At 47.3% G+C, this 144,179-nt stretch overlaps 1 protein-coding gene across 1 annotated transcript; it reads right to left on the bottom strand.

The window, feature by feature from the left end:
• Positions 1-24,818: 24,818 nt before the first annotated feature.
• LOC144802926 (uncharacterized) lies at positions 24,819-135,552 on the bottom strand. Its single transcript, XM_078671835.1, has 2 exons — positions 135,447-135,552; positions 24,819-27,341 (listed from the first exon to the last, which is right to left on the bottom strand). Exon 2 carries the CDS (start codon positions 26,637-26,639, stop codon positions 24,948-24,950), a length of 1,692 nt encoding a protein of 563 aa, XP_078527961.1. The 5' UTR covers positions 26,640-27,341; positions 135,447-135,552; the 3' UTR covers positions 24,819-24,947.
• Between the last annotated feature and the right edge of the window lie 8,627 nt (positions 135,553-144,179).

Below are 144,179 nucleotides of genomic sequence, written 5' to 3'. Positions count from 1 at the left end.
TCCCTTAGAGTCGGAACAATATCTTCAGAGTCGTGGAAACAATAGATAACTGTTTCACCAAGTCAATCGTGCAACAGAGTTTGCATAGCAATAGATAGACGGGCATTTCAATAAAAAGGGATTTATGGAACAGTCTTATTACTCATGCAAGAGATAGGAACTGCTACAATCGTAAGACAGAATGCGAAGTATAACGCGTACAGCGTAAACAGTAATATAAAATAATACTGTAATAGCATGGTCTGTAGCTATGACATATATAAAGATAGATACATAAATAGCACAGGCTAAAATACTCAACTGGTGCTTCTAAAATAATCCTACCCCAGTGTACCTAACCTAAGTCTAGTACGAGGGAAAAGTAGGTGCTGTTTTAGCTATAGTTTAGTTGTGCCAAGAATTTCCAAAGGTTTCTCTAGGTACTAATCAGCTCCATACCTTAGAATTGAGAGAGGTTGGGATTTCTTTCCCGGGACTCGATCTCTAACACCCCGCAAAGTGAATCAGAAACACTGGAGCAAGATTCTCGGCAAGGAGGATGGCAGCGTCTGGTCAGTGCGGCAGTTGGGGACTTGACTTCCTTCTGGACTTGCTGTGGCGAGCCGCGTCTGGCAAGTAGGTAGTCGAACCGCACATAGATGTTCATGCATAATAAATGAGTTTTTGGAAAAATCAATATCCAAGCAAGGGGAAGTCCTAAAGGCTTAAGAGTCTGGTTTTCCAAGAACTTGTAATGACGTAGATGAACGGATGTAAGTAGCCATGCCTGTATTTGGGCAGCGCAGTCTATGCCTAAATAAGGACTGGATTTCTATGCCTCTATAAGGGCAATGTGAACTGTACCTATATAAGGGCATCAATCGGGAAATTCATACAGAATCTAAATCGATACACAACAGTGGAATCTGTGGTGGTTGTGTGTTCCAGTAAGTAAGCTTGTAGGGGTGCCCATATGTCCCGTGGTTGGGAGGAGGGTGGTAGGAGCTCCGCATAAGTGTGCAATTGTTCTTGGCAATAGACAAGGTCCTGAAGCCAATCCTTAAATGTTGGCGCCCTCCCTCTCCCCCCATCTACAAGCGACTCTTCTTTTGGCAAGGAGGAGTGCAAGGGATGTGTTTGTGTGGATTTTGGCAGCCAGAGGCTCAGTGTATCCTATGAGTGCGGTCGGGGGGTCGTCAGGAACATGCAGTCCTGTCATCTGGTCCAATGCTGCAAGGACCTCCGTCCAGAAGCAGCGAATGGGTGGACAATTCCAGGCTATGTGTTGAAAGTCAGCGCCCCCACTACTGCAGTGGTCAAATCGGTCCTATCGCGAAGTCGCAGGCGATTTAGTCACGCCAGTGTCTAGTAGAGGTGGTGAATATAAACATAATGAATGATTCGAAATTTGCTGTTAGCGGAGATATCTCCCGTTTGTCTACAACAAAAGGACCATTGTTCGTCAGTTAAAGGGTATCCCAGTTCTTCCCATCCGCTCTTGGCTAGGGGGGTGCATACTCTGTCTTTTTGTACTGTGCGATATATTACTGATATCACGTGGGAGGGGGCGGCTTGTTGCAGAAGGGCGTGTAGGGTGACATGATGGGGGTTCCTGCGGGAAGCAGGGGGTAAGGGCTTTCACTTCTTGACGCAGCCTGACGTATTAGAAGTGCTCCAGGGGGGAGGGGATGGTGGAGCCAAAGAATTCTTCGCTCATGCAGAATTTGCCCCAAGTGTACAGTTGTCCCTATGTTTGTATGGATAGCTTTCGGAGGAGTTTGCGACATCCACCTTCATGTGTAACTGGGATGTCCTGTCTGCTGGATAGGGACAGAAGTGGGGAATATAGTAGAGTGCATTGTGTGACTTTTGCGAGGTCTTGCCATGCGCTGGTGGTGCATTGTACAGTTGTGGTGGCAAGGCGCCTTGGGACTGCGGGGGTGCTCAGATAGGCAGTCCATGGAGTTGGGGTCATTTATCCATCTTCAATTGCAAGGTGTGGCATGTGGGGGGGTTCATCCAATATGAGGCAAAGTGGGCTTGGGCGCAGCTAAAGTATAGCTCTAGGTCCGGTATTTCGAATCCCCCATGGTGGAAGGGCCGTGTGAGAATATCCCAACATAGCCTGGCTTGTCCCCTCCTCCCACCCCAAGTGAGTCTAATAAGTTGACTTTTGATGGCTGAGAAAAAGTGTTGGCTAGGCGCGTAGGGGATATTAACAAATAAATATAATAGTTTGGGCATTATTACCATTTTTATAAGAGCGGCTCTGCCGACCATAGAAATGGGCAGCGCAATCCACCGCGTGATTTTTTCAGTTATTTAAGCTAGTGTGCGCCCATAGTTGGCTCTCATTAATTCCTCGTGGTTGCGGGAGATGACTATACCGAGGTAGGTGAGTGTATCATCGCACCATTTTAGGGGATATTCTTAGTTGAACTTGGGGTGGAGTCAGTGAGGTGATAGATTTGGGTTTTGCCCAAATTAATATTGACCCCAAAGAACTGCCCGAAGAGGATAAACAGTCTGAGCATGGGGTTCAGGCTTTCAGCAGGATCTCGTAAATAGAGGGTGAGGTCATCCCAATATAAAGAAATTAGTATTTGTCATTCTGGCTATATAACGGCGTGATTGCGAAAGTGTGGCGGACTTTGGCAGCAAGGGGTACGATGGCCAGGGCAAATAAAAGGGGATATATGGGGCATCCCTGTCTGGTGCCTTGTGCTATTGTAAAGGTGGATGATCGCTTGCTATTGACCAATACGCCAGTGTACAGTAGATTTATCCAGGCTAGGAATGGGTGGGGAATCCCATACGATGTAATACAAAGGCTAAATAGTCCCACTCCAGGGAGTCAAATGCCTTAGTGGCGTCTAAAAAAATAGCAGCAGCGTTCATGTCGGGGTTGATGTCATGGAGGAGCGCGAAGAGGGTACGCAAGTTATGGGAAGTGCCCCTGGACGGCACGAAGCCCGATTGGTCGGAGAGGACCAACACAGGCAGAAGAGGACTGATGCGATTTGCGATTAATTTAGCTAGAATATTGGCATCAATGTTAATAAGAGATAGGGGCTTGTATGAATCAACTTGTGTAGTCGGCTTCCCTGGTTCTGGTAGGGAGATAATTAGTGCTTCGCGCATTGATTTAGGCAAAATGCCCGTCTCTCGAGCATCCTCAAATACATGGTGCAGCACCAGAACGAGCAAATGACAGAATGTTTTGTAAAATTCAGCCGGGAGGCCATCCAGCCCCGGGCTTTAACAGATTGTAGTTGCATTTTAGCAGAGATGATCTCGTCTTCGTGATGTGCAAGGAGGAACTCTCTCTGCCCGTCACCCAGCCAGGCGATAGCAGTGTCTTCGAAGAATGGGGTAAAATCTACTGATTGTTTTCTGTGCGTTTTGTATAGTTGTTTGTAGAATCTTTTGAAGATATCGACTATATTGGAGGAGTTTCTATGTATCTGACCATCTTCGTCCTCTGTCTCCAGTACAGTATTGGCAACTCGGGGGAAGGGGGGTGGCGAATCGTAGATGCCAATGCTCTGTCTGGCCTTTTTCCCTCTCCATAACAGCGTGCTTGATGGTATTTTCCTCTAAATTTACACTCTCTTTCAGCTGTAGCTTGGTACTCAGTGAGGAGGTAGCGTAGGTGCACTTTCGATTCAGGGGTGGAGGAAGTTTGAATAGAGAGTTCCGTTTGTTTGATATCTAGTTCTAACTTCGGTAGCGTGGTGCAGATTTCTTTTAAGACCCCCTCCCGCCTACTTTTAGCTATGCAGATGCCACGCATGGTGACCTTAAAGGCCACCGATATTGTTGAATAGTGCAGGGCAGAGTTATCGTTTCGGGGGAAGAAGTCTGATATTTCTTGTTCAAGTTCTTCTTTGAAAACTGAATCTAATAATGTTGGAGGATTGAGATGCCAGGAGATGTAGGGTGGGTCTTCATGAGGTGGTTCGAGAATAAGGAGTACGGAAGAATGGTCTGAATATGTGTGGGTGAGGTGAGACGCGCATGACAAGCAGGTGGCTACACCCCTGTCCACCAACCAAGTGTCTATGCGAGACCAGGATAAGTGAGCAATGGAGTAGCATGTACCTTCACGGGTTTGTGGGCGGAGGGTTCTCCAAGCGTCTATGAGGTCATGTCCATCTACAATGTTTTTGAGGGCATTCTGTGTGTTAGAGTAGTGGTGAGTCTGTGGGAGTGACCTGTCTAGAGTCGGTTTTAAAGTAACATTGAAGTCTCCTCCCCATACCAGATGCATTGAACCTATGTCGCTTATTTTGCCCCATAGGATCCAGAAGAATTCTGGGTCGTCAGTGTTGGGTCCATAGCAGGAGACAAGGGTAATGGATTGTGCGGATAACTTACCCCAAAGGATCCTGTATCGGCCCTGTGGGTCTCCTTAAGATCCAATGGGGGTGTAGGGGAGTGTGCGTTTAACCAAAAGGAGGGTTCCCAAGCATATGTAGAATAGGATGAGAAACATCTGTTCGCCCGGCGGGCTGCGAAAGTCAGGGATGAGGTGGGAGCAAGATGTGTTTCCTGAAGCATGGCACAGTGAATGTTACGACGGTCCAAATAGGAAAGGATGTGGCACCGTTTATGAGGATCCCCCAATCCTCGTACGTTCCATGTCAAAAAATGATATTGAAGGGGGCTGGGTTGTGATTATATTGCGTGGGTATAGAATAGTGTGGATGCGGAGTGTTTAGTGTGTACTTCGGATTCTCAGCATCAATATGCATGTGCAAAGTAGAACGATAAAAAGAGGCATGAAAACAATCCCCAAGTCCTCCTCCCTCCGACAACAGCAACCAATCTCGCTGTGGCCTATACCACCCCCCCCCCCCCACTGCATCCCCATCTCCATTGTCTCATCTGGGGACAGTGGGTTCAACATTTTAATCATGTATGGCGGTAAAAAGCAGTCAGTGGCAGTGTCTGCTAGGACCCGCTTTAGCGCTATTTAAGCTACTGGGAACCTGAATTTTGCCTCATGTAATTATAGAAACGGTTTTTAATTTTTTAAAATCGTGTTGTGCACTCTTATTTGGTTCACTCACTGCTGGTTCCTTCCGCCCCGATCCGTCACGGCTTCTTGTGCCGATTGTACGAAGGGCAGAGAAGGCAGGAGGAGTGTTTCCGGCCTCCACGCCCTGGACCTATCAGCTGGCTAGTTGGAGGTGGGAGGGGACTTTAAAAGAACTCACCTTGCTCAGCGCGTTGCGGTAAAAAGCAGTCAGTGGCAGTGTCTGCTAGGACCCGCTTTAGCGCTATTTAAGCTACTGGGAGCCTGAATTTTGCCTTATGTAATTTTAGAAACGGTTTTACATTTTTTTAAATCGTGTTGTGCACTCTTATTTGGTTCACTCACTGCTGGTTCCTTCCGCCCCGGTCCGTCACGGCTTCTTGTGCCGATTGTACGGAGGGCAGAGAAGGCAGGAGGAGTGTTTCCGGCCTCCACGCCCTGGACCTATCAGCTGGCTAGTTGGAGGTGGGAGGGGACTTTAAATGTGCATGAGGAAGGAAGCGCAGCGGACGCCCAGCGGGCGCGCCTAAGGCAAGCCCGTCTGCGCCCGTCCGCGCCTGGACGATGCCAGATGCCGGATGTTCTGATGGCCCGGTAAGCAAACTGCTGACTTATTCCAGGGAGTGTCTGCTGTCCCTCTGTATTCCTTCTAATCCTTGTTGCCCCCGTTTGGGTGAATGTATGGAGGGACCGTTTTGTTGCCGCAAATGTGACTTTGACACTTCCCCGTCCCCGCCAGCCCTAGTAAAGCCCTCCCTTAAACTCCTCCTTCTCAATGCCCGCTCTATGGTAAAGCACTACATGGATATTTACGATCTCATTGTAGATGAGGCTCCTGACATCCTTTTTATAACAGAGTCTTGGCTAACTGAGGACAGCGTGGCGGAGCCGTGGTCAGAGAGCCTATAGCGGGGTGTGAATGCGCTAGATTTGTTCTTCCTCTTACGGCACACTTCTCCCTTACGGGCCTCCTAGTATATCGCCCCCCGGGCCCTGCGGCAGAATTTAGCTCGGCGATTGTCGAGGCAGCAAGTGCTTTGGCTCTGACCTCTGCTAACTTCATTCTCCTGGGAGACCTTAATCTTCATTTCGATCTCCTCGCGGATGGGGAAATTGGGAGGCTTCTTGCTGACTTTGCCGCTTGCCAGCTAAGACAATTGGTGGTGGGTGCTACACACTCTGCCGGCCACTTGTTGGATACGGTCTTTTCCAACATCGTGGGGATCACAGCTGGGGTTCCTAGATCAGTGTGTTGGTCAGACCATTGTTTAGTACCCCTCTCCCTTTTGCTTCCCACTCCGCTTCCCAGAGTTAATCTTAAATCTACGTTTAGACGCTGTTGGCATAAACTTAAGTTGGAGGAGCTTCTCGCCGCCTTAAAGGCTTGCCCTCCAACTTTAAGCGCGGATCCCGATCTGGCTTATAAAATATTTTGTGACTGGCTTACTGGTGCCCTGGATTCTCTCATCCCGGTGTAGTGGTCTGTTGGTCGTTGTTCTAGATCCAACCTATGGTATAGTGACTCCTTGGCTGCCATGCGCAGTGCCTGTAAAAAGCTTGAACGGGCGTGGAGAAAGAACTACGACCTAGAGGCTAAAAGGCAGTACTAGGATGGGATTAAGGCCTATCATAAAGCAATTCATTCTGCTCGGGCTGTCTATCTTACCGATGAAATCAAGGCCAGTAATAACCCTATTAAATGTGTTTTTAAAATTTTGAATGATTTTAAAAATAGGAAAAATCCCCCCGCCCACGCGCTCACCTCTGGCGAGCAATGTGAAGCTCTGGCTGAATATTTTGTGCGGAAAGTGGAAAACATCTACAAAACGTTCCCTGGCTGTTCTGTTGAGCAATTTGATATCCCCGATTTCCGGCCTACTAACACACTATCGGATATTCCTACTATCACCCAGGAGGAGATGCTTTCTCTAAGTAGTAGGGTCAAGTCTGGCTCCCCTTTGGATCCAATGCGGCCGGATCTTGTCAGGGACTGCCTTCCGGTTGTTCTTACTCCCCTTTATCAAATGATCAACTCCTCTTTTTCTTCGGCGGTTGTTCCACTTGCTTGGAAATCAGCTAGGGTGGTCCCCCTGTTGAAAAAACCTTCTCTTGACCCCACTAACCCGGCTAATTTTAGACCGATATCTCTCCTTCCTTGGGCCGCCAAAGTAGCGGTGGCTCACGTTAATAACACTCTTGCGTGCCTCCTGGAAAGTAATAGCACCTTGGACCCCTCTCAGACGAGCTTTCGCCCGGGCCATAGTACCGAGACCGCGCTTTTGGCAGTTTGTGAACATCTGCGGTCGATTCTGGACAAGGGTCAAACAGCGGCGCTGATTTTGCTTGATCTCAGCGCCGCATTTGATACTGTCTCTCATCAGATCTTACTACGCAGGCTGGAGGAGGCGGGGGTAGTGGGCCTTGCTTTGGATTGGTTTCGCTCCTTTCTTGCTGACAGGACGTTCCAGGTTACTTTGCCCCCTTTTCTTTCGCGTGTCCATTTTAGCAAGCAGGGGGTCCCTCAGGGCTCTGCATTGAGCCCCTGCTTGTTTAACATCTATGTCCAGCCTCTGGCAAGAGTGGCGCGTGAAGCCGGCTTGACCTTAGTGTCATATGCCGACGACACGCAATTGGTGGTTGCCCTCTCGGATGGCGGAGTCTGTGGTCCGGTGCAGTTTCGTACTGGACTCGAGGCAATTTCGGAGTGGATGACCTCGAATTGTCTTCAATTAAATGCTAGCAAATCGGAAGTATTGCTGGTTGGCAAAAACAAGGACCTTTGGAGCTCACAGTGGTGGCCTATTTCCATGGGCAACGTGCCAACCCCCAAGCCAGTTGTAAAGAACCTGGGGATCTGGCCTGACTCTACTCTGGGGTTTCAGGATCACACTAAAAAGGTGGCTGGCATTTGTTTTGGTCTCCTACGTGGCCTTAGGCCCATTTTGGGATTCTTTGACTCTGCCACTCGCCAACTGATAGTTCAGGCTACCATTCTCTCACGCATAGATTATGCTAATTCTCTCTTGTTAGGGGCTAACAAGGCGGACGTTCTCCGCCTGCAGAGATTTCAAAACGCAGCTGCACGGGTCCTGCTCAGGCTCCCTAGATTCTGTTCTGTGTCAGGTGCCATCAGGCAACTTCATTGGTTGCCTGTTCAAAAAAGGATTGAATTTAAAGCACTCTGTCTCACTTTTAAGATTTTAAAATTTTCTTCTCCTGAGATTATATCCAATTTAATGACTCCTTATGTTCCCAACCGCCAACTTCGCTCCTCGGAGCAGTTGTTGGCTGTGGTTCCCCGTGTGAAGCTGGCCAGAGCCGGGGGGAAGTCTTTCTGCCTTTTGGCGGCTAGGCTGTGGAATTCCCTCCCTGCCGATGTCCGCCATTTGGATGGTCTGTTCCCCTTCCGTAAGGCCATCAAAACCCTCTTGTTTCCTGCCTAGACTGTGCCGCTGCCTTTGTTCTGCTTTTTTTGCCTCCAGCGCCGGGACGCCCCTTTGCTGGGGCAGCCGCGCGCTTTATAAAATTACGTTATTATTATTACGTTATATTATTAGTATGTTTTACAATCCTTAGGGTTCACCTGTTAGGTGGAATCTAGAGGGCGGCCAGTCTCTCCTCGTCTGGGCGAGGGCATTTGGGTGGTATTGTATAGATTCATCTCGTTACTGTGTCACAATACTTTATTTGTAAGATTCAGGTCATGAAGATGTTGTGGAGCTTGCACGACATTTACGGCGGCAGGTTCGACTTCAGGACAGCCAACCATTACAGAGGTCAGGTTTCGATTGTCTATTAATATCGGGCACCTCATGAGAGGGGCATAGGAGTATTGTAGGATGACAGTTGAATGACTGGTGAGTGTGTGTGGTCTGCCTCATTCCAGTATACACGTTGTTCGTGATCACTCAGGCTTCTGTGCGAAGTGTATGTCCCGGGCACCGCTTGCTGTCCAGCCTGTATAGTATGTGGGCATGTTCGATGTCTGCCGCGTTCCTAGGCGAATGAGCGTGTTTGCAGGGGTTCAGTGCATATCCCTGCAATGTCGGGGTTAGTCCTCCCATTGTTTACTCGACATCGGATGTGTCGCCATGTCCTTCAGGGTGATGTGTAGGGGGTGCCTGGCTGGCAGATGTTTTGGACAGTTTTGAGGAAGTCTTGAGCATGTTGTGGATTTGTAAAGAAATGTTGTTTTCCTTGGTGCGTTACCTTGAGGCGGGCAGGGAACAGCATAGCGTATGGCATGTTTAGTTGTAATTTTTGCTTTACTTGGAGCATGGGTACTCACAAACTTTCTCTCTGGGGCCAAATTTACAGTCTGGTTTGTGTCCAAGGACGGCACCGGTGGGGGCGGGGTCAGTGGGGGAGAGGGCGAGGCTAGAGCAACAAAAAAACTGTGACCATGAGGTTGAACACAGGTCCCTGCAGCGGACGCCTTCGTCCACTGAGCCACCAGACCCGGCATACACACATCTCTCTCTCTCCCTCTCTCAACCTCTCTCTCCCTCCATCTCTCCCTATTTTCCCTCTGTCTCACTCAGACTGTCTCATTCCCTCTCACTCCCTCTCTCTGTCTCCCTCCTCACTCTGTCGCCCTCCTCCCTCTGTCACCCTCCTCCCTCCCTCTGTCTGTCACCCTCCTCACTACCTCTGTCTGTCTGTCACCCTCCTCCCTCCCTCTGTCTCCCTCCCTCTCCCTTTCTCTGTCTCCCTCCCTCTCCCTTTCTCTGTCTCCTTCCCTCTCCCTCTCTCTGTCTCCGTCTGTCTGTCTCCCTCTCCCTCTCTTTGTCTCCCTTCCTCTGTCTCCCTCCTCCCTCTGCCTCCCTCCTCCCTCTGTCTGTCGCCCTCTCTCTGTCTCCATCTGTCTGTCTCCCTCCCTCCGTCTGTCTCCATCTGTCTCCCTACCTCTCCATTTCTCTGTCTCTCTCTCTCTGTCTCCCTCTCTCTGTCTCCCTTTCCCTCCCTCCCTCTCCCTCTGTCTGCCTCCCTTTCCCTCCCTCCCTTGCTCTCCCTCTGCCTCCCTTTCCCTCCCTTTCCCTCCCTCCTTCCCCTCCCTCTCCCTTTCCCTCCCTGTCTCCCTCCCTCCACCTCCCTCCCCCGCTCTCCCTCTGTCTGCCTCCCTTTCCCTCCCTCCCCTCCCTCCCTCTCCCTCTGTCTGCCTCCCATTCCCTCCCTCCTTTCCCTCCCTCCCCCTGTCTGCCTCCCTTTCCCTCCCTCCCTCGCTCTACCTCTGTCTGCCTCCCTTTCCCTCCCTCCCTCGCTCTCCCTCTCTCTTCCTCCCTTTCCCTCCCTCCTTCGCTCTCCTTCTGTCTGCCTCCCTTTCCCTCCCTCCCTCGCTCTCCCTCTGTCTATGTCTGTCTCCCTTTCCCTTCCTCCCTCGCTCTCCCTCTGTCTGCCTCCCTTTCCCTCCCTCCCCTCTCTCTGCTTCCCTTTCCCTCCCTCCCTCGCTCTCCCTGTGTCTCCCTTTCCCTCCCTCCCTCGCTCTCCCTCTCTCTGCCTCCCTCTCCCTCTCTCTGCCTCCCTTTCCCTCCCTCCCTCGCTCTCCCTCTGTTTGCCTCCCTTTCCCTCCCTCCCTCGCTCTCTCTCCCTTTCCCTCCCTCCCTCCCTCGCACTCCCTCCCTCCCTCTCCTTATCCCTCCCTCGCTCTCTCAGCCTGCCTCCCTTTCCCTCCCTCCCTCGCTCTCCCTGCTTCCCTTTCCCTCCCTCCCTCGCTCTCCCTCTGTCTGTCTCCCTTTCCCTCCCTCCCTCGCTTTCCCTCCCTCGCTCTCCCTCCGTTGCTCTCCCTCTGTGTCCCAACCTTTCTCTCACTCCCTCGGTCTTCCTCCCTCTACCTCTCTCTGTCACCCTATATCTCTCCCTGCCTGTCTGTGCCCGGGCTGAGACAGCTTCAGGGCACACACACAGCCGCACCGAGCACTTCACAGGTCTTTAAAAGACCATTTATATGTTATTGAGGCTTTTGTCTTTCACCTCCCAGCCCCTGCAGCTCCACTCTAACTATCACTGGAATGCCCGGGCCCCCCCAGTGTTTGCAGACACACTGTAATTATTATTATTTTTTTTACTCACAGGTAAAATGTCTCCAAGGTCTGCGGGCCGCCAGGGAAGGCTTGCCGGGCCGCTGACGGCCCGCGGGCCGTACTATGAGTACCCGTGACCAGGAGGAACTTTTGTCTTTGGTCTTGGATGGCCATGGTTAAGTCGGGGTACAGTGATATCTCCGTTCCCTCATGCTTAAGGGGTCCTTTTTCTCTCGAGAGACGGAGGGCAGTGTCCCTGTCCCGATAATTAAGTAACTTGGCTATTATCAGCCGGGGAGGGGTTCCGGGTGCAGGCCGGTTTGCCAGTGAACGATGTGCTCACTCGACAACGAAGACCGGCAAGAAAGCCTCTCTGCCGAATAGTGTTATGAGGAGACATTCAACGTAGTCTTCCATCTTGCCGGTGGCTGTCATTTCAATATAGTCTTCCATCTTGCCGTTGGATGTCGATTCCGGCACCCCAAGAATTTGCAGATGTTTTCTCCGAGAGCGGGATTCTAAATCTTCGTTTTTGGCAGCTATCACCTTCAGAACCCTCTCCAGCTCAAGTTTTCGGCTCGTGGTGGCGCTGAACGTGCCTTCCAGATCCGGAATTTGTCGCTCTGCCTCAGTCAGGCGATTATCATGCTTCTCCACCCTGTGCGTAAGGCCATCCAACCTTGCGTTCATGGAGTTCATTTTCGTTTCAATGGTTTTCAGGCACGACTGCATCACTAACAGTAATTCCTTTAGATCTGCGGTAGAGGTGGTTGGCGCGTCAGGCTTGTCCTCCTCCAGCTCTGTTTAAGATCAGGCTGTCTTGCGTGTATAGAAATTCAGTTTTGGTTGTCGCCCGTCTGGCTTCCCCATGGTCACGGAGCGGGGGGCGCAGCTGCAGTCGAGGAAGTTCTGTTGTGTGTCCTTATGTTTTGCGGCCCGTATCCCAGGCTTGGCGCGGGGTGATCTGGTAGACAAGAGGGTAGGCGCTATTCTGTAGATATTCCTGTTAGTTGGTGCCAATGGTTATGGTTTGTAGGAGTGGCAGCAGTGACCTCCCGCGATTCACATAGGTTTTAGCTCTAGTTCTGTCCTCCCTAGCTGCGGGGTTACCAAGGTGGGGTAAGTATTGTGGGAATGAGGCAATAGACTCAGGGTCAGAGCAGATCGCAGCCTCCAGCAAAAGAACTCAGTTGTATGCCAGGTTGGAGATCAAAAAGGGCAGCGCTATTATGTTCCCTTTTTGATGTATGGCCGGTATGCAGAGCTTTAGGCTGCCGGGCGTGGTGGGTGCCAGGCGTTACTATATCATGCGCGACAATGGACGCCGAACGGGGAGGCTCTCAAAGGATTCCAGCAGATGCGGTATGGCCCAGGAATGTTTTTCCACACTTCCCCTTGATCTCCAGTGTCCAGAGGGGAGGTCAAGCGCATACAGAGGATCAATTAGGACTACTCCCATTGTGTTATGCACTATTGTGCTGCAGTGTAGAATTTGAAGTGGGGAGATCATCTTTGCCTCACTCTGTAATTGCCGATTGCTCCATTTCCAGCAAGGCTCAGTAGGGAAGGAAAACCGCAGAGGTCGGGCGAGTCCGATACGCGGTGGTGTAGGGGCGCCTAGTAGCAGCCAAACTTTATGACAATCATCCCCCTCTCCTCACCTCAAACCGGACTTCGAGGCCGCAGCGGGCGATGCACTCAGCCACACAGGCCACCCGCGCGGCCCACGAGGTCGTGGGTATGCGTTCTTGGGAAGAGGGTGCGGCAGCAACCCCGTAAGGCCAGAGCAAGCAATCTAGGCCGTGCGGTGGTGAGGGCCTCTTGGTGGCAGCCGGGGTATCGTCAGGCAGCGCAGTTCACTCACAGCCCGTACTTGGTCCTGTCTCCTCCAGCTGCCTCAGCGTTTCGCAGTTTCCACAGGCTCCGCTGCCCCAGTCAGGTGCGGGAAGCCATGCCGTCTAGCCGCATGGTATCAGGACCAGCAGGACTATGGGGGGGGCGGGGGGGGGGATCTTCCCGTTGGAGGCGGCACAATCCCAGCAGGGGTCCAGCGGCGCAGGATCGGCAACGCGGCCCACAGTCCCTGTAGCTTTGAGAGCGGTGATTCAGCTCTGAATGGCTCAGGGGCAGCTCGGCTCGATCATCAGGAACTCGCAGCCGCCATATTGTCAGCTCCGCCAGGTGGAAGAGAAGTTCACTTATCTCCGGTTCTAGGCAAAAGTGCGAGCGGCAAAGCGGCGTATCGGGTGCTCCGAGGAGGTAGCTGTTATATGGAAGCATTTATCCATTCGTTATTCAGAAGATGAAGAGGATATTCAGTGGATGGGCTCCCGAGCAGCAAGAGCGTCACGTAAGTGTGGCCATCTCGCTTGGCGCCCTCTAGCGCCCCCCAGAGAATGATTAGTATTGAGTATTATTTGCCCGAGCAATGTTTGGTCATTTCTAGCTTCTTTCAGATGTAAAAGCTAAGCTGTCAGTATCCTATGAAATATGCTGCTTGGATGCCATGCTCTGAAGCCAGGTTTAATTATCTGCTGAAATGTGATACTGAAAAGGGGATAATGCATAATGGGTCCGTCCTCTGACTGCTCTACCAACAATGTGGTCTAGAGCTCACAGCAAAACAGAATCTGGGGAAAAATATTCTTTAACTGTTTTGTTCATATTTTATTTTAGGTACCTACATCCACAGTAACCACACATCTAAATGAAGGATGATCAGCCGTACAAGTTACAGAAATTGTTGAGAAATGCATTCCTTAAATTAACATTATGAAACCCCAATTGGTTAATGCAATCACTGAAGATGTTTTGCGTGTACCCAGAGAAAAACCTATATTTTCCATGTTGGCACAATGAGGGATAGTGACTTCTACATCATAGTGCTACAAGGTACACTGTTTTAAAATTGTATTGCATACACTAAGAGACAGGCTGCCACAAAATATGCAGAGATTTAGTGTCAATTATAAAGCAAGTGTTAAACCTTCCATTTCAGGGGTTTTGCAGCAGTTTTAAGATATTTTTAAAGCTCATTTCTCAACTTGCCACTCTTGAAATTATCATAACTGAGCACATGGTAGGACCCGTACAAGTTGGCCGGCGCAGAACGCAGCTCCTGAGCCCCGGTCTTCTTTTTGTTTCTCCTACCAGAGTTGCTGTCAGTCTCATGCTATTAAGCCATGGTATTAATAATGATGAGAGGGCTCGGATGGTGAGCGACATTTAATGAAATGAACGCCCTTTCAACCATCAATTACATTCTACAGTTTTCTGTTGGCTCAGGATATCTCGGCTTTACCGCCAAACTCGCGCTGACTGGAAGCGTTTCATTTCCTCATCATTTATATAGCAGCATCAGCTGTTTTGGGCCTTTCTTTTAATGTTTTTTTCTTTCTCTGCTTGGCATTTGTGGAGAATTTTTTTTTTTTTTTTTTTTTTTACTCAGAGCCATTTCAATTTGTTAATATAGGATTCTGACTGGTATTTTCTTTCCTTAATTTATGCCTCACGAATTTTACCTCAGGAGCACTCGTTCTCTCAGATTTATTGCTTTTTCTATGTTGTCCCTTGCCAATTATCACCTTATTACCATAACTGAGGGTGGCACTTCACCTAAGAATGGTTCTCACCACAATGCCTCGTCAGTCACTCGTAAGGAAACCATGGAGAGTGAAGTAAGAGACTTAAGAAGGACGCTGCTTCTCTCAGGAAATCACCCCTTCCCATTTCAATAGAAGACTTAATGGATGAACTCAAAATGTTAAAACCATTCATTTTGGAAACCACCACTACTCTTCAACACCTTGAAGATAAGTGGTCATCTCTTGAAGCTAGAGTTTCTGATCTTGGGCACACTTCTATTGAATTCTGAGATACTTCTGTCAAAGGGAACATTATGGCTCTTAAAAGACAAACAGAAGATTTAGAAAATCCTAATCAGCAAAATAATCTTGTTTACGGAATTCCGGAGGGGGGTGCGGGTGGTGACCTGATCACCTTTTCTTCAGATAAACTTACCTAAGATAGTGGGTATTATGAGCAGCTCTCACCTTAACATCCGAAGAGCTCTCTGCCTTGGTTCAAAACTCTCTAGTGCCAGCTCTGCTTCCAAACCTAGAGGAATTATCATCCTACTTTCTACAATACAGTGACCTTATGCAAGTTCTTCTGCTTGTAAACAGCGCAAACAGATAATTTGGTCAGGTCACAGGATGTTTCTTTCTCAGGACGTATTATCGGTCACTGCAGCCCGCCTCAAAGAATTCCTGACTCTACATCCATCCTTACGAGAAATGGGTGCCAGATATGGGTTTCTACACCCCTGTACATTCAAGGTCATTTATAAAGAAAGAACCGCCTCTTTCCACTCTCCAGCACTACTTAAGTGGCTTCATTCATAAAAAAAGAGGCCACAGACAATATTCGAAGATGAAGTTATTATTGTTTATTAGTCAATTAAAACCATAAACATGAGACAATACCAAACAATAAAAGAAAGATATACAAAAGCATAATTGGGCTACTCAAACCATAAAACCTCATGTGGATGGGCCTTTACCTTTTTCTTCAGTCCTTCTTTTCAATTGTTATAAAAGTGTCCAATACAAAAACAAAAAGTCCCGCAATGACTTAGTTGGGGGCTGGCATTCCCGGTGGGCTCACAAATTGCGAGAGGCTCATTAATATTAATGAGCCTCACAATTTGCAGCCCCATTGGTAATCGCAAACAGTGTTAAACACACTGTTGTACATTTCATTTAGCGCCTCGCAATTTGCGACTAGCAATGTGTCGCAAATTACGAGGCGCTAAATAAAATGGTTGTATATCTGGCCCTTGGTATCTTTCATTAAGAAGTACCATTGATGTTTCTTTAATGACTTAGGCACTTTTTCAATGAACAGTGCCTTGTTTTGTCTATAATGTGTTGGGTACATAGTAGAATTCAATAAAGAGTATCATCCAGTCTTTAATGAGTTGGTGTTGTAGGGTCTTCCAACTAACTGTACAGTTGAGGTGTCTATAATGTGTTTGGCTAAAGAACCTTTAGACCAAATACTTACTTAAGTACTATTTTAAATAACCTGTACCGTTGTTGTGTATTTAGTGAGTTTGATACTAAATCAGTACCGATGGACCTTTAATGTATTGGGTATGTAAGGTCTTCTAAATAACTGTACAGTTAAGGGGTCTATAATGTATTGGGCATAAAGATATTCTTATACCTAATATTATTGCAATGGTGTTAATGGGTTGGGCATATAGGTTATTCCAGTAGCTTTAACTATTGTGTCATTAACGCTTTAAATCTTTCTGTAGACAATACCACTGTGGTGCCTTTTATGAGTTCTACAGATAAGATCCTCCAGAACCGTTCACCATCGTAGTGTCTTTAACAGAGCACATAGGATTTTCCAATAACCCATACTGTTGTGGTGCATTTAGTGAGGTCTGCACATGAGCTCCTCAAATAACCTAGACCGTAGTTGTGTTTTTAATGATTTGGGCATAAACACATAAATAAAAGGCATTGGCATTTAGAAGGCCAAGAGCTCAAACTCTCGCAAATGCAAGACCTATTGCATTACATATGGTTGTTGTCTCTTACGGCACTGCGCTGCCGTCTGGCTTTCAGAGGTCCATGGCCTGCCGATGCCACAGTCAAGGCCGGGCCCCACACTGGAATACAGAATAGAGCTGTTGAACTCCTCACTCCCCAGCAGTAACGGTTTGCAGGTTTGGCTCACTGCCGGCACTTCCAGGTCTCGGCCCCTACTCTTCGCTCCGGCGTTCACTCCTCACTGGCGCTCCGCCCTCTAGCACAATGATGCAGAGGGATGGTCTGAGTGAGCAACCTGGGTGGATGATAAGGTATTAGTTTATACTGATAATCTATATAAATATTTGAGTAACCCGGAAATTTGAGGAACACAAATACTTCAGACTGTGATGATTTAGCAAATTCCATGGCCGCAGACTGACCTCGATAAGTTCTGTGATTACTTTGAGGCAGGAACCTGAGCAGTAGGGAACAGGCCCTTGCGGACATCTATTGCAAAAAGAATATCTGGTCTCAAAATCTTAACCTGGGCAGGTTTATTTCTGAAATTAGATACTCATTATTGAGGGAGAATCCAACACCATGGAGTGAAAAACTTAAGTTGTGTCACGCGATATAGTCTTTGGGACCCAGCGGGGAGTCATTGGCACATTGATCCTTAATCTTGGGGGTACATCCTACATATAGTTGAACCAAACACAGCGTTTCACAACTCCCTATAAAGTAAGTAATCTCCTTTCAGTCAGAAAGTCCGGGCGGGAAGTCTGGGTTTCCTAGAACAGGGGGAGTAGTAGGTCGTAATATCCTTTGTCTGGACTGCTTTATGCCAGTCCTGTTGCTGTGAGTCGATGAGGTCCATGGGTAAATCCGATAGGCCTGGATAACTCTACGTAGTTGCTAAACTAAAAGATTTCAAACAAGGCAAGTGGACTTGCCAAGTGCGTTGGCCAGGTACGACCAGTCCATGCGATCAAAAGCCTTCTCTCCATCAATAGAAAGAAGGAGTGTCAGTAAAGGTGGCTTTGTCAACCACATTAAGGGCCACTTACCCATATGCCTATTCTTAACCAAGCTAGATTCGTAGGGAGAAACCAACCGAGGTCAGACACCTCTCAGCCGAAAAGCCAGTACTTCAGAGAAAATCTTCACTTCCCCTATTGAGGAGTGCAATCAGGCGATTCCATCATCGTCTGAGTAACCTCCAGAGAGTCCAAGAGTGAGGTGTACTCTTTTGTCAGGTAGGGGTATATGTACTGAAACTGACACCAATGCATGGTCTGACCAAACGTGAGTGGCGATTGCCCGAAGAGCCAACCCAGCGGTAGACAGTCATAGTTTTTTTTTTTTTTTAAATAACATTTTATTGAAATTAACAAAAACAGTAAAACAAAAAACACAAGGCAAAAAATACAGTGATGGTAATCTTGAGTCCAAGTGGGAGCAGCTTCGAACAGTTCAAAACATACACTATAGCTGTAAGCAATAGCGGAGGAGGGGGGGGGGCAGCGAGGAAACAATGCATATATACTGTCAATACAAAACATTGGGAATGTCAGTTAGGGGGACAAGGAGACATCGGGGGTAAAGTCATGTGGGGGAGTACATATATTTCCACGATAAGCATTCCACTGTGACCAAATTCTGTTCCAATTTCTGGGCCTGCCCCGGGACAAGTATATCGTCTTTTCCCGGAACATGCACCAGTCCATGTTCTCCTTCCACGCCAGTATGGTGGGCGGTCTATGAGAGCCCCATAGCTGTGCAATATCCCTTTTAGCAATGATGTTGCCGAGGGTCGCCCAGCAGATCTGAGAAGCTGTATAATCGTTAGGTTCCCATACATTCAAGAGGCAGCGTCGGGCCTCAGGCAGGAGCGGAACCCCCGTGACATTCTCCATAATCGCATGCACTCGAGACCAAAAACCAGCCACTTCGGGACATTCCCACAAAATGTGAAGGAAGGTGCCAATCACGCCACAGCCACGCTTGCACAACCCATCAAACGAATAACCCATGCGAACCAGACTCAGACCAGTGACATACACACAGTGTAGGATCTTAAGTTGGACAAAACGAAGGCGGGCGGATATGGCGACCTCTTTAGGCGAGGACAAAGCAGACTGCCAGTCTTCGTCGTTCAGTTCCAGCCCGTCGGCAATCCATAAAGCCCTGAGGTGCGAGAGCAAGTCAATTCTAGTGTTGATCAGTTTTTTATAAATCAGTGAAATTGTACTATCAGGGACATGGCCGTCCAGGATATGGTCCTCGAGAGGCGAGGATTCGGGAATAGCAGTTCCCACAGCAAAGACTGACAGTAGAGCATGACGTACCTGAGCATATCTAAAATATTCCCTCTCTCCAAGCTCATATTCCGTCTTGAGCACCTCAAAGGTCATCACATTTCCTTTAGTCCAAAGGTCACCCACCTTACTTAGACCAATCATGTCCCATTTATCAAACCCTTTCGTCCGCCATAGATTGCCCAAACCTTCGGAAGCATACAAGGGAGTCGCACGCGTCAACTTATCACACCATCCCAAAGCCGCATTTGCATCGTGCCACACTCTGACGGCGATTTTCGAGGGCCCGGTCAACGTCCTATGAGGCCCCTTGGAATATAGCACTCTATTAAAATTCCCACCGGGCAAGAGGTGCTTGTCCATGGCAAAGGCCGGGGTAGGACCGGGAGCGTAAGTTGCGTGGTTAATAGCACTCAATTGAGATGCCCAATAGTAACGCTTGATGTCTGGGAGGGCAATACCTCCATCGTACCATGGAAGCGTGAGCTTAGACAGAGCAATGCGCGCACGCCCGTCCCAGACAAGCTGCCTCTGCAGGTGTTCCACTTCGCGAAAATATACGCATGGAATGGGGTCGAAAAAGTTTTGGAGTGCATACAAGAATCTGGGCAGCGAAATCATTTTGAAAAGAGCAGCGTGACCCAGTGGCGACAAAGGCAACTGCCGCCACCGTGCAGCGTCAAGTTTAAGCCGGTGAAGAGGGGGTAGCTGATTGCGTTCATAGCGAACGGCGGAATCCAAAGAAACATAAATCCCCAAGTATTTAAAGCCAGTGTCAGCAATTTGAATCGGGAATCTGCGAGGCAGTGGGGGAAGCTCACCGGACAGAACATAGACGCATGATTTGGTCCAATTGATAATGAGACCCGAGTTCTTCCCGAAGGAGGTCAGAACATCAAAAAGCACATTGAGGGATTTCTGGGGGGACGTAAGATATAAAAGGATGTCATCCGCATATAGCGAGATTCGGTCCTCAAAGTCGGGAGTCCACCTGATGCCTTTCATGGAGGGCTCCCAACGGAGTCACTGCGCCAGCGGTTCCAGAGCAAGGGCAAAAAGCAACGGAGACAGCGGGCAACCCTGCTGGGTGCCGCGCCCAAGGGCAAAGACGCCGGAGACCTTACCGTTGACAACCACCTGGGCGAGGGGTTTCTCATAAAGGAGCCTCACCCAGGCGATGAATGTCGGACCGAACCCAAATTTGGAGAGGGCTGCCCAAAGATAAGGCCATTCTATAGTATCAAAAGCCATAGTGGCGTCCAAGGAGGCCAAAATGGCCGGCTCACTTAGAGTCTCAGCTCTCGCAAGAACTCCGTGAAGTCTGCGAAGATTAAGGGCGGTATTCCGGTGTGGAATGAAGCCGGATTGATCCTTATGGATCAAGTCGCTGATCACCGTAATCAAGTAGACAGTCATAGTTGATCCTGGAATGCAACCAGTGAATGTTAGAATAAAAAGTAGAATCCTTTCCCGTGCATGTTGAGCATGCAAGACGTCTATGGATTTCAAATCATCTAGGCCCAGAGACAGGGAAGTTGGGGGATTTATAGTTTGCCAATTGGGGTGTAATCTATCAATACTGGGCTTGAGGCCACCCTTAAATCTCCCCAAACACGAGCTTGACAGTGTTGTGTCATGTACAAAAACAACCCACTTATTAGCTTGGGTACAGGAGATGGCAACTCCACCCGGTGTTACACAGCCATAGGCCCATGAGGAAGGGAACTGCAAAGACCGCTAGCAGCAAACATGGTACCTTGCCATCCTCTGAGATTTCGCTCTACCAGCTCCGGGAACCTACATGGGCAAAGGTGCCCCATCAGCCCTCTCCACGGGCCACAGAACTACTGGAGCTATGGTGACAGCAGCCATGTTGTTTTGATCAACCTTTGGCCGGAAGGAGATTCATCTTCAGGAGTCTTGTAGCAGAATTAGGGGGTGTCCGGGCCCATGACAATTGCACCTTCAAGTGCAGGAACATCTCCTGTGTGCAGACTGTTGGTCTTAGAGGCTCACGTTTGAACCTGACTGAGCAACAGTGTTACAAAAGGCTATTCATACCGAAGAAGAAGACCCTAGACATGCATTTCAAGTATTCTCCATTCACAAATAAGAAAAGCACAGAACAGTTGACAGAAATTGAGTTAATGAATCAAGATTTGAGAATTTATTGTACATTAATGCAGATTTCATGAAAGTGTTACATAAATAGTACAGATAAATACATGAATGACAAAAATGCAAATTAACATTAGTTAATCAATTCATAATTCATTTATAGTAGTAGGGAAACAAGGAACTGCTGCACCAAAAGTATAACTTACATCTAATGTCTAAAAACTAACTTAAAGGATCCATAGCTTAAAAAACCAATGGTTAAATTAAAGTTGCAGAAAAATATACCAGCAGCTTCCCCCAACCTATGGATGACATGATTTTTTAGGATAATGACGTCAATTTATAACTTAAAATTCACATACTTAAACAATTCCTCTCTAGTTTAACTATGTTTCATAATTTTGGCCAATTATTACAGAACACACAGGTCACGTGATATTAGGAGGAGGTAATTACATATTTACAGCTTCTCACATTAGCCTTTTAAAAATTATTATTTTCACTTTAAGGGCAAAAATACACTGATAAAAGCAGCTTGGTTAATTGAAATTCTGTTTTCCTTTTTTTGTTTCCTTGAAGTCACACAACTATGTGCACCTCCTTAGTCTGCACGTCCACACTGAAAGCTAGGGACAGATTTCTGATCAATCAACTAACCAAGACAATTCTCAGTGAACCCAGCCATGTCACACAGACAAGTAGCCATGTGAGTAGGAAGAAAAAAGCTAATTACCCATGGTAACGATCTTTCTGGTGGATACTCTCATCTGCCTGCAGATTCCTCACCAGTAGAATAATCTCAGGTGCCAATCTGGATCCAAAACTTCAAGGCTCTCACATAGTCGGTAGGAGGTACTGGTTCGCATCAGCACTGGAAGTGGCATCCAATGACGTCACTAAAGCCATAAGACGCACATCCCAGCACAAGGACTTTAGGCTTCACCCATTTTTTCCCAGCCTTCAAGACCAGCTACTGATTGACATTGATAGAGTGGTGAAGTACCAAAATGAATTTGCGATCTTAATAACTCTCCCTATAACACATCCATCAAAGAAGGAGGAGGGCGGTCAATGAGGAATCTACAGGTAGATAGAGTGTACACAGAAATTATGTTACTGCAGGTAAGTAACTTTTTCTTTTGACAGACTTTGTGGAGGGTCAGGATGATGTCTACCACCTCCAGTGGTAAGAAAAATGCGTAGTGTAGTTGAAAATTCCACCTCAAATATTTCCCTTTGGCTCCAATCAACAGATACTGGAGGGCACAGAACTGCTGATGTGTATTTTTGAAGAGGCAAAAAAGTCCACCTGAGGAGTATCCCACTGGTGAAGATGTCCTGGATTACCTTCAGCGGAATAGGCCACGCATGATTGGCAGGATAAAGTTGCCTGATGCTGTTGGCATTTAGAGACCCCGCTACATGGCTGGTGGTGAGCCAAATCCCTTGGCAGTGTGTCCATGATCAGTCTCAATGCTTGCAGGCAAAAGAGATGAGACCCTACTCTACTTTTCCTATTAACATACCACATCGCTGTTGAGTTGACCATCAAGATCTGGATTGACCAACCTTGGATGGAGGGAAGGAAGGCATTGAGCACCAGCCAAAGTGCCTACCGTTCCAACAAGTTGATTTGTGGAACCTGATTTGTGGAACCTGTTCTTCCACAGACCAGAGGCCTCTGATCCCCAGTTCTTCTTGGGGAGCTCCCCACCCTGAATTAGAAGCATCTATTACTACCATAGCTACAGCTCAACAGGGAGCAAAAGCCATCCTGCAACTCAGGTTCATCTTGTTTCCCCACCAAACCATTTCTGCTGCAGAGCTGGGAGAGATTATGATGGGGAGTGACAGGTTTTCCACATCCTATAGCCAATGCCTGCAGAGGAACCACTGCAGGGCCCTCATGTGCCAAAGTGCACGTGGGACTAGGAGAAAGCAGAAACCCAACAGACCAGGATTCATAGGCCCTTCGGAACTGGGACTCAAGATCAGAATGTGGACGTGGGCATCATGCAGTCATATGACACCATTCAATCTCAATTTTCCAACACCAGTAACACTTCAGCTATTGTCTGTCTATTGAACTTTTTTGCTTTTGAGGCAGGAGTTCACATCTCTGAGGTCCAGGATCAGATGCAGAAAGCCATCAATCCATCCCTGACACTTGCACCACAGCTCCTTCCTGTAGGAGTACTGCCTCCTCTTGCTGAGAATGGAAAGATACATCCAGATGGAGTGGGGGGGGGCAGACAGGTGACTAGGGGGTGTAGCCTGGAGGAATGGAAGGGCATTGCCTTGCTGTAGGAGTTGGAGGACTTACTAATCCAAAGTAACAGTTTTCTGGGCCAGGAGAAAGGAGGACACCCCCATTCCCTCAAGCTGTGAGTGTGTTAGGATAAGTAAAGTAGATCTGCTATCCTGCTGGTATAGGGAGGACTCTGACTCTGCCCCTATGCTGTCTGACCAGAGGATTACGCTGCTGCTGGAATTGGAGCTGGTTAGGGTTGACATGGAGAAAAGAGAAATTCGCTCAACAAGCCATGAAAATGCTGAAATTAGTAATCTCTTGTAGGAGGTGGCAGTTGAAGTTGAAGCTGTAGCTTTGCTGGCTTTGAACATCTCTAATGTCAAATCCAAACAGGCATACCCTGTCAAACGGGAGCTCCATGAGCTTGTCATGGACATAGGATTCCAGCAACAGACGTCATCTTAAGATGCCTCAGAATGCTGCATCAGTGGCATCTGTGGTCTGAGGAAGTCTCATATTCATCACAGAATTTCACTCTTTGCTCACGAGACAGCACATACTTTATAAATCCATTATTTCACCAGAAGCGTTTATATAAAAGAGGGTTCCTTTCTGCTCGGAAACACCAGCCTGGAATCATTCATGTTCCTTTTGTTATGTATCAAGATTTCTTTTCCATAACCAAGGTTCCAGAAATGTGAAGCTGTGAGTCGATGAGTCTTAATTCTAGCTCCTAACAGCAGCAATTCTTAACTGCTCAAGATTCAATCTTTACTTAACTGTCAAGGCTTCAGAAACCTATTAAGAGCTAAACTTTTCAACATCTCTTTCTCGTAGCAAGAATTTTGCCATCATGCACTAATTCTGTCCTTTCAACAGTTATGATTTGATTGAATTATGTTCTGCAAATATGAAACTCACAAAATATATTTACATATAATTAATCTAACTGTGACTCATACATAGTTAGTGATGAGCTAGCAAATCTCCCAAGGATCCAGCTCGATGTCGGACATGCAGAGAAGTGCCACTATAGTGGCTTCATTTACAGAAAGATGCGACGATGGAAAAGAGTATCAATTCTTCTGCATCAGGGCTTGTGGGGAAGGGGAGCAGGTGCCATGCACTGCAAACATTAACTCAGAGAGTGACAGCTCACCTTTTCTTACTTTCAATTCTACTTTTGGATACCGTTCTCTGGCCGTTGTCACTGAACCAGCAATGTTGCAGAAAATGACCAAACACCACAGTCAGCTGTGACTATTCACCAGTGGGAGATTGTTTAACTGTCTGGAGTGCGTAGGGATTATAGGTTTTATCACTAATCCCTAAAGTTAGTTGAAAACTCCTTAATGGTTCAGGCATTGTTCGTAGAGTTGCTTTTACAGGTAGCATAGTCAGATGTGCTTGGGTGTCTTTCTTTAGAAGTCTACTTCAGCAAATAAAAACCAACACTGTGTCTATTATTTCAGTCCACACTGTCCTAAAACGAAATGAGCAATCGCTAAGAACAATCACTTTTAGAATTCAAGAAATATTTTTTTCTTCTTTTTTTGGAAGTTGGGTCTTAGATAATCAACTTTTCATCCACTGGCATGAGGAAGTCCCACATAATTGTAATTTTATCATCTTCTGTAATTCGCTGATGGCTTTGTAGGCATGATAATTGACTACAGCTCTTCACATATTCACTGCTCCTGAATTGCATTTCTCTATGTGTGTTTGCTTATGTATTTGGAGATCTGATAACTGACAAAAGCTTTTCACACATTCATTGCAATGGTATGGATTTTCCCCTGTATGTATTTGCTGATGTCTTTTGAGATGTGATAACCTACTAAAGCTCTTACCACAGTCATTGCAATGGTATGGTTTTTCCCCCGTGTGTGTTCGCTGATGTACTTGGAGGTGAGATAACTGACTAAAGCTCTTCACACATTCATTGCAATGGTATGGTTTTTCCCGTGTGTGTGTTCGCTGATGTACTTGAAGGTGGGATAACCTACTAAATCTCTTCACACATTCATTGCAATGGTATGGCTTTTCTCCTGTGTGTGCTCGCTGATGTACTTGGAGGTGTGATAACCTACTAAAGTTCTTCCCACATTCATTGCAATGGTATGGCTTTTCCCCTGAGTGTGCTCGCTGATGTCTTTGGAGGTGTGAGAATCGGCTAAATTGCTTTGAACATTCACTACAATTATATGGTTTTTCCCCTGTGTGTGTTTGATAATGTCTTTCAAGGTATGTTAACCGAGTAAAGCTCTTCCCACATTCACTACAATTATATGGTTTTTCCCCTGTGTGTAATCGCTGATGACATTCTAGGTTTGATAACTGGCTAAAGCTCCTCATACATTCACTGCACTTAAATGGTTTTTCCCCTGTGTGTGTTAGCTGATGTACTTGGAGGTGGGATAACCTACCAAAGCTCTTCACACAATCATTGCAATGGTATGGCTTTTCCCCTGTGTGTGCTCGCTGATGTACTTGGAGGTGTGAGAATCGACTAAATTGCTTTGAGCATTCACTACAATTGTATGGTTTTTCCCCTGTGTGTGTTTGATAATGTCTTTCAAGGTTTGTTAACCGAGTAAAGCTCTTCCCACATTCACTACAATTATATGGTTTTTCCCCTGTGTGTGTTCGCTGATGACACTCTAAGGTTGATAACTGGCTAAAGCTCTTCATACACTCACTGCACTTAAACGGTTTTTCTCCTGTGTGTGTTAGCTGATGTCTTTGTAGGATAAATAACTGACAAAAACTCTTCACACATTCATTGCACTTGAATGGTTTTTCCCCTGTGTGAGTTCGCTGATGTCTTTGGAGGTGTGATAAACAGCTAAAGCTCTTCACACATTCAGTGCAATGGTATGGTTTTTCCCCAGTGTGTGTTTGCTGATGTCTTCGGAGGTGTGATAAAGAATTAAAGTTCTTCCTACATTCAGTGCAATGGTATGGTTTTTTGCCGGTGTGTGTGTGCTGATGTCTTTGGAGGTGTGATAACAGACTAAAACTCTGTACACATTGTCTGCATCTAAATGGCTTTTCCCCAGTGTGTATTTGCTGATGTCTTTGGAGGTGTGATAACAGACTAAAACTCTGTACACATTCGCTGCATCTGAATGGCTTTTCCACTGTGTGTGTTTGCTGATGCTCTTTTAGGAGTGCTAAATGACTAAAACTTTGCACACATTCAGTGCAATAAAAAAATTCTTCTCTTCTATGAGTTGGCTGATGGTGCTTTAATACTGATGACAAACTAAAGATCTCACTGCATGTGTATGATTCTTCTTTCTTGGTTAGTACCTCTGGATTGGGGATATATGTATCCACTTCCCATGAATGTGCTTCCTGAAGAGCCAACATGGTTGATAAAGCACGTGTGTGTTGGTATTTTGGACACTTGATTTCCAATTTAAAAGTAAAGTGCTTACTGGTAAGTAAAGTGGTTACTAAATATTTGCCACATCATAAAAAGTGTCAGTCTTCTTCGCAAGGGATTGTGTCTTTAGATTAGATAAAAGATTTTTTAATGCTTAAAAGTAAATATTGATCTTCCTTCTGGTTGTTACAAATTAAGAATGCACTATATATTTTAGCTAGCCGAAATTTGCTTTCCTTTACCCTTCAGTTGGTTGTCTCCACTCCGTTGTGCTTTTCTCTGGTTGCTGTGGTATAGCCAGGAAGAATATACAAAACACTATTGATGGTCTGTTACTATTTAGGTATCAGAGCACTGCGGTAACGACATCATACCAATTCCATGATCAAAGCTGGTGTTTGATACTGGTTTATTCACGAGGTGGTCGGTCAGTGTTGTTGCCTTAATATCCTACAGGTCGATTCTTAGTCTTGTTGTGTGGAGGTGCACAGCTCAGATTCTCATACTCATTGAATTGCTCTTGACTGCTTCTTCCAGATCGGTCAGCTCATGTTCAAATTCGTCGGTCGGTGACTGTACTTATGTTTTCCTGAATACTGGTGGTTGTTATTTTTGACAGTTGTTTTGCAGAGTTAAAGTATTATCTTCATTATTGATAATCTTTGCGTGCATTCAAGTCTTTTTTCCTGTTGAATGTAAAGAGATTTCAAATTACTAAATACAATTGTAATGGAATATGAATATGAATATTTATCTGGTTGTAAAATACATCTCTTCTTTATCATCTTTGAAACTTAGCAAGGTATATTTCACCATACAAAAATATTTAACTAAGAGTTATGTTAAACAGATCACATCTTACTTCAGAAAAGGAGAGGATTTACCAGTGTTCACAGAGTAACTTAGTAAAGAAAGGACGACCACAGAGCACCCAGGTGCTATCGTTACAGCTTTAGGAAAATGCAAATGATCAAGATTTCGTTACAGACCTGATTGTTGAAAAAGAGGGATCAGGATGTACTGCTGATTCTTCAGTTTCAAGAAGTATATAACAATGGTAACTCTTCAGGAAGAATATAACAAACGAAAATACATTCACATACTCAGGTCTTTACCTTGCTGTTTGTTAAGTAATCTTTGCCACTTTCTCAGCCCCACTGGGGCTGGGTCCAAGCATTTCTGGTTCTTTCTAACCTGAAAGATAGCAGCATTATTGTGCGTTGAGGTAGATTTTTATTGTCAGGAATTCTGTCCATCTCCCTAAATCTTTTGCAACTTTTTAGGGCCTGGTTCTGGTAAGCACACATTATGCAGTAAAGAGTTTCTTTAAACTCTCCCTTAGGATAATAAAGTTCAACCTTGTTGCATTTCAAGATGCAGCTCTTTCCAGTGCAGGGGTTCTTTGAAAAACAGAGTGAGAGGTTTATGGTAATGTCCAGCTTTAACATTATGCGCAGAGCTAGGGCAAACAAGCTTTGACTTATAAAATAATATTCAACTATATCAGTAATTTAGTCCTTATTTTAGAGAATTTATGAAAACCAAGAATTTACTTAACAAATACCCACAGCCAACAGATGTTTTCATATTAATCATTTGTTTTCCTTTTTGTAACTTTCCAGGGTATCTTACTTAATGTTGTTCATTTGGTGCCCAAGAAGCTGCTTTGTGACTGGCTGGGGCTTTGCCAGAGTGGGAGGAGATGAACAGGTATGTACTTGTGAGGCACAAAGAGAGGAGGAGCACAAGCAGGTGCTTATGAGGTATAAACAAAGGCAGTACATATGTAGCTGCTTATGAGTTATAAACAGAGGAGATGCACAGGTACGTGCTTATGTGGTATAAACAAAGAAGGAGCACAGGTAGGTGCTTGTGAGGTATAAACAGAGAAGGGGCACATGTAGGTGCTGATAAGATATAGAAAGAGGAGTTTAGCAGGTAGGTATGTGCTTATGAAGTACAGAGGAGTGCACAGGAAGATGCTTGTGAGGTATAAACAGAGGAGATGGACATGTAAGTGTGTATGACTTACTAACAGAGGAGGTGCACTTGTAGGTACAAACTGAGGAAATGCACAGGTAGGTGCTTATGGGGTACAAACAGAGGAGGTGCACAGGTGGGTGCATATGGGGTACAGACACAGGAGGTGCACAGGTAGGTGCTTATGAGGTACACACTGAAGAGGTGCAGAGGTGGGTGCATAGGAGGTATAAACAGAGGAGGTGCACATGTGGGTGGCTGTGAGGCACTAAGAGAGGAGGAACACCAGTAGGTGCTTGTGAGGCATAAATAGTGGGTGTGCACAGGTAGATATGTATGAGGTACCAACAGAGGAGGTGCACAGGTAGGTACAAACTGAGGAGGTCCACAGGTAGGTGCTTATGAGGTACAAACAGAGGAGGTGGAAAGGTAGATGCTTATGAGGTATAAACAGAAGAAGTGCACAGGTAGGTGCTTATACGATATAAACAGAGGAGTTTAACAGGTAGGTGCTTATGAGGTACAGAGGAGTCTACAAGAAGGTGCTTGTGAGGTACAAATAGAGGAGGTGCAAAAGTAGGTGCCTATGAGGTACAAACAGAAGAGGTGCATAGGTAGGTGCTTATGAGGTATAAACAGAGGAGCTGCACATCTAGGTGAATATGAGTTATCAACAAAGGAGGTGCACTGGTAGGTACAAACTGAAGACATGCACAGGTAGGTGCATATGGGGTACAGACACAGGAAATGCGCAGGTAGGTGCTTGTGCGGTACAAATAGAGGAAATGCACAAGTAGGTGCTTATGAGGTACAAACTGAAGAGGTGTATAGGGGGTATAAAAAGAGGAGGTGTACAGGTAGGTGCTTGTGAGGCACTAAGAGAGAAGGAGCACAAGTAGGTGCTTGTGAGGCACAAACAGTGGGGCTGCGCAGGTAGGTGTGTATGAGGTACCAACAAAGGGGTTGCACAGGTAGGTACAAACGGAGGAGGTGCATAGGTAGGTGCTCATGAGGTGCAAACAGAGAAGGTACACAGGAAGATGCTTGTGAGGCCCAAAGAGATGAGGGATCAGACGCTCCCTGAACCTGCACGCCTTCAGGAAGGACCGCAAGACCTTGTTCTTCGTCTGAGAAGTAGCTGCCCCCGCGCCTTGAGACCCTCACAGGTGAGTAGCACGCTCTATAAACCCTCTGATTGATTGATTGTGTGGCACAAACAGTGGAGGTGCACATGCAGGTGCTTATGAGGTATAAACAGAGATGGTGCCCATGTAGATGTTTATGAGGTGTAATAGAGGAGGCCTATAGGTAGGCACTTGTGAGTTATGAACAGATAAGTTGTACAGGTAGGTGTGTGTGCCTCTTTTGGTCTCCTTCCGTCTGTACATGGTGCATCCTGTTCCTATAGCCTCACCTGGGCATTTGTTGCATGGGTGTAACCACTTTGACCCTTTACTTAAGGGGAGCAGAGCTTCAGAAAGCACAAGACATGGAGGATACCTGCCTGCATGGGAGGATCCAGGTGAGTGTTCCGGTGCCAAACAATATGAGCCTGGGAGACAAAAGGATCTTGGAAACACACTTGGGGGATGCCTACAATTGATCTAGGGGTTCATTTGCTATCAGTCCACTCTCTCAAACTAAGTTCACGTTTCCAGAGCGGCTGGGACTACACCTGCCTCTCCACCCCCACCCTTCCCCTCCTTTAATGCTGGTTCTCTCTCCTACTACAATACTTAGGGGCAGATGTATCAACCGTTTTGCGACTCGCAAAATGGTCATTTTGCATTATTTTGAATGTATCAAAAATTCGCAATTATAGAAATCGCAAAGATTTGCGATTACTTAATTTGCCATAGCATTTAAGGAATCGCAAATTTTGCGATTCCTTAAATGCTATGTATGAAGCATTTTTCCTTAGCGAATTTTGGTTAAGGAATCGCAAATTACCACCAACTTGTAGTTGATGGTAATTTGCGAAGTCCTCAACAAATGCACAATTTTGCATTTTTTAAGGTGGCATGTGACGCACACACATGCCCATGGGACATGTATGTGCGCCATATGCACACATATGTACATTTCAGGGGTGCAGCAGGGTGTCTTTAAGACACCCCTGCACCCTTGAAATAATTCTCAAATTGCGATTAGCAAATTTGAGAATTAGTTCAAAATCATTCCTATGGGCCTCCTGGCCCATAGGAATGCATGGGAAATTATTCCTTATTTGCGAATTCGCAAAATGCGAATTCGCAAATAAGGAAGTGTAAGGAATCGAATAAAAAATTGCGATTTTATTCATACATTCCATTTAGCGATTTCTAAATAGCGATTCCTTAAAAATCGCTATTTAGGAATCGCAAAATTGAATCTTGATACATCTGCCCCTTATTGTATACTTTGGTCCAGCAGACATGTTGTTGCATCACAACTGTGGCAGATACCCTGCCCGCTTTAATACAATTACCACAAAATATAAGGCACTTTTAATAATATGGACAGGATAACTATCAGGTTTGTGATGGAGTAAACCGCCGACTGAAATCCAAATCAGGCCCTTGGTGTACATTATAACCAGTGTCTTTTCTGTGTCAGAAAGTCTCAGTTTTATTAATGGCACAGTTCTATCCTGCCACTGATGTGACTTGGAATCATATTGCAACCCTCGCTGTTTTTTTTCCCTCCAGAATCTGTCACTGATGGCCATGAATTGACCCAAGTCGATTTTCTTATTGATTCTGGTGATTTCAGTGACCAGTTCTCTTTACTGATTTTTCTCTATTTTCTTTTTACAATGTGCATCATCAGAGAAGAGGTCTGGCTGCATAAATGGGAGGCTTAACTGAGATCTAAACAACCACGATTGTATACCGAGGTCACCCATTCCAATGGGTTTGTAAGACTTCCTCCCCCCTACCTGTCCTTCAGTCAGCAGTCTAAACGGAGTGCTCCGTGGAGGAAACGCGAGTGCAGCCGTTACCGGACTACGAATCCCAGCGGCACTAGCGCGGAGCATGCGCAGGCCACCGATGTGTCTGAACTCCCCCTTCCGGTGGGCCTTGCGCTGAGCATACGCAGCCGCCGCAACATCAGGACTCCCATTCCCGGCGGGCATTGCGCGGAGCATGCGTAAGCCGCCTCCACCATAAATGGCGACCGCGGCAATGGAATGGTGTCGGATACTGACGCCGGATGCCGACAAACCCTGCTCCTAGGAGAGGCGCACTGCTTGGCGTCTGTCTCCTATTCCCCTGGTACCATTGGAATTGGGCTGCGAGGACGAGTGGCAGCTTCCTCGTGGTCTCTTTCACTGGCGAATTACTCTCGAGTGCTGGGACTGGCATTCAGTGATAGAAATCCCGAGGGTTTTTTTCATCATCCACTCTGAATATCTACTGGCTCCTAATTCAGGTGAAGAGGTTGTGAGGGCCATTTCCGTTTTGTCTCTTTCACCTCATAGTGGGCTTTGCCACCTGGCGGTGAGTTAACCGTTGGTGAGCATAGCCTTTGCCAAGCATGGCCACACCTTTCCTAACGGGCGGAACTCGAGCGGCATTGCCGGGCACTACTTAGCAAAGTGTCCTCAGTTGGAGAGCTGTCAGGACCGGCGCTCATGCGGAAGACGGTTGGTCCCTGGTAATCGCTCGGCTTTGTCGGCCGAGGGGGTTCCACTAGGATTTGCTGTCTTGTTACTGGTATCGTTATTCTTTTCCTTATTACATTGGTTCTTTGGGTGAAGTTAACCCGTTCTCTGTGAATGCAATAGACTGCCTAATTGCATAACTATGTCTCTTGTTTGGACTAGCTAACAATCCCTTCTCTTATCACGTTGGATGTCTAGTGATTACCAGGCGTTCCTCGAACTTCATGACAAGGAACAATGACATAGCTTGTTATCTTTTGTTGCAGGTACAATGTGCAGTCAATAGTATTATAGAGGTTAAGAAGACTTAGAAACGTGAAGGTATTAACCTGTGTTCGTCTCATTACAGGTCTCCCTCCCTGCTGTTCCCTTCCTTTCCTTCCCTCATTTGACCCTTCCAATGACCTGTGCCATTACGGCTCGTTAAGGCTTGGTTACGTCAAGAGGTGGAACCCTATTGTCGTCAAACCGATCCTGAGGACCGAAGAGGATTACAGGGTTCTAGGAATTTCAGTCTTTTTGTTACTGCATTTTCATCGCTTCTGTATAGACAAAGCAAGCCAAGTAATGCATACTGCGTGCCTCTGTGTTTTAATTCAAATGAGGTTTTACAACAGTGAACACTTGAGAAAATCTAAATTCTGAGTATTAATGCAAAATGTGCATGCTGGGACACGAATATAATCAGATGGCAGAAAAGAAAGGAGGTGGAGAAGATAAAAGACGGGATTAAAAGCGGGAAACCCCCTGCATCTCCAAGGGGTCAGCCTTAAAAAAACAGATGAAATTTAGAACTTAGCTTAGAGACACTTTTTGGGATTCATGGAGGGAGTGAAACTAATATGAACTGATAGGGGTCACAAATCCTCCAGGCTTTGGCAGTGGAGGACTTTTTGAGGGTGGACATCTTCGTCAAACAAGTTGACTTGAGGGAGTGATTCCCTTCCTAGAGTTTTGTTCTTGCTTGATAGCTCAAGCGTTCATGATGGTCAGATAAATTTAGATAGTCAGTTGAGGAAGCAATGTGCTGACTGCTCACTTTGAACAAGGCAACTATGTGTGACCTGTGCAAGGATCTTGGTTGGAGGAGGTTACCTGTGAGAGTCCAAGAAAGAAACCTGCAGTGAGTAGACAAATGCTAAACATTCTAACCTGGAAAGCATGTTACAGGATGTATGTCATGTGCTTTATGTTTTTCAATTTTTGTGGTCTGTATTTAATTTATTTATACATGCATTCATAGATTCGTTTTTTTATGAAGACATTTTTGTTTTTCATTCACAAGTATATTATCCTGACCTGACCTGCCCCTGTGACGCTCGTGCTCCCGAGCGCCCTGCGCTGATCCTGGCCCCCATTATTTTTAGCCACCCCTGCTGCTCGCCGCCTCCTCTGGACCCCGCCCCTTCCCCCTCCCCGCACCGCTGTAAGTTTTTTCCCGCCGCTGCCTCCCCTGCGGCCCCGCCCCCCTGCTGTTGATTCGTCGCCCCTCCTGCCCCTCCCTCCTCCCAGCTGAGCCGCCCTCCCTCTCCTCCTCTTAAGCGGCCGCTGCACAGCGAGGAGAGCGACCCTTGACCTCTGGTAGGTCGCTCCCGTCTCGCCGCACCTCGGCGTTGCCGCCTCCTGACCTGACCTGTGCTGCTCCTGTGACGCTCGTGCTCCCGAGGGCTCTGCGCTGACCCTGGTTCCTGGCCCCCGGTATTTTTAGCCGCCCCTGCTGCTCGCCGCCTCCTCTGGACCCCGCCCCTCCCCCTCTCCCCGCTGTAAGTTTTTTCCAGCCACTGCCTCCCCTGCGGCCCCGGTCCCGCCCCCCTGCTGTTGATTCGCTCGTCCCTCCTGCCCCTACCTCGTCCCAGCTGAGCTGCCCTCCCTCTCCTCCTCTTATGGCGGCCGCTGCGAGGCTGCGCAGCGGACGCACGCAGGGGGCGCGCCAAAGGCACGCCTAAGGCAAGCCCGTCTGCGCCCGTCCGCGCCTGGACCGCGTCCAGCGCCACGACCCCTGGACCCCGCACCTTCCACGAAGCCCGCATCCGGTACGATGCCAACAACCTCCTCGCACTCAACCTCGGGCGACCATCCAGATGCCACAGGGCTGCCCCCAAGCGCACCCATAGCTCCTTCACCTGCAGGAACTGCGGCTTCTCCTGCACCAACGACGCCGAGTCACCGTCCACGACGGAACCCAACCAGCTCCCCTGCATCCTGCTCAACACTCGCTCCGCACGCAAACTCGCCGTCGAGCTCTGGGACCTGCACGACTCCACATCACCTAACATCGCCTTCCTGACCGAGACCTGGTTGAACAAAGCCTCCGCCCCAGACATCGCAGTGGCCATCCCCGACGGATACAAGATCACCCGCAGAGACCGCCCCAACGGAGTCGGCGGAGGTATCGCCATCATCCACAAGAGCACCATCAGGGTCTCCACAAGCACCGCCGACACCCTCAACATCGCCGAACACATGCACTTCCAGATCCACACGGACCCCATGACCACCTTAAGAGGCACCCTCGTCTACAGACCACCCGGACCCCGTCCCCAATTCTGCAACTCCATTGCCGACTTCATCAGCACGCACGCACTGACCTCCACCAACTACATCCTCCTTGGCGACCTAAACTACCACCTGGAAAACAACAATGACAGGAACTCATCCACCCTGATCGACAATCTCACCACCCTCGGGCTAACACAGATCGTCACGACACCCACCCTGATCGCCGGCCGCACGCTCGATGCCATCTTCACCTCCAGCCCCCACGTTGCCTTCAGCCACGCCTCCGAACTCACCTGGACGATCACCACTGCGTCCACTTCAGCTTCCAGAAACCCGTCTCACATCGTCGCGCCCCACAGATCCCTAGACGCCGCTGGGGCAAAGTCACCAAGGATCTACTACAAGCTCACCTCGCACTCAACCCCCCGACCAACCCCACCGACCCGGAGGAGGGGGCCCACGCCCTTAGACACTGGATGGAAGACTGCGCCCACACCTTAGCCCTATTGAGACAACACAACAACAGAGACACCAGTCAGCGGACCAGCTGGTTGACCCCGGAACTCCTTGCCTCCAAGCGCGCCTGTCGGAGACTGGAGAACACCTGGCACAACGAGAAAACGCCCGATAGCCACCCAGCCCTCAAGGACGCCATTTGCAACCACCACCACCTCATCAGGACCACCAAGTAGGCCTCCTTCAAGGACCGTTTCGACAACAACACACACAACAGCAAGAAGCTCTTCGACATTGTGAAGGAACTCTCAAACCCTGGCTCCTGCACCAACGACATCCCAAGCCCTCTGCGACGCCCTCGCGGCCTTCTTCCACCGCAAGATCACCGACATCCACGACAGCCTCAATCCCCGAACTCGACCCAACAACCCCACAGCACCACTACCACCAACCGACCAGGACCACCTCACCGCATGGACCAGCGTGACCACCGAAGACACCGTAACAACCATGAGCACCATCCACTCCGGCGCCCCATCCGACCCTCTTCCCCACCACATCATCAAAAAGGCCGACAGCTCCATCGCACCCCACCTGCGCAACATCATCAACCTCTCATTCGAAACCGCAACCTTCCCTGCGTGCTGGAAGCACGCCGAAATCAACGCCCTACTCAAGAAACCCATGGCGGACCTGAGCGACCTCAAAAACTTCCGGGCCATCTCCCTGCTCCCTTTCCCGGCGAAGGTCATCGAAAGGATCGTTAACACCCAGCTCACCCGCTACTTGGAAGAGAACAAGACCCTCGACCCCTCCCAGTCAGGTTTCCGCAAGAACCACAGCACCGAGACCGCTCTCATCGCCGCCACAGACGACATCAGAATCCTACTCGACAGCGGCGAGACAGCAGCCCTCATCCTCCTGGACCTCTCCGCCGCCTTCGACACCGTCTGCCATCACACGCTACGCACACGCCTCTACGACGCAGGGATCCGTGACAAGGCCCTGGATTGGATCACCTCCTTCCTCTCCGACAGAACCCAAAGAGTCCGCCCCCCCGGGAACAACTCAGGAGTCACCAAGACTATCTGCGGCGTACCGCAAGGATCATCACTCAGCCCGACGCTCTTCAACATCTACATGGCTCCACTCGCACGCATCGCCAGACTCCACGGCCTCAATATAATCTCGTATGCCGACGACACACAGCTGATCCTCTCCCTCACCAAGGTACCCCCTCACCGCCAAAGCCAACCTCCACCGTGGCATGAAGGCTGTCGCCAACTGGATGGAAGACAGCCGACTCAAACTGAATACGGACAAGACAGAAGTCCTCCTCTTCGGACCCAACCCCTCCGCCTGGGACGTCTCCTGGTGGCCCTCCGCGCTGGACACCGCCCCGACGCCAACCAACCATGCACGCAACCTGGGAGTCATCCTGGACTCGAAACTCACCATGTCCAACCAAATCAACGCAGTCTCCTCAACCTGCTTCTACACTTTCCGCATGCTTCGCAAGATCTACAGATGGATCCCTACAGACACACGGAAAACCGTCACCCACGCCCTCATCAGCAGCAAACTCGACTACGGAAACGCCCTCTACACCGGAGCCTCGTCCAAGCTCATCAGCAGACTTCAAAGAATCCAGAACGCCTCGGCACGCCTGGTCCTCGACGTTCCCCGCCGAGACCACATAACCCCCCACCTGAGAGACCTGCACTGGCTCCCCGTCGACAAAAGAATCACCTACAAACTCCTGACCCACGCACACACAGCACTCCACAACACCGGCCCAGAATACCTTAACAGCTGACTGTCATTCTACGCACCCAACAGAGAACTCCGCTCCGGCGACCTCTCACTGGCCACAGTCTCACGCATCCACAGAACCACCGCCGGGGGAAGATCCTTCTCCCACCTAGCCGCCAAGACATGGAACGCCCTCCCTCTCCACCTACGACGAACAGAAGACCCACAGACCTTCAGAAGTCTACTCAAGACCTGGCTCTTCGACCGCTAGCTGCGGCCACCCTCCCCCAGCGCCTCGAGACCCTCGCGGGTGTGTAGTGTGCTCTAGAAATCTCCTGCTTGATTGATTGATGTATTATTGTGATACTACAACGAATAGTTCTTATAATATATAAAAGTGGTTTGATTTATTTTAAGTTTAAGTAGGAATGCAACATAATTCATATGCTTATTTTTGTATTTTACTTGACAAATCACAATGTCTGCCTCCAACCTACATAATGACAAAAAGTGTATTTAACCTCAAAGTACAGGCATTTCACCAAAGAGGCCTGTTGCAAAGTCATCCTGTGACCTTGGCACCCCCATTTATTTTTTGATGACCTGTACAGGTGGTAACTGACTGCCTAACCAGACCCAGGGCCGGTGCTATGCTGAAGACACTCTTCGAATACAGTGAAAGCAGCTACATACACTAGGGTACACTGTGGGATAGGGTACCCATGATTGGCATGACCTCCCCTATAAGGCCCTAGTACATATTAGGGCAGGGGAGAAAAACTACCTTTACGTCCGTAGTATAGAATAGGGCATGGCAGTTTAGAGGCCAGCAGCCATTTCTACACTTGCCTGTGTGCACTGCTGATGGTCCAGGACTACTTTTAAAATGTACATTGTGCCCAAACTTGACTTTGGTGTTTGGGGAACTTGAACATTCTTTAACTACAATATTGTGGCATATTACATAAAGGCAGGGTATCCCCTAGGTTTCCCTGGGGTGGGGGTTCTGGTACTATTTAGTAGGAGGACCCTTATAAAAGAGGTTTTATATGCCTTGGTGATAGTGAGATTGCCAATTTCACTTCCCACATTGTAGTGCTTCCCAAAATCGACTTGTGCGAAGAGCTCTGTGGAGTGAGACTCTGCATTATATTTGTATATTCAGAACCCCTAAAGTCTCCCCTAGGTGTTTCAGGGATGGGGAGGGTCCTGTAGATATAAACAGGGCCCTTATAGAAGATGTTTTATAAGCCCCATTCATTTCCCCCTTTCCAGATCCCCAGCTACATAGGTTAACATGGGAGTCAGTTATTATTTAATAGCTAACGCCAGGCTTTACAGAAAACATCATTCAAGGACTTAAGAGAACGGTACTGATAAATTCAACAATCAGCTTTTGTTGAATTTATCATGAAATATACAGAAAAAAAGGTAAGACTTTCTTGTCTCCAAGTCAAAATTCAGCCTTTGTGTGATCTATTCTGATTGGTCAGAGTTAAGCTGATTAGCCAAGCTGCTGTTATAAAGTGATAAGTGGCACCTGGGGTGAAAAGGCATTCTGCGAGGAGAGAGTTCTGCTGCAAAGGAATGCCAGAGCAAAGTGGAGGGGATGTAAACCATGAGCTTCAAAGGCCCGGGGGACAGGGAGAGAAAGCCAGGTCCATCGATGCCCACTTCCTCTAAACCTAGCCAGATGGAAGGTTTACGGATGGAATGCACGGATGCCAGGGCGAGGGAAACTATGGAGATGAGCCATCCTAGAGGTTGGTTTAGCCAGCTCTTTTTCTCTGCTGAGACTTCTGCCATATTGAATTTTGGAGAAATAATGCTTTCTGGGAGACCATGGTGTCATACTTTTGGAGAAAATGGTCATACTTTGGGGTGTTGCCCTGCACCTCATTGGACAGGGGTGCCCTTCTGTTTCACCTCAGAGAACACTGAATAAGTATCTGAGAGGGGTAGTGCCTCCAGTGGATTTGTAAGGGGTTTGTCCAAGTGGATTGTGGGAATTGAAGTTCCAAACTTTCAAGGACCATCTTGGAGATTCCAGACCCTCTGAGTATGTTTTAGGCACTTTGGGACCCTCAAAGCAACTTCAAAAGAAGTTCCAGAAGTTTGGAGAACTTTTGGGCAACTCTAAAAAAAAGCTCCATAAGTGGACCGACTTAACCTGGACAGCAAAGCTGGTGACCCTCAACTGCGAGCCGGCCTACCATCCTGGTTAATCCCGCTAAAAAGCTCCGGAGGTCCGACTTCGAGTTTGACCGTGAGCTGGTTAAACTCCAAGCTAACGAACACTCACCAAATCCAGCCTGTTGGTCTGGAAAAGCTCCGAAGGTCTAACTTCCTTAAGTTTGACTGGGAGCTCGTCGCAAGGAAAGCTGGCGAACCCTCACTGAATTCGGACTGGTGGGGAGTTTCAAAGGAACCCCAGGAGTAAAAAGCTCCAGAGATGTTTCTAAGTCAGAAGGTAAAAACTTTGACCGAGGCCTACCGCGAGGGCTCCATCGTGGTCCATCGTGGTCGGCCTGAAACGTTGACTTTGTCCCGAGGGGGTGGGGGGATGGGGGGAGAGCATTGCTCATATCTACATGCTTGTTCTGTTTATACTGATTACATGTATTTATATTATCTGGACTTGGAAAGGGCATGAATCATTAAGCGTTCTAAAATATACAGTGTGTATTTCTTCTGTGTTGAGGAAAATTGAATTTTGCCTTGTCATGTGTGCCTACGTGTTCCCCATCCTATGTTATATGTGCATGATTAATATGCATATATGTCCCCCTATGATCGATTAAAGACGCAATTATAGTTGTGTCCAACGTTAGTATGTTAGTTATCCAGTCCCCGTGAAAGCAACATGAATTAGGCTTCTAGGCCTATGTTGCCAACGTTTTACATTGTGCACGTTAATTCATCGAATTGTCCCCGTTTCTAGGCCTCAAAGGGCCTGAACACCAGATTCAAGCTCCAGTCTCCTGAACCCACTCCGAGGAGCGATGCAGCCCCTCCCGCATCCCTGACCCTTCGCTTACTTCCTGCCGCGCAGCGCGGTGCCCGGCCTGGCTCTGCCTGCCTGCCAAGAATATGTTATGCCTACAGTTATCAGTTCAGCTCTCCGTCTTCACATTCCTAAGCTAACGAACCGCATAAACATCTTCAGCTATAGTCTAGTCTTCCTGTCTCCATGCAAGAGAATTACTGTATTAATATCCATAGAAGATTCATAGCACACGCAATACATGAAGAATATATGCATACACCAGTCTTAGTGTCAAGTAGCCTTTGCTCTGATGACTTTTAGATTCTATCAACATGTACTCCAAACACAAGATACCAGATATGCTATAGGTACATGTCGTCCTGACATCGCAGACTTTAGTCTCCTCTTCTAGTGCAGAAGTCAGAGCCCCCAGCTCTCCCCAGATACACGTCATTGTCCGTTTGCGCGCACCACTAGGTCAAAGGTTCCAGCTGCCCAGGTAGCCCCCTCCATGTATCCACCCATTTATGACACTTCTGTGACGTTTTCATCATATGTCTTCGTGCACGCCTTGTGCACGCCTTCTTTTCACGCCCATGTGTTCTTATCTTACGTTTGTCACTTGTTACGCCTACTGTATTCAATGCAATTGTAACGTTTTACTATATATATCATGTACTGTTAATGAAACGCTGCAGCTGCCATTCCATGCCATTCTATTTCAGGCTGTTCCGATCCTGTCCCTTCCCTTGTGCCTGATTAAAGCCTTTTCAACTCAGATACCTCGGATCCTGCCTCTTATTTATTGAGCTATCTGTTTTATTTAATGCATAGAAAAATAGTACCGGTAATTAATTATTTATTTACCACAAAATGGCGCCCGAATAGGGACGAGCCCCTTCCCCACGCGCCGGCGATGTAACGCAGGCCCCCTGACCCTTCTACAGCCGTGACGGAACTCTACCATGCACGTGCAGATATTTCGGCTTCATCAAGTCTCCCTCAGGCCCACGGAGGAGACGGAGACTGCGGTCCGGCATCCAGACGAGGCAGTGAGGAATGCGGTTCGTCTCGACCAGAGCCCAAGCCGAGAGAGCAAGGTCCGAGGTATCCGGAGGCCCACCTGTTTCCAAAGCACCGAAGTTCGAAGCGCATGCGTAGTAACCAGACGTCGTAGCAATCCAGTCCAGTCCGAGGCCTTCAGTTTCTGCTTCCCGGTGAGTACCGTTGCGGGGGAAGTATCTAGACAGGTTCATTAGTTTGTCCCTGGTCCGATGGGTTTGGGTACACAGATCCAGTCCGAAGTATTCACCTAGGTGGATACGGTATGACGTGTCTCTTTATGAGACCGGTATGTTCTGTACTGTTTTAGCAGTGCATCCAGAAATTCTAGTAAGTCCGTTCTCGAGAAATTCAAGCGTTATGTTTCCAGTGTATAAGGTAGTATTCTGTTCGAACTGTTATTAATGTATTTCTATGTCGTGGTATGAGTGATTTGTTTGCCATTTCATTACTGTGATTATTGTGTATTGTGTTTAATTCAAGTACGACTCAGTTATGCCTCTGTTTTCAAAGTTACGTCAGATAAAAACCAGAAAAGGGTTACTCGAAGAAGCAGTTCCTGTCCCTCCTAGGGACAGTCCTGGACATTTTATGTATCACAAGCATGGCTTAGATGCCATATTATATCTAGACTTATGGGTGGATTATACAAAGAATCTTGAAGAGAAATATAGATGGCCTGTATCAGGTACATGGGATGCCGAGTGCATCATGCGAGTAGAAGAAGCATTATGGAAAAAGAAAGCCAGACAATCCCAGAAAGATGCCATAGAATTATGGCGTAAGGAATCTCATAGAAGAACCGAAAAAGAATTCAGAAAAGCAGAATTAAGTAGGGAATCCTCAGAAAAAAGCCCAAGAAAGGGAACTTCTAGAAGAAGGTGAACGAGTTAGAGCAGAACAGTCAGTCAGACAGAGAAATGCCCTTATTAAAGGTATGTATCCTCTGCTTGCCGAGGGCTTGCCGAAGGCAACCCCGGAAGTACCCTGTAATTTACCGCCACCATTGGTCCCGACTAAGCTACGTCATAAACCGACTGCAGCTGAAATTTTCCTTTCGTCCTATTTGGACGATACAGTCCCAGAATATGCAAATCCTATTCCGCCTGCTCACCCTCAGCACCCTGTTAATAATGTAATTCCTGTTCCTCCAGCCACTGGTCCCGGGGATCCCGTTAATGTGCCAGTACCCCCGGACCAGTCCACACCACGTGTTTTGCCAGTTACTTTACCAGCCCGTTCAGTATTAACTGACGATTCTAGTTCAGGAGGAGCGGGGGGAGGTGCTCCCACCACCCCGCCTCAAGTAAAACGAATGACGCTGAGAGACGCAGCGTTACAGCGTACGCCAAAAGTGACTACATACGCAGACCTCAAGCGACACCTTACTGACTGCATATATGATTCAGTTCCAGGCGAAGATCACATGATGTTATATTCAGTACGTTTAAGACGAGTTGCCAACTTTTTGGCCACCCTGCCCGATATGAAGGAACATCTAGACAAAATATATCATTTTATCCGTACAGGGGAGAATTCAGAAAGTATTCACGAAGCTATGGCACACAGAATGGTCGAGATTCAAAGTATGATTTTGCAATTTATGATTAACTGTTTAATAAGAGAACAGGATTATCCTGATAAAGACAAAGACGAGATGAAAGCCCTGACTAGGTGGAGTGACAATATAGCCGAGGGAAAACATAAGACACAAGGTAGTATAGAAAGTATGTACAGGAAAATTCGTAAGGAAATTATAAGTATACACCAGAAGGAGGAAGCAAAAAGAGCAACCGAGAAAGAGAATGACTCTTCAAGTGAAGAGGTAGACAGCGAGAATCCCGCCAGAATAGCGTATGTAGGTAGAACTAGATTTTCCGACAGACATTCACGTCTAGATTACAAGAAAGTTTTTCCTCCTCCCGTACCAGAACAGTGTTCTCTAGAACAAGTATTCCAGGCCACCGATAAAATTCTGAAACTACGAATAAGTTATAGTGAGCTTAGTACCATGCATGAACAAGAACTAGCCCGATCAGCCGTTCGATGGACTAGTGATTCTACCACGTTTTCTGATGAGATAGTGGCCCAAACGTTTCTGAAGCTGCCCCCAGCCGAGCAGCGTCTGGTGGGTATGTATATGATCCAGCACCTCATTACACTGTATGAGGATCAGCATTCTGATCCAGGTCCCATGTATGATGTACTGAACGAGTTACTCCTAAACAGATGGAAAGGTCTAGGTACCGATTTAATTAGTGTCATTTTAGAACAGCGCCATAAATACAGAACGTTCCTGAATCCACATTTTGTTCCTGTTCCACCCCCAGAGAGAAAATCATTCTATATAGACAGACAGAATCCGTTGCGAGAAGTGCACCCAGTTAAGGGAGAGGGGGGTGATCTAGAACGAGTATTTGTTTACACCCCTATCACGAAAATAGAACTTCTAGAAATTAAAAAGTTAATACCCTGTCACGATAAAGATCCAGCAGGGTTCCACCGTGAATTAAAGGACATGCTCCGTATGGGAGAATACACGTATCCGGATATCATTAAAATGTTAAAGGTCCTGTTGCCTGCGGGCATATATGAAAAACTTAAAGAAAAAGAATGGGAGGTGGGAGAGAAGAAGATAGATTGGACCGCATTAGAGACTGAAGATAACACACGAGTTCCAGGTACTGGTCTTGGGGATAAAGCTAAAGCATTACCCGAATTGTTAATACAAGTCTTGCCAAGATTACTAGCCACGAAAAAGGAAGACTGGGATGCCATCTCAGCCTGTAAACAGAAGCAAGACGAAGACACTAGTGATTTTTATTCGAGATTCGAGAAATGTTTCATTATTAATAGTGGTCTGAAAACAAGTAGTGAATCGTATCCACATCTTTTTGTTACCAAACTAGTTGAGAATTCTTTACCACAAGTTAAAAATCGAGTACTGAAAGTCGAAAGTACTTGGCAAGCTAATACTCCGTCGCAAATGCTCCAGATGCTACAATATCACCAGAACAGAATCAGGGAGGAGCAGGAACATGAAAGGAGACGTATGAAAGACACGAAAATGAAAGTACTAGTTGCACAGTCCGTTCCACAAGACAGTCAGAAGAGGGGTCCGAATCAGACTAGTCATTCTACAGCTCCCGTTAAAGGGACGTGCAATTACTGTAAACAGCCAGGTCATTATATAAACGAATGTGCAGTTCTGAAACACAACATAGCTACAGGTAAAACGAAAGAGAGACCACGTCCTCCTAGACAAGAACAAGTTCCGCAGAATTCTCAGCCACCACAGAATGCACAACAGACAGTTACAGTACCGCAGCCTATAGCTGCCACACAACACGTTACACAGCAGATGTACCAGTATGCACAGTCAGAATATCCAGACTATCAGCAGTATTCATGAAACAGCCTAGAGAGGGAGGTTGGCTTGCCTCTCATCGAGATTCCTGTAGATCAAGAGGGTCCCTATGTACACAGTCAAGTATTAGGGAAAGACAGAAAGTTTCTGATTGATACAGGGGCAAGTAGGACTACCATCAGTCATGACGAGGTTCCAGGGGCTCCACTCTCAGGCTCTAGAAATGTTTCCCTTGGATTTTCAGGAAAGCCTATTGTCAATGAAATATCGAAACCAGTTTCCCTAGAAGTTGGTCCATTGTCCCGAACTACAGACTTGTTACTCACGAAATCATGTCCAGAGAATTTACTAGGTATTAAGACCCTGAAAGAATTAGGAGCAGTCATATGCTGCTCCCCAGAAGGAGTGAGATTGTTTTTACGAGATTTCAAAGGTCATTATGTATTACGTGATTTTGATCCAAGATTATTGAATGTACCACAGCATTTATGGGCGCATGGTCCAACTGATGTAGGTTGTATGCACATTACACCCTATCGTGTCACTCTAAAGCAAGGTGTTGTATTACCACGAATCCAACAGTACAAATTGCCACCTGAGGCTGTAGCAGCCTTATCAAAAATTATTGACGAGCTCATTGCTCAAGGAGTAGTTGTAGAAACTGACTCCAATGTATGTAATTCTCCTATCATTCCGATTCTAAAACGTACTGATCCCAATGCACCTCCAGTTTATCGATTAGTGATTGACCTTCGAGAACTTAATAAATGTATCATACCCCAGTACCCAGTGGTTCCAGATATTTCTTCCCTATTAACTGCCATTGATTCCGAAGCTACGTTCTTTACTGTTATTGATCTCAAGAACGCATTCTTTAGTGTCCCCATTCATCCAGACAGCCAGTTTCTTTTCGGATTCTGTTTAAATGGAAGAAGCTATAAATTCACACGAGCTCCTCAAGGCTTCACATAAAGTCCTAGCATTTACAGTCAAGCACTTAAAAGACAACTAGACAATATTCATATGCCAATTGACACTGCCCTGCTCCAGTATGTCGATGATCTATTGATCACAGCCCGTTCTGAACGTGACTGCGAACGTGCGTCACTTACAGTCTTGTATTTCCTGGCAGAGATGGGGCACAAGGTGTCCCCTTCGAAACTGCAATTCTGTGTCCAGCAAGTGGTCTACCTTGGACACTTACTGTCCAAGAGGGGTAGGCAGTTGACACCAGACCGTATCCAGTTAATAGCACATCTTCCACAGCCCAAGACTCAGAAGGAGGTGCGAGCTTTTATCGGCCTCACTTCTTACTGCAGACAATGGATTCCTCAGTACGCATATCTAGCCAAGCCACTGATACAGTTAACGACACAGGAGGCAGCCACCTTGACTGTCCTCCCTTGGACCCAAGAACATACACTTGTTTTCAATGAGTTAAAGAAAGCTTTATGCCAAGCACCTGTTCTAGCAACACCAAACTACAGTAAGCCTTTTACACTTTTTGTCACTGAACGTGATGGTACTGCATTATCTGTTCTCACACAAGATCAAGCAGCACAATACAAGCCCTGTGCTTATTTCTCTAGCACATTAGATCCGGTGGCCCAGGCTCTGCCTGCGTGCCTCAAGTCAGTTGCAGCCACAGCTCTAGCTATCAGACAGAGTGATTCCATAGTGTTAGGACACTCCCTGACAGTACAAGTTCCACACTCCGTGGAAGTTCTTTTAAACCGAACACAGACTCAGCACTTGACAATTGCACGTTTAACAGGATATGAACTGACATTGTTTCAGCCACACATAGAAATCAGACGCTGCAACATTTTAAATCCAGCTACACTGTTACCTTCAGTTACTTCAAATCCTGCCACACATGACTGTGTGGAAGTTGTTAACACCATGACAAAGCCAAGACAAGACTTGACAGACATTGCATTACCTGACCCCGACCTGACACTTTACGTGGATGGTTCATGTATGAGAACAAGTACAGGAGAACTAGTAGCCGCGTATGCAGTGACTACTGAAACTGAAGTTATAGAAACACATCGTATTGACACCCTGTCTGCTCAAGCAGCAGAGCTCGTCGCTCTGACCCAAGCCTGCATACGAGCCAAGAACCTGAAAGTAAACATATACACAGATTCACGATATGCATTCGGAGTCGTACACGACTTTGGAGTACTCTGGCAAGAGAGAGGTTTCATGACTTCTCATGGAACCAAGATCCAGCATGGCCCCCTCATTCAAGCTCTGTTAGATGCAATACATTTACCGACAGCTATCGCTATCATGAAGTGCAAGGCACATACGAAAGTCACTGACATCATTTCCCAGGGTAACGACCTGGCAGATCGAACAGCCAAGCTTACAGCTCAGACTCCAGACGTTCCAGTTAACACGATACAGACAGACATTTCAGTTCAGACGACTTGTATGACAGTTAAGGACCCTACACAAGACGTACTAGATATACAGTCACATGCTACCCCAGACGAAATCAAGAAATGGTCTGAACAAGGAGGGGTCCAGACAGATCAGGGATGGTTGACGAAGGGAAAAGCCACATGGTTTCTCCCCGACTCTATGGTTCAAGTCATTATTAACACCGCACATAGTCCAGCACACTTAGGAGAAAAAGCCATGTTAGACAGTATTCAGAACCTCTGGTTTAACAAGCATTTACGAGCAGCAGCCAAGCAGAAAGTGCGTACCTGCATGATCTGTTGTCAGTTCAATCCAGGTAAAGGTGTCCCGGTGGAACAAGGTGGATTCCATCCTCCTGACCACCCTTTTGAAGTCCTCCAGATGGATTATATTCAGATGGATCGATGTCGAGGTTTCAAGTATGTCCTCGTAGTTGTATGCGCTTTGTCCAGATGGACAGAAGCATATCCAGTCCCAGATTACACTGCCGCGACCACTGCCAGGCAGTTGGTTCGTGAGTTTTTCCCCCGCTATGGTTTACCTAGGGTCGTGTATTCAGATAACGGCCAGCCATTCTCCTCCGAACTCATGAAACAAGTATCCCTTCTGTTAGGGTACCAGTGGAAGTTCCACTGTGTACGACATCCCGAAGCAGCTGGTCTCGTAGAGAGACATAATCAGACCCTGAAAATCCGCATTGCCAAGGTATGCGCAGAGAAAGGCGTAGATTCGATGGTAGCACTACCGGTCGCCCTTTTTTACATGAGAATGGTCGCTCACTCCCGTTCAGGTCTGTCCCCTTACGAGGTAATTTTCGGTCGTCCCCCAAACATGTGGGGTACACCTAGGCCACGTAAAATAACTGATGTTGACAGTAATATGCTGACAGATTACCTGGCTTCCTTGATGTCTGCACTACTCTCTTGTCGTTCACAGGTCGCCGCTGCTTTTCCAGACAACACTCAAGTGAAACCGCATGAGGTCATACCAGGCAACCTCGTTCTGGTTAGAAATTTTGATTGTTCAAGTCCGCTGGAGCCCCGTTGGAAAGAACCAAAGCTCGTCCTGATGACCACAAGGACTGCAATCAAGGTCGAGGGCCGCAGAGGCTGGTTGCATTCCAGTCACGTGAAACGATTTTATGGACTCCGTCCAAAGACTTTTTTCAAAGACTGCCCCGTTCTCAAGGACTGCCCAGATACTGACTCTAAACTTCCCCTGTTAGAGAAAACTCCGCAGCAGGAGTATAAAGAAAAATTATGGTCTAGTAAGTCAGCCAGTTTAATTGTCTAAGTCCCTCTCGGGTGAAACGGTTAGACAGGTTCCTGACATGTATGAGATAGACCCACATAGTGAGAGAGTTAGTCAAAACTCTAAGAGAATACGTTATCAGAAAAATCTTCGAAGTCGATGCATTGGTACTCTTTTAATTTTATTATTTCTGAGTTTTACGATTACAGGCATAAGTTATGTTTTACATATGTATTTTCCTCCTACTGTTTCGCATGTACATTTTTCCTCTAATGTTACAGTAGAGCACACATTTAGTGAACTGCCTCCTCACGAGTTATCCTATCGTCTTGCCATGCGCAATAATACTTTTATCCGAATGTTACACTATTCACACCAGACCAGCAATGCCACCAATTGTTGGGTGTGTGGTCGACTCCCCCCTTTTCAGACGCCGAAGGGAGTTCTGCCACTTTTTCCCTATCCGTTTTCACACAATGGTTCGTGTGGAGCATGGTCCACGTTAACGTCATCCTCAAACGATATGTCCCTTCTGAATAGAACATGTTTTCCAGACAAGGAAGGTCTTTCCCATAGAACAGGGTTAGATCTAGAAAATGAAGTATATGATCTAGGTAATTATTCCTCGAATTTCATGGTTTTGAATGTTCAGTCCGAAACTACTCCAGATTTGCCTGCTATTACAGTTCTACCAGTGAAAGGCGAATTATGTGTCAGAAAGAATGGTTCAGTACATCTAGGACACAGTGATTGTACTACTGTGGTCAAGTATAGTGACAGTGGGAAATCTACTTTCAAAGCCTCACGTCATTCGTATTTTGTATGTGGTCAGACCGCATATGTTCGTCTGCCCCAAGATTGGGATGGAACATGTTACATTGCCTTCCTACTGCCACCAGTTTTCCTAGCTCCATCCGATTATCACAGAAACACACATCTAGTACACGTTAGACATAGAAGGGAGACCGAGTCCCCAATTGTCGATCAGACTGAAACTGCCTTAGAACAGTATCAAGACTTCAATAAAGGTTTCTTTTTCTTCATAGGTCCTGTCCAGAATAGTAAGCTAATACGTAGGCTAACCAGAACCCTTGAAGCAGTAGTGAATGAGACTACTTCCGCTCTAGGTAACTTAACTGAAGAACAATCTGCTATGAGATTTGTCGTGCTCCAAAATCGTCTCGTCCTTGACGTCATACTGGCCGATAGGGGCGGGGCTTGTAGAGTCATCGGATCTAGTTGCTGCATTTTCATTCCTAATAACGCACCGTCTGTTTATTCAGCTATAACCAGACTTCATAAAATAGCCCATCAGTTACACCAGAATCCAGGCACCTGGACATGGTCCGGTTGGCTCTGGAGTATAATATCTGCCTGGGGATGGAAAGTATTGTCATTCCTGGGTATAGCAGTAATGATCATATTCAGTTGCTGTCTCTGTTTACAATGTGGCCCTGCGATTTGCGGCTTATGTGCTACATCCTGTATTCCAAGTCCAAAGTCCCGCTCCAAGAAGATTCGAGACGAGCAAATGATGCTATATGAAATGATAGATGGTATCATGAATATTGATGTTTCCTGATGGAAACCTAGGGCACAAGGAGGGAATGAGGAAAATTGAATTTTGCCTTGTCATGTGTGCCTACGTGTTCCCCATCCTATGTTATATGTGCATGATTAATATGCATATATGTCCCCCTATGATCGATTAAAGACGCAATTATAGTTGTGTCCAACGTTAGTATGTTAGTTATCCAGTCCCCGTGAAAGCAACATGAATTAGGCTTCTAGGCCTATGTTGCCAACGTTTTACATTGTGCACGTTAATTCATCGAATTGTCCCCGTTTCTAGGCCTCAAAGGGCCTGAACACCAGATTCAAGCTCCAGTCTCCTGAACCCACTCCGAGGAGCGATGCAGCCCCTCCCGCATTCCTGACCCTTCGCTTACTTCCTGCCGCGCAGCGCGGTGCCCGGCCTGGCTCTGCCTGCCTGCCAAGAATATGTTATGCCTACAGTTATCAGTTCAGCTCTCCGTCTTCACATTCCTAAGCTAACGAACCGCATAAACATCTTCAGCTATAGTCTAGTCTTCCTGTCTCCATGCAAGAGAATTACTGTATTAATATCCATAGAAGATTCATAGCACACGCAATACATGAAGAATATATGCATACACCAGTCTTAGTGTCAAGTAGCCTTTGCTCTGATGACTTTTAGATTCTATCAACATGTACTCCAAACACAAGATACCAGATATGCTATAGGTACATGTCGTCCTGACATCGCAGACTTTAGTCTCCTCTTCTAGTGCAGAAGTCAGAGCCCCCAGCTCTCCCCAGATACACGTCATTGTCCGTTTGCGCGCACCACTAGGTCAAAGGTTCCAGCTGCCCAGGTAGCCCCCTCCATGTATCCACCCATTTATGACACTTCTGTGACGTTTTCATCACATGTCTTCGTGCACGCCTTGTGCACGCCTTCTTTTCACGCCCATGTGTTCTTATCTTACGTTTGTCACTTGTTACGCCTACTGTATTCAATGCAATTGTAACGTTTTACTATATATATCATGTACTGTTAATGAAACGCTGCAGCTGCCATTCCATGCCATTCTATTTCAGGCTGTTCCGATCCTGTCCCTTCCCTTGTGCCTGATTAAAGCCTGTTCAACTCAGATACCTCGGATCCTGCCTCTTATTTATTGAGCTATCTGTTTTATTTAATGCATAGAAAAATAGTACCGGTAATTAATTATTTATTTACCACAGTGTGGTCACTCATGTGAGGAAGAGACTCTGGAACTCACTTATAAACGATCCCACGAGCCTTACAGGACTGATCATTGTTATGTCCAATAAACACTATCTTGGAGTAAGAGTTGGGAGCTGCGTTGGTTGCAATTCGCTGGATTTCCTTCTGCATAACTTTAGTGTTGGTGAAACTTGCGCTCCTCAGATAGTTAGGATTTATAAATCTGTAACATATTTGCTCTTAGATGTGCAAAAGCACACCATGTCACCCAACTCGGGCCAGAGTTTGATTAACCCTAGGGGACACGCACTAGGCCCTACCCATTATCACTAATAGGGAGGTGTCCATTGTAATATTGAATACATTCCTCTCAGATGAAGAGCTCCTTATTAGCTGTAGGAATTGTTAAACGTGTACTTAATAAAATATTTTTCCAGTTCGATTTTTTCAGTTTAAATCACATTTTGAAATGGCTGGACAAAAAAGGCAAATTTTAGGGGTTTGTTGATACAATACCTCAACAGGACAACGGTATCCTGAGGCAGGGGGCATAGTAATCTGAGAAGTCTCAGCAAAAGCAGCATATCCCTTTTATTATTGGGTAGTTTGCGAACCTGTAGATTCTGCAACTAGACATTTCACAAGCATGTGCTATTTCTGCAAATTATGAACAATTTGTAACATTAGAAATCCCTATACTTTTCCAAGAACATGAAGCATGGTTTAAGGGAGAGTTGGCAACTCTCCCTTAAACCATGTTTCAAGTTCTCGGAAGGCAGTGGAAGACTGCCAGTGCTCGAGCAGTCATACAAGACTTGAAGAGCCTAGTAGCAATGAAAGCATTCTATACTTTTCAAGCTCTTCTTTCACCGCTAAGGTTGTTATTGATACTATGTGTGTCCTGGAACTAAGTCTGCTGTTCCTGCACCTGTTCCTTCTGGAATGTAGTTTAGTGAGCCTATAGAACGCCTGAAGCAAGCCTTAATTGTAAGGGTTTTGGATACATGATTGGTGTGGTTTCACGGATTGTATGGGATACAATGAGCATAAACTAATTTACATAGAGGACTATTTGATGATTACACTCTTTTAAAGCTTCAACTGGCCCATCAGATAGGTCTCTCCTCTTTTGAGAGGGTGAGATGGGGCACAGATTGCTGGGAGAGTGATGGATTGACTAACATAAAAAGGACCAGGGATGTGTAATTCCTATAGCCCGACGCCCAGGACATATTGTTTGGGGTCAAGGGCAACAAATGTTCATGTGTATTGTGTCGTTGGGACAAGTAGGCCCTGTGAGAAGTTGGCCTGGTATATGATGTTCACTATTCTAGTGAGCACCTTGCACCAGTCCAAACAACCCTTATGGTGATGGTTGTAAAGTCAACCTTATAGACCAGCTATCCTAGTGGTAGCATGGACAAAAGCAGTCTTAGGCTAAACTCAAGAGGGCATGTGAAGCCAGCTGGTTTACCATATGCAATCCCTTTAATACCAAATGAAAGGACACCACACAGGTTATATATTCAAAATATATATGTGTTTATTTCTAAAACAGTCCTCTGTACTCTTTACGAGGCCAGAAGCACAAGTGCATAACAAGAAACTTAATATAACATACAATAAGTTGCACAATATAAATAGGCCCTGGTGGCCCGTTAAACCATATACTAAAATAGCAGTATAAGAACCACGTCACAAACAAAGGATAGGCCTAGGGCCTAGGGAATCGCTGGGACTACACTGGACTAACAGTTGTTAGGAAGCAGGAGGCCCACAGGATGTGTGTGCAGTGTCTAAACACACACGCATACACACATAAAAGTCAATGGGTACGTAAAGTTAGAAAGTTAGAGAGTTAGGAGTCTTCCGATTGGACTAGGAACTAACCACTTGAAACTAGGACAATAGGATAGTCAATCTGCACAGGAGTACCGGAGTGCCCACGTTACCTCACCCACAGGACGCGGGTGCATAGGTCCCAAAGTGTGTCGGGTTTCGTTGTGGAGCCTATGGAGCCTTGGAGAAAAGATGCTGCAGGCGACCAGGAGAGAAGAGTCCGGTTGGATCCAAGGGCGGATCGAGGATGGAGAGTACCTGAAAGCAGAGGGGACAGAGTCTGGGTCACTAGCTAGTGACCAGGATGGAACCAGGAAGGAACCAGGCGATGTCGGGAAGCAATCAGGCGATGTCTTGAAGCTTGTCTCTGCTGCCACGTGGACCAGGGGCATCGACGATGACCAGGAGCTGGTTGTGGACTGTCCCACGAAGGCTCTCGCTGTCGGCGGTGTCGGTTCTCGATTTGGAGTCAACAGGCCTTGGCAAATGCAACCCACGCAGGAATCGAAGATGGCTTCTTAATCAGACCAGCAAGGTCTGATGGGCCGCTCCTTTTCAGGGGAGAGAGGGCCAGTCTGGAGCAGCCAGACCAGCGGTGAAAATTCAAAGGAACGTCGTCACAGATGCCACTAGCCAACGGGCAAGTGACCGGACAGACGCGTCGAGCAGGAAAATGCAAAAGGGCCCCACGCAGCACTCGGTGAGTGTGGAGAGGTGATCTTCGGTGCAGTTGATGCTCGGGGCTGGGGATTCTCAATCCCCAATGCACAACTTCAAGGGTGCCTCTGAAGCTGCGCAGAAAGCAATTCGCTGGCTTTCCAAGATGGCCGGTCCCACGTCTCGCGTCGCCTCCACGGGTCTCAGCTTTGCTGTGGCTGTGGATCGGGCTGAAGAAAGTCTGGAAGTCCAGGTCTTGTCAGGCTCTTTGTTCTGGCTCCGGCGGGAGCAACGAAAAATCAAACCGTTGACCGCTTGATGGTGCCTGTGTGCACAGGGTGGTCACTCCTTGACCACAAGGGAGATTCTTCAGTCTTCTACGTCGAGTAGGATGTCGAAGGTCCAGAGTTTCGTGTCAGAGTTTCAGTCAGGATAAATCTAAAGTCTTGGGACTCAGCTCCTACCTATATACCAAATTCAGGGGCTGGATTACCTGCTAGTCCCCTCCTGTGGGTGGGACCCAGGAAGGGGGTAGTTACACCCCTTTCCCTTTGTCCAGTTTCGCGCCAGAGCTGAGGCTGGAGTGCCCCAGCACCGGTTTGAACTGGACTATGCATGGGACACCTCATGCGCCCCAGGAAGTGTCTCGTGTCATTCAGCCCTCCCTGCCCCAATACACTGTGGCCTGTCTGGGGTGGTGCTAGTACCTCCCTGTGACAGGAAACCTACTGTCCAAGCCTCCCTCGCTGGAAGGGCTCCCAGCAGCAGGAGGTCAGACTTGTGTCTGTGGCAGCAGCATCCATTTTGTGATGCTGAGGCTCCGATTAACTTTAACCGGTTTTAACAGTAACAATATGTCTTCTCCCTCTAGAAGGGTGGAATGCTACCCCCGTCGCCAGAACTGGCGTGGGGGTAGTATTCCAAAGCGTATGACACCTTACACGACATGTTTTGATAAAGCCAAACCAAAGATAGCATTTAACTGCGAGGTTCATAATGCACATATGGTATGGCTATATCATAGAACAGCTATAAGGACATGGTTCCGAAAGCTGCAGACAGGCTCAGCTCATGCTAGAGCCTCATCTCACATAAAACCAAGCACTCTGGCTCCAGGATTGTTAAGGCCTGCTATAGGAGTGACTTATAGGTATATATGTGTCTATATGTTAGGGTAGGTATAGGAATACTATACCGAAGCAAGGGGTGACTACACCACCTTCCCCCAGCTGAGAGATCAGCCAGTTGTGTCAGTTCGGATGGCCAGCAAGGGGTGGCATAAGATATGCTGCAGCCCCTGGTAGGCCTTGGGTGCACCTATGCCATGGGTACCTATAGTACACTGTACAGGGACTCACAAGAGTGACCCAAATCCCAATTGGTGATGTACCTAAAGTACATGGTATGAATTTAGAGAGAGAACAGCAGGGCTGTGGATTTGATTAGCAGGCCCACAGCCACATCTAAGTCGAAAACCAGTGAAGCAAAAAGCAAAAAGTGGGGTGACCATAGGAAAGCAGACCCTACTCTCCTACATAACCCCCCCCCCCCAAATGCAGGGACATTAAACTAACCTTGACCAGTTGTGTCTTCATGTTCTAAGTGGAAGTACCTGGAGAGACCATCTGCATTACCATGGTCAGTCCCTGGTCTGTGCTCCACTGTAAAGTCCATCCCCTGTAGGGAAATGGACAACCTGAGTAGTTTGGGATTTTCACCCTTCATCTGATTTAGCCACAAGAGGGGCTTATGGTCTGTCTGAATTTTGAAGTGAGTGCCAAACAAGTATGGTCTCAACTGCTTCAGGGCCCAAACCACAGCAAAGGCCTCCCTCTCAATGGCTGACTAACGTTTCTCTCTAGGGGTCAGCCTTCTGCTAATAAAAGCAATGGGCTGGTCTTGACATCTACATTAAGTTGTGAAAGCACAGCTCCCACCCCCAACTCAGAAGCATCTGTTTGGACAATAAACTCTTTGGAGTAGTCAGGACTATTCAGGATAGGCGCAGAGCACATGGCCTTCTTCAGGTCATCAAATGCCTTTTGACAGTTTACTGTCCACTGAACCTTTTTTGGCATCTTCTTGGATGTCAAGTCATTAAGAGGGGTCACAATGGACCCATAGTTCTTAACAAACTTTCTGTAGTACCCAGACAGGCCCAAAAAAGCTCTGACCTGTGTCTGGGTGGTTGGAGGAGCCCAGTCATTGATGGTCTGGATCTTACTCTCCAGTGGTTGAACCTGACCCCCACCTACAAGGTGGCCCAGGTACACAACCTTACTCTGCCCTATCTGGCACTTTGTGGCCTTGATAGTTAGGCCTGCCTTTTGCAGGGCCTCTAAAACCTTCTTCAGGTGGATCAGGTGATCCTCCCAGGTGGAGCTGAAGACAGCAATATTATCTAGATAAGCTGCACAAAAGTCATCCAACCCAGTGAGGACTTGGTTCACCAACCTTTGGAAAGTGGCAGGTGCATTCTTCAAGCCAAAGGGCATCACCACAAATTGGTAATGACCTCCTGGGGTTGAGAAAGCAGTTTTGGTCTTGGCATCCTCAGCTAACCTGATCTGCCAATAGCCAGCTGTCAAACAAATGTGCTCAGAAACTTGGCAGAAGACAATCTATCAATGAGCTCATCTGCTCTTGGAATTGGGTGAGCATCTGTCCTAGTGACAGCATTGAGACCTCTGTAGTCCACACAGAACCTCATCTCTCTTACCATCTTGGGTGTGAGGTTTTGGTACAAGGACTACTGGGCTGGCCCAGGGACTCTCTGATGGCTCTATTACTCCCAACTCCAGCATTTTCTGTACCTCAGTGTTTATACAGTCCCTGATATGGTTAGGTTGCCTGTAGATTTTACTCTTCACAGGCAGACTGTCACCAGTGTCCACCTCATGGGTGCACCAGTTAGTCTGACTAGGTGTTAAGGAAAACATATGTCTATAGGACTGAAGAACTTGCCCACAGTCCTGTTGCTGCTGGTCAGTGAGGCTGCCAGCTAAGGCTACACCATCAACTGAACCATCATCAGGGTTCTGAGTCAACAGGTCTGGGAGAGGGTCACTCTCTTCCTCCTGTCCCTCAACTGTAGCCATGAGCAAGCCCATGTCTGCCCTGTCAACATGTGCTTTGAGTCTGTTGACATGGAGCACCCTGTGGGGGCTCCTAGGTGTTCCAAGGTCCAGCAAATAGGTGACCTCTCCCTTTTTCTCAACAATGGTGTGGGGTCCAGACCATTTGTCCTGGAGTGCTGCTGGGGCCACTGGCTCCAACACCAACACCTTCTGTCCTGGTTGGTACTCAGTCAGTACAGCCTTTTGGTCATGCCAAGCTTTTTGAAGTTCTTGGCTAGCCTCAAGGTTTTTAGAAGCCTTCTTCATATACTCAGCCATCCTGGAGCGGAGACCAAGTACATAGTTCACTATGTCTTGTTTAGGCTTTTTGAGAGGTAACTCCCATACTTCCTTCACCAGACATAGGGGTCCCCTTACAGGATGCCCAAACAAAAGTTCAAAAGGGCTGTAGCCAACCCCCTTTTGTGGGACCTCCCTGTAAGCAAACAGAAGGCAGGGTATAAAGATGTCCCATCCTCACCTAAATGTTTCAGGTAAACCCTTGATCATATCCTTGAGGGTCTTGTTGAATCTTTCAATAAGCCCATTGTACTGTGGATGGTAGGGTGTAGTGAAATTGTAATTGACACCACACTCCTTCCACATTGCAGTCAGATACCTAGACATGAAGTTTGCACCTCTGTCTGAGACAACCTCCTTTGGTGTGACCGCTCAGCCCTCCACAGGGCTTGGTCGCCCCACTCACTGCTGCCGCTCCTGCCTGCCTTTGCCGCCTCCTGCCTGCAGATTCCTTCGCTCGCTGCCCGCTGCTCCTGGGAATTTCCCGCTGCTCCTGGGAATTTCCCGCTGCCCGCTGCTTCTTGGAATTTCCCGCCGCTGCCTCCCTGCGGCCCCGCCCCCCTGTGATTCCATTCGCCGCCCCGCTCCCGCCACCCAGCTGCTCCTCCCTCCCGGCTCCTTACTTAAGGGGACCGTAGGGGACCACAGAGTGTGACCGCTCAGCTCTCCACAGGGCTTGGTCGCCCCACTCACTGCTGCCGCTCCTGCCTGCCTTTGCCGCCTCCTGCCTGCAGATTCCTTCGCTCGCTGCCCGCTGCTCCTGGGAATTTCCCGCTGCTCCTGGGAATTTCCCGCAGCCCGCTGCTTCTTGGAATTTCCCGCCGTTGCCTCCCTGCGGCCCAGCCCCCCTGTGATTCCATTCACCGCCCCGCTCCCGCCACCCAGCTGCTCTTCCCTCCCGGCTCCTTACTTATGACGCCCCCAGAGCGACCTCGCAGCGGACGCGCGCAGCGGGAGCGCCGATTGAGCGCCGAAGGTGCGCCAAAGGTAAGCCCGTCTGCGCCCGTCCGCGCCTGGCCCGCGCCCAGCGCCAGGACCCCTGGCCCTCCACGCCGAGGCAAGACGACCCGACTGACCTACGATGCCGCCAGTCTCAACGCACTCAATGCCGGCCGGACCCACGCCTGCTGTCGAGCCACCCCGAGACGCACCCACGGACCCTTCACCTGCTGCACCTGCAAGTTCACCTGCCTCCGAACCTGCCCCGCACCCGCCAAGACAAACACCAGCAGCAACCACCTCAAGTGCATCCTGATCAACACCCGCTCCGTCCACAGACACGCCGTGGAACTCTGGAACCTCCTCGACGCTACATCACCGGACGTCGCCTTCCTCACGGAAACCTGGATGAACGCCTCCTCTGCACCCGACATCGCCATCGCCATCCCGGACGGGCACAAGATCATCAGGAGGGACCGCAACAACCAGACCGGAGGTGGCATCGCCATCGTCCACAGGAACACTATCCGCATCACGACCGACGCCAACGACTCCTTCGCCGCAGCCGAACATCTCCACTTCCAGATTCACACCGACCCTAAGACGACCTCAGAGGCACCCTCGTCTACAGACCCCCGGGACCACGCACAAAATTCAGCGAAGACATCACAGACTTCATTAGCCCACACGCCCTCCCCTCCACTGACTACATCCTCCTCGGGGACCTCAACTTCCACCTGGAGAACAACAAGGACCGCAACACCACCGCCCTGCTGGAAAACCTCGCCAACCTCGGACTCAAGCAACTGGTCAACACCCCCACCCACTACGCCGGCCACACGCTTGATCCCGTCTTCTCTTCCAGCAAGTACATCACCTTCAGCCACGCCACCGGACTCCACTGGACTGACCACAGCTGCGTCCACTTCAGCTTCAAAAGATCCACGACCCACCACCACCCGCAACAGGTAACTCACAGGAATAGGAGCAAGATCACCGCAGACCAGCTCACCACCTCCCTCAGCCAGAGCCCACCCGCCAACACAACGGACCCCAACGAAGCAGCCCGCAACTTCACACAGTGGCTGACCGCCTGCGCCGACGACCTCGCGCCACTAAAGAACCCTCCCAGCAGACCCAGACGCAAGAAGGCATCCTGGTTCACCGACGACCTCAAGGACTCCAAGAAGACCTGCCGCACCCTCGAGAAAGCCTGGCTCCTCGACCGGACCACCGACAACATGACCGCCCTCAAACACGCTACCCGCAAGCACCACCAGCTCATCCGCACCACCAAGAAGAAATCCCTGAAGGAACGACTGGACAACAACGCCCACGACAGCAAAGAGCTCTTCACTATCGTCAAGGAGTTCTCCAACCCCAGCACTGGCACCAACGACATCACTCCGTCACAAGACCTCTGCGACTCCCTCGCCTCGTTCTTCCACCGCAAGATCGCCGACATCCACACTGCTTAGGCGCCCCACCCACGCACCCAACTGTCGAACCAACGCCCCCCACCGCCACCCTTCGCACCTGGACCACGGTGACCACCGAAGACACAGCCCGCACGATGAACACCATCAACTCCAGATCACCGACCGACCCCTGCCCACACCACGTCTTCAACAAGGCCGACTCCACCATCGCACCCCAACTCCGGAACATCATCAACGCCTCCTTCAACACCGCCACCTTCCCGGAGAGCTGGAAGCACGCCGAGATCAGCGCCCTCCTGAAGAAACCTACAGCGGACCCCACCGATCTCAAAAACGTCCGCCCCATCTCGCTCCTCCCTTTTCCTGCTAAAGTCATCGAGAAGATCGTCAACAGACAGCTGACCGCCTTCCTCGAGACGAACGGATCCCTCGACCCCTCGCAGTCCGGCTTCAGAGCCAACCACAGCACCGAGACAGCCCTCATCGCAGCCATCAACGACATCCGGACCCTGCTCGACAAGGGGGAAACAGTGGCCCTCATCCTCCTGGACCTCTCCGCTGCGTTCGACACGGTCTGCCACCGCACCCTAGTCCAGCGCCTCAGCAACATCGGTATCCAAGAGAAGGCACTGGAGTGGATCATCTCGTTCCTCGCCGGAAGAACACAAAGAGTCCGCCTCCCCCCGTTTCGCTCCGAGGCCACCGAAGTCATCTGCGGCGTCCCGCAAGGATCTTCACTCAGCCCCACCCTCTTCAACATCTACATGAAACCTCTCGCAGCCATCGCACGCCAGCACAACCTCAACATCATCTCTTACGCCGACGACACCCAGCTGATCCTCTCCCTCACCAGAGACCCCGACACCGCCAGAACCTGCCTACACGAAGGGATGAAAGACGTCGCCGAGTGGATGAAGGACAGCCGCCTGAAACTGAACTCGGACAAGACGGAAGTCCTCATCCTGGGATCTTCGCCCTCCTCCTGGGACGACTCCTGGGGGCCCCCAGCCCTGGGCACCGCACCCAAGCCAACCGACCACGCACGCAACCTGGGCTTCATCCTGGACCCCTCCCTCTCGATGACCAGACAAGTCAACGCCGTCTCCTCATCGTGCTTCAACACCCTGCGTATGCTTCGCAAGATCTTCCGCTGGATCCCGACCGAGACCAGGAAGACTGTCACCCAGGCACTCGTCATCAGCCGACTGGACTACGGAAACGCCCTCTACGCCGGAACCACAGCCAAGCTACAGAAAAGACTCCAGCGCATCCAGAATGCCTCCGCCCGACTCATCCTTGATGTCCCCCGACGCAGCCACATCTCCAGCCACCTGAGGAACCTGCACTGGCACCCCGTCGACAAGAGGATCACGTTCCAGCTCCTCACCCACGCACACAAGTCTCTCCACGACCTGGGCCCCAAGTACCTCAACGGCCGCCTGACCTTCTACACGCCCACCCGCCAGCTACGGTCCACCAGCCTCACCCTCGCAGCCATACCACGCATCCGAAGAGCCACCGCCGGAGGAAGATCCTTCTCTTACCTGGCTGCCAAGACTTGGAACTCCCTCCCCATCCACCTTCGGCTGACCCAGGACCATCTCGCCTTCAGGAAACAACTCAAGACCTGGCTGTTCGAGCAGTAGCATACCCCTCCCCCCAAGCGCCTTGAGACCCTCCCGGGTGAGTAGTGCGCTATACAAATGGCATGATTGATTGATTGATTGGAAAGCCGCCCACTCTTGAGAATACTCCCAGGACAGCTCTTGCCACCACAGGTGCTGTGGTGGTCCTCAGGGGAATAGCTTCTGGATACCTGGTGGCATGATCCACTACCCCCAGTATAAATCTGTGCCCAGAGGCTGTTTGGGGATCCATTGGTCCAACAATGTCATTCCCTACTCTTTTAAAGGGAACCCCCACCACAGGTAGTCGTATAAGGGGGGCCTTTGTTGTGCCACCTGATTTGCCACTGGCTTGGCAGGTCACACAGGAGCGACAAAACTCCTTGGCATCTTCTGACATATGGGGCCAGTGAAAGTGAGGGACAAGCCTGTCCCAAGTCTTGTTCTGGCCCAGATGTCCTGCTAAGGGAATATCATGGGCTAAGGTAAAAAGGAAACCCCTAAACTTCAGAGGTATGACCAACCTCCTGGAAGCACCAGGCTTGGGGTCTCTAGGCTCTGAGTAAAGAAGTCCTTCATCCCAGTACACTTTATGGGTACCTGTAGCCTTCCCAGCAGCCTCAGAAGCAGCTTGCTGTCTGAGGGGTTCAAGAGAGGGGCAGTCTAACTGTGCCTGCCTCAGGTCTGCCCTAGAATGTCCCCCTGCCCCAAGAAACTCAACCTGCTCAGGTTCAAGTTCCTCCAGGACAGTTCCTTCAGGGGTCTCACAGTCAGCTTCCTGTGAAGGCTGATCTTCACTTGAGGACAGGGGGGAAGGCACTGCCTTAACCCTACTGCTCTTTCTCTTGGGTGGCACTTGGTCCATAGTTTCAGGATCCAAGGCCAGTTCAGTTTGGCACGTTTTGGACTGTGACCTGGTCACAGCAAGGACATGAGCCGATATGCCTAACATCTCTACATGAGTCCTATACTCCACTTCTGACCATACTGAGTTTTCAAGATCGTTGCCCAAAAGACATTCAACTGGGAGGTCTGCACTTACCACAACTCTTTTGAGGCCAGTTACCCCACCCCAGGAGAAGTTAACAAATGCCACAATATGTGTAGTAGTTACATTGCTAGCATTGGTCACTAGGTAATTATCACCCAGTACAATCTGTCCAGGGTCCACAAAGTTAGGCTTCACCATGGTGACACTGGCACATGTGTCCCTGTAGGCTTGAGCCACTTTGTCATTAATCAAAGGTGTCTGTCTGTACTTGCCCAAAGTATTGGGACTCACAGTAGTGGACATAGCCATGTCCACATCACAGATCAAGACAGCCTGAGTAGGAATCCTGACTAGGCCAGAATCCATCTCAGTACCCAGGGTCAACCCTACTAAGGCCTTGGGTTGGGAACTACCACTGCTAACTGTACTAGGGGGTGCAGGTGCCTTAGGGGCTGCAGTAGTTGTGGCTGTACCTTTCTATGTGCACTCACGAAACCAGTGAGAGGCAAATTTACAGTAATTACACCAACGTTTCTTTGGACCTTCTTTCTTCTTCTTAGAGTTTCCCCCCCCCCCCCCCCCCTCATTGGACTTTTGGGGCCCTGTCGAAGACGTCTGGTCTTTTGGTTTTTGTTCTCCACCTTTTTGGTCTGCCTTTTTCTGATCACCACCTTGGTTCTGGGGTCTCTGCCTAACCCTGGTTCTGACCCATCTGTCTGCCTTCTACCAATTCTTGGGGAGAGGTCAGATCTGAGTCAATCAGGTGTTGGTGCAACAACTGGTTCTGACAATTGTTAAGTATTTGTTCTCTCATGATCAAATTATACAATCCTGTATAGTCCTTAACTTTACTTCCCAGTAACCAACCTTCCAGAGCCTTAGTGGCACAATCAACAAAATCAGTCGAGTCCTGAGTCTGTCTCTTCTGGGTATCTCTAAACATCAACCTGTACAGTTCAGTGGTTAGGCCAAACCCATCAATTAGAGCACTCTTCAGGACAGTGTAATTGTCAGCATCCTCATCACTAACTGTGAGGAGCTTGTCTCTTCCTTTTTCTGCAAAGGAGAGCCACAAGATTGCTGCCCACTGACCCTGGGGGATCTGCTGTACTTTGCAGGCCCTCTGCAAGGCAGTTATCCATTTGTGGATATCATCCCCATCTCTGTAGGGGGGCACAATCTTACTCAGATGTCTATTGTCATAGGACCTGTCTTTATCCTTAGGGATATTGCTGCCACCAGTGGAATCTAATCCACTTAACTTTTGCTCCCTTGCCAAAGCAAGTTTGGCTTGGGCTAAGGCGAGTTCTTCCCTCTCAATTCTGATCTGGACCTCCCTCATCTTAGCCGCTCTCATCCTGGCCTGATGTGCTCTCCTCTGAGGGGAAGTCATCCTCCTCTGAGCATAGCCATTAGAGCCATAGAAAGCATTAAAATGGAGAGACTCTCTGGAGTGAGAGCTCCTCCTTCTAAATTCCTGGTTAAGTCTACTTGGAGGCCTGAATGGGGCTGTCCCATTCTCAGGCCCAAATAGACTTAGGTTAGCCTGGCTAAGTCTCCTAACTTGGACCTGGCTGTCTACCTCTTCTGCAGAATCTTCTTCCTCTGCCTCCTCTTCCTCCTCTACGACAGGGGCATCAGAGGCATCATCTGTAGAGGGTAGGACCCCTTCTGCACTACCTGAGGGGGCTGGTTTAGAAGCCTTCTCAGCATCAGCTCTCTCTAGGAGTTCTATCATGTGCGGAATGGTAGGGTTGGAAACCTGTTTCAATTTCCTTGAGGTACACAAGTGTCTCATCTCTTGGAAATTGAGCATGTCATATCTGGAGGGTGCCCTGGGAGGGCCACTCACCACAGGAAGAGGCACTGTAGCTTCTCCTGAGGTAGACATGATCTAGTGAGGTGTGGTGTGTGCACCTACCTACACTGAGTGTTTTCCCACTAGAAATCTCTAGGAGTTGTAGTCAGGGTGTGCTAGGCCCTTTGGTCTACAACCACTAAGTTCAGTAGAACTTATGTATTCTAAGTCTTGTTATATGTACCTATGGTACCTAATGTGATCTTTCAAATGATATCTCAAAGATTACAATGGTCAAACGACAGCAAGCTCAAATCCCAACCGCTGCCACCAATGTGAGAAGTTGGCCTGGTATATAATGTTCACTATTCTAGTGAGCACCTTGCACCAGTCCAAACAACCCTTATGGTGATGGTTGTAAAGTCAACCTTATAGACCAGCTATCCTAGTGGTAGCATGGACAAAAGCAGTCTTAGGCTAAACTCAAGAGGGCATGTGAAGCCAGCTGGTTTACCATATGCAATCCCTTTAATACCAAATGAAAGGACACCACACAGGTTATATATTCAAAATATATATGTGTTTATTTCTAAAACAATCCTCTGTACTCTTTATGAGGCCAGAAGCACAAGCGCATAACAAGAAACTTAATATAACATGCAATAAGTTGCACAATATGGATAGGCCATGGTGGCCCGTTAAACCATATACTAAAATAGCGGTATAAGAACCACGTCACGAACAAAGGATAGGCCTAGGGAATCGCTGGGACTACACTGGACTAACAGTTGTTAGGAAGCAGGAGGCCCACAGGATGTGTGTGCAGTGTCTAACACACACGCATACACACATAGAAGTCAATGGTTGCGTAAAGTTAGAAAGTTAGAGAGTTAGGAGTCTTCCGACTGGACTAGGAACTTACCACTTGAAACTAGGGTAGTCAATCTACACAGGAGTACCGGAGTACCCACGTTACCTCACCCACAGGACACGGGTGCATAGGTCCCAAAGTGTCTCGGATTTCATCGTGGAGCCTATGGAGCCTTGGAGAAAGATGCTGCAGGCGACCAGGAGAGAAGAGTCTGGTTGGATCCAAGGGCGATCGAGGATGGAGAGTACCTGAAAGCAGAGGGAACAGAGTCTGGGTCACTAGCCAGTGACTAGGATGGAACCAGGAAGGAACCAGGCGATGTCGGGAAGCAATCAGGCGATGTCGTGAAGCTTGTCTCTGCTGCCACGTGGACCAGGGGGCATCGACGATGACCAGGAGCTGGTTGTGGACTGTCCCACGAAGGCTCTCGCTGTCGGCGGTGTCGGTTCTGGATTCTGAGTCAACAGGCCTTGGCAAATGCAACCCACGCAGGAATCGAAGATGGCTTCTTAATCAGACCAGCAAGGTCTGATGGGCCGCTCCTTTTCAGGGGAGCGAGGGCCAGTCTGGAGCAACCAGACCAGCGGTGTAAATTCAAAGGATCGTCGTCACAGAGGCCACTAGCCAACGGGCAAGTGACCGGACAGACGCGTCGAGCAGGAAAATGCAAAAGGGCCCCACGCAGCACTCAGTGAGTGTGGAGAGGTGATCTTCGGTGCAGTTGATGCTCGGGGCTGGGGCTTGTCAATCTCCAACGCACAACTTCGAGGGTGCCTCAGAAGCTGCGCAGAAAGCAATTCGTTGGCTTTCCAAGATGGCCAGTCCCACGCCTCGCGTCGCCTCCACGGGTCTCAGCTTTGCTGTGGCTGTGGATCGGGCTGAAGGAAGTCTGGAAGTCCGGGTCTTGTCAGGCTCTGTGTTCGGGCTCCGGCGGGAGCAACAACAAAGCAAACCGTTGAGCGCTTGATGGTGCCTGTATGCACAGGGTGGTCACTCCTTGACCACAAGGGAGATTCTTTAGTCTTCTACGTGGAGTAGGATGTTGAAGGTCCAGAGTTTGGTATCAGAGTTTCAGTCAGGATAAATGTAAAGTCTTGGGACTCAGCTCCTACCTATATACCAAATTCAGGGGCTGGATTACCTGCTAGGTCCCTCCGGTGGGTGGGACCCAGGAAGGGTGTGGTTACACCCCTTTCCCTTTGTCCAGTTTCTTGCCAGAGCTGGGGCTGGAGTGCCCCAGCACCAGTTTGAACTGGACTATGCATGGGACACCTTGTGTGCCCCAGGCAGTGTCTCGTTTCATTCAGCCCTCCCTGCCCCAATACACTGTGGCCTGTCTGGGGTGGTGCTAGCACCTCCCTGTGACAGGAAACCTATTGTCCAAGCCTCCCTCGCTGGAAGGGCTCCCAGCAGCAGGAGGTCAGACTTGTGTCTGTGGCAGCAGCATTCATTTTGTGATGCTGAGGCTCTGGTTAACTTTAACCGGGTTTAACAGTAACAACATGTCTTCTCCCTCTAGAAGGGTGGAATGCTACCCCCGTCGCCAGAACTGGCGAGGGGGTAGTATTCCAAAGCGTATGACACCTTACATGACATGTTTTGCTAAAGCCAAACCAAAGATAGCATTTAATTGCGAGGTTCATAATGCACTTAAGAGTATATGGTATGGCTATATCATAGAACAGCTATAAGGACATGGTTGCGAAAGCAGCAGACAGGCTCAGCTCATGCTAGAGCCTCATCTCAGATAAAACCAAGCACTCTGCCTCCAGGATTGTTAAGGCCTGCTATAGGAGTGACTTACAGGTATATATGTGTCTATATGTTAGGGTAGGTATAGGAATACTATACCTAAGCAAGGGGTGATTACACCACCTTGCCCCAGCTGAGTGATCAGCCAGTTGTGTCACTTTGGATGGCCAGCCAGGGGTGGCATAAGATATGCTGCAGCCCCTGGTAGGCCTTGGACGCACCTATGCCCTGGGTACCTATAGTACACTGTACAGGGACTCACAAGAGTGACCCAAATCCCAATTGGTGATGTACCTAAAGTACATGGTATGAATTTAGAGAGAGAACAGCAGGGCTGTGGGTCTGATTAGCAGGCCCACAGCCACATCTAAGTCGAAAACCAGTGAAGCAAAAAGCAAAAAGTGGGGTAACCGTAGGAAAGCAGACCCTACTCTCCTACAGGCCCAACTCCCAGCAGCACAAACCATTTGGCTGCCAGTTAGCAGTACCACATTATGGGTCTGGGAAGGGCACTGTCTGCAGTTAAGGTAATATTTTTGCCCACATGTTAATTCTTTTCAAACCTGTATTCATGGTTCATTAATTGAATGCCTTTATTATTAGGATGGGCGCTCTAAGTAAATGTTGTAAGCTCTGACTGCACTACTGTCAGTGACTCCAGTATAAAAATGCGTGCAGCTCTGAAACACGCCTGACCCACGTATGCTTATCAGGAACTCTTGCATCTCTCAATGTTCAGCATGATATATTTATTAGGGCCAGGGCCATCAAGATTTCACATTTATTTTGTCCTTGGAACAAGTAGTCCCAGCCCCTGCAGCACAAATCCTTCAGATGCCAATTTACAGTATAACGTTATGGAGCAGGAAAGGGAACTGTCTGCTGCTGAGGCAATATCTGTGTCCATATGTAAATGACGTTCACACTTGTACAACATTGATGCAAAATCATTATTATTAGTTAGAGTGAGTGTTCCAAATAAATGTTGTAAGCTCAGACTGCACTACTGACAGTTTTTCTAGTAAAAAAAAGTGTACACACATTTGCAAATTTTAGCAATATGAGGCTATGTATACTTCTCACAGAATGCTCTCTGATTTGATGCAAATAATTGCAGAAGCTTAAAAGCAAGATTGATGATTGTTTGCTTTAAAATAAAAAATTTCATAAAAAAGTGAAAGCAGGAAAAAAACATTTTGCTAAACTACTGTAAAATTTCAGTTACCATTTTTTTGCAGTATCATTTAATAACGTGTTGATGCATGCTAGTATTTCCCAAAAATATTCATTATGGAAAATCTGTGTAACTAGTTTCAAAAAGATTATTGTAAACAAAAATAAACAAGCATTGGCAAAGCCACTAGGTGAGAAATTGGTGGTCAGCTTTTTAGTTTTGTCAATGTGAGACTTGTTCTGGCATCGTGTTTGTAAAACGTTATTAGTGTGGGAACTGCCGCGCCCTCACCATTATAACAAACATTGGCAAAAGCAAAACATATTTTTGGTTTTAAAAAGCACACACTTCCACCGTAGTTACTGGCACTGAACAAAACTACTTTGTGTGCCTATTTGCTCCTTGTGAAACAGCATAATGCTGTCACTCACAGTGAAGCCACCTGAGAGAGAGAGCGAGAGAGAGAGAGAGAGAGAGAGAGAGAGAGAGAGAGAGAGAGAGAGAGAGAAAGAGAGAGAAAGAGAAAGAGAAAGAGAGAGAAAGAGAAAGAGAGAGAGAGAGGAGAGAGAGAGGAGAGAGGAGAGGAGTGGAATGGCGTGAGAGAGAACAAGAGAGAGGGAGAGGGAGAGAGAGAGAGAGAGAGAGAGAGAGAGAGAGAGCGGCAGATGTAATAAACGCAAAAGGTCATGGTTAATGCCAGACCAAATTAGGGGGCTCAATTATTCAAGAAAGTCTCAAAAGTGCACCCATGGTATATGTCCTTGCATTAAGTGCAGCTATACAGCTTTTGTGAATTCCCAAAAATGTACAGAAGTAGGACAAGAAATAGTACCCCATGAAAATATTTGTGAACTGCATTTTAACATGACTAAATGTGCATGTGTAGATTTACTCATGTGAAAATCTGAGTGTTTTCAAGTTCACTTTTCCTCCAACCCCTTTTTTCCCAACTCAGGAAGAATGTTTATGTCTGCCATTGTCAGGAAGAAATTTCCAACATTCCTCAGTATGGGAAAAGATTAGAGAAGACTTGTTGAAAACCCTTAAAACATGCAAATTAGTGGGTCTGCACAGACTCAAAAGGCCATTCTGACCCTGGAACTATTGCTTACCATTACCTTCAGCCCCAGTATGTAGATCTGTGGAAACATGGTAACATAAGGGGTTACCAAGTTTTCAAACACTACTATGGTATGAAACCCTGGCATAATCACAGAGGCTATATAAGAGCTCCTATATAATGAAATTGCTGCCATACTTTGTCGCTGCACTAAATGGCACCAAAGGGACAAGTGGATTTTGTTACAGGACAAGTAGATTTTTGAAGCAACCTGCCCCATGGACAAGTAGATATTTCATTAAATTCACGCGAAATTCAGTGAGGGCGGATGCCCCTAGAATTGGTTCATTGTCTATAGCTTCCCTACTTTATGCAGATAACGTTGCAATTTTTGATTTAACTCCTATCGGCTTGCAACGTCGACTGGATGTCTTAATGAAATATGCAGAGGGTCATTTTTTGAAAATTAATATTTCCAAAAGCAATATCTTAATCTTCCGTAAAAAAGGTCATAAGGGTATAAGTGGTTGTTAGGGCATGAGGAACTGTAATTGGTCGACTCCTATGTGTATCTGGGAAAGGTTTTTGCAAAAAATGGGCGAGACTCAGAACAAATTAAATTATGTGTTGGCAAGGTCGCCTCTCAGGCTGGAGCTTTGAACAGATTTGATCAAATCTGTGGGAGACGTCATTTTCGTCATATCCTGTCAGTATTTAAGGTTAAAATTCCGCCCTCTTTAACCTACGCTGCAGAAGTATTGGATAATAATTACTGGCTCGCCTTTCACAAGGCTGAAGGCCGGTTCTTCCGCCGTATTTGTAATCAAAAATTCTCTGGCCGCCCCACATGTTTTACATTTGGAATTTGGTTTAGTTTCCTCTTTTATTTAAGCTTTGTCAGCAGTCCTGAGGTGGGGGAACGCTCTGCTTTGGGGAGATGAGGGCTCCCTCAGGGCTGCCCTGAGAGTGGATATCTTTGACAAGATAAAGGATTATTCAGCATTTTTTAGATCATTTGCATATGCAAATGACTTATTTGGGCTCAGTTTAAATAGTAATTCTCCTATGCCAAAGTCTGCATTGAAGCTATTCATAAAGAACTCTGTAAGCTCTATTAGCATGGCAAGAGATATGGCTCTACGTAAATCTAAGTCCCAAAATGAGTTGGTTTGTGGTAGTGCCTTGGTGAAAAGGCCTCAACCTTATTTAATTTGGTATCACCCACATATGACTAGAAGACTGATGCTTCTTTTGAGAATTAATCTGTTGCCCTTAAGAGATGTTACAGGCACATGGGATAAAATCCCGAAAGAGGAGAGAATTTGTGAATTATGTTATATTAAAATCCAGGATCTTAATCATGTTTTATTTGTGTGTCCGAAATTACAAAGGGCAAGGCGCTTGTTTTTAAGACCATCATTTATCAAATGTAATATTCATTCAGCCCAGGAGGCCAGGAAATTTGTTTTATCGCCACCAAATTAAATGGTCTGTTATAGGATATTCCAATTTTTTTTAAACTTCTTCAGCTATTTATTAGGGTTTATTTAAATTCTCGCTATTAGTTGCCATTACTGTACAAAAAGTTTATTCACCCTTCTGCTGCACTTTTTAATCTATTGTTGTATTTTAGGGAAAAAAGGGAAATATTCTTTGTATTGTATTTACAATTGTCTTTTTTATTGTATTAATGCATTTTGTGGCACTCCATAGGAGTTCCTTAACAAAGAACAGTTGATGGATGGAGTGCTGAACAATGTCTGATTTGCAAATAGCTGAGTACAAACTGAAATGGCATGATGAGCAAAATATCAATACATTTAGTACCAGATCGCTGTACCGGGAGTGAATGTTTGACATTGTTCAGCATTCTGTTCATCATTTGTTCTTTTTGCATTTGGCACACCGAGTGGGACGGGTATGCCCAGACGTGGGACCTGTGCTCTTCTTGCCACTGGAGTCATGACTGGCTGATGAGGGATGGTACCTCAAAACCAGTCCTTGGACCCAGTCTGGCAGTTACGGCTGGACTGTTCCCATGGGTAGCAGGGTCAAGACTGATTTGCATATGGCTATGACAAACTGGACTGGCATGGTTAACAGATAAACAATGGATTTAGGCTCAGATCTCTGTACTGGGGGTGAATGTTTGCCATTGTTCAGCATTCCGTCCATCAATTGTTCCTTTGGCATTGACTTTGAAAGGCGGCGGGCTCACCATAGTTGTGGACCACTTCCAGATGACAGTGAACCGCCTGACGTCAGTCCCTCCAATCTGTCACAACGAGTCCATGACATTTGGTTTGTGATTCCGATAATTCAGACTCAGTCATTGGTCTCAGGAAAAGGGATTCCTGTTCTTCTTGGCTTGTTGGTCCTGCCTGTTGCTCGTTTACTGTGGCAGGTGGCATATGCATGCTATGAAGTGAAATGTGAAGTCTCAGTGGGCCCAGCATCAAATAAACCTTTTGCATTCCACCCAGAGGAGACTACAATTGATATGAAGTGGCTGCTGCTTGACCACAATTGAACCAGCACCTGGCCCCTCTACCTGCCCCACCAAGAGCTGATGGGTGTGACGGATGCGTGACTGCTGGGTTGGGAGGTTTTCTGGGGGGATAGACATCAGAGGACTCTACGGTCCGGCCAAAACCCAGCTCCATATCAGTCAAATGGAGATTCAGGCCATTTGCCTGATGCTGACAGTCTTCCTACTGTCCTATCAAGGTGAGGCTGCTGCAGGTTCTCACAGACAACACACTGATATACTCACTGTGCTCCCTATTGAATTGAATATTTTTGGCTGTCTTTTGAATGCAATAACCAGTATACCGTATATGTTCACATCACCTTCCACTGTCTTTCTTTCTGGTTCGATTTTGTTTTCTTTTTAATTTAGGCTTAGTATTAGTTTTTATAGGTCGAGCCTAGAACAGCGCATGTGCTGTTGCTCGACTTTTAGTAAAGGGAATCTCAAAAGTGCTACCCAGGCGTTTGCTGGCTGGTTACAAGCTTGAATGCACGTGCGACCATCTGCCTTTCCTTTGTTGTCAGCTGTAATTAAGCGCCTCTCACAACTGCCCCTCCCTCTCCCCCACAACAGAGTGCGATCGCTTTCTCTTTCATGGCCGCGCGGCCAATGCTTGCTCCTGATCGCCGCCCAGCCTCTGACCCATGGTCTCTGCACCACTTCCCCCGCTGCCCAGCTCCTGTGACTGCTGCCATGTGAAAAGCCCTCAAGCTTTCACTTGTACTCCTCTAGTGCTTGTGTCTTTCTCATCAGCCCCCTGCTCCTGGCCATTGTCCGCTCCGGCCATTTTTTCCTGCTGCTCCCACCTCCCAGAACTATGCAATGTTTAACAGAGATCCCCGGGGGCTGCTCAGATCTGAAATCATCCTGCACTACAAGTAGTTTTTTCTCACAAATGACAAAGATAACTTAAATGTTTAGTGACAACAGGCTGGATGTAAATTGCAGTGTCGCTTCTCACAGCCGCGATCGCTTCCACTTTCACGGCCGCGCGGCTGTGTCTCTTTCATGACCATGGGGCCTATGCTTGCTCCTGATCGCAGCCCTCCCGCCTCCTACCTCCCAGGACTACTTCTGGACGTCACTGCAAGGCCCCAGTAAGCCGCCTCTGACCCGTGGTCTCTGCACCGCTTCCCCCGCTACCCAGCTCCTGTGACTACTGCCATGTGAAAAGCCCTCATGCTTTCACTTGTACTTCGCTAGTGCTTATGTCTTTCTTTTCAGCCCCCTCGGGGGTGTGGAATTTAATAAAATATTTACTTGTCCATGGGACAGGTAGCTTCATAAATCTACTTGTCCTGTACAAAATCCACTTGTCCATTTGGTGCCACCATGTAGTGTACCGCCAAAAATTGGCAGCACTCATTATATAAGAGCTCGGATTATCGCCTCTCTGTTTATGTCAGGCTCATAGTATAGAAGGATTTAATACTAGTGATTTCCTTATTTTGCCTCTTTTCTGTAGATCTACCCATTCATCCTTTCATTCACCCACTAATATCTAGCATTTCACCTTTACATTGGCTTCCATGCATTCTTTCATCAGCCTTTCAACATTCTGTTTGTCAATTCATCCATCCGCCCATCCATATCCAAATCTACCCATCCCTCCCCAAACATATCCATCTATCTCAGCCATCTGTCCATCCTTTTGCTCACCCACCCTTTCGCTCACCCATTCTTCCGCTCATCCATCAATTTACCCTTTCACTCTTCCATCCTTCCGCTCATCCATCAATTTACCCTTTCACTCATCCATCCTTTTACTTACTGATCATCCACCCTGCAACCCATCTATCTTTTCACCCTTTCCTTCATCAACACATCCATCGTCCATCCACTATCCCTATCATCCATTCTTTCACTCATTCATCCATCTAGGAAGCCACACTTAAAATCATACTCACTCATCTATGTACCCTTTCACCCACACATCCATCCTTTCACTCACTCACCCTTACACGTTAATTATGGGCATTTGTCTGCCGAGACAGAAGAGGCTCATCAAGAGCTCCACCCCCTCTGTAGCTGCTAAAGCGAGTGGTTCACGATGCCCTTGGGGCCCAACCTATCCTTCCAGCTCCAAATCTATCATTCAAACTCATCCATCCCTCCTTCCTTCCATTCATACATCCATCCATCCTATCGCTCATCCATCCATTTTCACCCCCTCCATCCACCCTTTCACTCATATCCATCCACTCTTTCACTCATTCCTCCATCCAGCCATCCTTTTGCTCTTCCATCGTTCACCCCTCCATCCTCCTTTCCACTCCTATTCAACATCCCTTTCACTCATCCCTCCATCCATCCTTTGCTCTTCCGTCTTTCACCCCATCCTTCCTCCTTTTCACTCATATCCATCCTCCTTTTCACTCATATCCATCCTCCTTTTCACTCAGATATCCATCCTCCCTTTCACTCATCCCTCATCCACCATTTCACTCAACCTTCCACCCATCAATCTATCCATCCATCCACTCTCTCATCCATCAATCCACCCTTTTATTCAACCATCTATGCTTTCGCTCATCCATCCACTTTCACTCCATCTATTCACTCACCATTTCACTCATCCATCCATTCTTTCACTCGTCCATTCTTACATGCATCCTTTCACTCATTCATCCATGTATATATCCATCCACCATTTCATGTTAATTATGAATCTTTGTCTGGACCTGCAGAAAGAAGAGGCCCATTAAGAACTACACAGCTGCTGTAGCTGCTACAGCGGCGTGTTAAGATGCCCCGGGTGCACGCACAAAGTGAGACGAGAGGCCCAGTGCAAGGAGAGAAATGAGGGTGCGCCTGAGGATTGCATCAATTCCCCATGGGCAAACTTATTAACTTTCATGTAAGCCCTGGATGCGGTAAAATATGAGAGGCCAAGGGGAGCGGGTAAGGGCAGTCAGAGGTGGCAGCAAAGGGGGTGGGGTGGGGTTAGCAAGTACAGGCACTGAGTGAAACATAAGGTGCACAGGCAAAGCAAAGTGTAAAGGAGGGTTGTGCAGGGGCAGCATGAGAAGTGAAAGCATGAGCTTTACTGTAGGTCCCCAAAGGCGAGGGTGAGGAGGGATCTTGGGGCCGATTTGAGGCTCAAGGGTGAAGCACAGAATAAAAGGCAGGGGGTCACAAGGTTAAAGTCAGAGCAGGAGCCATGATGCCCTTAAGGCAGCCTCTTACATTCCAGTGATTGAAAGGACCAGGGGAGGGCCTGGAAGCCACACAAGAGCCTCAGGGAGAAAGCAAAAAGACTCTTACCTGACCGTGCTGTGGATGTTTTATGCAGAGCTGCAACCTTGAGCTCTGCAAATAACACAGTTGATGGACAGAATGTAGAACAATGTCATACATTCACCCCAGTACAAGGATCTGGGCCTAAATCCATCGTTTTTTTGCACTCCACACCACCCTGGGTTAGACACTGGCTATATGCAAATCAGCTCTGACCCTGTGCCTCATGGGAACAGTCCAGTCCGAACTACCAAGCCATGTCTTTCCCAGACCGGAATCAAGCATCCAAGGACCGGTTTCTGGCTATCAGCCTTCATTCAGCCTGGATAGCTTGACTCCAGTGGTGTGGAGAGCCTGGGACTCACGTCTGAGCATACCCAGCCCACTCGGGGTGAAAATTGCAAAAAAACACAGTTGATGGACAGAATGTAGAACAATGTCATACATTCACCCCAGTACAAGGATCTGGGCCTAAATCCATCGTTTTTTTGCACTCCACACCACCCTGGGTTAGACACTGGCTATATGCAAATCAGCTCTGACCCTGTGCCTCATGGGAACAGTCCAGTCCGAACTACCAAGCCATGTCTTTCCCAGACCGGAATCAAGCATCCAAGGACCGGTTTCTGGCTATCAGCCTTCATTCAGCCTGGATAGCTTGACTCCAGTGGTGTGGAGAGCCTGGGACTCACGTCTGAGCATACCCAGCCCACTCGGGGTGAAAATTGCAAAAAACACAGTTGATGGACAGAATGTAGAACAATGTCATACATTCACCCCAGTACAAGGATCTGGGCCTGAATCCATCGTTTTTTTGCACTCCACACCACCCTGGGTTAGACACTGGCTATATGCAAATCAGCTCTGACCCTGTGCCTCATGGGAACAGTCCAGTCCGAACTACCAAGCCAAGTCTTTCCCAGACCGGAATCAAGCATCCAAGGACTGGTTTCTGGCGATCAGCCTTCATTCAGCCTGCTCAGCTCCATCATGTTGTTGTTCTGCTCTGGGGAAGTTAAAGTGCAGGCCCCAGCTTTTGCACTGACCCTTTCACTGCCAATAAACTGCTCAGAGCTCCGTATTAACTGGCTGTGACCAAAAGGGTTGAACAGCTGTGTATCGGATTACAGTAAGACTGTCTACTTGTCCTTTGGACAAGTTAGAAATTAAAACCTCTTGCCCTTGTAAGAAATCTAGATGTCTCGGGCATCGGGAAATAGGAATTCCCCACCCCTGCGCCCGGAAGATCATATATATAGAGGGAAAAGAGAAGAGGGGCCAACAGGCAGCCCTGCTTCAGCCGATTATCAGTCTCAATCCTGCAAGATAGACCTTGCTGGCCTCCCATCCTCACTTGACACCAAGTGTCCGTATGTAAATCTATAAAGAGGCCCAGAAGATGGTGGGGCATTCCAAGATGGTGAAGCTTTCTCCACAGCGTTTGACGATCCATTTGATCAAACGCCGTGGAAAATCTATGAAAGCCATATAGACCGGCATGCTTCGTGAGAAAGTAGATTTTTCTACAATGGTCTGGACAGCCGCAATGTTGTCCAGGGTTCCGTGATTCTTTCTAAATCCTGCCAGTTCTAGATGTAAAATGTTCTGGTCATTGGCCCATTGCTGCAGGTGACAGAGTATGCTTTTTGTGAAACATTTTCCCGTAGCGTCCAACAACGCAAACTGTCTAAAAGTGGTGGGATGGCTCTTTGGACCCTTTTTAGGTCGAGTGACCTATCTCAATGCGCATGCGCCGTGCTTTCAGTTTCAGGAGCGCTGCATTGTTTTCACGGCCGGCCTCCGGCCGTGACTCGCATTTCTCCTTCCTTCCAGCGCTGCCTTGTTTGCTATAACACTCCATTTATTTTGGTACACTTCATGTTTGTTTGGTTATCGGACACTTTCTATCTGGTACCTTTACATGTTCAGCACCGTTTTTCAGTTTTTAGGATTGACTTTAACGTAACTTTATGCATGTGTTTTTCATTGGACACAAAGCACCCATAGTCTTTCTTCTATGATCACTTTATTACGGTCTGTCACGCCTACCCGGGTTATTCAACATCACTTTGCGATGATATTGTTGGAAATGAGCTCGGTCTCCCGTATCACCCTTACGGTAAGCGCTCCATACCCACTTAACTTTGGGTATCGCACTACGTGCGCACTTGTTTAATCTACCGTTCACACGGACGTTGAATATACCCTTCACTGACCGCACTCACTGTGTTAGATGTTTCAAAGTTCCTGAATCACTCGAAAGCTTAGCTTCTGTGACGAAACTGGTGCTCATGTAAAGCGCTCTGATACCCGACGTCTCCGGTCCAGCTCTTCAGTCTAGCTCGGGCTATATAAAACTAAAAAACTAAAATAAAATAAAAAGAGCTGTTTGTTACATGTAGGGTTTCTGCCCCTAACATGCATGTCTTAGCTACAACTTCATGCTCTTTAATTTAAATATCTTTCCGTGTCACACGCGTTTGTCACGCGCGCAGGCACCTCTGTTCAGCAGCTCACCTCTGACATTACTTTCAATCTCCCATCCTTTTGTTTGCAACCCCTGACCTTCTGCCTCTATTCTCTCCCCATCGCTCTTCTCTCTGTCCTTCCATCTCCCTCCCTTGAACTCTACACTCTCATCCCACTTACATTCTATCTGCCTTTGCGCTCTCACTTCTATATTTCTGCACTGCTCATCTATCCTCATTTGACTTTTTTATTCTCTCTTTTTCCTCACTTCTCTCTCTCTACCTCCTTTCTGCACTTTCTTATTCTCTTCACTATGCCCAGTCGTGCTCTTTGCCTTCTACATTTTGTCTACGTTGTCATCTTACATGCATGCCTTTTTCCAGGTAACAGTGGTTATGCTTTCATTCTCAGACACATTTTAATGATTTGTTTTGTAGTTTCGGATGTTTGCTCAGTACCAGAATCTCAAGATAAGTAGTTGCTTTGGCCTGTTAGTCTCATCCAAAGGCCTCGTTCACTTAGTCCTTGCAGCATGCATGGGATGTCTTCTCCTCCACTTGTGTGTGGCAAACCCAGCTACGAGCCTGGGCAGGCCTGGCCCCCTGATCATCACCAACTCCTTTAGACCTGAGCTGACTTTCGAGGAAACCTGTATGTCGGCTTTAAAAATAAACAAGCATTTGCAATGCAATAGGTCTCGCAGTTGTGAGAGTTTGAGCGATTGGCATTTTAAATGCCAGTGCCTTTTATTTATGTATTGGTTTTTAAAACATAAATAAAAGGCATTGTCATTTACAATGCCAATATCATGTGTAAATTACTAGAACTTTTATTTAACTATTAATTATTTTAAAAAATTAAAAGCCATTTGTATTTGTTATATGAATACATGTAAGTCACGTACATACAAAACATGTGGCATTACAAATGCTATAGGTGTCACATTTGAAAAAGTTAAAAGTATTGGCATTGTAAATGACAAAGCAATTAATTTTGCTATTTTCAAGACCAACACATAAAAAAAAGTTGTCATTTACAAAACCAAAGCTCCAAATTTTCTAATGCGAGACCTATTTCATTTCCAATGCTTGTTATATATAACTATACTATACTATACTATAAAACTCCCCTTCCAGGAGGAGGGAATGTTAGTAGTTCGTAAGCAGAAATCAAACAAAGGTGCTAAAAAAGCTCCCCAAGCCGCTGGCTCCTTTTTGATTAACACGATCGGAATTTCATCCGGTCCTTGTGCGCCTGAGGATCTATTATTCTTTATGTAACCCACTACTTCATCCCTTGATGGAGGACCATATTCTAGTAGAGAAGACTGCTCTTTAGAGGGTGTCAAAATAGGTACTGTACCCTTGTTTTTATCTAATAATGAGATATAAACCACCCACTCCCTTTCTGGGATTGGAATAGGCAGAGCCCTCTGTCTTGAATTCCAGTATTCTGCAATCAGATGCCAGTATTTTTTTGAGTTTTTGGCTCTGGCGGCTTCCCTTAGCCCGGTCCATTTGGCATCACGCTCCCTTCTATAATTCTATAACGATTTCTAGCTCACTTAAGGTGATTGATTTCCTGTTTGCAATGGAAAATTGTAAATGTTGTTTTCTGATTAAAACAGTTAATTTCTTTATTTAATACTTTCAGAAGTGGCAAACCCTGGTTTACAACACAGGGGCCAGTTGAGTCAGTACTTAAGTTTTTTATCTCCTTCATTTGTGCCTCAAAAAACTGTAGAGTGTTTGGAGAATCAGAGCCCTGCCATTCTACGTAACCTTTCTTCACCATAACACCTACCTCGATGGCATCTTTTGGGGTCCAAAAGGAACAGCCATCAGCTTTATTAAAGACTACCGAGCCCTGGTCCAGGTTCCCTTGTTTCAATGCGGGTAAATAAAGGCAATTGTCAAACCCAATACACTGATTTCAGAAAATTCAGTTTCTCATCTTTGTGACCTAAACCGGCCATATTTCAGGACAGAAGCACCCCCTCTGGCTATCTCAAAGAACTAAACTTCTTTCTAGCACTGGGCAGTTGGTATTCAAGGATTTTGCGACCCAACTCCACTGAGCCAAATCGTCATCTATGTCTGTGTCCTGATAGGTGCCAACGGCATCTGACACCAGGGTTATTGAACAACCCCTTTTATCTAATGACACCTTAATCTTTAGACTATTACCCGATGGGAACTCGGAGTCGGACCCAAAGCGTCTAGCACCACAGGATTACCAGACCTCTGTACTGAAATGTAGGGCACAAAACGTGATGTTCCTTAGAGTCTAATACAGGCATTAAATCCAGCCCATGTTTAAAAAAATTATGACAGTTTTGCAGGACCAAATTTGCCACAATCACAGAGCTAAAAGAGACCCTGGAATAAAAGAGGCTCTCGTGACAGCTCCAAAGGATACCCCTAACTGTTCTTATTTTGTGTGGCTCATCTTTAATTCTCACCCTCTTCTTTTAGCTCTAAATACCCATTTCCCTTTTTGCATCTTTTTAGATCTTCAATATTCTCTCTCACCACTCTAATTCTCTCACGCCTATCTTACTTTACCACCCTTTCTCTGGATTGATCTTATGCCACTGTTTGATTTTCGGGAGGGAGACACATTCCTGGCGGGACTGGGCCATCAGATTGGGTGGAGGGAGGTAGGGGGACAGTTATATTTTTGGGTTAGTATGTATCCAGTCATTATGGCACCAGCATACTTGCTGACTTTGCGAAAACGTCCCTCTGGTGGAATAGGGGATATTCCTAAAGTCTGTCAACTCTCCACTCAAAATGGCTGACATTGGGCAATCATATAACAACGGAACACAGGCTACATATACCTGTTTAACTTGGAAGGTGTGGGGCTGGGTGATCCACGCAAACGCAGTCATACATTAGCGTACCTTGACAGACATCATATTAGTATCGCCCTACTTCAGGAGACTCACATAGGGGCCTCTGCGCCCACTACATTTGTTTCCGCCTGGCCTTCTCACAGATATTTCTTGTCATGCTCCACATATGCAAGGAGCAATGCAACACTCATAAGCAAGGGTATCTGTATGCCCATGGTGGCGCCCTTAATGATCCTCATGGACATTATACACAAATGTAGAGAAGGCTCACCTCTGTTTCTGTCACTATTGTCAATTGATATGGTCCTAATACGGATGATCCCACATTTTTTCTGGGGTCTAATTGTCGACATTGGCTTTACACATATTGTCTGGGGAGAAGATTTTAATAGAAAGCTAAATGTGCAATATGATAGATCCCATACCACACTCTACAGACATCTCACTGCAAGCAGGCATATTGAAACCATTGTGGACAAACAGAATTTACTTGTACCATGGAGAACTCTCCACCCGAACTCGAGGGAAGGCACTTCCCACTCAGGTGTATATAATCCTTGATCCAGAATAGATTACTGGCTCATAACTCAAGGACTTGGAACCCAGCTGTGGGAGGCGACGCACCTCCGCGCGCCTATTAGGATCACTTCCTGGTACTTATAGTACTATGCCGGCAGGATGCCCCATCCCCACTCGCTTCCTGGAAGCTATGTTCAACACTGCTCCTAGATGAGGCTATTCAAGAGGAATTGAAACAAGAGGTAGTGGAATTCTTTGATAGGAACAAAGCCACAGTCCTGCAGATCAGCACAGTCTGGGAGACTTTTAAGGCTACCATGCATGGCATATGCCTGGCCAAGAGCAGAGGGATTCTCAGCTCCATCCGAGATAATCTTGGTAGACTGTAACAAGACATCAGAGCATTAGAGAAGGGTTTAGGAGACCCCCGAATCCTGAGGTGACTAGTAAGATTAGGACTATTATCTCAGAGTACCAATAAAAAGCTGAATGAGAATGGCAGTCCTACGGCAAATACAGTAAAGCAAGGGAGTATGGTGAGAGAGAGAGACCGGGATGTGCATTGGCAGCCATTACACAGAAACCTAGAGACAATAATGCCAACCTGGAAAAACAAGACAAGCATTGGAATATAGCCTGCAACACTTCAGAAATTCTACAAGTATTCTCCAGGATCTATCGGCACCTATATAGTGAACAGAAAGAACTCTCACTGGCAAGGCTGAGCAATGTGCATAGGAAATATCTTTCTGCAGATATTAAGGACGATGAAATTAGGGCGGCCATCATGTAGTTACATTTGGCTAAAGCTCCTAGCAGGCTGGCTGTAAGTTTTTAGAAACCGTACATTGGTACACTGTTCCCAATTTTAAAGGCGGTATATCGTGAAGCAAAGGAGACTGGTCTGCTACCACCCACTATGAGGAAGGAGAGGGTTATCACTTTACACAAGGCTGGTAAACCTGCGGAAATTAGTGATTCTTACAGACCCCTTCTTCTTTATCAATTGCGATGTTAAATGTACTTACTTACCCAGTCTTTTTCTGTTGGGGGGTGGGGGAGGAGGGGGCAGGAGGAAGTTTTAAGCCACCAAATATGGAGCTTTAATTTCTATCTGCATAAGCGCCCTATGCCTTACACTCGCACAAACCCACTCCTTTCATGCCGAACCCGGCTATAGAGCAGGGTTACACGGCCACCATCCTATCTACAGCATACCTGGGCACTAGCAGCAAATTTACCAGGGATAGTGGACTCTGTGGTTGCGTGCACAACGGCAACATGGCTCCGATTGGCTAAACGCCTTAGTAAACCTATACTATATTCACCACTAAACCCATTACCCTATCGCTATGCATTCCCTGTGACGCATGAAGCAGCTTGCAGAGCCAATTCGTGGGGAGATTTAAACTCTGATGGTATATTTAAGGACCTGGATGTTTTTTTCTCTGGTGAAATGCAGAGACCGCTAGATATCTTTCACTATATAAGACTCCGACAGAACGTTAAGGCAGCCACTCTCACATTTAACACTACATACATACACTGCTCAACTCCACAGGTCCTAGGCATTTGGTATTATTCATTTACCACTCAGCTCAGATTGAATCGCCCGAAAGTGCTAGTCACGCTCGGGAAGGATGGGATATGGAGCTCTGGACCCCATGACAGATAAACAGTGGTTATACTGCTGTCAACAAAAGAAGCATATCTCCTCCAGCAGTAGGTTACAAATCATACGTTGCACTCAGTCTCCTACTAGCCATACGCATGGTTGCATGCAAGTGGGGTAGATGCATACACCAAAATGTAAGGACTAGCTACAAGATCTAACATACTGTGAAGACCAGCTAACCACGTATGCTGAGCTACTACCCCCTAGTTCTCAACCCTGAAATATCTGGGACCCTCCACAAGCATATCTGATAACACAGCTGCCTGTTGTTGTAGAGGCACACACAACCCGAACTGCAGTGAATTTTCTCCCTGAGGACATTACTTAGCATCTTACCAGCAATGGAAGCCTGCATATGTCACGGGGGTAGGCGAGGTCTTGTTTACTCGAAGCAAGGAAATGGAAATGTTATACTGGTTACACTGTATCAGCACCCCAGTTGTATTTAGAACATCGCCTATGTAACTTTACATGTACAACACTGCTTCAGCCTGTTATTGTGCTACAATCTGAGCTACTTTGCCTAGTCCTTTTAAATGGGAAAAAGGGCTGGTTTTTTTCCCTGCAATTGGTATAAAAAAAGTGTTTGTGGTGCTGAAATCACCATATTCCCAGCGTTCAGGGACAGACGGACTTTTGTCAGAAAACCAAAATCTTTTACACAGTTTTGGCATTTTACTGGGACATAGCCTATTTTTGCTACTTTTTGTGATTTCAACCTCCTTCCAGTAAGTGGTAGGAATGGGTATGAAAGCAATAATGGAATCTGGAAAGCTAAACATTTCTGAAAAGTAGACAAAATTCAACAAGGGGTCATTTGTGTAGATCCTTCAATTTTTTTTTATAGAAACTAACAATTGAAAATAAGAAAAATAGAATAAAACAGCAGTTTGTGCCAACGTTTTCCCCTGTAACTTCTAAGTATGACACATTTTTTAAAGCAATATACTTTTACATTCGCTGGACCCTTCTTGTTGTTGGGATCTATATGACTTGTAGGCTCACCAAGAACCCTAGGAACCCAGAACCAACAACTGAGCTGTGTCTTGCAATGGATTTTCATTGTGTTCGGGTATATAGCAATTCATTTGGTAAAATATAGAGAGTGAAAAATAGGTATCAAGGACATGTACGTATTTATTTATTTATTTTTTTATTATTTTTATTTGCATTTTTGTGCATAGCTCAACAATACAGTCATGTAATTGACAACAATCAACCCCCTACTCCCTCTCCCGTCCCTTCACCATCGTACTTTGCTGTTACATCTCATTTCATACAAGTGCAGTGTCCATTGATCATTAGAACAGGTAACTCCTTGTGTCCCCTCCCTGTCCCTCCCACCAGTGCCCTCGTTTGCTTGGTGGCTTTCAGTGTGTTAATCACTCTCCCAGCCCCCCCATCTAAACTGTAATACTGTTGTACGCTCTAGTCAACGCACGTAGCACGCATCCCTACATCCGCCGGCCAGGCGTGGCCGGCGGGGCTAAATAAAAGGGGGGCGTGCGCTCGTCACTTCCGACCATCACGGAGTGTGTGCCTGAGTCGCTGTTGGTGCGCGACCTGCCCCTGCGCAAGCGACCGAGGGATGCCTAGGCCCTCTTAGGGGTACATACACGCCCAACACCACATTGGCGACGAGCGGAGGGGGCCCAACCCTCGCCCGTACACCGGAGCCTTGTCGGAGCTGTCCGCTCCTGTCCGCGGTGCCGACCGCGTGATCACTGGCTGCTGGGCTACCACTCATGCCTCCTCGGAGCCGGCGCGCTCCCCCCGCCCCCCCTTTGCCTGGGCCTGATCCTTCACCCCCCTGCTGCCCCACGGGAGGAGAAGACGTCGTTGCCGCGGCCGCTGCATCGGCTGTTCTGCCGTTTGCGACAAGGTGCCGATTTTCACGCATCTCGCGTAGTCCGCGGCTCCTACCGCGCCCTGCCGAATATCACGCATTTCGCGTGAGCTGCTGAAAACGCCCTGCCTTGTCTCACGCATCTCGCGTGCAACGTGTTTCTGACCTGCACTGCCCTGGAGACTCCTGATTCGCGCATGGTCTGGGGATCTTCAACGCACAGGCAGTCCTTGCTGTTGATCGAGGGGGACCACGTCTTCACGCCACCGACCGCCCGCTGGACCCGCGCTCCCACTGACGTAAGCCGCGCTGCTGCCGCGTGGGTGCCGCGAATTGGCGGGAAAGAGGGGTGGAACCCTGGAGAGATAAACACGTCACTGCGGCCTGTGAGGGGACTGATCAAGCGCCGAACACCCCCTCACCAACCATAGAGACTTGTTCGTCATGGGGGACGGCGAGCCGCCAGCGCCTGTCATCAACATTCCATTCCAGCACGCCGCAACCGGGGTGCTGCCGCCTTTCAGTGAGGCAATAGACCCGCCCACAGCATCACCACAGTGGAAAATCTGGCTCGAGAGACTGGAAAACTACTTCGTGGTCACGAGGGAGACAGACAACGCCGTGAAAAGATCTCTACAGCTTCACTACGCAGGGGATGAAATCTTTCGACTCTTCAAACACCTCCCCAACACAAGTGCAGCCGACAGCTATGACGACGCTGTTGCCGCCCTCAACGGTCATTTCGACCCCCAGATGAATGTGGACTTCGAGGTATTCAAATTGGGGCAAGCACGCCAACGGGACGAGGGAGTCGATGGATCAATTCCACACCCGCGTCAGGGAGCTAGCCAGCTCCACCGATGAGGACCAACCGAAGTCCATAAGAAGACAGATTATTCAAGGGTGTCGGGACAAGACAGTGAGAGGACGGATCCTACGCAAACCGGGGATTACTCTAGAGGACATCCTCATCCTGGCCAGATCCCACGAGCTCTCAAACGTCAGAGCGACGGCCATGGAACAGGCCCTGCACAGAGCCCCCATCAAGACTGAAACCGTCAAGGTAGAACGCGCAGACGCCGTGCGACCCCGACCACGTGGCCCGATGCAAAAGGGATCCCGGAAAACCTCACCTCAAGCCCGATGTGGATACTGCGGCCATGAACCACACGCAGCCAGGGACTGCCCGGCCCAGGGACAAACATGTGCGAATTGTGGAATCCCAAACCACTTTGCGTCGGTCTGCCGTAGGAAAAACCAGCCCAAGAGTCACAAGAAGCCATGGGTGCCCACGAAGGCCGTCCGCCAGCTGTCACTGGCCGAACCGGCCCTGGCGCAGGCGGAAAAACACCTACCCACGATATACGATGACTCGGACTCCGAGGATGAAGAGGCCTACGTCATCTCCTTCGCCAGGGAGCTCAAGCGAAGACGACGGCCGCAACCCACATGTGTGGTGCAGATGGGGCAAAACGAGGTAAAGGCGGTCATCGACACGGGCGCCACCGTCAATGTCATGGGACTGCAACAATTCAACAAGCTACGCCCTCGGCCTGAGGTGCTGCCATCCAAGACAAGAATCTTCGCCTATGGAGCGGACACACCACTACCCCTCAAGGGGAAAATCATAATACCAATCCAGGCTGACGAGTCGGAAATAATGGCCACAGTCCACATAATTGACCGGGAAGCGGACACGCTGCTAAGTAGCCACATCCACCACCACGCATAGAAAGATGGGTGATCCAACTTCAATCGTATGGAATGGAGGTGGTATACCGCCCAGGGGCCAAAAATCCTGCTGACTACCTGTCGCGCCACCCTTTGCCACAGGATCCGACACCAACTGACTATGACTGCGAGGAATACTCTCAATGGGTAGCACTCACGTCCTGTCCACTATGCCTGACAATGGCAGAAATCAAGGAAGCAGCCGCTGATGACAACATCTACATGAGGTCACTTCAAGCAGTTCAGGAAGGTTCCTGGGCAAATTTCTTACACCCACCCAACTCCTGGAACGCGGCAGACAAGGAGAATCTCACGAAGATCTGGCAAGTCCGCCACGAGCTCAGCGCCACGGATGAAGGAGTCCTATTAAGGGGATCACGCCTGGTAATACCGCGGAGCCTCAGGTACCGTGCCACGCAACTTGCCCATGGTGGCCACCAGGGCACAACGAAAATGAAGGCGCGCATGAGGGAGAAGGTGTGGTTTCCCGAACTGGAGACCATGGTGGAGGACTACGTGAAGAACTGCATGTCCTGCCAGCTGACAAGTGATCCTGAGAGGCCGGCTCCGATAATTACTGAAGACGCATGCACAAAACCGTGGACCAAAATCAGTATAGATTTTGGGAGTTTCCCGGGGGAAGGACACACCCTGGTGGCTATCGACTCGTACTCCAAATACCCGCTAGTTGAAAGAGTCAACTCCACGGCCTTCTCGCACGTAGGGCCGGCACTTGAGAAGATATTCTCCATGTTTGGATACCCTGAGGAAATACGGAGCGACAACGGAACGCCGTTCCAGGGAGCGGAGTTCGCTACATTCCTTCAGGCTAGGGGCATCACTCATCGGCGCATCACACCCCAGTGGCCCCAGGCTAATGGGGAAGTAGAACGGTTTATGCGGACCCTCAATAAAATGTTCCGGATAGCAGTGGTAGAGCAAGCCGATCCTGAACAGAGGCTGCATGACTTCCTACGAGAATATCGGGGAACCCCTCACTGCACCACACAGAGGAGCCCCTGGGCCCTCATGTTCCAAGGACAATGCAGAGACCTCCTCCCCTCTGCCCCGGGGACACCGCAAGGCCTAGACAACACAGACGATACTCAAGAACGGAGACGACAAAATAACCAGCGAGCGAGCCGACGCCGGAGAGCAACACCAAGGCGTTGTGCCAGGGAGCTCAAGTGATCATAAGGAATAGACGCCCGGGGGGAAAGTTCCTGACTCCCTACGAACCAGGCCCATGGACTGTCACGGCCACAAAAGGCACCATGATCACTGCGAGGAAGGGAGAAGAGGAAGTATCAAGGAACACCTCCTGGTTTAAAATGATATCCCCGGAGCCAAGACCAAATCTAGTGACCACGGATGACAACTGTGAATCACACGGGGGCCATGACCCGTGATGTGGAAGTCACCCCATCAGCAGGGACGCCGACGGAGGGGCCTGAGCCGGAGCGTGGATCCCCAACCAGGTCGAATACTATCACAGACACACCCCGCCCCGTGGAACGCGGCAGAGGTAGCGTCCCGAGGTACAACCTGCGGCCCAATCCACCGCCAAGTCAGAAATTAAAGGACTATGCCTGTCTGCTGAGGCCCTGAGATGCCACCAAGGGACATGCAAGTACAGATGCAACATTTTGAACTTTAAATTCTACTGGTCCCATTATGTTTGGACACTGTGAACATTTTATATAGTTGGATAGGGATGTAATACTGTTGTACGCTCTAGTCAACGCACGTAGCACGCATCCCTACATCCGCCGGCGGGGCTAAATAAAAGGGGGGCGTGCGCTCGTGCACGTCACTTCCGACCATCACGGAGTGTGTGCCTGAGTCGCTGTTGGTGCGCGACCTGCCCCTGCGCAAGCGACCGAGGGATGCCTAGGCCCTCTTAGGGGTACATACACGCCCAACACCACATAAACCATGATAGTGTCTCCACTTGGACCAAACCTAGCGGAACTTCCTAGGACAGCCCCTGGATTTGTAGGTCACTCTCTCGGCCGCCATGTAGAGGTCCAGCCCTCTTCTCCACTCCTCCAACCCTGGGGGGGTCGGTGATCCCCAGTGTTTTGCAATGTCTCTTTTCGCTACTACTAGGGCCAAAACCAGAAATATTAGGAGAGGGCGCGGCAAGTCTACATCGTTAGTCATTCCCAGCAGCGCCAGCTTGGGGTCCTGTACAATCGGTACCTCCAGTATCTCTCGTAGCTCCCTAAAGACCTGATTCCAGTATGATTGTATCACCGCACACGACCATAGTATATGATAGAAATCCCCGTCTTCTCTGTGGCATCGGAGGCATCTAGCGTCCTCTATTTTCCCCATTTTGTGGAGTCTCACCCTATCATAATAGGTTCTGTGGAGCACGTTGTATTGGATGAGGCGGAGCCTTGACTTAATCGCCACCTCCCGAGGATGCATTAGCACTATATCCCAGTCTATGTCATCAAGTGTTCCCACCTCACCCTCCCAAGTACCTCTGAGTTTCGTCAGGGTCCCCAGCATATTGTTGGTTAAGGTTTTGTATGTGAGGGAGACCGCCCCCCTTGGATCCGTTCTTGCAGGAGTCTGCCCTCCAACGGTGCATATTCTGGAAGGCCCGATAAGTGTATGTTTTGTGCTCTCCAAGCGTGGCGTAGCTGAGTGTATTTGAAGAGTTGTGAATGTTGGAGCCCAAATTCTGACTTTAGTGCCTGAAAGGATTTTAATCCCCCCCTAGCAATTACCTCTCCTATTGTGGAGATCCCAATGTCATCCCACCTTTTAAAGCCTTTAAGTTTATGCAGTTCAGCCAGCCACTTACAGTGCCATAGCGGCGTTTGCCGGGTGGGTGTCTTCTCCCAGCCTGTGCGTTTCGTGGCCTTGTTCCATGCATGTAATGTAATGACAGTCTCCGGAAGCAGATGTGCTCGCATGGCGCCTCCGTATAAGTAATACAGTATATTGTTTGGGGACAGTTTATGTCGTTCTAAGGCATATGTGGGATGGTCTGCCTGGGCATGCAGCCATTCATTAATGGGGGTTACATACTCGGCCCAGTAATAGGCCTCTAGATTAGGGAGTGAGATTCCACCACTATATTGGTGTCGCTGGAGAGTGGTCAGTGCTATTCTGGGTTTTTTTACCGAGCCAGAGAAAGGCCCTGAGATCGGAGTGAATTCTGTTCAGAAGCGAGTCCAGGAGTAAATAGTTTTCGTTCTGCAGGGCGTATAGGTATTTGGGGAGAATAATCATTTTGTACATGGCCGCTCGACCCAAGAGTGTGAGCGGTAGCTGCCACCAGCGGTCCATGTCAGCTGTAGAGTTCACCATGATCCTTTCTATGTTTTTCTGAAGCAAGAGTTTCTTATCAAGGGTGATGTAGATCCCTAGGTATTGAAATCCCACAGTTGTCTTAATTAGTTGCCTTGGTAATGTTGTCCGATGGCCACTGTCACTAGGGTCGTATAGGATCGACTTATGCCAGTTTATGGTATAACCGGAGTATCTGCCATAGCACTCCAATTCCAAGAAGAGCTCTGGAATAGTAGTTACTGGATTCGTTATATATAAGAGCACATCATCTGCGTAGAGGGACAGCTTCTCTTGAGTCTGATCCATAGCAGTTCTACTGAAACCCGTGATCTTTGGATTTTGCCGGACCCTCGCTGCCAGGATCTCAAATGGTGAGTGTAAATAGGAGGGGCAACAGGGGGCAGCCCTGTCTCGTCCCTCTTTGGATCTGAAATTCTCGTGACAGTCTCCCATTCACCTTCACTTTAGCTCGTGGAGCGGTGTAGAGGAGTAGGACCCAGATCTGAAATTTAGGGGCGAAGCCAAATTTTTTAAGAACACCTTCCAGGAACGGCCAGTGGACCGCATCGAAGGTTTTCTCTGCATCGAGGGAAAGAAACCAGTGTGGCGGCTCTCTAGTTCTCACCTCCTGAAGCCAGTTGTGTGTGCGTCTAAGGTTTAGTTTAGTGGCCCTGTCTGGTAGGAAGCCGGTTTGATCCAGGTGTATTAGGTCCGGTGGGAGCCTTCCTCTTGAGCCTGGTTGGAGGGTTGTTTTTCTGCTACGGACCTTGACAGGCCACTTCGCCACGTCTCACGGCCCCCGCTTCGCGGGTGCCGCTCGTCTGTGCCTGAACCTTGCTGCTGCTGTTTGTCTGGGACCCCGAGGACTTGCTGCTAACCATCTGCACAACACACGGACAGAGGCGGGACTGCGAGGACCAGCCTGCTCAGCGGCGCTGATCGGCCGCAGCTGGTCCTCTTCCCGCCCCCTCCTGCATAAAAGACCTCGCAGTGAGTGTACCTGGTGGGAGCCTTCCTCTTGAGCCTGGTTGGAGGGTTGTTTTTCTGCTACGGACCTTGTCAGGCCACTTCGCCACGTCTCGCGGCCCCCGCTTCGCAGGAGCCGCTCGTCTGTGGCTCTGTGCCTGAACCTTGCTGCTGCTGTTTGTCTGGGACCCCGAGGACTTGCTGCTAACCATCTGCCCCACACACGGACAGAGGCGGGACTGCGAGGACCAGCCTGCTCAGCGGCGCTGATCGGCCCAGCTGGTCCTCTTCCCGCCCCCTCCTGCATAAAAGACCTCACAGTGAGTGTACCTGGTGGGAGCCTTCCTCTTGAGCCTGGTTGGAGGGTTGTTTTTCTGCTACGGACTTTGTCAGGCCACTTCGCCACGTCTCGCAGCCCCCGCTTCGCGGGAGCCGCTCGTCTGTGCCTGAACCTTGCTGCTGCTGTTTGTCTGGGACCCTGAGGACTTGCTGCTAACCATCTGCCCTACACACGGACAGAGGCGGGACTGCGAGGACCAGCCTGCTCAGCGGCGCTGATCGGCCGCAGCTGGTCCTCTTCCCGCCCTCTCCTGTGTCTCCTCCTTCATTAGGACCTACTGCAGCACGCACGCGGGACGCGCGCGGGTCTAAGCACGGGGCTAAGCCAGGGCCAAGGGCGGGCCCGTTTGTGCCCGTTAGAGACCGTGTAAGACCGGACCGGGTCCACCTTCTAAATTCCCCCATCATTTCATATGAAAATGTGTATGTACGTCTCACGTTGTACTAACCTGTTTTGAAACTTGTTCCGATTTCCATATAAGTTTATTGCCTGGAATAGCATTTTTTCATCGGTGAACTATGACCACACGAGGTAGTAGAAGTAAAACTGCTGCTGAAGGAGGCCAGATAGTTGGTCCTATAGATAACTTCCTCATAAGGGCAAACTCTTTTATTTATCAGGGTATTGCTGACCTTGAACGCAGAGTATCCCAAGATCTAACAATTGCTCTCCAAAAAAGATCTTCCTTGGGTCACCTGGCCACTGCTAGAACTCCTGACCAGACTAGTAAACCTGCTTCGACAGAGGTTCGCGTTGACGTGCATAGTCTACCTAATGTGGTGGACTTATCAGCATTGGAACTTCTGTCTGACTCCCAAACCAGTTTGGATCTTAAAAGAACCCCAGATTTATCACTACACACTACACCAGAGTTAACAAGACAGCTGAGAGTAAAGAGAGAGGGTGCTGTAAAGAAAAAAAGGGTCAAACAGAAAAATAAAAGGGTCAAGAGGGTACATGAGGTGGCCAAGCACCAGGGAACTAACCCAGAAAACTCTGTGCAGAAGACGGGGGAAAATAGTAACAACAATTTATTAAATCCTGTTACAATCGAGCCTTCTGGAAATCCATCTACTTATGCCTTAACTATTTCGATAGGGGGAGAAAATGTAAACGAAAAAAATCAATTTCTAACAAAAGTGGGAGAGTTAATTAAAGCATGTCTTTCCCCGCTAGAAACTAGTTTACAGCATATTGAAAAACACCTGGCTGAATTAGTTAACCTATCAAAAAGGAAAAACCCATTAGCACCGGGGATATCAAAGCCAGGGGGTAATAAGCTACCTGTAGATAAATCTGCGGTCCCACAAGTAACAAAAACAGTAACAAAAACAGTGGCTGAAGGGCATGCTGTAACACCGAAAACCCCTGCAGTAGTAGTAGAGAAGAAAACTAATGGAAAACCTAAGGAACCGGTTGTGCAGGACAGGGTGATTAGTAATACCCCCTCTAGTAATACTCCCACAGTACCTCTGTTGAATGTTAATAGGGTTTCCTATAGAGGAGTGTCTAATGGTAGACTCCCCGCTAATCTTCCACCGGAGGCTAGTCCCTTTGTGGTAGTCTTGACTGGTGTTCCGGAGTTGTTAAACACCACTGACGAACCTGCCTGGGCAATAATGAACAAGGTTCAACACTGGCTCAATAAGAACCGACCATTACCACCTTACTGGTCGAGCCAGATTATAACGGTTCGCAGAGTTCCCTGGGTGGGCCATGGTAAGAAGACAACCCAGGGTGACTGTGTTTTGGTTAATTTTAAGGATCCTCGCACAGTGAATCACATCTGTTCCTGGGGCCCCCGAAACACTAATGAAGGCATAGACACAAAACGCCTATCCTTTTTTTATCCCTCTGTGCCCCATAACGACTTAGCTTACGATCAGAATTGGCATAGAGTAGGCCAACGAGCGCTAGGAAGAGAGTGGGAGGACTGGGGAGGTAATTCCAGCAGATATTTTACACAAGAACCACCTTCTAGGGATACCTGGAGAGGAATTCCAACTATGAACAGATATAGCTGCCTGGAGATGGTGGATTGACCATCAACGCCAACTGGGTACCATGAAGGTGATTTGATGCATACTGGTTGCATCTCAACACAGGGCGAGAGTGCTATCCCAAGACAGGTAAAATCTGTTTCATTGGATGTAGATACTGGTTCATGGGCCGAAACCTCGAGAGTTAATGATGTACCTCAATCTCAAATCACAACATACACGGGGGATGTAGACAGTCTGGTTGAGGGTAATTCTTTCCGCCTGATCTCGTGGAATATAGCTGGTCTCTCACGGAGACTAGAAGATCCGACATGGTTAAAGTTTATTGGATCTTTTGACATAGTCTGTCTACAGGAGACATGGAGCCGAGGGTCCCCTGGTTTGGATGGTTACCAATCTTTTAATGTCCCAGCAGAACTCTCACACGCTGGAAGAGCCAAGGGTGGTCTTTTGGCAGCCATTTCTATAAAGCATGTTATGATAAAAATTTATATACTGGTGGAATGCCCTTGGTTTCAATTGCTTGTTGTTAAGGATTTGTTTTTGGTCCCTTTGCTTTTAGTCAAATGGTATTACAATATATTTGATGCACAAACTATAGTGGTCATACAAAATTTACAGGATGAGATCGCGAAAGTAGCTAATACCATATTCTCTCTTTTTATTATGTGGGTAGGTGATTTTAACTGTTGTTTGTGTAAATTTAGTGGTTCTAGAGTCTGTGGCCTGTTAGACTTAAATGACCAGCCTTTTGCGCATTTTAAGCACTCCAAACAAGGTGAGGCCTTGAATAATATTATGTTTGCTAATGATCTTTGTGCCCTTGATATGTCTATCTTTTCAAGACCCCTGAGCATCCCTACTTTCCATGGCGCGGGAGGCAAGACGAGTGTTATTGATTTTGCCCTGGTCTCAAGAAAATACATTTACCTCATTAATGATTTTCAGATTGAGGTTAACCCAGCAAGTGACCACAATCCACTTACTCTGAGTCTGTGCCCTGCTTTTCAGAGAATGCAGATTGTGGAACCCCCAATTAAATTTAGTAAGAACCAGGGGGTTACCCTAAGGTGGGATAGGGTAGATGCAAAACACTTAGAGCAGGAGATTTTAAGGACAAATAATCAAAGGTTGGAAGCCTGCTTAACGCCCTCAAATAAGCAGAGTTAATAATTGACAATTTTGAAGCCCTCTTAGATAATGTGGCTTCTCATCTTCTGAAATCCACGGGAGGGAAAAAGGGTATTACTTGTAAATGGTTTGACTCGGAGTGTTCCAGAGCGCAATTGAGCCTAACGAAGGCTTTAGAACAAGCCCCTCGGGATAGGGCCTGGTCAGAAGGGCAAGGAAAGCTTATAGAGATGCCATCTTTAAACGTAAAACTGACTTAAAAAGACAGACATGGGATGATCTGGGTAAAGCCTCAGAATTAAAGGATAGCCGACTTTTCTGGGAGGTCATAAATCGTCCTTTTTTAAAAAGTGATGAAAAGGACTCTTTACAGGTGCACATCCCAGGGGACATATGGGATCATTTTTAACCCAAAAGGGACTCACCTCGTAACTAGTATCGAGGGGCTCTGTGAAACAAAGAGGGAGTCAGCAAATACGCTTATCCTTTCCCTGAGGTAGAGGCTGCACTTAGTAAGGGCACTTCACTGAAAGCTCCAGGGCCGGACTCGGTGCCTTTGGATTTTTTTAAATATAACACAGCTGTGTGGGCTCCCCTTTTATTACTTTTGATTAAAGCAGTTGTGGTAGGTCGTATTCCGACATCATACAAATCACCATGGGGCGACCCAGTATCCCTCAGAACCTGGGCAATACAGTTATATATAAACAATGGTTCCGTCGGGTGTGCGACCTGATTACTTCAAAATCTGCATTATTTCAATTTAATTCAATAATTCTCTATTTACTTAATACTGTGCTCCAAGCAAGGTGCTTGCCCACAACGCAAATCCAATACCACACTGGTTCAGGGTAACCAAATACTTTTAATCTATGAATTGCATTTTTCATTCATAAATAACCCTGTTACCACATGATTTATTTACAATTTACAAAAGCGGCGCAGAATATAAATGAGTGAATACAATGTGACATTCAAGTGAAAATTGGTGACATTTAAACGTGCTTATTTACAAGTGAGTGAAAAGGGAGGGAAGGGGAATAAAATCTTGTGTGGTCAGTTGCAGATGGTGGTTATGATTCACCCAGTAATCCACTCAATTGGATTATCGTGAGAACTGGGTATTCTAAACTGATCCAATATTCATAATCTCGTCGACGTTTCGACCCTGTAGGACGCCTGAGTTGGGGGTCTAGCGCAAGTCTTCTTCAGGACAGGGGACAGTGATATAGCGCCAACGGGTCTCCATATGTTAGACCACACGTTGCTGTAGAGATTATTTCAGATGTGAGTGAATTGAAGATCTACTAGTCGAGTAGGTCTCACACCATAGTAAATAATGGGGGGTCCTCCTTAGGCTTTAGTTAAATTATTCCTTAGAGCCAGGGTCGCCTCATAAATCAGACGATCTACTAGTCGAGTAGGGCTCACACCATAGTAAATAGTGGGGGTCCTCTTTAGGCTTTGGTTAAATTGTTCCTTAGAGCCAGGGTCGCCTCATAAATCAGACGATCGGTATCGAGTAAATCAAAAGGCCCTTCTGAGAGCGAGAACCGCGTCATCCGCTCGCTCCAGCGGCATTCACCATGTTGTCATGGTGAATGCCGCTCGCTCCAGCGGCATTCACCATGTTGTCATAGAACGATACTAGGAGTCTTGTCTTCACGAGAACCAAAGGAGTGCCCAATATACAGGGATGTCACCATGAGCCCATGGTGACACACTACTTACATTTGTTGAATAGGCGTGCCTAGGACGGACACGTCACCTGGTGGAGCACCCAACCATCAAAAAACTTTGAGAATCTGGAAATATTTCTCTTTCAATAGACTGTTCTCTAACAAGCTGTGCGCCACTTCATTCTGAACTTTATTATATCTACGATCCGCCCAACAGGTGGCTAGCACGCAACCAACAACATGCAATACGATGAGATCACCCGATCCACAGACGCTAAAGCAGATATATTGGCTTTTGACGAAAATGAAACAGCCCGCATTTACGCACTAATCAGCGAAGACATAGCCACTAACACCTCCAATCGCAACAAGGAACAATGTATAAGACAGTTAATATATTTGTCCAAAAGAGAAGTGAATCAAAAGCTACACGCTAGCACGCTTTTAAGATACCATCGCGCGCTGCGCATCCCTAGAGGGTTACGCATAGCATTGAAACCGTCGCTGTGCAAGAATTCTAAGGCCTTCCACGAAAAATGGAACGCTGTATTAAACAAATGTAGCTTGGACCTGATATTACTAATTATCCAGGAATTATCGAATATTCTTATTGATCTGGGCAAAGAGATAAAAGAAGTGGAAGATGAATTATCTAACATGACGACTACCGAGGAATGGGGAAAGATCCTTGAAGACATAAAGGGACAGTTAGACAAACATTCCCGTGAAATCAACGACCGGAAAATTAGAAAATTTAGAAGGGACACCCAAGATTATAAACTTGGAGAGGTGTACACATGGGCTGAGGTGTATGCCCAGCGCAGAAGAAACAAACCACCCAATTCACAAACGGACACGTCCTCCTCCAGCAGTGATTCTTCTAACCGTCCACTCAGAAAAACTTTCGCCCAACCAAACGAAACAACATCAAGCTCCGGAACTCAGAACCAACAACCAGGATCCTCTACTGCGGTACCTTTTTTAGCCGAAGGCAGAGACATTACAAACGACCCAGGAGGAGCCTTAGAAAAAGAAAAAGACAAGGAGACGACTCATCCGAGTACTCGAAGCACAAAGAAGGACAGGAAAAAGAACACCTGATTATTAACATATCTGATACCACGCTTACTAGACACGAAATGAATTTGTTATCTAAAGGCACCTCGTTTGTACCGACGTACAGAACCAACCAACTAGAACTACAGGTTAACACATACAAATTCACACGGAAACTCAAATTAAGACATTACTTTGACCATGTACTACCACCATTACCGAGTAAACCGGACCAACTATTGGGCCTCAGATCGGCTAGCACATTTGAAGCACCGGTTAGTCATTAGAGCATTGACCTATTCGAAAAGCTAGTAAATCAAGACATCATGAAGTTGAATTACCAAAAGAAAGGACAGAGAAACATCACACAAAAAGACCAAGACACCTTGAAAAAGCTAGCTGAGAACGACCAAATAAAATGCATAAAAGCGGACAGGGTGGCGCCCTAGTGGTGATGAATTCGTCTATGTACAACCGGAAGTTACAAGAACACATACAGGACGAACTTACTTACATGAAACTCCCTGGTAATCCTACCACACAATTTAAAGAAATCTTGGTCAACATTGTCCAAAAAGCATATGAACGTGGAACCATCGATGACCGGACGAAGAAATATTTACTAAAGCCTTTTCCTAAGAGCCCCACCATGCACCTGATACCAAAAATCCATAAGAGCCTGGAGGACCCCCCATTCAGGCCTATTGTTTCCACCAGGGGCTCATTGCATGAACCCGTGGGTAAATTCATAGATCGGTACCTACAGCCAACCGTGAAACAGATGGAAAGCTACATTCAAGATACGACAGACTTTCTAAAGAAACTGGCCCGCGTTAAGATCTCGGAAGAAGAAAACATCGTATTGTGCACAGCAGACGTCCGCTCCCTGTACACATCAATCCCCCATGCGGGGGGCATTGAAGCCATGGAAAAATCAATCCTGGAAAGCAATCTTGAACCCGATATGCAACAACTACTCATGGAGTTAACCATGTTTACATTATACCAAAGCTACTTCCAGCTGGACAACGATTGGTATCTACAGCTGTCCGGGACCTCAATGAGGAATTGCGCAGCGCCCACTTACGCTAATATCTATATGAAACACTTTGAACAGACCAACATCTATGAGAATCCCACCTGGATAAACAACATAAAGATGTACTCAAGGTACATAGATGAAGTGTTTATTGTGTGGAAGAACACTGAAGAATCCCTATCACAAGCCCTGACTACATTGAACTTGGCAGATGAACGCATCCAATTCACCTGGGAGATCAATAATAAGACTATCACCTTTCTTGATGTTAAAATCACGACTACAACCACAGGCTTTGACACGGATCTATTCCGAAAAAAAACAGATCGAAACAACGCATTACATTTTTCTAGCCATCACCAAGGATCCTTAAAAAATCACCTACCTGCATCTCAAATGTTGGGAGTTAGAAGGATCACATCTGACGCCAACCAAATTCAAGTCAGATTACAAGAAATGGGAGACAGATTCCAAACAAGAGGGTATCCAACATCTCTCATAGAATGTGCCAAGAAGAAACCCCTGGAGACCCCTAGGGAGACATTGCTTTCAAAAACACCACGTAGACAAACCAACAGGATGGTACTAGTTTCCAAATTTTCGAATATGAGTACCTCATATAAACGAATAATTCTGAAACATTGGCCGATCATGAGCATTGAACCAGATTTTGGACCCACGTTCAAAGAACCACCTTTGTTTGCCTACACCCGCAGCCCAAACATAAAAGAAATTTTGACTAAGAAACAACATGAGAGACCGCCTGCAAAGGGCACCAGACCATGCAGGAATTGTGGAAACTGCAACAAGATTATCACTGGAAACGTTGTGAACCACCCCATGAAAGGAACTCCTGTGAAGCTATATGTTAATGCCACATGCGACACTTCTAATGTCGTATATCTTATCAAATGCCCGTGTGGGAAATGCTACATCGGAAAAACAGAGAGAAAAATAAAGACTCGCATCAACGAGCATAAATCTAACATCAGACTGAAAAACTCCAAATCTAATGTAGCAACACATTTCAATGAAAATCAACACAATGTGTCCCAACTCAAGTTCTTGATCTTGGAACAGGTGGAAAAAATCGAGGGCATGGACAACCACAAGCATCTATTACAGAGAGAGAGATGACTTGGATTTATCGTATGCAGTCCATGAAACCTATGGGCCTTAACGACCGTTTGGAATTTTCATGTTTTCTCTGACTCATAAGTCTGTGTACTTTAACTGATTACATTGTTCCCCAAATATGCGATTGTGTTCCCTAAACAGTTATCTATACAACCACATATTAACACCTTAACACTGCTTGAGCACTAGAATTTTCCTTTCCAAGATGGCCACACCGCGGACGACCCGTTTTTGAGGCCGCCGCCTATGTTTACACTTTTAACTAACACACAACACTCCTCGCGCCAAACTTTTCACACCGGGATAGCAACACCGATGACCACAGCCGTTTAGCACGACGAACCAAGTAAGGCTCTTCCGCTAACAAATCACTTCCAGCATGACTACGATGCAGCTGCACTCGCACTGTAATGCACGATCGAAATGTTAACGTTCTCTGTCTTTGAAACGATTAAGCACTCTGCAATATACATCAACTTGTTAAGCGCACTGCACGAAGTTTTGAGACTAGTTGCACTGAATTTTCTCTTTATTTTCTTTCCACGCGTTTTCGCTCACACATTTTCTGCACTGATTAATCTTCACCGGCGTTTAGAGTAAGTTGCACGTTTTCTACACACGTATTATTTCTCACCACCTTATCCCACTCGATGATCCTTCACCTGGGTTCAACCTACACACTTTGATCAAGCACTTTACTTAGAACATATGACGAATGCCCATCCTTAGCGCTATGTTTTTTCGCTTTAATTACAGAAGCTCCCCGATGAAGGGCGTGCAATGCCCGAAATGCATTGGAGCAATGGGAAAACCGATTGTATCTATGTTGCCAAAAAAAATTTGATTTGATCTGAAATATCCCCATGAAGTACAATGATGATGCAAATGAATGATTAAACAATTCGTTAAACGATACTAGGAGTCTTGTCTTCACGAGAACCAAAGGAGTGCCCAATATACAGGGATGTCACCATGAGCCCATGGTGACACACTACTTACATTTGTACTCAACCCTGTAACAACATTCAAATCATGGAGAACACGTTTACAAAACGCCTTTTATGTCTCCCAACAGGTACTCCTAACATCCTTTGCCACACTGAGGAGGGTCTTGAATATGTGAGTGACACCATTCATGTCTCGCCTTTGCTCCTTTGGAGCAAGGTTTGGTGTTCTGATGATCTGAAACTCACTAAAGAAATACAAGACTGCCTCAAGCTTGAGCATTTTGATAAAATCCCATAGCTATTATATGTCAGGGATACCCTTTCCAAGATAGGCTTGGGCCATATTTTCTTGAATGTTGAAACTATTGGAATTGAGACTAAACCATTAATTAAAGAGGCTAATCGCACCAATCTAGGCATACTGAGAAATAACGAGAGGGCGATATATCACAGAGGAAAGTTGCAGCACCAACCGTATCTTTCATATATAGGGCAGACACAATGGCGCTTTTATTTAACCAGATTTCGCCTTAACATACTGCATTTTTTATTTGCTTTTCCAAAGCAAGTGGGCTGGTGTGAGAGTTTACCCTTGTGTGCTTGCAACAACAAAGTCTCCCAAAATACAGTTCACCGTGTACTTTTCTGCTCCCTGTACAAAGATCCAAGAAATAGATTTATTAGACCAATTCTGTTAACTTTTGGATCTCGTTATTATAAAGAGGGATACGAACATTTACTCTCATTATCAACCCCAGCAATATGTAATGCTGTGCTTAGTTTTATTAGAGTAGCACTCGGTATCAGAAACAGATATTGATTATTGTTGTGGATGTCGTTTCCGACATATGTATATAGCTTAGAGTTAGGTACTCACATAAATTGTATTGCTATTGTAAAACTGCTTTTTTTAAATATATGTTTTTCTTTTAAAATCTACTTGTGAATCATGTAACGTCAATATAATAATAACGTTTAGGCATAAATTGCATGATCCTTTTAAACTTTCAATTGTGTAATATTGTGATGTCATACTTTTATGATTCTGTTTCATGAATCGAAATAAAGTTTTCTAAAGAAAAAAAAAAGAAAGTATTAGGTACGGGATCACCGCTCTCAACCTCAGTGCTAAGACAGTCGCGAGGAGTTTCACCTCGGTATTCAGGAGGGAAATTGGTCGGTAGGATGCACAATCCTCTCGTGGTTTGCCCTCTTTATGGATTGGTATGATTGTTGCCATAGAGAGGTCAGGGGGGAGCCTCCCCTCTTGATATGCTCCTAGGAAAAGGTTCTTCAGGTGCGGAGCCAAAATGTCTGCCGTGCACTTGAAAAATTCTGCCGGGAAGCCATTTGGTCCCGGTGTCTTCCCCGTTGGGAGTCTGGCAATGGCTACGGAGATATCCTCCACCGTAATGTCGGCCTCAAGTGTCTCAAGGGCTACAGGGTCTAATGAGGGAAGATCAATCTGGTCCATATATTGGAGGGCATCTTCGCATGTGCCTAGATCCCTGGCAGTGTAGAAGCGTTCATAGTGTGTAGCAAGTGTCTCCGTGATGTGTGTGTCTGTGCTGGCAAGCACCCTTTCTACATCTCTAACCCGTTCTATCCATCTTGTCGCCCGTTCCTTTCTACTAAGCCATGCCAGGAGTTTACCTGACTTGTCCCCAACATCGTATAGGCGGTGGAGGGTGGCCAGGCTCTGAGTCTTCGCCTCATCAGTAACTAATTCCCTATACTGTCGATGTGCATCCACCAACCTCCGCAGGGTCTCGGGACTTTTTGTAGCCAAATGTTCTCTCTCCAATTCTACTATGACCCGCTCGACTGCCGCTACTTCCCCCAGGAGTTTCCTCCGTTCCTCTCCCAGCCTGTTTTGTATTTTGTCTCTCATCACTGGTTTCAAGGCTTCCCATAGGGTGACCCCTGAGTCAACTGTTCCTACATTCTCAGCTATGTATACCCGTATATCCGCTCTCACACCTCTATGCACTGTTGGATTTTTAAGGTCCCATGCAGCGAGGCACCAAGAGGCCCCTTCAGCTCCTTGCTTCCGGCCCACTGTCACCAGCAACGGCGAGTGATCGGAGATTCCCCTCGCCTTGCATTCTGCTACAGCCTCCACAGTCAAGTCCTGCCTGGACGCAAATATGTAGTCCAGTCTTAAAAATACTTTATGCGCTGCTGAATAAAACGAGTAGGCCAATTGGTCCGGGTGCAGCCATCTCCAGACATCAGTAAGGCCTATAGTAGTAATCATCTGGGCCAGGGGGGTCTGGCCACTCCTAGTGGGCGGTACTCCAGATCCCTCCATCCCTCTATCCATTACGTTGTTAAAGTCTCCACCCACTATTTGGATGGTATCAGCAGTTTCGATAAGTATGTTGGGCAATGTCCTAAACGTGTTCGCCTGCAGTTTGGGCGGTGCGTACACTGATATCAGCGTGTATGTGCGTCTACGCCATGTCCCCTGAACCCCTACACAGGTCCCCAGAGGGTCTATCCAGGAGCGCGTGATAGAGAACGGGGAAGTGTTCTTTATAATGATTGCTACTCCTCTGGAGTCAGTTGTATACCCCGCGTGTGCCAGAACCGTATAAGGTCCCCTTGCTATGAAGGCGCACTTGGCACCCTTAAGATGTGTCTCCTGTAGGAAGATTAAGTCAGGGCTCATTATTTTAAGGTAGGCATTTACAAAACCTCTTTTAATCCTGTTACCAAGACCGTTCACATTCCATGTCAGGACCCCGAGTTGCCCGTATTCTGCAGATTGAGTTACTAATGCACTTGCCATGTTGGGGTGAAATCATGGCAATGTGGACAGTTATCGGTGTAGGAGTGTAGCATGTCGTGCCAGGGTAGATGACTGTATTCAACCAACCGTTTCCTCCCCTCTCCCTCCCAACTTCCCTTTAACAAAACTGTTCGAAAATCCCCCATCCCCTCCTCCCCCACCCCACCTTCCCCTCCCGTCCATCCCATCCGTACAACAGTTGACATACAGGACTTCCAGGTGGCAAAGGTCTGTCGCCCTCCCACTTGCAATCCCAACTAGGTTATCTCTAGGGGCCTAAACACAAGTTCCCAACAGGCCACTCGGGGCTCGATTGTCCAGCCAACCGCGGGACGGGACTACCCGTGCAGTACGGGCCAGTAAAAGCGCTAACTAACCAACAAATAATAGTGTGAGTCCACACAAATGAAAAAGTGCTTGTAACTTGCGTGCCCCCATGGCGAAGAAACTGCTGTTTCAGATCTCAGCTCTACAGTGTCTCAGGAGTGGGAATCTTGCGTTTCAATGTCTTGCTCCTCCGAATTGCCAGTCGCTCCTTGTTCCAATTCTCGGATTGCGACAACTAGAGGGTGGAGAGAGTGCTCAGTCTGTTCCTCCACGTCTGACATAGGATTACTTTCTTCATTTTCCGTCTCAGTCTCGGTTGGTGTGCCAGACAACTGAAACTTAGATCTTCTGTGGTCGGAGCCCTGCTTCGGCCTCCCCGGCGATCCGTGTATGGAGTGGACTGCGAGTGTCTCCTCGTCCGTGGGTTTTGCGACCTCTGGGCCTTGGGTGGACTCTTCCGGAAACTGGCGGCCGCCATTTCGTTTTGGATTCTACGCCCTTCCTCCTCCGCTTCCCGTAGCAGGGGTCTCTCTTCCAACCACTGCCAGGCCTCCTCCGGTCAGTTGAAGAAGTGGGATATACCCTTGAATAAGACTTTCAGTTTCGCTGGGAAGAGGAGCATGTACGATATGTGCAAGTCTCGCAGTTTTGCTTTCACAGAGTCATAGGAGCGTTTTTGCTTTTGCACATCTTGACTATAGTCTGGGAAGATCATAATAGTAGTGTTTTCAAATAGAAGTTCTCCCTTTTTTCGTGCTTCTCTTAGGATGAGATCCCTGTCAGCAAAGTTTAGAAATCTAGCTATGATCAGTCGTGGTCGCGCCCCCTCCGGTGGTTTCACTAGCAGGGCACTGTGTGCCCTCTCGATGATAAAACAGTTTGAAAAATGGGCCTGGGGGAACACTGATGTTAGCCATGAATGCAGGAAGGCCGCGACATTCGTCTTCTCAATTCCCTCTCGAAATCCCACGAAGCGTAGGTTGTTTCGCCTTGCCCTATTTTCGGCATCGTCCACTCTCCATAGCAGCTCTCTGTGTGATGCCTGTAGCTCTGTCATGTCTTTTCGGAGTGTGGTGAGGGATTCTTCCGTTTCGCCGATTCTGGTCTCTGCAGTGGTCACCCGCTCCGTCAAGTTTTGGAAGTCCTGGCGCAACAGGAGGACTTCAGAGCCCACCTCACCTATTTTGGTCTCTAGCGCCGCTCTCGAGTCTTGAATGTCCGTCCTCGAGGCTTGGATCGCCTCTAGCAGCATGGCGGTATCTGTGCGTGCGTTCGCTCCCAACGAGGTCGTCTCTTTCTGTGCCCGTGTAGTGGCGTAGTTGTCGATGGTGTCCTGCCTCGCCGGTCTCGCCACCGGGTCTCTCTTCCCCATCACGTCCTAATTCCAGGTTCAGGAGTTGACCGCGAAGGCAGCAGGTAGGGACGGCTGGGCTGGAGAGGTGGCCCGCGCAGATCACCCCCGGGCTAGCCTTGCATGAAGAAACAGGGCGGTCGGTCAAGGTGGGGGCCAAGTCGAAGTCCGCGCTGCCCCGGTGGACCCTCCTGGGGGGCCGCGCCTCTAGCCAAGTCTCGCAGTCTAGAAACGGTTCCACCTTCTCCCCGTGAACGCTAGTGTGAGGCCCTCTGGAAGTTCGTGCCCTGCGCTGCAATGGTAACTGTCCGCATCCTAGTGGTGTCGGATCCTGGGGTCAGCGGGGGCCCCCCAAGCTGCAACTGAAGGGGTCACGTACCTTGGACCTATCCGGGAGTGGTGTCTCGCCTCCGGGGCCAGGGCCTCAAGGTCTCCGGCGTGTGTGTGGACCAGCTTCCAAAATGGTGTGCTCCGGGGACACTGTGTAGCGGGGACCCCCCTCCTGACGTGCCGCCTCCACAGAGTCTCCGGTCGGTGAGTTGTTCAGTCCCGAGGGGGGGGGGGGGGGTGCGTGGGGGCGGGGCTGCCGCTCGCCATCCGTGGACCGGCTTACTTAGTGTGTATTCCCCCGCCGGGGGAGGGGATCGCCGGCACGATCCTCAGCTCAGACCTCGCTGCCCGTAGCAGCGCCAATGATGTGCGGTCTCCAAGGCAGGGAGGGTCACCGTCTGGTATTTCTGTCGCCCCCCTTCTCCAGCCACTCCCTCCTGTTCAGGCGCTCAGCCCCTCTCTCCCGCGGCTCACCCTTATCGGCCGGATAGTTAGCCGCCGGGAATCAGGGCTCAGCGGAACGCCCTCTATGTCCCGGTGGTCGCCGGAGGCTCCGTTGTCTCTGGTCTCTGGTCCCGGCAGGAGGGGTGGGGTGGGGTCGCTCCGTCACCGGCCAGGATCTCTTACGGGTGTCGGGTGGGTGGCATCTTCCAGCGCGGCAGGCTCTGAGGTCGGGACGCTGCCAGGTTCAGGCTGCCGGAGCTCTGGTGGCCGCCATCTTGGTGCAGGGGGTCTCGCACCAGCGAGGTTTCAGCCCGGGGTTCGGCTCAATAACGGGAGGATTTTCTCATTTTATTTAGGCAGCGCTGACTCAGCTCCCAGTCCGATCTTCGATTCCTTAACTTTATTTCGGATAAGTCTGTATTTTAGGCGGATCTAGTGCAGCTGCTTTGGGAGCCGCGCAGAGGCACGTCCTACCCGGCCATACAGTTGGCCACGCCCTCCTCACATGTACGTATTTCTGAAATAGGAACAAAATATCGAGTTTAGAATAAGTAGCTATTTGCACATTTCGAAATAGTGGGTACCCATACTAGCACGTGAATTATAGGAAAGTTTTCAAAGTGAATTCTTTTTTACACATTGTCTTACATTTGGAAGGTCGAAATGCATAGAAAGTCAATAGGTAATAACAGTTGCTCTATAGTTCTGAGTTTCCCTAAGTCTTCCAATAAAAATGGCACCTCACTTGTGTGGGTAGGCCAAGTGCCCGCGATAGAAAACGGCTCAAAACGCAATTTGTACACACCGCATTTTTACTGTGAAAACAAACCTTTTTTTTCCAAAGTGACTAGCTGTGCATTTTGAACCGTAGCTCTGCCGGCACCTAGGGAAACCTAGAAAACCTATACATTTTTTTAAACTAGACATACAGGGGAATCCAGGAGGGGGTGACTTGTGTGGCTCTCACCAGGTTTTGTACCCAGAATCCCTTGCAAACCTCCAACTTTGTAAAAAAAACATATTTTTCTCACATTTCTATGATGAAAGGTTCTGGAATCTGCGTGGATCCACAAAATTCCACCCACCCCGCATTCTCCAAAGTCTCCAGATAAACACAACGTGGACACACCACATATTTACAGTGAAAACGGACCCTTTTTTTCCCCAAAGTGTGTAGCTGTGGATTTTAAACCGTAGCTCTGCCGGCACCTAGGGAAACCTATAAATTTTTTTAAACTAGACATACAGTGGAATACAGGAGGGGGTGACTTCTGTGGCTCTCACAAGGTTCTGTTACCCAGAATCACTTACAAACCTCCAACTTCGCCAAAAAAACACATTTTGATCACATTTCTATGATGAAAAGTTCAGGAATCTGTGTGGATCCACAAAATTCCACCCACCCTGCATTCCCCGCAGTCTTCCAACAAGCATTTGCAATGCAATAGGTCTCGCATTAGGAAAGTTTGAGCTATTGGTCTTGTAAATGACAATTTTTTTATTTATGTGTTGGTTTTGAAAAAAGCTAAATTTATAGCTTTGTCATTTACCATGCCAATAGTTATAACTTTCGCAAATGTGACACCTACAGCATTTGTAATGCAACATGTTTTGTATTTACGTGACTTAGATGTATTGATATTACAAATAACATTGGCTTTTAATTTTTTTAAATAATTAATACTTAAATACAAGCATTTGCAACGCAATAGGTCTCGTAATTACAAGATTTTGAGCTACTGGCATTGTAAATGACAATGCTGTTTGTGTTGAAAAAACCCTCAAATGATAAAAGGCGTTGTCATTTACAATACCAATAGGTCAAAGTTTCTAAAATGCAAGACATATTGCATTGCAAATGCTTGTTGTTTAGAAGCGCTGCATGCTGCGAGTGCAGGTTAATAGAGGTCACGCCCCTTTTAGATGAGCAGTGTCTACAGAAATGTCCACAGGAACTATTAAAGTGAAAGCACTGTATGGGGCGCTTTAACCAAAAAAAGCAGTGGTGTGTCAAGTTGACAAACATGCTCTTTTGATAAAAGTGCCCTTTGAAAGCGTGCATGGCACGCTGAATGTTGCAGGAAAGCATGTAGTGCCTGCAGTAGGAGAAACCATTAAAGAAAATAGTTCTTACAGGGTAAATAAGATGTACCGTGTAACAACCGAAGTAAAAGGGACAGCCCTCATGAGGGGTTAAAAATGACATGGAGGTACTAAGGAGCCTATTAACAAATCTTACAAGCGAATGACAAATACGGGCAGAGAATGGGCGGGCTTCAAGTCCATACTCCAATACAGGATGGCTCACAGAGCCGCGCATGAGCTGCTCAGGCACGACCTAAAAATGTATATTATTATAAGCCCTCAGCACTTAATCCAGGAGGCTAATGACACAGGACCAAACATTTCTATGATTTAGCCTAGGTCAGAGAAGAAATCTCAGATCGAGAATGCCTCCATTCCTCATAATCCCCCTTAATAAACTCCCAAAGAAAATACAGATGAGAAACAACCAGTGGGTTTTCAGAAACACAATAACGACCTAGATGTTGCCAAAAAGTAGGGTCCAAATGAATCATCCCACAAACTTTGCAGATTTGTATTAGTAGCAAAGCCAGCAATGTCGGATTAGGATCACAATTAGGCCCGTACACTCAAAAAAAGAAAAAAAAAAACACATTCCCGGCTCAAACCTTTCATGGTCACCATCTGGTTAGTCTCACTGGAATCTGGACGGTTGTTTTTGTTATAGGTTGTATAATGAGAACTCCGGCTAAAGTCATTGGAGCAATGAACATGAGCACCAGTTACATTACACAAGATCAAATTAATTTTCAGTATAGAGATTAAGTGATTTTTACAAGATCACAGGATGTTGAGCTGACGCTGGGACTCAGACCTAGTTTCAATGTCTGCAACTCTGACATTAGCGCAATTTTTTGCAACACTCCTCTTCCCCCAACAAGTCCTAATAGACACTGGGGATGAGGTCACAACACCTGGCAGCTGCGGAAGCCACTTCTTTTACTCATCCCCTACCCAGTCCATTATAGCCTAAGGGCATGGACCTGAAAGGAAGGTGTCAAAAGCACATTGCTGCTACTCAAAGGAGGGTGGGGTAGGTGAAAATGCCCCAATAAAACATACCCACCTGTGAGGCCCCTGCATGCAACCCACCATCACGGCACCCGGCATGGCCTAAAGATGATGGCCCGGTTGGGGATAACTGCTTCTGGAAGGGCACGCGAGGCAGGGCGCCAAGGTGAGAATGCCACAAAGTCTAAAGCAACACCTGGCCCCCAGCCTCAATTTACAGCAGGAGAGTGACCAGGACACTGGCGCCACATTAAAGCGACCTGACAGGGAATGGGGGGGGGGAAGGGGAGTCAGCCCAAAAAAAACGGCCAACAGGTGACCCTGGGGCACGAGCCCATCAACCAATGTCTGATTGCTCGCCTTCCCAATCCGAGCCTGGAAGCCAGTGTGTCATGAGCTCTAGTGCAAGTAAGGACATTTCCCCCTGGATGTTTGAATTATAAAATACAGCAATAAATAAGGTTCAGTGGCCTCACAGGCCTCTGGGCCCAAGTGCACTCACTGCATCTGCTGCACCAATGAAATCTACGCCCCTGCAGCAAGTGAGACTATCAGTGATGTTCCTCTCACGTGCAATTCCCAGTCTAAGTCACACAGCCACAAGCCAAGTATGCATCACACTTTCTAGGCCTCTCTCAGGACACAAAATTGAACATTAATATGTCACTACAGTCAATACCTTTCTCCCATCTGTGATTTCCAAAATTAGGTAATTTCCTATTCGACCAGTACAAACGTGCTTCAGGGTCTCAAGCAAGAGGTAGAAGAGCATTGTATTAATGAAACAATACACATTGTATAGAAGGTGTGTATTACCATGGTTTTCATTCATAACAGTCAATGCTGGAAATGTCAGACTTGCAAATACTTCATTGTTACTAAGATACACATTTATGACTACTACGCAACAAAATGGTAACTGCATACGATTTATGCCACAACAGCCATGACATTATCAGCTCTCGTTAAAGAACCAACTGATATTACTACATCTGTGGTTTAAGCTGTACAAAAGAATGCAAAGACACACCAGAGTCGACATATCCTGTTTCTCTTTTCCACATGCTCGAACAATTGGTGGGGAAAGCCACTATGCATGGGACACAAGACCTCCTCACCTGCCTAACAGACAAGGACTTTGGGGGGGAGGACCCTTGCTGTCACACGCTCACATTTCAATAGGCGGAGGGAGGGAGGGAGGGAGGGAGTGGGGGTGGGGGAAGGAATGGGAAACTACGGGTAAACTCCACAGTACATGTATATGCATCTCACTCACTGTACATCTCTATCTTATCTACATCCCAGCTGTCACTATCCCACGGCCCGGGGGGGGGGGGGGCCCTAGAGGAGGAACGAACAGAACAATGCCACAGATAGCCACACACCAAGCCAACCCATTGAGCGGCGAAACACCGAAACCACCATGAACCCACCAACGTAAGCCGGGCGAGCCACAAACCTCAAAGTAGTGTCCATGAACGTCAAAGGTCTCAACCACCCCATCAAGCGCAGGAAGGTGCTAGACCACCTAGCCAAACTGAAGAGAGACATCTACATACTTCAGGAAACCAAGCTATAGCAAGAAGAAGCATCCCACCTGAAGGCAAGATGGATAGGAGAAGTCCTATGCTCTCCTGCCAAACAAAAAAAGCAAAGGGGTGATCACCATAGTGAGCAAGAAAGCTAACCTAATCCTAAACACCTCCCGTACGGATGAGGAAGGCAGAGTACTACTCGCAAGCCTGGCCAGAGGAGATGAACGGATACATATAGCCAATATTTACGGCCCCAACGCAGAGGACAAACACTTCTGGCAGGAAGTAGGCACAATGCTCGGGGAAGTCCCTCAAGATGAGCTTCTATTAGTGGCAGGCGACATGAACCAAGTTTGGGTCCAGGCAACAGACAGACACCCACACAGAACTAGCCACGAATCACAAAACACCAACACCCTGAAAAACCTCTGTGCCAAGCTCCACCTCGCCGATCCATGGAGACTTCAACATCCAAGCGCAAGAGAGTATACCTTTTACTCACACCCACACAACTCCTACAGCAGGATAGACTATATACTGATGTCCAGCACACACACACACCTTATAGACCACACCGAAATAGCGCCGATAACCATATCAGACCACGCACACATCACACTGTCACTGAGCAGAAGACACAATGAGAAACCAACGAGCAGATGGAGATTGAACAGCGACATCCTGCAGAACCCCAGCAATGTGAAAGAGATCGAAGACACCATACGAGAGTACCTGGACCACAACGACAATGACGAGGTGGAGAAAACCACCATCTGGGACGCCCTAAAAGCGACATTGAGAGGGAAACTGATAAACATCAAGGCCAGAATGAACCGCGGTAGAAACAAGAAAATCAAGGACCTAGAAGAAGAGATTACCCTTCTGCAAAAGGGGCACTGCGCGAACCTGACAGACAGGAACACCCTAACGGCCCTAACCAAAAGGAAATATGAACTAAACAAGATCCTCAACGAGAGGGCAGGTACGTGGATAAATAAATACAGCGCAATAAACCTATGCGCAGCCAACAAGGCGGGGAAACAACTGGCGTCTTACCTGAAGGCAAAACAGAGGCAGCACACAATCGCGGCCATAACTGACAAATCAAACAAATCACAAACAACAAACAAGGGTATCCTAGAGGTCTTCAGACAATTTTACCAAGAACTATACTGCGCTGACAAAAACCTAGACGCCGATGGAGGCTCAAGCCTACTCAGCAAGACGAACCTGCCAGCCCTCACAGCGGCTCAAAGGGATACACTTGAGGAAGACAATGGATGCGGAAATCGACGCAGCAATCACCCAACTCAAACCCAACAAAGCTCCCGGACCAGATGGGTACACGGCAGACTTCTACAAGACATTCATCGGCCAACAGTGACCTATCATGGCCGCAACCTTCATGCAATGCATTCACAGGGGCAGAGTGACAGACTCCATGGCCGAAGCCAACATCATTGTGATACCAAAAGAAGGGAAAGATCTGCAACATCCACAAAACTACAGACCCATATCCTTAATCAATGTAGATTGTAAAATATACGCGAAAATCCTGGCAAACAGACTGCTACACTACACTACACGTCCACAACTCGCAAGTGGGCTACATCAAGAACAGACTTTCCCAGGATAACACGCGACTACTATGCCATCTCATCAACCACACAACACACAGCGAGGACCAGGCAGTAATGATAGCTCTAGATGCTGAGAAAGCCTTCGACAGAGTATCATGGCCCTTCCTCAACGCATGCATGGAGAAATTCGGACTAGGTACAAAATACAGAACAATGGTAATGGCCCTCTACAACAAACCAAGGGCAAAGGTGGTGGTAAACGGGTGCACATCGGAGACACTGACGCTGGAAAGAGGCACAAGGCAGGGCTGCCCCCTATCACCCGGTCTCTTCCTCCTGGCACTACAACCACTACTAGCCAGAATAAGAAACAACGACATAACCGGTGTCAAAATCAAAAACAAGACGGTGAAACTCGCTGCCTACGCAGACGATATCCTCATCACCACCACGGAGCCCACCTCATCAATCACAGCCCTAATGGAGACCATAGGGGAATACGCAGCGGCCTCGGGATACAAGCTCAATAAGGACAAGTCGGAGTGTAAGCCAATGAACGTGCACACCACTAAAGATGTACTGGGCCAGTCGGGCTTAGCCTGGCAAAACAAACCGCTCAAATACCTAGGCCTACTCTTCGGCAGGGACCTAAAGACAACACTGGAACACAACGAAGAGGCCATCCTGAAAAAGATAAAGTAGAGACTCGACACCTGGTCGCCCAAATACATAAGCTGGTGGGGCAGGATTGAAACGATCAAGATGATGGTTACACCAGCTAACAACTACACGCTCAGCATGCTGCCCCTAGCTACGACAGACAACTTCCACAAGAAACTTGATAAACTAATCAATGGCTTCATCTGGAGAGACAAAAGACCGAGAATAAGTCATCAAAAGCTGAGGCTAACAAAAAATGTGGGAGGCCTCAACCTAATAAACTTCAAAAATTTCCAGACGGCTTGCCTAGCGAAACAGGGCACCTTTTGGCTGAGCAGGTTGCAGGAATACGAACCAGAGTGGCTGAAGGTGGAAAAAAACATCTTGGGGGGGGCTCAACCCCATAGCGCTACTCACAGCGAACAAACACCCTCACCGATTCAACCCAATCCTCAGACACACCAAAGAGGCACTAATGAAAATAGACAAACGAATGGAACAGAAACTGAAGGGTTCAACCTGGGAGTCGTTCTGGCTAAACACAAAAATAACGTACCAGGGTAAGACACTAAGCAGTGAAACGTGGATGGAAAAAGGCATAACCATACCCAACCAACTGGAAACAAAAAACTCGCCAATCACATTCGAAAACCTGCAACAACTACACGACCTCCCGGCAAAGGAACTATACACATTCCTGAAAATGAAAACGGCCATTACAAAGGCAAACCTAAGCAAAATCCCGCCAACCATCATCAAATACATGGAATCCCTCAACGCGACTGGCCACCACACAGCAAAAATATACAAGCTTCTCAACCCTCAAACATCCTCGCTAAACAAGAAAGTAACGAACACATGGGAATCACTCCTTGGAAGGCAGCTAAACGAGGAAGAAAAGGGCAAACTGTGGCAGTCGGCATCAACAAACAAGGTCACGCCACAACTGGCACAAACTAAGTTCTGGCTCCTCCACAGAGCATACTGGACCCCGGCAAGACCCCACAAAGTAGGCATAAAATACACGAGTATCTGCTGGAACTGTGATAAAGAGGAAGGGACCCTGGAACACCTAACCTTCGAATGCCACAAAGTCAAGAAGTTCTGGGCAAAAGTAAACAACTTTATCAATGACATCACCAACAACAATATAAAGCTAACCTTCGTGAGCCTCGCCACAGGCTTCATGACGGACTACCTGGACAGCAAAGAGGAGAGAGACCTGGTAGACATCCTACTAACGGCAGCACTAAAAATCATCCTAACAAACTGGAAGAACTTTCCTCAGAGGCGCTGACAACATCACCAGCAAGTTCATAAAGGAGCACAATGCCAAAGATGGAATGTGGGAGCTCCTCGACACATACCTGGAGTCACGAAGGACTTAACGACAAACCCCCCGGCCCCCTTTCTCTTTCTTTCTCTCTTATTTCTGCATTATAATGTACTGTATGTAACTTCTGATATGAAACTTATATTTTAATAAAAACATTTGGAATATATAAATATTCATAATATAAGCAGGCTGTTAAATCACAACCAGATTACCTCACAGACCCTGTGAGCGTTATAGGGATCGTGCAGCTTCACACGAGACATCGAGAGCTTCTCATAAAAACTTCAACATTTGAAGCAATAAATAATAGCAATAGTGGACATGGACAACATATAATATCTTGAATTAACGGGGGGTGGGTGGGGGTTCATAAGCGTTGAATTGCAAAACAGAACTTTAGACGAGTTCTTACAGCTGGCGGGAGAATGTGCAGCATTAAAGCGTTACTTTCGACAGGATCAGCACACAAAAACTAAGTCTTCTGACTAGTCCGGCCATAAGAGATCCTTGTTTTCAGTCACAAAATTATAATTGCTTAGGAAATCTTGGAAACGGTTATATGTTAACTGCAATTCAAAGGAAAAGTAAACCATGTTCAGAGTTTCAATATCAAAGAAATAAAGGTCGAGAGCCACGGTCCGATCCCGGGGGTGTATAAACATGAAGGGAACCCTAAAGTTTGATGGTGTACATTTTTCTTTAACTCGTGGGCTGCAACAACTCGACACAGCTTTGGGGAGAGTTTCACCGGTCCTCTGCTCCTGGTTGTGCTTGTGTTGTTGCTCGGCTCCAGCGGGGCTGCGCGCAGCACATGGAGCAGCAGCGCTGGGCCCTGCCCCTTCTGCAGGGAGGGAGGAAAGGGGCGGCCCCGTTGCCTGAAAAGCTTGGCTCAGTCTGCTCTCCCTCCAAAAATTGGCGGTGCTGCAGCAGCGCAGTTCTTGCGCGGGACACCGCAGCATGCCGAATGCTGTGCGCTGCTGCGGGAGGGATGTGCCCGGGATGCAGAGAGTGCTCCAGGGCTGCAGCCTCTCCTGGGCAAGCGGTTCCTTTGGAATGGTTTCAGGAAGCCGGCTAGCGGGAGGAGCCACCTAGAAGTACGGCCCGGTGTCAGGGCGGCATCCGAGGATGGGAACTCTCGGGCACCCGGGTGCTGCAGGGCTTTGGTGAGGACGCGCCTCCTCCCACTGCCCCACACACCTGGCTGCAGGGGGGCGGGGCTCTCCCTCTTCTGCAGGACTGCACCCCATCCCCACCTTCCGTTGTGCAGATTCCACTTGCACTTACCGTCAGTGCTGCGATCCGCTCAGACCCAGGTGTGCCGCCTCCTGCACTCCGGTCCAACCCGCTCGGTCCCGCGGCAAGCGGCAGCTGCACCTCCCCCCGCAATTGAGGTTCCAACTCCTGCGAACGAGAAAATGGCGCGCCATTTATACCCAGGAAGTGACGCAGACCCTCATTTGCATGTGCTGTCAACTGACCAATAAGATGGCATATAGAATTTGGCCCCCTTCCATTTGGGCACTTTCAAGGGTCTGCTGGAAAGTCTGGCATTGAAGGGGTCATGACCCCCAAAAAGTACCCAACGGCACCACCCCCAGTCAACATTCTTTGTTTTGTGGGGGAGGGGGTGGGTATGTCTCTGAAGTAATCGTGAAATGTCTGAGGATGACGTCATACGTAGAGCAATCACGTGCAATGAAAAAACAAGCTGGAGGCGGGCTCAGCACGTCTTCCGGAGACAAGCACTCTGGAGTTCACGCGCACAAGCCGTTCCACTGTGAAGCGCGTTCACAGTCCACAACCGGCTCGTGCCCAGACCAGAATCGGCTCGTGCACAGGCCTGTCTCCCTTGGGAGAAAACACGGCGACTATAAGTCTCGTTGGCGGCAGCGCTTCGCGCTGCAACGCCAGCGAGACCTAATAAAAATGGTACCTCACTTGTGTGGGTACGCCTAGTGCCAGTGACGGGAATGGGCAAAAACGCAACATGGCCACACCACATTTTTACTGTGAAAACTGACCCTTTTTTTCAAAGTGCCTAGCTGTGGATTTTGAACCCTAGCTCTGCCGGCACCTAGGGAAACCTAGCGGATTTTATGTTACCATATCTTAAGGCAGGAGTTATTCCAAATGGATTTAGGATTAGAAATATACCAGGTCTGTTTGTGGAAATTAGGAAATTTTTGAAACGCTGGTCTCTAATAGCGAATAAATGCTCTAGGGACCTTATGATCCTTTGTGGTTGTGGACTCGTTGCTCAAGGAGATTGCAGAATTGGAGGAAACCATGAGAAAGAACAACTCACTGGAGGAGGCAAATAAGAAATTAGATGACATTAACTTGGAATTGAGTTTCTTTAGTGAATATCTAATTAAGAAAAAGACTGAGAAACTATGGAAGGATATCCGGTATTTCTCAGAAGAACGAGTCTATCCGCACCTAGGATCCCAATACTACAACACTACTAGAAACCCTGGGAACTATAGTGATCATCAACACAGGTCCAGTAACAGAATTCTTACTTTTTCTGATACATCAGAATCTGATAATGAGGGAGGACAGAACACCTTTGAGAACTATGACAGTAGAAGACCTCCTTTTGAGGGCCAGAGAAGGAACACTCGTTTTTTAGGCAATCGATGAGGGAACATGAGAGGGAGATACAGAACCCAGGAGAGGGGACGGTATCAGCATACAAACAATCCTCCCCAGTTTCTACAGACGAGCCGGAACCAGTACTGGAGAGAATAGACACCTCCACGCAGATTGAACCAATTCCTATTTTCAAATTGTCTAAGATTTCCCTAGATACACCACATAAAGATCTATTGGTGAGAGGTCTCTCTTTTATACCGAGCACCGGTCTGAATCATTTTGAGTTGAATCAAGATCTGCAATCCTTTTTTCGTAAAATACGACTTAAAAGATTCTTTGAAAATAAGCCCATCCCTGTGACGGATAACAAATCAGGACTTAGACCCAAGTCCATATTCACCCCCAGCCTTATTGAAATTGGCCCGGAGGTAGGGATTTTCGAGAAGGTTGTGAGTAATAAAATACACAACATGATGAAATTTGTACCGAAACCATCCTATAATCTAAGCTATGAAGAGTACAAGGTCAGGCAGTCACTCTCTAACAACAAGGAAGTGACAATCAAAACCCAGTGACAAGGGGGGTGGGATTGTGATTATGGATTGTAACAAGTAAAAATCGGAAATTCAGAAGATGCTTGTCATTCCTGAGAATTACACTAAGGTTAGAAGTTATCCTGAGAATAGAATCAAGAATAATATTCTTGATATTACCCAAAGAGCACTAGATACTGGAAGTATTGGTACACAGGAATTCAAATACCTTAACAAAGTTTATTTTCAGATTCCTGTTCTATATGGCCTTCCAAAGGTACATAAGAGACATAGAGAATCCTCCCTTTAGACCTATAGTCTGCACCATTGCCTCCCTTACGGAGCCACTATCTAAGTACTATGATGTATTTCTAGCACCTATGGTCAACTATCTTCCAGCATTTGTTAGGGACACAGGTCATCTCATTAGTAAAATAGAAGGGATCGAATTTAATCCTGCTACTGATGTACTGGTCTCAATGGATATTGAGGCATTGTATTCTAATATTCCTCAGATTGGGGCCCTTGAAGCGGTCAAGAGTGCTTTGGAAATAAATATGTGCCATGCTGACTAACTTTTTGTTCTTGAGTGCCTGGCAGTTGTATTACAGGAGAATTATTTAGAATTTGACAAAATCATCTATAAACATAAACAGACCCTCGGAATCAGTATGGGAGCAGCCTGTGTCCTGAATATGGCAAATATCGATATGGGCGCTTTCTAAAACAGGTTTATCCTTAATGAGATTGCTCCTTTTTTTTTTTAAACATCACTCATTACCATCGATTTATCAATGATATTTTCTTTATTTGGAGTGGACCTGAGGAGCAACTTTCAGAATTTTTTTCTATGGATCAATCTGTGCGATACACATCTCAAATTCAGCCCTAAAGTCAGCAAGGATAAAATTGAATTCTTAGATATTTGGATTGAGGCAGTGGATAAACACATTGAGGGTTCACTGTATACAAAACCCACTGCATGTAATACCCATTGCAATATCAGAGTTACCACCCGCGGAGCCAAAAGGATAGTATTCCTATTAGTCAGTTCCTGCGACTCCGCAGGAACTGTACATGTGTCAAAACCTTTGAGTCCATGCTGAAACATTGAAAATTAAACTACGAAATAGAGGATATCCTTTCAGACTAATTAAGGAGTCCTACAAAAGGGCCAAATACTATAACCGTGACACTTTGTTACAACCTAAACCTAAAGACACTCAAAAGAGTTTGGTATGTGTTACAAGACACTCAAATTTTAATAACAAATTTAGGCAGGCAATCAATTCCTTTTGGCACATCCTCAACTCGGGCAATCAGATGGAGAAGATACCTAAACCTATTTTTGCATTCCGTAGGAATAGGAATCTCAGAAATATTTAGTGAATTCTAGTCTACCTGACAAGAATGAAATGGTTCAAAGTTCCATCACTGGAACGAATCACATTTTAGGATCCCACAGATGTGGAGGCTGCCATGCCTGTGGTTATGTGAAAACCACATTGAGCTTGCAATGGGGGAACAGGACCTTCTTTTTTAAGGAAATGACAAATTGCAGAACTTCGAACTTGATTTATTTGATCCTCTGCCCTTGTGGCAAAGGTTATATAGGAGAAACCGGCAGAGAAATGTGAGTTAGATTCAGTAAACATAAATCTGCGATTAACAACAAACGCATAGAGCACCCTTGGTGAACCATTGGTTAGAGAACCAACACTTCGTCAACGATCTTAAGTGGTTGATATTAGAACGGGTCCATATACCCAAGGATGGAAACACTGATGCCCTTAGATTGAAAAGGGAAGTCTTCTGGATATACACCGTCCAGACTACAAAGACAGGTTTAAATGAATACCTCCCATGGGAGAATGTTATCATCTGAAGGTTATTCCTTGGGACATATTTGAAAACTCTGTTGTATATTTGCAGTAAGATCTATGCATATATTTTTGAGGATCACGGTGACTATTACACCAGTGATATTATGTCCCTTGCAAGTTTTGGGTCATAATTTCTGAATTCTATGTGTCCTTCGGTTTGTTTTTCTTTGTTCATTGCCAACATTTCATATTTTCCTTAACGTAGGTGTCCCTTAATAATATACTAATTGATCGTGTTTGGAGACTAAGTGAGTCCACTAAGGTCTCCTCATTCTAATATGGCTGCCGTTTAGATACCGAAGTTGATGTAGAGTTTCACACAGCTCTCATCCATGCTACATGCTTGTCAACTCTCTTCAATATAAATGTATGGCCCGTCACTTTGGCCACCCAAGGTTAGAGATCTTATTTCATATTATTTTCTTATATTTGGAGAAATTTCTTTAAAAAAAACATTTTTTTCTTCGAGTGTGCATGCCTCCGAGCATGTCACATTATTGTAACATCTATTTTGTTTTATCATTGGTATTGACGATAATAGTTATGTTCTGGATCTCTGTGCTCTTGTCGAACTTTTGACCATCTTTAAATGTATGTGTTATTTTGATAAATTCCGCCTTTTTGCAACATATTGGTCTACATCCAGCTAATGTGACTACGTCAGTAGGAAGTTTCGGTTCTCCGGCATTTCTAAGATGGTGGCGGATGTGACCTTTTGTTTAGTACTTGGACGGTCTAGTCTCCATCTCCCATGGCAGGTGGAATATATTGGACTTCTTTTAGCATCCAACGCAGGCTTCATGGATGAGATATAAGGAGGCACCCCTCCCTTTATCCGCAGCTTTCGGTATCGACATTATGCGAAGTGTATGGCGGGACTCTGTCCGTTGTGGGAATTATCCTTCCACACGTAAGTGGTGTACTTTTTCGAATTCGGCACTTTGAGTAATTCGTAGCCGTGTCTGAATTCTTGTTGGACCCCTCATAGTTTCTTTTTTATGTTTATCTAACTATATCCTTGGTTATCCAGGGATGGTAACTATTTTATGTATATTATTATTATTTTCTTAAGGGACGTTTTGAGGAAAGGGCAAGTCTATCTTTTAACTCCTCGTACTTTGAGACGGAACTATTTTACATTTTCATCGCCCTATGGCATTTTTTGGTATAGGGTAGCTCTATCTTGATCTGTTATTGGTACCTGGGGTTATTTAACAGATCTCGTCCCCAGTATCGCTCTTGGGGCTTCCGGGTTTTATACACCTTCTTCATTATCTTCTCTGCAGATTTTTTTTGCCTGATTGAGGTTGAGGAACTACAATGGATGGAGCTTTGTGATTGGGCTAGAGAGAAAACAATACTATATTGGAATATTTGAAATTCAAATCTCGGAAGTAAGTCCTATGGGTATGTGTCATTATGGGAGCATGGAACTGTGAATAAAGAGAACAGGGTGACCTCTTATTTGTGTTGTATTTTCTGCATTTCAGTTAATGCTGTAGACGGGGTTTTTCATCTACAGTTTTCAACCACTGGATGCCTTCTTTTATGATCTTGATATGCATATGGACCTAAGTGAGTATAAATTTATGTCATCTTAGGGTATATAGAAACTTGTATGAGAAGCCCAGACTTAATTACCATTCTGTGCTTTGATTTGTCTTTAGCTCGTAGCCCCCATTTGCCATTGGATTAGTTTGACGTTTAAATTTCTGCAGAATTTTTGGCTTTCTTACGAGGTACTAAGTAGGCTTATGGCTTTACTTATTATTTAATCACCTTGCGCTTTCTTGAAGAGCTTTTGTACATTTAGCTGATGTCCATTTTGCTTTTGATATAGGACACTTCGCACCGCATGTCGAAGCAGTCATCGCCATTCTGTGTTTTTCCCAGGATTAGGTCTTTCGATTTGGATTATCTTTATCTGACTGCTACTCACGTCCAGTTAGTACGTATAGTGTAGATCTTTGATAAAATTTGGGATATAAGGTGTTTTTCACTTCTATGAGCTTTGCTGACACGTGGTGTTTTATCTCATTGTGCTTGCTCATTTTCTCCTACTTCTGTGGTGTAGGTTAACCTATTCTACTTTTCTAATGAAAACACTTCTTTGTTTCAGTACACTATTCGTTGTCTCTCAGTTTACAGCTATATTTTGCTCTTATGGTGTTTTTAATAATTTTTTCATTAGTTTTTTTTATTGATTCCATGATGTTATACTGTTCTCACAGACTCGATTGACGAAGCTTCAACTTCGAGTACCTGATGCCTTGTGAAAAAAAATGAATGTATAAGGCCTAATAAAATTTGTAAATATACCATCAGCGCCCTGAGGAAGGATGGTACATGAGATTCCAAAACGCACGTCGGCGCATTTTTGTGGTTGTGAATGTTTATGATGTAAGTCTTGTTTTTGTAAAATGTAATATATATTTTTTTCTCTTTGATTAGTTATTTTCTTTATGATTTGTTTTGTGGTTGTTTATGTATATATTATTCTGTTTTTGTTGCTGTTGAGTCATGTACCTCAATTCTCTATATTGGTTCGTCTATGTCGGGACTCGCATAAATTAGATCTGGATGGGAGTCATATTTAACTGTATGAATTTTATGTACAAAATATTTATTGAAAAATTATGGATTATTCAGTGAAAGAAATGATGATATATATATTTTGGGAAAATAAAATCCAAAAAAAAGTTATATAATTGTGATGCTGTCTGTGTGGGATTGTTTCGATGTCATTAGTATTCAGGGGGTTCTTTCTACTGTAAATTTGGGTGAACCTAGCAAAACTATAAATTTTTTAAAACTAGACACCCAGGGGACAATTGAGACAACTGAAACAGTTGAGATAATTGTGTTACAGTCACAGCTCGACTTTTACATTGTTCCACTAGCGGATCTTCCAACTGCAAAACGGAAGAGGAAGTGTGTTAAACCAATGTGGACTAAAAGTAAACAGCCCACATGTACCTACACCCATCGAACATGCCTTTCCATGTGGATACACCCACCCCAAAGCACCCGTATTGGCACCTCTGAAACCTCGGATTGCCTTGTGACAAATCCCACCACGAAATCGATTTGTTCAATCGGGACACAGACTGATGGAATACGGGACCTTGAGAACCTGGGAGAGGTTATTGCTAATATTGCCACTGCAATGGTGACCAAACAACCTAATGAGTTTATAGACACTAAATTTGTTCTTTTAAAGGATTGCCTTGATAAATTGTCCTCACTAATAGAGGAGATTGGTGAATTAGTGGATCTCGAACAAACAATAGTAGCTGAAGCAGGATCGGCAATGTGCGGGGGAGGGCAGCACACTCTTACAAGAGCTGCAGTTAACGAAATGTACCCCCTAACCGTTAGAGTCAACACCCGCTTAAGCAATATGCACAGCACACAGAGCCAAACTAGGGGCGCCCTCATTTGCCTCCCAATAGGAATAGTAACACACCCCACAATGATTTACCTACTAACTCGCGTTTTAACCCGAATCGGGTCAGTGTTAATGGACCCAACAGAGTAGATCAGATCTCACTGCGTGGTATATTGAACAGCAATAGTAACATATTAGCCCCCACTGGCTGTAGCCCCGGAAGAGTAAATCAAGAAGTTTTGAGCCTGCCACCTGTCGCTTGCCCTTATGTGCTGGTGTTGGCAGGCGTACCAACTTTAAAGAGGGACTAGCACAAGTCATGGGTTCAACTATGCAACAAATGCATGCATTGGTTAACAAGGTATAGGAGGTTCCATCCATCAGATATAAATGATATTATTATGGCACACAGAGTTGGGTGGGTTGGTGCCTCTATCAAGACTATCGAGGGAGACTGCATAATTATCAACTTTTGCAGACCATTATTGGTAAGATATTTATTAATAGCGAGTGGTTCAACAACACTTAGCAACACTAACATCTGTACACTATCCCTAGGTTATTTCTATAAACCAACCATGAGTCCTATTTCAATGAGACCTACCAACTTTCTACCTCGAATAGGTTCCAGGCATTGTCTGGATTGGACTACTGCCACCTTCGACACCCCCTGACCCTGCCAATGAACTACCACATTCCCCAACAACAATTGAGTTTACTAGTACACATACATCAACTAATGTGCCAGCTAGCCAAGATCTCCGTATCTTAACTTGGAATGTTGCAGGGCTGCATTCAAAACTTCAAGAACCGGATTGGCTAAAATTTCTCCTGTTCCAAGAGACCTAGGCTACTCAAGAGCTATCTATTGATGAGTTTAAATGCCATAATACTCTAGCAACACTCCCTAACTATGGTAGGCCTTCTTGGGGATTATCGATTTGGGTTAACATCGCTGCTGGTGGCATCATCAAGCCTATACGTACTAATAATACAAACTTTCAAGTGATACTGTGCACTAGGGGGGCTTCCCTATTCATAATTAACTTTTACAATAATGATTTTCACTCTATACCAAATGGTAATTTAATAAATGTATTTAATTCAATTGGGACTCTTCAAAAGTACAAGGACTGTTTTAAATCAATCGGAATCAGCCTGGGTGGTGACTTTAATGCTAAACTATGCCAACCAGGGCTAAGTAATCAATTCCACAACAGAGGGCAAAAATACAATAGGGGCATTGAATTATTGGATCATTTGAATAACTATAACCGACAAATGTTATGGAAGTTGCAGCTACCACAAAAGATAACGCTCCTCCTGAGCTGACCTTTAGAGGGAGGGGTTGTTCATCTACAATTGACTATGTTTTCATTTCCCCTGTTTTAGAGGCCATCCTATTAAAAGCAGAAACTATGGCCACAACTTTTGGGGATCATAACCCAATTCAAACAATACTAAGAATGTATCCTGTCCCCATAATCAATATAGAATGTGGTACCAAGGATCTATCATCATACACAGACAATTTAAGATTGGTATGGCGGGATGTAAATAATATTGACTCATTTAGTACACTGGCCAGAGAGAATCTAAACCTCATCAACCTTTGTCTGGAGGACCGAGAGCCATATCCCGAGGTAATCCATGCCTTCACCAAACTCTGCTCAGGAATCAAATCCCTGCTGTTTAAACCTATAACTATAGTACAGCATGACCCCAGGTGGTTTTACCACAAGTGTTCATCGGTCAATAGGCAGCTACAGGAGGTCCTGTCACACTGCCCAAGGGATGGTTTATTGGTTAAGTCATCAAGGCAGACATAAAAACTGGCTATGGCCAAAAGGAAGGCAGAATTACTAAGTGAGCATTGGAACGAACTTGTTAATGCTGCCGGTCTCAAGAACAGGAATACATTTTGGACTAAGGTTAGAGAGTTAAGATCAATGGGGCAGCCATCATCCACCTTAAGCTGCCACATATTAGGTTCAACTTGGGAAAGTATTTTTTCTAAAATGTACCCTGCGCCTGCCACAGAAGATGATTCTCTTAAGTTACGTTCTTTTAAGTCACCTTTCAGCATCCCAGTGCTGTGCGCTCGCTAAAAACTTTTTAAGCTGTTTGAATCTTTTAAACTTTTAAAGTGTATCACACTGCTATTTAAAAAAAACTGCATTTGAATTTAGTTGTGACATATGTGAGGCTCAGATAGTTCGCATTCCAGGCACGGGCTTCCTCCTCACCACTTACGCTCTTCAGTTGCGGTCTAGTGGTTGCGAGGGTAGTCAGCTGGCCTGATTGACGGGGTGGGGCGAGGCACGCAAGGCGCACATAACTGCTCGCTGAAGCAGTCCCGCAGTGGACGCACGCAGCGAGCGCGCCTATGGCAAGTCCGTCTGGGCCCCTCCGCGCCCGAACAGGCCCAGGAGCCACGACCACTGGACAAATCTTGTCATATTTGAGTACTGAACTGGGTGGTTTAAATCATATTACACCTCACCTAGAGCCACAGATTGAGAGCCGGCTCCTAGTAGAAGGCATTCTCACGACATATTTGAGGGAGAATATAAGTGCTACACCCCCCACACCTGTAAAGGCAAAAATCCCAACCGGAGTAAGCACATGAAAGTTATGATGCTCAATACACGGTCACTTCAGAAGCACTGCCTTGAAATATATACTTTTCTGCAAGAAGACTCGCCTGATATTCTGGTATTGGTCTAATGATAACTCTGGTCCAAACATAGCTGCGGCATTGACCGCTAGCTATGATGCCTTATGGCACAATAGGTCTGATGGGAAAAGAGTTTGGGGAGTGGCAAACTTCTACAAAAAACAGCTGACAATGGGGAAACTAACAGGAGAAAACCTTAAAGGAGCTCATATACGAATAGCTAAAGCTTACACTGATACCACGAGTATGGCAGTACTGGTAGTTTATCGGCCCCCGAGAGCTCCCCCCAAGTTTATTGACCATGTCACTGAAATTGTCGCTAACCTATGTTCTTGGTTCCAAAAGTTTTTGGTGGTAAGGGATTTCAACTATCACTGGGACCAGCTACCCAGAGAAGCGCAAGCCAAACAGTTAGATGAAGCAATGGCCACATTGGGAATGCACCAGTTGGTAGACACCCCCACTCACGAGAACGGTCACACATTAGACCTGGTTTGGTCTACTCAGTCACTGTTTAATCTAGTAGAGACATCCCGTTGTGGGTGGTCCGATCATTATTTTATCGGTTTCCAAATGACCCTAACTAGTTGGTCTCCCCGTCCTCCGCCAAGATGGAAAATGGTGCGGAGTTGGAATAAAATCGAGGTCAATAGCTTAGGGGAAATTCTACGAGTTATGGCTCCCAGGGAAACCTGGTAGGAGGATCCTGAAGTTAGGTGTGAATTTATTTGTAAACAATTGACTACACTTATTAATAAATTGGCACCAGCTCGCAGAATAAAAGTGGAAAACAAGGGGAAGGGCGCCCCCTGGTTCACTGAAGAACTCAAGGAGTTGAAGCGGACCCTCCGCCACTATGAAAGACTGTGGCATAAAATCTACAAGCCACAGGCACTTCTGGAACATAGGCTTAAACTTACCAGTTAAAAAAAGCCATCCTTAAAAGGAAGGCCGAATTTTAAGAATCCAGGATCCTGGCTGCAGACAATAAACAAAAAGAAACTTTTAAAATTTTGAAAGAGCTTAGCCAAAAGCAAATGCAAGAAGCCCCAACCAGTCAAGAACTATGTAATAAGTTCCTGACTTTCTTCTCAGATAAAGTCAAAGATATCTTAATAGACATTCATAAAACTCCCACTAATTCACAGGTCTTGGTAAGGGCTAAACCACACAATATTATAATAGAATCTATCACCACTTTTCCAAAATTGGACCAAAACACTCTGCTCGACATTGCATCTAAGATTAAGTCGGGCTCACCCTCCGATCCCTGCCCCCCAAAGATTTTCAAACTACCCTGCCAGCGACTGAGGTAGAAGTTCTTTCCCTGCTTAATCTTTCTCCGGAGACAGCGATAGTCCCCAGAAAATGTAAGGAAGCTAGAGTAATTCCATTACTCAAAAAAGTGGGAGCCAATACCATCATTATGAAAAATTATAGACCCAACGACATTTTATGCCCAAAATTTTGGAACAACATGTTCCTAAAACCTTATCAGGATTTATGGAAGATCATCACTTACTTGGGGACAGGCAGGCTGGCTTCAGAGCCCACCATAGCACGGAGCTAGTGATGCTGTCAGTACTGGATGAAATCAGGCTCACGGTAGACCAAAAAAAGCTGTGTGGCCATGTCCTCTTAGACCTGTCAGCTGTGTTCATCCCGGTCAATCATGAACAACTTTTGACCAGAATCCGGGACATAGGGATTGGCGGGACGATCCATCAATGGATTGCCTCCTTCCTCACGGAGCTGGGAGACACTCCGTCTCCAGCATTAGTGTTAAAAAGCCTGGGTATAAAAATCAATGCTAATCTCTCTTTGTCTAATCAAGTTTCCACCGTCTTTGGGACATGTGTGGGCCTACTAAAGCAATTGAGTAAACGTTCACATATCCTCTCTTTTGCCACCATGCGAACGGTGGTGACAGCATTGATCTTGTCTCGTGTAGACTATGGCAATGCGCTTTAGATTGAGTTACCGGATAATTTTCTAAGCAAACTTCATGTGGTAATGAATGACACAGCCAGGTTGATTTTTAAACTACCCAGATATACAAGGGCTGCTCCCCTGCTGCAGAAACTTCATTAGCTTCCTATCAAGCAAAGGACCAATTTTAAGGGACTATGTATCGCCCATAGGGCGTACATGGTCAAGCCCCAAGTTACATCAAAGAGGGCCTTATGAAATATGTCCCAAACCGCTCTCTAAGAACCTCCACAGGGAACCAGCTATCCTGCCCGTGGTTTAACTTTACGAGAAAAGAAGAGCGGTCATTCTCTGCTTTCATCCCACAATTATGGAATAGGCTTCCATTCCATCTTCGATTCGAGAAGGCCCTCCTACCATTTAGGAAGCATCTGAAGACCCTCTTCTTCATTGAAGGCTGGGCTTAATTCCATTAATTCAGGGGCCATATTCACCTGGGGGCACTGTAGCTTTCTTCTCACAGCGATTAGAGACCTGCCGGTTTTAAGCATTTTATAAGTCACAATTAACATTAACAATAAGGTTTGAACTGGGGTCCCAATATCGATAGTAGAGGGCGAGGAGGCTATTTGTCAGAGCGCAGGCAATAAAGCCCCAGGCCCTGATGGATTACCATTGACCCGATTAAATATAAACCAGATTTCTGGGCTCCATTGCTGTTGAATGTCTTTAAAAATCGAATCAATGCCCCTTTGCCGGAGACCTGGTCTACTTGTATTATCGTACCTATTTTTTTAAAAAGGATGATCGTTCCCTACCAAGTTGTTATAGGCCGATCTCCTTAATTGATAACACCCTCAAAATTTCAGGCAGAGTTTTATATAATAACATTTTAACCTGGGCTGAGGATAATCACATTTTAGGGTAGTGTCAATTAGGTTTTAGGAGCAAGGTAGGTACCATTGAGCAGTGCTTAAATCTAAATTTGATAATTGGGAAGTATACAACAGCACAGCACTCACCACTTTATTTAGCCTTCATGGACCTGACCTCCACCTTTGATTTTGTAAACAGATCCCTATTATGGTCAATTCTCCTAGCCTATGGCCTGGACGAGGCCCTTGTCCATTTCTAGGCCTATCTGCACACGGATCTGAAAGCACGTTATTAATGTTGGTAGAGGGGTTAGACAAGGATGCGTCCCGGCTCCTCTTCTGTTCATCATTTATATTAACAATTTGCATACATTTTTTATTACACTTACAGATGACGTACCCAGAGCTAAAGGCAAAACCCTCCCAGTGCTCTTATACGCAGATGATACGTTTTAATTGGACGCACACCAAATGCACTATGCACCTTAGTAACTATAGTAAGATCTGTTTCCATGATTCCCTTGGGAATCCGAGTGTCATGTTGGAGGTTGCCATAATCACCTGCCATCCCAGAAGGGTTAGGTGTTCAGGTGAGGCACTGTGAGCTGTTTAGGAATCTGACCAACAGTCTCTGATGGTGTAGATGGACTCAGTCCCTACATTCTGATGTCCTGTTGTCCTAATACGCAGTCCTATCTTTTCTAAGTGGGAGCTGTATAACATGTTAGGCCTCTGCAAATTGGCCACCATACTTAAGTTGGGTCAGAATGGTATCCTTCAGCCATCACCCTGATCAGATCTCTGATTAGAAATTTTTATCTACATAGATGGAGCTAGAAAGGCTGTTGGGAGAGGGACACCAAATGAGAGAGCCTATACCGAGGAGCAGCCTTCTTAGGAGGGTGAATAGCTATGAGCAGTCTGTGTGGTACATTATTAAGACCTTATATTGTACCAGAAGTAAGTCTTGCTGAGCCCGACAGCTGAGAAGATTAATTGCTCTGACCTATGCTACAAGCCTAGGTACATGGTGTATGGGAAAAACTCACTTTGCTTTGCCACTCACTTTGCTTTGTTGAACTCTGCTGCCTGTTGCGTTCAGGACGGAGCGAAGGTCCACGCAACTTTGAAATCTGCTTTCCTGGCTGCCGCCTCCCCTTGACGAGGACTCGCTGGTGTGAGCGAGACCTGCAATCGGCAGGGCTAGCCCAGCGCTCCCAGCTAGAGTCCCCAGGGTAAGAGGCTTGGGCAAACACCATCAGCAAGCCGGGGGACTGCGAGGACCAGCAATCTCCACGTTGCTCAGCTGATTCCTCTTCCCCCGGCGGCCACGCCCACGGACACGCCCACCGCCGACTGATTCAAAACCTTTCGTGACACCCTCTTCGCGGGTGCCACTCACTTTGCTTTGTTGAACTCTGCTGCCTGTTGCGTTCAGGACGGAGCGAAGGTCCACGCAACTTTGAAATCTGCTTTCCTGGCTGCCGCCTCCCCTTGACGAGGACTCGCTGGTGTGAGCGAGACCTGCAATCGGCAGGGCTAGCCCAGCGCTCCCAGCTAGAGTCCCCAGGGTAAGAGGCTTGAGCAAACACCATCAGCAAGCCGGGGGACTGCGAGGACCAGCAATCTCCACGTTGCTCAGCTGGTTCCTCTTCCCCCGGCGGCCACGCCCACCGCCGACAAGTACATAATCACCATCACTTCACCCGTGACGCGGGACGCGCGCGGGGCGGAGCACCGGGGCAAAGCCCGGGCCAAGGGCGGGCCCGTTGTTGCCTGTTAGTGCCCGATAGAGACCGGACCGGGCAACCCCCCTTGACTCTTAACTGCAGCCCGTCCCCTATTTCTGCCTACGGGATTCTCTCTATGTCCATCATGCCTGGGAGAACCAGAAGTAAATCCAAAAACGCGCAGGCACTAGCCCAAATCACTGGCCCAATAGATCAATTTATCTCAAGGACTACAGAGGTAATCGACCATAGCATATCTATTTTGGAGCGCAGAGTATCACTCGACCTGATGAACGCTAAACGCTTGTCTCTCGATCTTACGAAAGCCAAACGATCGCCCCTGGGCCCTTTAGCATTTGCAGCTTCTCCTATCCAGCAAACTTTATCCACAAGTTCCCTGTCCCTACCTGTGACAACTGTTGACGTTAACACAGTCCCATGTTCAGTTGATTTATCTGTAACACAATCAGAATCATTACTATCCGATGGCCTAGAGGCTACCCCGGACCTAGAAGCATGTCAAAGCTTAGAAACAACTATAGATAAACACCTCCGAGGTATAAGGGAAGGAGCCATCCCTAAACAAATTAACTCCCACCCACCTGCAAATACAACAGTACCCGTCCCTCTTATAGGACCAGAGAAGGAACTTGGGAGGGATCGTTCTAAACAGTCACTACATCCTGGGCATTCAATGATAACCACCCCAGTAGAAAACAACCTTTTACTACCTCTTATCCTTATTGAGGACACAGATAACCCTTGTAAAACCTGTAAAACATCATCACAACTACTTATCCTAATCAAGGATCTACTTTCACAACACCTCAAACCCATACAAATCAGTATAAGAAATTTGGAAGCCCAACTAGCAATTTTATCACAAACACATCCCAGCACAACTAACAGACGATTACCCAACCAAGGGATACAAAACGCCACTCATCCCCCAAAAGTATCTCACCATCAACAACCATCAATAGCAACCAAACAACCTGTCCCGGTTATCTCACCTTCTAAAAAACCAAGCATTAACTCTCAAGTACAAAACCGGCAAGTTCAAACTCCTAGTGTACAAAAGACCAAATCCAACACGGAGCTACCCCAACACACTTTTACTACTGGCCCGGAAAAAGCAGCTAAAACCGGGACATTACCAGAAAACGTAACCACAGTTCACTCAACAAACAAACCGGCATCCATTTCCCCCAAACCAATAGTGAAACAACCTCTGTTCACATCCAAAAAGGCATCAAGATTTAGGCGCCCAGTCCATCTTCCACCGGAGGCAACCCCATACACAATCATACTTACAGGTGTACCTGAATTAACGGAAGATATGACAGAAACAGCTTGGTCACTTAAAAATAAAGTTATGCAGTGGCTAAGCATAAATAGACCACTAGAACCATACCTCTCTGGAGGGATTTCTACTGCCCGTAGAGTAGTATGGATAGGGGACGAACCCAAGTCGATCCATGGAGACTGCATCATAGCAACTTGCAGGGATCCATCTACCGTGGATCACATCTGTTCATGGCCTTCTTTGGAAAAGAAAGGTGGAATAGACGCCCAGCACCTTTCTTTTTTCTACCCTCCACTGAACTCTTATCAATATACCCCTATCCCAAACTGGCAGCATCCCCAAGAGGATCAATGGAAACATGTTGGATTTAGCTACGGCCGTGGAAATAGAGATAGAACTAGGGAATGGCAAAAGCAGCCTTGGCAAGGTAGACCTTATCATCCACTGGAGGGCTGGCAGGGTTTCCCAACAAGAAATCGTTACGACTGTCTTGACATGGTTTATGAGACCGTTAAGACCCCAAAAACTCAAGAGAAAGAATGCCCAAGCCGACATTATCCCCTCTCAGTTGAACCTTAGACCATATTCATTATCCTTCAAACCTGAAAGTCAGCCTCAACAAATTTCCTCGATCATCAATAACTCCCACCCTGAGTCTACTGTAAACACCCACCCTCATATCTTCAACGGACTAACGCCCAAAACCAAAATTCTGCCTACCCCCACGGATAGTTTAGATCCAACTTTTCACCAATCAACTGATCTGAGAGTCACAAATAACCCTCCGCCGACCCCAATAGAGAGTCTTTCAAGTGAACCCTCCGCTATACAATTACCTTCTGTCCCCAATATATTAAACCTCTCTATACTGTACTGGAACGTTGCAGGATTGCTTTCTAAACTAAACTTAGACTCCTGGTCAGAGACAGTAAGGAAACATCAAGTACTATGTTTCCAGGAAACATGGTCCACCACTGCAAATCACATAACGGGATATAAAACTTTTTTCACTCCAGCAGTACAGGGAGCCCTGGGAAGGCCTAAGGGAGGTCTTGTGATCTATGTTGCCAATACTCTTCCCTTTATATCCATTAAAATTCTAAAAGAGTCCCCATCATATCAAATCGTTCAAATAAAGTTCACTAATGACTCTAGTTATGTACTTATTAACTACTACAACAACTTAAGTACAACAGACTGTCTCACAATTTTAGTGGAGATTGCCACTTTCCTATTATCCCTGTTGACTGAATCTAATTCTGATATAGTACATTTATTATGGGGTGGTGATTTTAACCTTCCACTCTGTCCTAACCACAGGAATGGCAACTGTGGATTGCACAACGAACTTGGTACTCCTATGCCTCATTTTGCTCATTCGTCCTGCGGAAGCAAACTAAATGAAATTATATTTTCATTAGATTTGGACTTTGCGAATGAGATAGTAGAGCCACAAAAAGACTTTTCTCCCACTTTTCACGGAAGAGAATTTTTAACTACCATAGACTATATATTGTCCTCTCACTCACTCAAGGGACAATTAACTAACTTCGAAACAGGGACAAATGTCATGAGCGACCATCACCCAATTAGCGTAACAATTACTCCAAAATTGATTAAAGTACATTCTATAAAAACGAGTCTTTTAAACCAGAACACATTAGCTATGAACAAATTGAATGGCTATACAGTCAAATGGGCTAAAATTGACCCGATGGCAGTAACGGAGAAAATCCTGGAAAAATCTAAGCCCTGGATACAAGAATGTCAATCCTTGGACACTACACCTCGGTCAATCATTAATAATTTTAAAAATATCCTGGAGGCAATTGGAAAAGAACTTTTTGTTAAGGTAAAGAACATGAAGGCCCCTACTACGAGATGGTTCGATTCAGCTTGCCGTAAAGCCCTTTCGAATCTAAAAGAAGCCCTACATAGACCCACAAGAAACCAATCAGAAATCACCAACTTAAGAAAACTATATAACTTAGCCAGAAGGGAACGCAAAAAAGAAATCAAGAAAGAGCTATGGTCCCAACTTCACGATAGCTCGCAAAGAAAGGACAGTGCCCTATTTTGGAAAGTCCTAAGATCTCCTTTTTTGGCCGACAACGCAAAAGGTCAACATCTGGATGTAGCTGTTACTGAAGATGACTGGGTCATCCACTTTTCCAAAATCTTTGGCCCACCCCTACAAAGTGCTACAGAAAAAGGATCACATCCAAGTGAATTCCATACATCGGAAAACAACATCTTCCCGATAAATATCCATTTTCTTCATAGCGAAGTTGTTAAAGCAATTAAGGCATCCAAATCAGGAAAGGCCCCGGGGCCAGACGGAGTCCCAATGGACATTTTTTTACATAACATAGAACTCTGGTCACCGATAATCACACAGGTCCTGGCAGCAGTAGCATCGGATGGTCTTCTTCAATCCTGGTCAACCTCAATCTTACTGCCCATTTTCAAAAAAGGTGACCGCAATGACCCAGCATGCTACAGGCCAATCTCCCTTCTGGACTCCATGGGCAAAATTGCAGGTAGAGTGCTCCTGGACCGATTGCAATCTTGGGCCCGGAAAAATAACATCATGACTGACCTGCAATATGGTTTCCAGAAGGGGCTCGGGACCGTGGAACAGGCCCTGAACCTTGCACTCCTGGCTGGGAAATATGCTGGCGCCAAAGGAGGCAACATCTTCCTCGTCTATGTCGACTTGAGTGCGGCATTTGACTGTGTCCAACATGGCAAACTTTGGAAAATTCTCAGTGATCTAGGAGTGGATCCTTCCTTAATAGCCTTCCTTCACGAACTATATTCAAATGCCTCCGGGCGAGTCAGATTTGTCACCAACGGTGAGCGGTCACGCTCATTTTCAATAACAAAAGGAGTCAGACAGGGCTGTGTACTGGCTCCCTTCCTGTTCAACCTTTACACCAATGGACTAGAGCAGGCTATGCTCGAAGGGAGCCAGGATCTACCCCTGATAAACCACCGACAAATACCAACACTGCTATACGCAGACGACTGTTATTCTGGCCCGCACATTGAATCAACTTCAGAAGCAAATCAACAAATACAGCACTTTCATGGACTCACTTGGCCTGAAAATTAACATAAAAAAGACCTTCACTATGTACATTGGCCCCGGGGTTAAAAAACCAAAACCAATACTGGTGGATAATATAAAGTTGGAAAGAACATCTGTGTACCCATACCTCGGAATTCCTGTGGACGACGCTTTGAATTGGCGTCAAGCTACAATTACCAGAAATCTCCTTTTTCGGCGTGCAACATCGGCCCTGATGTCCTTCTCGAGAAAGCTCGGGAAACCCGCTCCTCCAGAGCTGTTGAAAGTCTACTACGCAAAATGCCACAGTGTGGCTACCTATGGAGCAGGCGTGTGGGGACATGGCCACATTGATCACCTTCAAATAACTGAGAATACTTTCATCAAATATCTGTTGGCCCTCCCCCAAAGCGCCCCGAATCTCGCTTCCCATACCGAGCTTGGCATGGACTACATAGTAGACACTATCCGTTCGCAACCGATTTTATTGTGGCAACGAATATGGTCCAATCCTGAATGCCACCTGACACGATCTCTGATCACAGACTGTCTAGCCCTAACAAACTGGCATAAGATTCCTTGGTTGGTCTTCGTACGGAACTTTTTTTACGATCTAGGCCGTAAATCCTATTTTGATGATCCTCCTTCTGTTGAAGACATTTCCAGGCAGCAGTTAAAATTGATGTGCTTGACTCATCTGAGAGAGCTGAGAAATCAGTCGGAGATCATGAAACCCTCTAACATCCAGATTTGCGTAATACAACCCCTCAAAGGAATACAACCTTACCTTTCGTTTTTTCTGTCAAACCAGGAAAAATTCTTATTAACAAGATTCCGTTTCCATTCCTTTTTTCGTCTGGTTTCTTTTCCTGGAACTCACAATTGGTCTCGTTCGCTCATGAACTGTCCATGTGATGGTATATCTCAACAAACAACGATCCATATTATTTTTTTCTGCAAATACTATAAAACTCCTCGCAATTTTTGGATACTTCCACTCCTTAGATCTGTTGGCCACAGACAATGCTACTCAGCATTTTTGTTCCTGCAATGTCTGAACTCTCCGCATGTAGCCAAATCTGTGGCAATGTTCTTAAAGGCCTCCATTTTAATCCGACATAAACTCACAAACCCAACTGAAGCACTTATGTAACATGCTCTCTCTCAAGCACTTCTTAAAAAATTCTTCTTTTCCTGTTTCTTTTTTAAGTACATGTCGAATTGTTTCAATTGTTCTTTTAAACTATGTACTTTTTATGATTATAAAAACTGTAATCGAATAAAAGTTATAAAACGTAAAAACGTATGGGAAAAAGGTTGTAGTGTTAAGGAGATGACAATGAAACACAATAACTTTACTCAGGGATAGATATACGCATGCTTGGACGGACTGATCATACTTCATGTTTTTCTCATTAAATTAGGCTGAGACTGGATATTCACAGATATTCTTGCGCAGAAACAAATGATTGAAGTAAGAATCATGCAGAGGCACCTGGTCATGTACTTACACAACTGCACAGGAAGCTAAAGCTATCAGCAACTACAACAGCAAGTAAACACATATACACATGGAGAGGAACAGTGGGATTTCTGCTACGGCGCACATGCAGCTACCTGTAAACCACCAGCAATCAGGATGAAATCTCATGAGGGATTAGTGTTTTCGTCTATCATGAGACTTTGAGATAGCTGTTTTATAAAGCGCAAATGCCGGGACATGGTTTTGTTTCAACAGTAAACGCCCTCTTAGTGTGAGCACAAAGAGCTGTAGAGTGCACAGATCACCTCCACTCGTAAACACCCTCTTGGTGTGAGTAATAATTAACCCCGGGCGGGTAACTCCGCTACGCCAGTGCAGATTTGCCTACTCCATGCTCTGCTGCGAACGCTGAGGTAGGCAAAACTCCGACTCCGTGGCTAAGCAGAGTTCGCCAGCCCCAACCCGCAAGACGTACAACGTAGGATTTTTTCATAGAAGAAGGACGAGAGGAGCAGGAAGGAGAGCGGCCATGCAGGGGGTCGAGGCAGCCACACAGGTAAGTGCCTTTTTTAGAAATATTTTTTTTTTTATTTGGGCGGAGCTTCACTGAGTTTTTTTCAAATTCCGTGAAGCTTCGCGTAGAGGCACTACGCCAGCTCTGCTCACCCATAGTAATAATCAGTGTGCCTTACAGATCTGCAAATATTTATAGTTCAGCAAAAAGCAGTGTGATGTGCACAGATTTAAACCATTTTATTACTTCTCTCAGTGCAGTAAAAAGCAGAGCAGTTTATACAGCTCTACATATAACCTTTAGTAAACACCTGTCATTGTGTTGTAAAAAGGCAGTGCAGTGCACAGTTTTCCTATGTAAATGCCCCTCGTAGTGTAATAGAGAGCAATGCACTGTACACAACTTCCTCCTGTTAAAGCCCCTCACGGTCTAGGTAAAAGTAGTGCAGTGATTACAGATATTCTCTGTACCAGAACCTCACTGTATCAGCAAACAGCAGTTGAGTGAGTACAGATTTACTCTTTTGCAAGCATCCTTCATTCTGCTGTAAAATGGATTTCCTCCTGTGCCTGTAAACACCCCTTCTAGTGCTGAGAAAAAAAGCACCGCCCCTCATAATATAGGAAAAGACAGATCTACGTGCACAGAATAACTCTTTAAACACTCCTCATAATGGAGGAAAAAGCAGTGCAGTTTGGACAGATTTACTCATAGTGTGAGGAAAAGGTAATGCGTTATGCACAGATTATCTTACCCGTGTAGTGTAGTGCAGACTTACTACATGCTGTAAACACTCCTCTTGACGTAGTAAAAAGCAGAGCACTGAGCATCAATTTCTGCTTTCACGGTAGAGTTAAAAGCAGTCACTCCCCCACAAAGTGCAGTAAAAAGCAGTGCTGTGTCCACAGATTCCTCACAGTGCAGAAAGGTACAGAGCAGCGTACTCAGATTGCTCACAGTGCAGTAAGGTGTAGTCTGCTCAGATTCCTCTCTGCACAGTAAGATGCAGTGCAGCGTGCAAAGATCCCTCGGTGCAGTAAGATGCAGTGCACACAGATTTCTCACAGTACAATAAGACACAGTGCACAGGGTTTCCACCAGTATTATTCAGTCTATTTCAACAAACACAGCAGACGGTGCTGACATTCTCCTACCTGAGCAGACACTTCCAGGCGCTCTCCTTCTCCTGGGGCTGAGGTGGGGCGGGTCAGTTTGAGGTGGGGGGGGTGCGTAGGTCTGAAGAAGGCTGGACATACAAAGAAAGACCGGAAGTGACGTCCGCAACCACTGCTGCAGCTGTCTCTACCGCCGCTGACCCGGAAAAGGAAATCCTTCGCTCGCTCATACAATGTGTTTGGTGGATTTCATCATCGGACGCCGAGCGCCCTCGTGTGGCCGCTGACAGAATCTCTGGCTCCATTCTCCAGGCCCTCGTGGGGGCTCGCATTGGTTTACTTATTTATTTATTTGTTTATTTATGCGATTTTAGATAGCGCGGACTTAACCCGAAGGTGTCAGAGCGCTTCACAATAGGAACCGAACTGATACATGAGAACATTACAAGTGAACAAATTACAAAAGCAAAAGTTACATTACATGAGGCAAAAGTGACAATCGTGAGCAAACAAAATACAAGAGGTAGCAAATGGTGCATTACAGGAGGAAAAAGTGACGTGTGCAGGTTACAAAAGTGTACAAGTACAAGTAGAGGTAAAATACTGCAATAAATGGAGGACACTCAAACACAAGAACAAACGTTACGTAGGCAATAGTGCCAATATCGGCCCACTCACCAGCCCGCTCGCAGTAACATGCATTTCGCAGAAATAAGCAGACAAGACAACTTTTTTGTTGGAGAAAAGTAGTTGCAGGTTTATTAGCATATACACATGCCAACAAGGTGGGTTATCTTACAGGCGATCCAAAAGGCAAGCCGCCCCTCGCGACCTACCACCTGAGGGGCCAATTTGAAACGTGGCCTTAGCCAATCGTTGCTTAGCGGTTATGGGAGGAGATAGCCCCTCCCAATTCCGGTGAACCATTGGTCCACCCTCTTGCTCACGCCCCCCCCCCTACGAGGGGCGGAGCGTCCAAGCGACCCCCGGTGGTACAGGTTTCCAACCGCCCGTAGGATAGCGGGGCGCCGTCGTACCCCCAGGGTCCACCGCACAGACTTCCTGGGGATATTAGGCCTCAGCATCCTTTGCGCTCCTGAAGAGGGTACTCCCGGGTACCTTTCCGCCTCTGGATCGCCCTGTAACTCCGCCTGCAACACAAATGAGAAAAGATTAGAAACATTTCCCCACCCCACCCTGAAAATGCCGGGTATGCGGAAGGGAGGGAAACGGCGTCAGGGTGAGGGGACAGCGGACAAAGAGGCCGCTCGGTGGGCGGGGGAGGAATATATACTCTCCCCCGCCCACCCCAGGAAGGAAGTGACGCGCGGGACCCACCAGGGTCTCAAAGAGCTGGGCTGCCCCGTGTGTCATCTTGTGGCACTACGGTGGCCGCCCTCTTATTTGTGTCCCCTGCGGGGACGAGTCGGTCGGCCTGCATAGTGCCAATATCGGCCCACTCACCAGCCCGCTCGCAGTAACATGCATTTCGCAGAAATAAGCAGACAAGACAACTTTTTTGTTGGAGAAAAGTAGCTGCAGGTTTATTAGCATATACACATGCCAACAAGGTGGGTTATCTTACAGGTGATCCAAAAGGCAAGCCGCCCCTCGCGACCTACCACCTGATGGGCCAATTTGCAACGTGGCCTTAGCCAATCGTTGCTTAGCGGTTATGGGAGGAGATAGCCCCTCCCAATTCCGGTGAACCATTGGTCCACCCTCTTGCTCACGCCCCCCCCGCCCCTACGAGGGGCGGAGGGTTCAAGCGACCCCCGGTTGTACAGGTTTCCAACCGCCCGTAGGATAGCAGGGCGCCGTCGTACCCCCAGGGTCCACCGCACAGACTTCCTGGGGATATTAGGCCTCAGCATCCTTTGTGCTCCTGAAGAGGGTACTCCCGAGTACCTTTCCGCCTCTGGATCGCCCTGTAACTCCGCCACAGCCCTCGGTGTGGCGACCGTCGCAGCCAGGGCCCCCCACCAAGGCCGGCAATCCTCCTAGCTGTTCCTACTTGCTATTACTAGGGTCTCTTCCCTATTCAGAAAAAACAGGTCCATGCGAACGTGGACCGCTGACCCAAAAGTCCAGCAACACCAAGTGAGTTTGGCTTGTAGCACACATGTAAAAGGCCAAATCTCTGCTCAAAATATTTACGCATGGCGCAGCAAACCTCGTGCGAGCCAGCTGCCTCACTGTCCCAGACAGGGCAACATGCCACTGGGGTTCGGGATAAGAAATCCGACCACAGAGCTCATCTGTCACCAACGTGTGGCCAATTCCCCTTGTGTTCCTCCTCTAAGGTGCATGCTAGCCCCAGAGCCCAGACAAATTAACAATACTTCTCCATAGCTCCCCGGCGACACAGCATGGTGTCACAACAAGGTGGAGGGAAAGAGAGTGTGTTGCCTGTGGATAGGTACTGAAAACCTCCATGAAGGGCCAACTAGTGCAGTCTACCCTGCTTGCTGACCCAGTGACCGGACACAGAAACCCGGTCCCTGCTAACCACCCGTGTGAGCCTTGATACTTACACCAGGCCGGTGTCGGGCTATCAGGTTTTGTGTCACCTGCTTTGCTGAGATCCCTTTGGGGGATCCGCTGGGACCCATATGTGTCCCTGCAAATACTGCGTCATGCACTAGGCCCCTAATGCCCATCTCCGTCCCACAAGGACATCTGAGAGCCCGATGCCCCATCGCAGCTTAGGTTAATGGCATAGGGCCCTGCATCCCCAGACAGTGTGTGTGACCTGCATTACTTGAAAGTGACCAGAAAATGTGAGTGGCTGGTCCTGTCCTGTCGAGGCTTGTAACTGGCCGTTCCCACCTAGTAGTGACTGTCGTGCCATGGGAAGAGTGACATGAGCACAGGTGTCCCAGAGTACCGGCCCGGTAGGAGGGGGAACTACCAGAATGCAACTTGACCCATCTTCGGCAGTGGGAACGCCATCGAGTCAAAATGACTGACTTGGCAGATCTCGAGGATCAACTCCTTGTCCATGCCTGCCCCCATCACATAATACATTAGTTGGGCAGCCCACCACTGGTCGCAAGCTCCTCCATCAAGCGTATGAGGTCAGTGAGAGATTCGCCCAGGCAACATCCCTTATAACACTGTGTAGGGATCTCCTTGTGTTAGACACTTGTGCAAGTCGTCCCCCTGTGCCTGGCCTGCGTTGTACCCTAGGAAGCTTAAACAAGCAGCCTATACAACTGTATGTGCATCCTGTGGCACTATGGGAACTAAAACTTCCTCATCTTACTACCTGGTAAGTGAACACTGCCAAAGGAATCCAGACTATCTTACCTGAAAACAACTAAATTGATACTGTCTGGGTGAAAAGCTTACCCAAGCACCTAGCCAAGGGCCCTCCACTGCGAGTCAACCCCCGATGAGGGACGTAGACTGAGGAAATTCCTGTCCCTTGCGGACCCTACACCAAAAGACAGCTAAAGCGATCGCCTACATGGGCTACCCAGCTTGCACATGCAAAGGTGCTGAGAAGTGCTTGGTGATAGTCCACTAAGACAAAGCCTCCCTATCCTTACTTAGAAAAGGAGTGCTACCATACCACAAGCCCAACTCATTGTATAGTCTATGCTTCATAGTGCATGAGATAACTAAGCCACAGTAATAGCTATCTTGCATAGCCAAAACAAGAAAAAGCCGCCCCCCATCCATATCTACCAAGGTGTCAACTGCTAAGTGTGACATTTCCATCAATACAGTGCACTATGAGTGACATAAAAGGACCAGAATAACACTTTCGTGCCAGCAATCGAACAATGGAGCTGAGTAAGCCCCAAATCAGTAAATACACCAATTGACTAACAAGAGACTCTAAAAGGCCAAGGATAAGGCTGCATTATGTCAGGAATTCCCGAGCTAGACGAGTGCCTGTGTGAAACAATGACATATGAATGCTACTTTGGGAGTCAACGTGCCAGGTATGAAGAGAGACGCCTCATCTTGAGCACGCCAACCCAGTCATTTCCATCAGCCTTGCGAGGCTCCAGTTCTAGTAAAACGTGCATCACTGTTCTGGCAGGCACCCGGACACCCTTCCCCCTCTGTACAAGAGGTAAGGAGAGCTGTCGCTTGTTCCTTAAAAAGTGCATAAGCATAATCCGCTGTATATTGATATCCGGGAGGCAGTTACTCAAAGAAAGTCCCAAATGACCAAAAGTGTAATGCTTGGTCTGAATAGGCAAGAGAAAAATAATGATTTAGTCTCCCCCTGTCAAATAACAATCAAGTTGCAATCAAGGTTGCAAAGGCAGAGGAAGCCACTGTCTCCCATGTGGGGGGAGCCCTACAAATCCCCTCAAGCTAATGCTGTCTTCCTGAACAGGTAATCCTACCTGCTGGCCAAGGTGACCCAAGTTGGAGAAGCAACCATGGCCAGGATGGACAGTGGCTCCCGAAGGTGCTGACCCATCCGAAGTGAGTGAAATGGGCATGCCAGAGACTTGGAGGTACTGGTGTATGTCTGAAAATTGCACATGTAAGGTGTACCATGCCCTAGCAAGCACATGCATGGACATTGCGTGCAGAACCCAGCAAGGAGCATGCTAAGGAGCTGCCCCTTGCAGAGGGAATAGAGGAGAACACTTGCTAAATGAAATGCGCAGTCAGTGATGACCGATGCACATTGGTGTGTGTGATAAAATTCACCCCTTGCCAAACTACCTAGAACACCTCATCCCAGGCCTTACAACTGACCTCAACCAAATACAACTTGAGCCCTCTAATAAAAGAGGGGAAACCAGAAAAGCTAGAGCTAATCCCCTAGACTATGGAAGTGTCTTACCAGTGTGTTCTTATGCTAAGGAGTTTGCCATTTGGTGCAGTAATAGCCTTCTACCTGCGTTTGTTACTATTTGTAAAATGCAAACGTCACTTATCAATTGTAACATACTCAGTGCTCCCTCTTAACATAGTTTATGTTTTCGGTAATTGTACACGTGCCACCATAGTCTGCGGAAACTATTGTACCTGAGTTTGACTGCCTGTCAAGCATAAAAGAAATTACCTCTACATGAACATAGAAAGCCGCCCAGAGAGCGGTGGCGTAGCCAGTGCAACCTGCCCCGCCGTGCTGCGGACCATAAATCAGGCACCCAGCTTACAGCGGCACACAAGTGCACGCACCCGAGAGAAAAGCACTTCCAGCCCCCATGCCGCAAGGAGAGGAAGGGCAACTGGTCTGGCCAACAGCAGTGGTGCCCCAGTCTAGTAATCACCGTTTTCCAAAGTCAGCACACTCGCATGCATTGCCCCTAGGTTGGCTAAAATGGAGCTTGATAACTGGGCCCCGCTGCACAAAGACCCGCGGCCATACTAAAGGACACCAAGGTCCCGAGAAGCTAGAAGCTCCGCGCCCCGCAAGAGAGTGCCGCCGATGGAGGTTCGCGACAGCGCAGATGGCATGTCGGGCGATGGGGGCTCACCGCAGCACCATACCCGTCGGCCCTGGGATGCATGCCGGCAGTGTCGGACTAGCCAGAAAGCACCATACAAAAGCATGCTTGTTACAATAGGAAAATAACCGTAACATACGCGGGGGGCTCGGAGAAAGTCCGTGAAAAAGATGGTCACTGGCCTGGCGACCGCGTACCCAACGGCCAGAAGATGCAAGATGGCCGGGTGCCACCCAGTAGAGAGCCAAAATGGCCGGAGTCCACTTGGGCCGTACATAGCAGAGGAAGTGACTGAACGCCCACACTGCGAAGATACCTCAGAAAGAGATACCTCGCCGAGTGCTGGGTGGCCGCTACACCCGTTTGTCAGTCACACCTAGAAACCACACCGAAAGTGTACCTCACCTTGAAAACAAAGCGCAGAAATCAAAAGGAAGTGATACACCAAGGAGCAGTGGATCCGCACCGTCCACTGCGAAAATACCCACGAGAGACAGTGCAAGACCGGTGTGTTATTGTGCCTAGAGGGTAGGCCAGACAGGGCCGGCATATCCTAACACCTAATGTAGGCACTCTATGGGTAGAAACTGATAGTGTATAATCTCCGGGTGGAAAAAGAAAGCCGAACGCGGCCACCTGGTACCAATACTGCCATTGGCCTCTCTGCTGGGAGCAGCACGAAAAGGCTAATGCAGATAGCAGGTAAAGGGGATATCAGTGATACTGACACTTGCACCTTGTAGCATGCGAATACTACCCCTACTGGCCCCCACTCTAGCCAAAACTAAACAAAAGCATAAATGAATAGCTTAGAAACCACAACAATGTGGTCCTAAACTCTAGACAACGCGCAATACCAATGTCGCTTTCCCAACCCCATGAGGGCAGTCAATCCAAGATTCCATCCATGCAGTTCTCGCGTACGGTCAAAAGGCCGAAAATCTCAAAGTTTGCACAATTTCGAAAAAAGGGTGCTAACTACAAAAAACCCGAGGCCCCGAGGGTGGAGGCGGGGCCTCGAACATGGGGGACATTCACCAACACCGGCTGTAAAGAAAATCACGCTTGTCCCACGGAGGAAATAGAAAAGAGTAGATAACCACGTTACATACGCGGGGTGGCGGTTGATAATTAGACCCACAAGGGCATATGCTGAACCCAGCCACCAACCAGGAACCTCTCTTAGAAGGAGAGAGCCCATGCCCGCATGAGTCGCGCTGTACATACACATGTGCGGCAAGGGCGGAGCCAAGATAAGGTCCCTGGGCGCCAATGCCTGCCAAGGCATGCCAGAGCGAGCAGGCCTTCCCCGAATGGCAAAGTGAACACAGTCCGTCACTCCCCGCGCGGGTGCAGGCAGGCGAGGGAAAGATCTAAAACCCGGGGGCGCCCGGCAGGAGCCGCCCTCAGGCCACGCGACACCAACTAGGACGATGCATATGAGGCAGCTGCAGATGAGAAGAAATGTAAAACCATCTTGCCACGCGATGGCCTGAATCAAACCCCTGCCGCAGGCTGTAGAAACACCGGGACATAGCCGAGCAAATGGCACAGACAGCTGAGGAACCGGGGGAGGGATGTGGCGGTCGCCTTGCATGGCCTCCCTAATAAGCCAGGTAAACGAGCTGCGAGAGCTGATCGGACCATGATACTCGAGCTCCGTCCGTCAGATAGAAGTACCCCACCCAAAACACAAGACCCGCGTACACGAAGAAAACACGCGTGCCTGGCGAAAGCTTTGATTGGAGCCCGCTTGAACCTCCCACGGGGGTGAGGGGGGTTCGAATGCCCCGCAAAACTCTGAGCAGGCCCGACACACTGTCTCCGCCGGGACGGAAAATCGGGAGATGGACGGACCGAGAAAAAGATAGGTAGGAACTACCTGGAACGATGGAGGGAGAGAGAATACCCAAGTGAAATCGGTGAAGCCCCAGCGACACTCCAGCCACTGCCAGACCTGATGGGCATGGGGGAAAGCTGACCAAAATGGCCACCCACCCACGCCCCTCCCCCGAAGAACCGAAGGGACAAGCTGCCCCCTAAAATGGCCGCTTGGACACACAGCCCACGTGGCCGGACAATGGCACCCAAAATGGCCACCGCCGGGCCAGCAAGGCCCGCGGCTGATGGGGGGGGGGTCCCGAGGCACTGCTAAACTGCAAATTGCGGCCTCGACCCGCAGGGTCTAGGAGCGACCGCCCGGAAAGGTCACGGGCAGCCAGGCCGCACCTCTGGCGTGCCCGCAGGAAGGCAAAAGCGCTGCGAGACGCCGCGACTTAAAAAAGGACAACAAAGGAATGCTGCAACAAACATAAACAAGGTAGCAAAAGCCGCAACAACGGAAAGCATCGAAAGGCCACCTGGAGATAAGGGGGTGGAACCCGGGGCCTAAAGCATGCCAGGCGTTCGTCCTAACACTGAGCTATATCCCTCCCGAAACAAACCCCGGAGCAGGGCCGGAGGCGAGCGCGCAACGGCCTAAGACACACACGCAGCCCGGCACAGAGATAACCTCCGGAGACCCGAGATAGACACTAGAATAAGCACGAATCATAATAACGATACATAAATAAATCAAAACAGGCACACGGATTGAAAAGACCTGACCCCCGAATATCATCCTGAGGCTCTAAAACGCTACAACAGACAAAAGGGCAAAGGCCGCACTAATTGAAATCCAAGGAAAGGCCTAAATAAGCAGTGTCCTGTGGCCAAGGGGTGTGGCAAGCTAAAATACCTAAACAGACCCTAAACCAATCGAAAAGTCTATGCTCCCCAGGCACTTCCAATCTGTAGCGCCCGGCCCCGACCACTCCTGGCGACCAAGTAAAGAAACATTTGAAAGTGTAGAAAATGAAGCACTTGTAAGTGTTATGTGTCTCAGGAGAGACTCGAACCTTGGTTCCCAGCCCCAAAGTCGGCAGCGCTATCCGTGTTGCCACCTTCTCTCCCGCTAAAGCGTTCACCATCCTGAAGCAGCTCCGAGAATAAAAATTCTCGTGAAAACTAGCATCGCGCTTGACAAAGCGCTAACCTGTCTCACATAATAAACCATCTTCTCTGGCCCGCCAGGGTGTTTCGAAAGGCCCAACGCCGTTATTGGACGGGGGGGCGGGCTGCCACCGCTCTCCCCTCCTCTCAGACTAGAAGCAGTCCGCCCCCTGTCCCGTCCCACTAGGGGAACTAAAGGCTCCGTAACACACCGTGACACCGGGGTCACCCCAGGGAGCTCTCTCGCCACCACCAAACTCCCCCGCCAACAGTTAATACGTTGAATAGCTTAAAAGCCCCCAAACATACTTGCGGCCGCACACGGAAAACCATCAAGGGTGCTGGGCAGGGGCGTAGA

Source organism: Lissotriton helveticus, chromosome 1_2 (genome assembly GCF_964261635.1).
Source record: "Lissotriton helveticus chromosome 1_2, aLisHel1.1, whole genome shotgun sequence".
NCBI classification, from domain to species: Eukaryota; Metazoa; Chordata; class Amphibia; order Caudata; family Salamandridae; genus Lissotriton; species Lissotriton helveticus.
The sequence above is the reverse complement of the archived record's forward strand: the minus strand, read 5'-3'. Positions and strand labels throughout refer to the sequence as shown.

Excerpts from the sequence above, each read along its gene's own strand:
- LOC144802926 (XM_078671835.1), bottom strand. The coding sequence starts at position 26,639 with ATGTTGGCTCTTCAGGAAGCACATTCATGGGAAGTGGATACATATATC.